At 46.6% G+C, this 127,331-nt stretch overlaps 2 protein-coding genes and 1 pseudogene across 2 annotated transcripts; 1 reads left to right on the plus strand and 2 right to left on the minus strand.

Moving 5' to 3' along the window:
* Positions 1 to 2,613: 2,613 nt before the first annotated feature.
* Positions 2,614 to 4,547, plus strand: LOC130886338 (stress-70 protein, mitochondrial-like; annotated as a pseudogene).
* Positions 4,548 to 43,678: 39,131 nt separating this feature from the next.
* Dcdc2c (doublecortin domain containing 2C) lies at positions 43,679 to 80,441 on the minus strand. The gene is made up of 10 exons (XM_057787671.1): positions 80,155 to 80,441; positions 74,506 to 74,557; positions 66,361 to 66,437; positions 58,920 to 59,048; positions 55,381 to 55,518; positions 53,543 to 53,585; positions 52,349 to 52,472; positions 50,752 to 50,861; positions 44,240 to 44,308; positions 43,679 to 43,741 (listed from the first exon to the last, which is right to left on the minus strand). Exons 1-10 carry the CDS (start codon positions 80,439 to 80,441, stop codon positions 43,679 to 43,681), a joined length of 1,092 nt encoding a protein of 363 aa, XP_057643654.1.
* Positions 80,442 to 81,739: 1,298 nt separating this feature from the next.
* On the minus strand, positions 81,740 to 109,252 carry Allc (allantoicase). The gene is made up of 11 exons (XM_057787821.1): positions 109,163 to 109,252; positions 104,757 to 104,807; positions 99,182 to 99,269; positions 97,435 to 97,560; positions 96,250 to 96,329; positions 95,237 to 95,369; positions 89,931 to 90,086; positions 89,531 to 89,604; positions 87,656 to 87,764; positions 84,510 to 84,634; positions 81,740 to 81,949 (listed from the first exon to the last, which is right to left on the minus strand). The coding sequence occupies exons 1-11, from the start codon at positions 109,250 to 109,252 to the stop codon at positions 81,740 to 81,742; spliced, it is 1,242 nt and encodes a 413-aa protein (XP_057643804.1).
* Positions 109,253 to 127,331: the final 18,079 nt, after the last annotated feature.

Genomic DNA, 127,331 nt, shown 5'->3' on the forward strand with positions numbered 1-127,331 from the left:
CAATCGAGTGTCATCTCCACGCCCACTCTCCTAGAAAGATATTTTAGGGGCTCAGGGACCCAGCATCTAAGTATTCAAAGGCATCCACACTTACACAGGTGTGGAGTTTCAGGGTCAGGGCAATTAAATTTCCACCGGGTTTGAGTTTCTGCGCAATCAGGAAAGCCAACGAAAGGTACCCATCAGTGAACTAAACAACGTTTCCTCTGCAGAACGCTGGGGTAAAACTGACAGGAACGCAGCTCATCGTGTTGAAGCAACTGAGAAAAACACATCGACGAGAAAGAAAACAACATCAAACATAGCTGGGACTTGGGGAAGAGATGCGGTTTATTTTCCTATCTCACCATATTGGATAGCAGAGGAGAATGATGTCATTATTTTATTATTTATAACTGCTGGGACTTAGCCATACGAGACTTGGCAGAGGTCTATGGATGGCGGGCCACTTGTTTTACGCTTTTATCATTAGACACTGCTGCAGCCAAGCACCAAAGCTATGGGAAGGCAGAGCCCAAGCTCACAGTGGCTTGAACACGAAAGACTTCCCACCAGACCTGACATCGCACGCCCGTGCACCAGAAGCGGTATAAACACCCACGTCAGTGTCAAAGATGGCAAGGGCACTGGAGGTCAGCTGATTCTAACCCTCATGTTCCAGGTGGCAAGAAGGTGGCTGAGACAGGGGCCATGAACCTCTGTCCCGGCTCCATCATCTCCTCAGTACCTGACTTCAGGGAAGTAAGCCAAATGCTTCAAATGGGTTTTCTTACTTGAAAACCTCTGTCCCCATCCTCACGCCACTCCTCACCATCACCAACAAAAACAGTGCCTGTGATGATTAATCTGGTTGTCAACCCGACTGAAGCTGGGACCAACTCATCTCCACGCAGATCTGTGGGGTGCATCTTGGAGAATTAACTGAGGGGAGAGACCCTCCATTAGCATAGGTGGCAGCTTCTGGCTGTAGCCTATCTATAAAGAGTTATGAAGGACAGAAATGTTTCTTTTGCCTACCAGCCTTTGCTCCCTGCTTGTGAGTGCATCTACTCTGTTGCTGCTGCTGCTGTCAATGCCTTCCATTCTGTTTGTTGTTTGTTTGTTTTTTGAGACATGGTTTCTCAGTAGCTATGGAGCCAGTCCTGAAACTCACTCTGTAGACCAGGCTGGCCTCAAACTGACAGAGATCTGCCTTCCTCTGCCTCCCGAGTGCTGGGATTAATGCCATCCTTTCTTTGCTAACATCAGAACCCTCCTGCCTCAGCCTTCCACCATGATCTGGACACCTATGGCTCTCTGGGATCCCTCCAAGCTTTCAACACCAAATTGGAACTGCTGAGACATCTAGCATGGACTGAGCAGCTCCTAGGGGCTCAGCCTCTCTAACAGATAACTATCATTGGGCTATCTAACACAAAGTGTGCACCCCAATCTAATCAATCCCCTTTGTAATATATATTTTTCACTAAGTAATGCTCCCCCTGGACAACCTTGACTAATACAGGGACCCTTCTGAGTGGTGCACAGTAAGGTAGAGACACTGTGTTGTGTGCTCTGCAAACCGTACAACCTCACAAAGGTGGACTCAGCCATTCAGTTCCACCTCACTGTCCATCCGACCTGGGCTGGGTGCCCAAACACAGCACAACTCAAGATCACAGAGGGCTGATCTAGCAGAGTGAGGACTGCTATACAAGCCACTAACCATGTGGCACCATAGTTTAGTGAGTTCTGCTATTGATGTAAAATACACACCAGATTTGAAAGCCTAGTACAGATTGAGGGGGGATTGTCTCTATTTTTATTCTGCATGCACAGCCAAATAATATTTTGGCCTGTGGCATTTAAGAAAATGTATCATTAAAACTAATTTACCTGTTTCATGCTGGTTTTGTCTTGTAGCGTGATTGTTGGATATTTGGATGCATCTGTCATCTGCAGTCTCTTCCCTTTTGGACACTGTGATTTGTTAGTGTCCCTCTTTATTAAAGGCTAAGTCACCGTCTTATGGTGCTATTGAGAAGTGGTGGGATCTGAAGGAGAGGTGACCTAATGGGAGAAAGTGAGGACACTGCAGTGTGCCCTCAAAGGGGGACTGTAACCCCAGCCCCTTCTCTACTCTCCTCTCTCCCATGCATTCATCCTGTGATGTACTATGATGCCACAGGATCAAACCACAGACTGGCTCCTCTGAGACTGTGAGCCAAAATAACCTCTCTCTGTCTCAGTGGATTAGCTCAGGCACCTTGTCACAGCAGCAGAAGGTGACTGGCACGCCACACCCCAACCCTCAGCTCTGCTCCATCTCCTTTCATAGTGTTACCCCTGGACAGCCGTGCAGGAAGAGTGCGTGACTGCCCACGGTCAAAGCTGCACCAGGTGCATTGTGGGTAGTGAGACCGCTCTGTTATATAAGACCTTTGGTGACTCTTAGGAAGGTGAGGGCAATGGGGAAAGAGAAGAGGGGGGAGGGAAATGGCATACATACTCCACTGTCAGTCTATCACAGAGCGTGAACTGCCTGAACCCTTCCTCCTTAAGAAGACCACAGTGGCAGCTCGGAACCTGTGGGGTGTTTGTTTTCTGCTCTCGTGTCCCCTCTGTGCAGCCGCCATGATAAGCGCCAGCAGAGCCGCAGCCGAATGTCTCGTGGGCACTGCAGCTTCCTGGAGTCTGATGGTCGCCCGTCATCAGATCAGTGACAAGCAAAGGTGCAGTTGTGGGTATTGATTTGAGTACAGCCAGTTCCTGTGTGGTGGTTATGGAGGGCAGACAAGCAAAGGTCCTGGAGACTGCTCAAAGTGCCAGAACTACGGCTTCTGCCTTTACCGAAGCTGGAGAAAAACTTGTTGGCATGCCAGCAAAGCAACAGGCTGTCATCAACCCAAACCACACCTTCTATGCTACCAAGCATCTGATTGGGCATTGCTATGATGACCCCGATGTACAGAAAGTCGCCAAAAATGTTCCTTTTAAAATTGTCGGTGCCTCTAATGGTGATGCCTGGGTTGAGGCTCATGGGAAACTCTTCTCCTAGTCAGATTGGAGCATTTGTGTTGATGAAGATGAGACTGCTGAAAAGTACTCAGGTCACACAGAAAAAAAAAATTCTGTGATCACAGTCCCTGCTCATTTCAGTGACTCACAGCAACAGGCCACTAAGCCAGATAGCTGGGCCAAGTGTACTTCGAGTGATTAGTGAACTTCCAGCTGCCACCCTGGTGCATGATCTGGACAAATCTGAAGAAAAAGTCACAGCTGTGCATGGTTTAGGTGGTGGAACCTTTGACATTTCTATCCTGGAAATTGTGGAAGGACTGTTCGAGGTGAACTCCACCAGTGGGGATGCTTCCTTAGGCGGTGACTAGGCTTTGTTACAGCACATTGTCAAAAGGGAGTTCAAGAGGGAGACGGATTGACTTCACCAAAGACAACCTGGCACTTCCAAGGGTTCGAGAAGCTGCTGAGAAGGCTAAGCGTGAACTCTCCTCGTCTGTGGAGACTGACATAAATTGCCACTTCTTACAAAGGATGCTTCTGGACCCAAGCATTTGAATAGGAAGCTAACCCGCACTCAGAAGGCATCAGTGCAGATCTAATCAAGAGAACTATTGCTTCATGTCAGAAAGCTACGCAAGATGCAGACGTCAGCAAGCACGACATAGGAGAAGGGATTCTGGTTGGGGGCATGATGAAGAAGCCCAAGGTTCAGCAGACTGTGCAAGATATTTTTGGCAGAGCCCCAAGTAGAGCTTTAAGTCCTGATGAGGCTGTAACCATCGAAGCTGCCATTCAGGGAGGTGTGCTGGCTGGTGATGTCACAGATGTATTGCTCCTGGATGTCACTCCCCTCTCTGTGGGTATTGAAACTCCGGGAGGTGTCTTTATGGAACTTATTAATAGGAATACCACTATTCCAACCAAAGAGAGACAGGTATTTTCTACCACTGCTGAGGGACAAACTCAAGTAGAGATTAAAGTGTGTCAGGGAAAGCGAGATATGCTGCAGACAACAAACTTCTAGGGCAGTTCACTTTGATTGGAATTCCCCAGCCCCTCATGGAGTCCCTCAGATTGAAGTTACATTTGACATTGATGCCAATGGTATTGTACACGTTTTTGCCAAAGATAAAGGAATGGGTCATGAACAACAGATTATGATCCAGTCTTCTGATGGATTAAGCAAAGATGACATAAAAATATGGTTAAAAATGCAGAGAAGTATGCTGAGCAAGACCAGAGAAAGAAAGAACGTCTGGAATCAGTTAATATGGTTGAAGGAATTATTCATGACACAGAAACCAAGATGTAAAAATTCAAGGACCAGTTACCTGCTGATGAGGAAAGAGATTTCCAACATGAGAGAACAGCTTGCTCGGAAGAACAGTGAAACGGGAGAAAACATTAGACAGGCAGCATCTTCACTTCAGCAGGCATCACTGAAACTCTTTGAAATGGCATATCAAAAGATGGCATCTGAATGGAAAGATTCTGGAAGTTCTGGTACTGGGGACCAGAGGGAAGATCAGAAGGAGGAGAAACAGTAGCAGTGGCAAGGCATTGAGAGAGGCCAGGACAATATGAAGCTCAGGAGTAAAGGGACGTCCTGAGCAGAAGAGGGTCAAACGTCAGCCTTTTCACTGCCTTAGCAGTAACCCACATAATTTCCTTAATAAATAAATGTAGTGATTACAAGCATGTTCCCCCCCCCCGCAAAAAAAAATGCCACAGTGAATGCAGACTGCTCACATTGGTTTATTTTGTCTTTCTCATGGAATAGTTCTGAACATCAGAATGGTGGGGAAGTGTGTGTGATGTGTGTGTGGTGTTTTCTGTCTATATGTACAGGTAATATGTGTGTATGTGTGGTGCTGTGTATGTGTGCAAATAGTATGTGTGTGTGTGTGGTATGTGTGTGTGGTGTTTTCTGTGTATGTATACAGGCAGTATGTGTGTGTGTGGTACTGTCTGTGTATGTGTAAATGGAGTATGTGTGTAGTGTATGTGCATGTAGCTTATATGGTGTGATAGGTATGCTGTGTATGTATTGTATGTGTGGTGTATGTGTGCTATGTGTGTGCGGTGTGTGTGTAGTGTAGATGTGTGTGTATGCTGTGGTGTATATGTGTGGTGTGTATGTGTATAGGGTGTGGTATGTGTGTGCTTGTATGTGATGTGTGGAATGTATGATGTGTGTGTATATGTATGTGTGTGTGGTGAGGTCTGTGTACGTATGCAGGTGGGGGTGTGTATGTTTGGTATTGTGGTATGTGTGTGTGGTGTGTGTGGTATGTGATCTGTGTGTGTGTGCTTAAGTGTATGTATGTGTGTTCTGTGTATGTATGATGTGTTTATGGTGTGTGTGTGTGTGTGTGATGTTTTAGAATATGAGCAACAACAACTAAAAGTCTCATGACTTACTGGATGGATACTGCTTTAGTTTTTGCTTACAGCCATATGCTACAGCATTCATGGAAATGTTGGTTGGTTGGTTGGTTGGTGGGTTGGTTTGCTGGTTGGTTGGTTGGTTTTTTTGAGACAGGGTTTTTATGATTTTTGTTGTCGGCGGGTCCCAAGCAGCTGGCAGCAGGGTGGGCTAATCCTGGCCACAGTGAGGTTCCCTGATAGGGAGAGCTGCGCAGACCCAGCCATGCAGCGAGCAGCTGGGCAGGCCACAGTGAGTCCCCCAAAAGACGCAGGTTCCCAGCAGCGAGCGGCTGGGCTGGCAAGAGGGTGGGAGACACATGGACAGATACATAATACAGAATAGAATTGTATATTTATTACTTAAAGGGGGAGAAGGAGAAGAGAAAAGAGAGAAAGGGGGGCAGTAAAGTAGGGAGAGGCAGAAGCAAAGCTGCTTCTCCAAAAGGAAAATGAAAAGGAGAGCGAGCTCAGGCCGGAAGCTGAAGATCAGCCTGCCTCAGCGGATGGGGGAGGGAGTGGGTGTGGCTTGTCTCTTAAAGAGACGAAAATCATAACAGGGTTTTTCTGTATAGTCCTGGCTGTCCTGGAACTTGCTCTGTAGAACACCTGGCCTGGAACTCAGAGATCTACCTGACTCTGCCTCCCTAGTGCTGGGATTAAAGGTGTGCGCCACTACCACCCGGCTACATCCATAAAAATCTTTAGTGACACAGGCTGGAGCAATTCAGCATCAGAGTTATCCATATTTTTATCAGACAGGGGCAGCCATAATTCCAAATTCCACCTAGGAACTCACTAGAAATTGTTCTACTAAGTAGATTTTCCTAATATTGCCGCCACCTCTCCAACATCATGTAAACAGTACTAAGGAGGAGAGGCATCAACCAAACCCTGGGATCAGGAGAGCTCCCCACAACTGTATGATATCCTATCCCGGCCAGCAGGACACGAACAGAGGTCCCTGATAAACCTGGAGAGGAGGAATGAAAGGGCAAGAGACAGGAGAAATGACAGCAAGACAGGCTTTCTGATCAAGCTGCCCATTTTACTATTCCTCATAGCAAACAGGTAGGGGGTAGGGGAGGGTGTCAGGAAAGTCCCATCTGCTGTAATTCAGATCTGAAAGGTCTCTGGTTTAGAGAAAGAGATATTAACTAACAAAGGAAATGCTAATTGCTTCTAAAGCCTAGAGCCTGCAGGTCTCACCAGGAGACAAGATACCAGGTTAATTTCCTAGGCCCAGAACATACCTTTCAGAGGTGATAAAAATGAATATTTTACTTAACTTGTGAACTTAAGATGGCATAAACAAAATACAGGTCTCAAAATACAGGTCTTTGCTTCCGGCACTATCCCGTCTTTCTTTCCTGCCTCAAACTGGCATAGAAATCTTGTCTACTTCCAACAAAGAAAATCACTTTTCAAGGAAAAAAATTTCAGATTCCATAAAAAATTAATTTAGAATATACAAGGGTGGCCTTTCAAAATGTCAGTTTCTTTAAAGATGTTGAATCTTGTCAGGCACGGCAGTAGGACTGTAAGTTCAAGAACAGCCTGAGGATCTTAGTGAGCCTCTACCTCAAACTTAAAAAGAAACCATGGCAATAGCTCAGTGGAGGAGCCCTTACCTAGGATTCACAGAGCACTAGGCATTTCTTAATCCTGCAAAACAAAAGAGCTCTTGCAACACATAATATCCAACCTGTTATTTTCAAAAGGCAATGTGAGTTCCAGAACAACATAGACAGCTGGCATTGGAGTTAAAATTTAAAAAAAAAAAAAATTAGTTCATATCAACTTCTAAAACTCTTTTGAACGCAAGTACAAATATCAGTTGAAAACTATTAAGCTTATTAACAATATGTTTAGTGATCTGAACAATAATTATAATGGGAGCCGGGCGGTGGTGGCGCACGCCCTTAATCCCAGCACTCGGGAGGCAGAGGCAGGTGGATCTCTGTGAGTTCGAGGCCAGCCTGGTCTACAAGAGCTAGTTTCAGGACAGGAACCAAAAAGCTACAGAGAAACCCTGTCTCGAAAATCAAAAAATAATAATAATAATAATAATAATTACAGTAGGAAATACATTCAAGTCTGGTGGTTGGCCGGTTAGCCAGTTGGGTGGCTTTAAGGTAAAGTCTCACTATTAAGTCCTAACTTGCTATGTAGACCAGGCTTATCTTAAACTCAGAAAAAATCAACTCTGCGTCCTGAGAGCTGGGATCACAATATGAGGCACCATACCCCGCACTACATTTAAATTCTTAACATAACCATGTTCAGTGTCTTAGAGATGAAGATATTTATATGTCTATTACGGAATTTTAACATTGTAGGTAGAGCACTTACTTCTTTGCAACCAAAATACAAAGATTTATAGCCTTCCAGCTTCTTCAAATGTGACTAGGATTCAAAGTAGAGATCAAAGCCATACATGCAAAACATTTAAAAGCCTTCTTAAAAACACTGAGACTAACTTAGAAGCATATATAATTGGCTATTAAAATCTCTGTTAAGCAAAATCATTAAATCTCTATTTTAAAAATAAGGACTCTAATAAACTCATAGAGGTATTATTTTGGCCTTTGTAGAAATAAGCAAATAAAAAATAAAAATTATTTCCATAATTAACCCTAGATTTTTCCCCTTCAATCTGACAATGGTTGAGTATAACCAGAGACTGTTCTTTCATTCCCAGCTTCCCAGACCCAAATAATCACACAGAAACTGAATTAACTACAACAGTGTTTGGCCAATGTCTCAGGCGTATTTTTAGCTAGCTTTTCTATCTTAAGTTAACCAATTTCTATTATTTTATATTTTACCATGAGGCTTTTGGTTTGTTAGCTCTTGCTTCTTGGACAGCTACATGGCATCTGCCTCCTTTGGCAGCTACATGGCATCTCCTAGATTCCACCTACTCTGTCTCTATATCTCTTCCAGCCTGGCTATATTCTGCCCTGCCATAGTCCAAAGCATTTTCTTTATTAACCAATGGTAATAAAGCATATTCGCAGCATACAGAGGGGAATCCCACATCAGTTGAGGTGGGGGAGAGTTTTGTTCTTTTAAATATTACCTAGAAAGAATAAAATCACCAAATAAGGGAAGCAGAGCCATCCAGCTGTGATTCAGCCACCTTAACTCCAGTTCTCTCAGGCTTCTGTTGCCGTCTGGATTCTGGTTAGAGAACAAGGCTGGGCCAAGGACATGCAGCTTCACCAGCAATGTCTGAGGATCAGACAGGAGTCCAATCTCTGCAGAAATCCACCCTGAGAATCTGAAAGTTGCTTTTGTGCATTGATCTGTTGCTCTGAAACTCTGAAACTCCTTCCTCGTCCCAGTCCCTTCTTCAGTCTCCTCCTCCTGCCTGACCTGATGAAAACTTGAAGAAAAGCAAAACATCCAACTCCATGACCCATGGGGGCTTCGCACAAGCCCTGTCCCCCACTCGGAATCCTCAGGCACAATGACAACTGTAAACTCTGTGGGGTCTTCAGTTTGCGCCCAACCAAAGCAAAGGGAAGGGAAAGGTTCTAGTCTATATGGTTGACTGACGTGATGGGAGGGGGCACTTACACCCAGTTGTTACCCTGATGTACTTTCTTCAGGTTTCCGATTCATGGTGGTCACCATCAAAGGCAACTAGAGAGGAGTCACTGACAGGAGTCTTCTGAAATGGAGCTAGCTCAACTCTTTACTGGAAACCGAACTGGTTAGCCAACACCAGGCAGCATAGGATAGAGGTGGTGTCTACTTAGTTACTAACATCCCCTTAAAGGTGTACCAGATGCTTCCTTGGAGCCCCACACCAGGAAACTGAACACAGTGTGGCAATAGTCTGCAGTGTAACTAACACCAATGAAGAACTAACTATTCTTAAGGAGGTTTTCAGGGTCAGCAGGATGGCTCCATGAGTCAACATCTTGCTGCTAAGACTGCTGCCCCGAGATCAACCTACCCCAAGATCCAGTAATACCACTATTGGGAATATACCCAAGAGATGCCCCATCAAATGACAAAAGTATCTGTTCAACTATGTTCATAGCAGCATTGTTTGTAATAGCCAGAACCTGGAGGCAACCTAGATGCCCTTCAATGGAGGAATGGATGAAGAAAGTGTGGAATATATACACATTAGAGTACTACTCAGCGGTAAAAAACAATGACTTCTCGAATTTTGCGTGCAAATGGATGGAAATAGAAAACACTATCCTGAGTGAGGTATCCCAGACCCAAAAAGAGGAACATGGGATGTACTCACTCATAATCGGTTTCTAGCCATAAATAAAGGACATTGAGCTTATAATTTGTGATCCTAGAGAAGCTAAATAAGAAAGTGAACTCAAAGAAAATCATATAGTCATCCGCCTGGAGAGGGGAAGTAGACAAGATTGCAGGGCAATAACTGGGAACTTGCGGGAGAGGTGGCATGGGGCAAAGGGGAAATGGGATGAGAAACTTGAGAAGGGGAGGATGGGAGGAGCTCGGGGGATTGGGATGGTTGGGATATAGGAAGGGAGGATACGGGAGCAGCGAAGTATATATCCTAACCAAGGGAGCCATCTTAGGGTTGGCAAGAAACTTGACTCTAGAGGGGTTCACAGGTGTCCAGGGAGATGTCCCCAGCTGGTACCTTGGGCAACTGAGGAGAGGGAACCTGAAATGACCCTATCCTATACTGATAAATATCTTACATATCACCTTAGAACCTTCATCTGGCGATGGATCGAGGTAGAGACAGAGACTCAATTTGGAGCAACGGTCTGAGCTCTTAAGGTCCAAATGAGGAGCAGAAGGAGGGAGAACATGAGCAAGGAAATCAGGACCACGAGGGATGCACCCACCCACTGTGACAGTGGAACTGATTTATTGTGAGCCCACCAAGGCCAGCTGGTCTGGGACTGAATAAGCATGGGTTGAAACTGGACTCTCTGAGCATGGCGGACAATGAAGGCAGATGAGAAGCCAAGGACAATGGCACTAGGTTTCGATCCTAATACATGAACTGGCTTTGTGGGAGCTTAGCCTGTTTAGACGCTCACCTTCCTGGACGTAGATAGAAGACCTTCGTCTTCCCGCAGTGCAGGGAATTTGGACTGCTCTCCAGTATCGAGAGGGAGGGGGAATGGTGTGGGGGGAGGAGAAGAGGAGTGGGGATAGGGGGAGGGGATTGAGGGGAGGGGGTAATATTTGGGAGGAGAGGAGGGAAATGGGAAACGGGGAGCAGGTGGAAATTTTAATTAAAAAAGAATAAAAAAAAAAAAAAAGACTGCTGCCCTGAGCACCATGCCAGGGGCCACACAGCGAAAGGGGGACACTGACCCTCAAGCTGTCCTCTCACCTGCACGTGCATGTAAGTGAGTGTAATTTTCTAAAGATCTCATCTAAAAGATGTGACAGTTCTATGTTTATATTACAGTTTAAAAAAAAACTCAGTTTACCAGAGGAGCCAAATGTAGTAACTGCCTTAGCATCTAGATAAAACAATCTGTTTTCTCTAGCAAACTAACAAAAAGGACAACCATCAGAGAGATATGATGGCAACAGCTCACATGCTTTGTGTCTTCCACGAGTCCAGAACTAAGGGCTTTCTGCTAAGTCTATTATCCCAACAATCTACAAGTTAAGTATATCATTAGCCCCCATTTTGGATGAAGTGAGGCGCAAGCTAATTCAAACATGTAATGAACACAGAAGCCAAAAAAGAATAGTCTTACTTGAGAGTCCATTCTTCTAACCAGCACATTCAACCAAATACTCCTAACACATATAAGACATATATGCATGTATAATGGTTTGTATTTGTATGTATAAATGCATGTGTAAGTACTTGAAGATGCTTTAGGTTCTTATAACTACTACAATTCAACCATCTACTACTTATATTTATAGGACATATATGATATGTAATGTATTTGTATGTATAAAGGCGTATGTATATTTGAAGATGCTTTAAGTAGGAAGAATAAACTCTGGATAGCTGTGTATTATGTGGTCTAGTCTCAAGCTGGTGAGATATACTTCTGAGATATACAGCGTGGGCTGATATTACTGGAAGGGAATGGTCTACTCCAGGCAGCTAGATACACTAAGTCTAGATAAGTGTCCCCTTCCACCCTTCTAATCAGAAAACAGAGAAAGGGATTCCAGATTAATTTATTCTTATTCATCTTTTAAACTTTAAGTCTGGCCTTCAAAATATGATGTTCGTAACTGTAATTCCCCACTGGCATACCCCAGCATAATATGAAAATAAACTGTTTAATTTTATTTTCATATCCCTGTGGTCCTGTCCAGTTTCTGTCTGTCGCTCTTCACGACGTGGCTGATATTTTGTTATCATGGTATTTGTCTCGTGTGATGTCCCAGAGTCATCTGTTTCTGAGATTGTTATCTCGAGGATGACTGTCAACAGGATTCCCATTGTTTGGGTTGACAATCTTGGAACTGTGGTCCCAAAGATGTCTATTTAGAAGATTCTCATTGGGCAGGTTGTTGGTCTAAAAGTTGTCCCAAAGGTGACTCTTTAGAAGACTCTTGTTGTTGAAGTTGTTGTTCTGGGGATGGTGGTCCCAAGGATGACTGTCCAGATACTTCTTCTTGTTCAACTTTTTGCTCTAGGGGTGATAGTCCCAAAGATGACTGTCCAGATACCTCTTGTTGTTCAACTTGTTGCTCTGGGGATGGTGGTCCCAAGGATGACTGTCCAGATACCTCTTGTTGTTCAAATTGTTGCTCTGGGGATGGTGGTCCCAAGGATGACTGTCCAGATACCTCTTGTTGTTCAAATTGTTGTTCTGAGGATGGTGGTCCCAAGGATGACTGTCCAGATACCTCTTGTTGTTCAAATTGTTGCTCTGAGGATGGTGGTCCCAAGGATGACTGTCCAGATACTTCTTGTCTTTCAAGTTTTTGTTCTGAGGATGGTGGTCCCAAGGATGACTGTCTAAATACTTCTTGTCTTTCAAGTTTTTGTTCTGAGGATGGTGGTCCCAAGGATGACTGTCTAGATATCTCTTGTTGTTCAAATTGTTGTTCTGGGGATAGAGGTCTCAAAAATAACTGTCTACATACCTCTTGTTGTTCAAGTTGCTGTTCTGGGGATGGTGGTCCCAAGGATGACTGTATAGAGGAATTTTGTTGCTCAGGTCTTTGGTTTTGTGCCAATGATGACTCTTCTTGTAATTCATGTCTCGTTGGTGGCTCTCTTTGAACTTCTGCTTCTACTTGGGTTTCTGGCAGTGTGGGTATGTATTTTTCTTCTAGAATGTCATGTTGTTCTTTTTCTTTTTTTCAGTAAACAAAATAAGACAAAATCACCAATAAACATAGTAGCCATTTGAACCAAGTGAAACAAATCACAGACAATTGTTCCTATAATAATGTCAAGGATTTAGTAATGACAGTGAAAATAATTTTCACACAGGGCATTAAACCTGCAATGTTCTTTTGATTGCATCAACATATTTGTTCTCGTGTAAAAACACAATTTCAAACAAGTATAGAAAGGAAAGAAGAGATGCCTGAAAAGAGGGAACAAAGGACATGTTACCAAATATTAACTACCCAGATATAATCTGATAATCATTGAAAACTAAACAGCTACGGAAAGACTTGCTTTTTCTATGTGTTACTGAGACAGGGAAGGCACTTTTATTAAATGAAAAGGAAAGAAATGAGAGCACAGGAGAATCTGGAGCCTGTGTTTGGCACAAACAAGACACCCTGTACAGCACAGAGAAGGAGCCTGTGCACACCAGCTCTTCCTGACAAACCACACGAGCCTGGGATAAGTCAACCACATTTCTACAGGAAAAAAGTACAGTGGAGCTGAGGAAATCAAGACCAAGATGAGTCTCATAGAATGTGGGGGTTGCTGGGTAGCCCAACTGACATGCATAAGATTCACCATGCTCACCTACCCACCTTCCCATCAACATCTAGGGTTCCCCCTCACCTTCAGAAGCAACTGACAAATCCCGGTCCAGAAACCTCAACTCTAGTTTCATCCTGCCCCCTCATTTCCATTATGCCAAGTTTGAACCACCTGGGCTATTTCCAGAAACCTGTTAGCTCCTGTGTGACTTCATTGCCTTGACCCAGCTATCTCCAGCTGACAGAATACAAGAGTTACACTCTAATACTCTGGTGCCTTCCTGTATTCCCTTTGCTCTTAAGTAACACAAAAGTTTGGTCAACTCTCTCCCTGGTTTAGCATTATCTATCAGACAAAAGACTTTATAGCAAATGAGGGCCTGGCAGGCATGATCAAGGGACCACCAGATCTGCATTCCCAGCCACCGACATCTTAATGGACCAGAGGAGTAGTTCCAACCAAAGGAATGCAAGCCACAACTCGTCCCTTCTGGATTGAGAGGGTTAGTACTTGATGCAACTTCCATCTGTCTCTCTTTGACATCATATTCAGAGGCCCGGGTGCTGGTGGATGACATCATAACACCAAGGGTACCTGGGTCATGTACCAGGGAAGGAGAGAAGCTTAGTAGAGCTGCCACCCACAGTGGGCTTTCTGTGGTCATTAAAGAAAGCTCTGTCGCCAGGTGGTGGTGACTCTGCATTCGGGAGGCAGAGACTGGTGGATCTCTGTGAGTTTGAGGCCAGCAGGGTCTACAAGAGCTAGTTCCAGGACAGGATCCAAAGCTACAGAGAAACCCTGTCTCAAAAAACAAGAAAGAAAGAAAGAAAGAAAGAAAGAAAGAAAGAAAGAAAGAAAGAAAGAAAGAAAGAAAGAAAGAAAGAAAGCAAGCTTTGGCATGTAGAGCCATTGGGAAGAGGGGTTGCTATTCCTTAGTGCAATGCAGCCTTCCTCCATCACTGGCACAAATGACCCAAGAGCCAAGCCCTGCTTTACCACCTTTATGTTCCTTTCCTTCCTCGACACCATCCTTTGACTCCATCCATCCCCGTGAGCCACACCTCTCAAAATCTGCTGTAGCTTTGCAATGAACCTTAATCCTCCGATCCCTCTGCCCACAGCCCCTTCTCCACAGCGTCTGCCTGGCAACTCCCGGCTGACTGCTCACAGTTCTCCTGGCTTGCGTCCTGGCAGCCTCCTTCCCAGGCCCTGGCCGTCCAGCATTCTGACTGTGCTCTCTTTCCAGGCATCCCCCCACCCAATTTCTCTACATTCCCACTTAGCACAGACAACCTTCTACACCTGAGTTCCACTCTGACACACATGAGCTTGCTCAGAAGCCTGGACTGTGTCGTGTTCACATGTGAGAGTCAACACACATTTCTGTCCACAATGGGCAACTTGTAATGAGCTTTGTGTTAAAGGGCAGCGATGGCATGGGAATCCTGCATTCAAAATAGCCTTAGACAAGGCCCACTTCCTTTTCTTCATCTCAGTTAATTCTCTCTTGGAAAACAGAGAGGAAAACACACGTCTACAGAAACTGTGGACACATGGTGACAAATGGCTGAAGCTTGCTGAGTAGAAAAATATCAATGCTTACATCACACAAGACCGATTATTATAAAAGCTTAACAGTGAAAATAAACAAATGCTTACATGATACAGTGTCCATGGTTATAGAAGCTTCAATAGTGAAAATACATACATATGTGCATACATAATACATACATTGTTATAAAAGCTTAAATAGTGAAAATAAGCCCATGAACCAGAAGTCTGGAAGAAAACAAAGACTCTCTCTCTCTCTCTCTCTCTCTCTCTCTCTCTCTCTCTCTCTCTTTTTTTTTTTAACAAAGACTGTCTTATGCCATCTAAGACTATCGGGCAGGTGGAAGTCAGACCTAGGGTAGAAGTTGTGCCTGGCCCCTGGCTCCTCACTGGCCCCTAGTGAATGCAGCTGGGACTCCACATAAACGTTGTGGCGGACCCCAGGCAGTGAGCAACTGAGGGAGGAGCTGTATCTGACTCATGCTTTTCCTTAAACACCCAACTGGCATATGGAAGAAACTCAGACCATCCGATAAATGAAAACATAGAGAAATAAATCATGACTGAATCAGAAGTCCCCACATCCCATTCACATAGACCCTTCCCAAAGACACAAGACATTAGAATGAGCAAAATCAAAACACAATGAAGACACTAAAATGCGTTTATATGGATAAATCAATTAATATAGCAAAATAAAGATGCAAAATACTAGCTTGGCATAATATCCATGCTATGTGAAGATATATTGAAGAGCACTTTCAAGGTCCTGGCACTCGCCTTGACTTTCCAACTCAACCATCGGTGAGCTGCTCCAGGCACTGCCTATGTGTTCTATGCCATTTCCTTTCATGACTCAGCCTGTAGTCTAAACAGCTTTTAACTGTGGCCAAGGCCATGATCTGCAGGGCACCAGGGGCACAAACTCACCTGAGGTTTCCCGCCTAGATCCTAAGTTCACCTCCACCCTTGGTAGATTTTTCTCTAGTACTTTCTTTAAAATATTGTCAGGGCAAATGCAGCAAAATTTCCAAATAAATGCACAAAGCATGCCAACCTAAACTGAACTGACTGGTAGGTGGCATTTGTCAAATGACCTAATGACCGCCACCCAGAGAACGGCTTGGCAAGCTGCATGCACAGCAAGGGGAGCCCAGTGCATCTGAAGATGGAAAAAAACCCTCCTGGTAGGAGGCAGTCATGAGGGAAACCCAGATATGGCAAGGTATAAAGTGACCTCTCTACAGTCATTCCCACTGGGGCGGACTCTCAGAAGGACCCAATATGGACTCCCAGAAGGTCCCCATATATTCTCCCACCCCGCACCTGTGTCGTGTGCAACAGCCGTGCAAACGATCGGTCACCTACAGTGCATTCTCTTACCAGGAGTCGGAACCACTTCTTTATTCTTGCGGAAGTTCTTGAGAAATGCTGAAATGAAAAAGAAGCAGAGAGGTTAGTGAGCCGAGTAGAGGATTCACTGCAAGCTTCGGTGGGACACTGTGGCTAAGAGCCCGAGGAATGCAGCCTTCTGGATAGCCTGGAAAGAATTTTAGGCCAATAAAAAAAAATGATCCTACTGAAAATACAACCATGCTTTTGTTATGTAGAAATGGATGATGATATTAATCACTCTTTGGGATTACAGGGCAATTGTTTAGACATTGATCTGCCCCATTGTGTTCTCAAAGAAATAAGCATATTTTGCTTGAGTTTGTTTGTCTTGCTCCTTCCTTCAGCTTCACAGTAGGCTCCCCAAATGGCTGGGGGTAGCAATTCCTGTGTTGTACTTTACACCACAGGTAGCAGATCCTCTCCAGCAGGACTCTGAGAACATGTGAAGCTGCTCTGGACATCCTGGATCACAGGTAACAATAAATGAATATTTGCTCTAAAATGAAGAATAGCAAAACAAGCTAAATACCAGACACCAGGTCTCCTCGGGAAACACACTCATGCACACGGGGATGACATAAATACAGAACGGCTTTTCTGCAGACCTGCCACAGGCAAGCATTCCAGCCAATGAGCCTGCTTTGAGTCTAAGTACATTGTGAAGTTTGCAAAAGACTCTGTCTCTGCTTATCAGCTGAAGACATTCGCTGTATTCAAGTGCCCCGTGTTTCAGCACTGCTAACGGAGACATTGTTGTTAATAAGCATTTCAGTTCTGTTGAATTCAGGGACAAGGGTCAGCAGAATTAGGCCAGTACTGTTCTAAGACCTGACATCCCAGCACCTGGGACGAAAAACAAAATGGGCCTGGGCAGTTTCGGAGTTTACTGCCACTGAAGGAAGGGATGCGAGAGGCCGTGAAGGGAAGGGCTGCCCAGATTGCACTGCCAAGAGCAGCTGCTGAGGCATCTGAAACTGAAGCAGAGAAGCAAATTCGGGAACCAGGAGTCTGAAGATGAGGCTGGTTTCCATTACAGCTGTGAGGTTTCAAAAGTCACCATGAATCACCTGACAGGGCATCCAGCACAACCTTCGTCCCCAGAGAAATTCGGCTGCTGCCTTCCTAGCCATAAGCCCCACTGGGGCTGAGGGGCAGCTCAGTCAGTAGAGCGCATGCTCACCATGCGCCAAGTACTGGGTTCCCTCCCCAGTTTCACACAAGCTTAGCGTGATAGAACATGCCTATAATCCCAGCACAGGAGAGATGGAGGCCAGATGATCAGAGTTCAAAGACACGTTGGGTCGCGTGACAAGTTTGAGGGCAGCCTGGGATACTGGAGAACTGGTTTTAAACGCAACAAACCTTGCCCTTGCCTGCATTTAGCTTTGCAGCTGCCAGAACACGGAACATGCTACAGCTAGTGACTTGTGTTAGCCTGTGATCTGTGGAAAGAAACCCACTCTTTGATTTAAGACGTGATTTGCATGTGGAAAGCTAGAAGCCCAAAGTTAGAGAGCACTTACTTTCTGACTGTCTGGGCTGTTAACTAGGTAACTGATGTTCTATGGCTAGAATGGCTCTTACATACTTCAGCAAAGGCATTTCCCAAGTCCTATAGGAACCACAGTTAAATCAAAAAATACTTTAGACTCAATAAATCTATTGTCAGTATCAAGAAAGTATTCCCAATCAGCGGTGACTCTGTGGCGACAAGTTTGCCTTGGGGCTCTCTGGCAAGCACCATACATTGTCTAGATACAAGATCCATTTTTTGAGGGTCATTTTACACCTCAATCCTGACGGTCACTATAGGAGGTCAGAGGTGACCTCAGACAGGAGTCCAGAACTTACAGAATTTTGAAGCACTTTGGATTTTGGAATTTGGGATAAGGGTAGTCAACCTGTGTTCAGAAACTATCAAGCTTAAAGAGAACGAGAAGCAGAGAAAGGCCTGGAAAACACAAACATGCCGACCTCTTAGCAAAGGCCTCTGGGCCTGCAGAGATGCTCTCTCAGAACAAGGTCCCTCCTGACTCTTGTGGAGCATTGTGCTCTGTTTCTTATTCTTCCTTTAAAGGGTTCCAGTTTTCTTTTTTCTCTCTTTTTGTTGTCGGCTACCTTAAGTCCTTTTGGCAATAGGATAACAGACTTTATAATTGAGAGAGAGAGATGCGGGCTCCGATTGTCCACTGGGAAATGTTCAGAGCAAACAAAGTCAGGGTTTGCATTTCTCAGGACAATGAATGCACCCAAACGATGCCACACGGAGTGGCCAGCCTCCACAGTCTTCCAACTGCACACGGAGAAGTACTTCCTCTGCCTTATGAGAGAAACTCATGGACCCATGGGAAGAAAACAGCTTTGGTTCTTGTGGCTTTGGGAAAGTCACCCACCTCTCTACACTGACGCTAACTCAATAAGTGCCAAGATGGCTGTCACCCTCAGAAAGTGATTATAACCCTGGACACAGTGCACCCCTCACCGTGCAGCCGGTCCCACCTCCTCCCAGCCCCTCCCTCACTGGGGGCCTGTTGCACATTTTACAGCCTTCCACTCTGCCCACATTATTTACCACTGTTAGTGTCTCCACCGCCCTTTATCTCCGCCAACTACTCCCTCAGTAATAGTCTCTCAACATGTAACCGAGTCTGGAACCTTATAGACTTAGCATTCATTTATCAACTTTATCAGGAAAAAAAAAAAAAAAAAAAAAAACAGGGAATTAAGAGGTATGTCAGCCTCAGTTTCCTGAACTTAGCACAAGAAGTCTGAGCAAATGATTTTCTGGCTGATCTCCACATTCTAGACACGGCGCCTGAGTAGCAGGCATCAGTGCTGGGCACAGTTAAAAGGGGGGAGGGTCTACAACAAACCCTCTGCGCACATTTTTTAAAGTGTCTGACTGCCACGGGGAAGCAGGCAGTCTAGAAAGGCTTCAGCCTCACAAGCACAAGTTTACAAGTTCAGATCCTCAGTGCCAACCTGGCAGCACCCATCCGTTAACCTTCACTGAGAGGTCAGAAACAGGAAGGTGCCTGGAATCGGTCAGGCTAAATCAATGAGCTCCAGACTCAGGGACAGACTCCATTGTAAAAACTAAAGGGGATATCTTACAAGACGACTTGACAGTTTTAAGGTGAACCTGAGTTCAATCCCCAGGACCTACTTGGTGGAAGAAAAGAACTGACCCTCACAAGCTGTCCTCTGAACTCCATACATATCCTGTGGCACATACACACTCTCACACATGATAAACATAAGTAAATAAGAAAATTATATGGAGAATGACTGGGAAGGGCATGACACTGGCCTGTGCTCTCCACACACGTGAGCACCAGTAAGGACACGGGCACACTCACAAGAACTCTGCTTAGTACACACAGGACTTGTTGAGCATGGTACTGAAAATCGTGGGACCTGAAAGCTTCCACACCCTAGTCCCAGAACCCATGGGTGTATTTGCTCATGTGGTAAAGGCACAATAGGGCTGCCTAGGGGATTGAGGCAGCGACAGACAGGAGATGCTCCCCAGGATATCCAGGTGGGCTCAGCACAACCACGAAGTCCCTGGAGTAGAAGGCAGCGGAAGAAAAGAATCAGAGATAATGTGAACACAAAGGAAGAAAGACAACCAGATTTGAAAAGGGAGGGAAAAAGTGGACACCCCCTGGGAGCTGGAAAAGTCATGAAAACAGATTTTCCCTGGAGCCCCAGGACAGGAACACGGGCTGTCCATGCCCATGAGACCATGTCAAATGTCTACCCCACACAATTACAAGAAGGTGATTAAGTTTGCTCTCACTTGTTACAAAAACCATATAAACTCATCAAACACTCCAGCCATCTTGGCTTCCCTCTGAGAAACTCTGCATAAGGAGGTGCACACCACTTACTGCGGGCGACTCTGGGAGAAAGGCCTGGACGCCTCCATGCTGATCTCTGCACACAGATGCAGAGTCACGGACACAGCAGCATGCAGATAATGCAGACGCCAAAGCTGCAGGCACAGCTGAGGACTGAGACTGGAAACCGGGGCATGAGAGAAATGTGAGCTGAATGGAACTAGAAGGTTTGAAATGTGAAGTTCAGAGCAGGGATCAGCCTCGCTGTGTGTGGCCTTGAGGGGCTTTAGTATGATGTTGTAAGAACCGCAGAGCGTGCAAAGCTCTCTGCCAGCACAGAGACTGTCTCAGGGACGGCCTAAGGAAGTACTTCCCATTAGGAGAGAAATATAAAGGAGTTGAAGAACCTGGCTCTGTGATCTTGATGTCCCTTCCTAACCTGAATGTCACTGGTCCGTCCTCCATTCAAGTGATAAAAACATGATGGAGTCTGCATTTGAAGTAAACGACAACTTAGTGTTTTCTAAGTGTTGTTTCTGTGAAACTGGCTGCTAGGAAACTCGAGCAAAGAACACGCGTGGGGGGATAAGAGTGCACTCTTGCACAATTCAGCACTGGCCGGAGTTTCAACTTCAGTGTTTGATTGGCACACAGGAACCATCGACCCTCCAAGAGGACCAGTCAAATGCAGTTGTACAGGGTCAGCTGAAGCTGAAAAGACTCTCAATTAATGCCACCCCAGTACAAAGGGGTCTCGCTAAAGCCAACAGATTCATGAGGTCCAAAAGGAGACAGAAAAGAGTGGAGAAGGACTCCCCGCCCTCACATCTACACATCTTTAGGGGGTGCCAGAGAGGTGGAGTGGCTTGGTTTTGGTACTTGGTGATGAAGGAGGGAGGCTGGTACCTAAAAGAACTGTCCACTGGGATTCCCACTGCACACAGCTTGTTTAAACTAGTCAGGAACATCTGGGGTCTGAGCGCTTAAACTAACTCTCCACTTTCCTCTTTCAATGCTCAAGCATTTTTTTAATTTAATTTTTTATGTGCATAGTTGCTTTACTTGCATGTCTATGTCTGTGTACCGTGTGTGCCTGGAGCCCACAAAGGCCAGAAGAGGGCATTGGACCCCCCGAGACGAGTACTATAGGTGGTTGTGAGCCACCACATGAATGTTGGGATTAGAACCCTGGTCCTCTGGAAGAACAGCCAGTGCTCTCAACCGCCTAAGCCATCTCTCCAGCCAGTTAAGTCATTAAATATTAACCTCCTCTTCCAGATTTTAGCATATTCAGTGACAGCCTACCTGGGTCCATTGGAGGGAAACTAGCTACAAACCAGAGGAAGTCTGTACTCCACTGTCCGTGACTACCAGAAAGGCAGTGAGGGGCCCCTCCATAAGCCCCAGCACACAGAGGAGATTGCCATATAAACCCCACCTGTGTTAGCCACACTGTGAAACAGTTTACAAAACACGCGCATATTGAAGATTACTCAGGGAGACGGGAACAGGGCCGCCTAAACATCAAATGCCCTACAGGAAATGAATTAGTCTGCTACCAAAGACAGAGCTGGGAGTCTCAGAAAAGAAAGCACCCCATGGGAGAGAAAATACCTACAAGGAAGGTAAATGAGAGGAACTCTTTTCTCTAAAGTCACTTGTCTCTTGTTCTTCCCATCGGCGGTCTCTAGACCCAAACTCAAACCTTCATGGGTTCAAAGTCAGCCCCACACCACAATCCAGAACACATCCTGAGTCCTTGGCCATGACTGGAGACCCCAGCATGGCTCCATGCGGCTCACCCTCTACGCAACAGCAATGCCAAGGCCAAGCAGAGAAGGCAGCTGGAGTTGCTGACCATGCCACCTGAGTTTCACAGATCCCTCTGGTTTCTGTGGCTCTGATAAAAGTAACCCACCTCAATGGGTCCCCCCAAATTCAAACTTACAGAACAACTTCTGCAAACACTAATATAACGCAACCAAAAATTATCCCCAGGGAGCTACAGAAAACCTAATACTACTCTGGATTAGACTTCCGGGACTTGAGATTGCCTCCTCCTTCTAGGGAAGGAAAAAAACTTGAAGAACTCGACACAAGAAACATCTAATTTCTTGACCTCATCTTACCGATGAAGACATGGGGCCCCTGCAACTGGCTTGTGTTGACACTGTCCCTCGACAGCAGGTCCAGGGCCACTATCAGGTCTTTGGGATGCAGGCTCAGGAATTGCTCTCCTTGGCACCATGATGCAGTCCTACGCATCGTTTTACAGCTAAGTAAGAGATCACAGAACATCACTGAAGGGATTTGTTTTAAAAAAAAATTATGGTAATTTTTATCATGAATCCCTCCACTAAACGTGCTCAGGTTTTATAGGGTCAAAATAAGACCAACTGGATACATTTCTGCCTACCAAACACCTGTGGAACTAAAGACGCCGTTTATACAAGCTGATGGACAGTTAGGCACATCAGCCAGGGACAAAGTCCCCAGACAATGGGACAAGTATCCATTTCTAGTGTCCTTGGCTACTGCAGAGTGTGTTCTCAGTGAAACCCCTTTAATGTGTTTAGCACCATTTCACTGAACCAATACGGCCTCATAAGCCAAGGTGGTGCTGGCACTGGGTAGTCTCACTAGCCTCGGTGGTACTGGTGCTGGATAACATCACTAGCCTAGGTGGTTCTGGTGCCAGCTGACCTAAAATACCTGGGTGGTACTTGCCTGGCAGCCTTCAAACCCAGGTGCTCTCGCAGGCAGCTTCTCTTCAGAAATGACCTCTCCCTGCAACTAAAATGCCAAGCCACGGGACCTCGGAGGAAGCTGGGATGTGGGTTTATTTTTACCCTCATCTGTAAACACCTGTTTGAAGTTCCTGAAAGCAGCAGTTTTGCCCTCTGGATCCATGATGGGAAAAAAAATGGCTCAGAGAGATTCTCTTGTGGTAAATCAGGGGCTGGGGGGCCTTGAAACCCAGCAATCCAACATTCCTCTTAGGGTCCCTCTGATGACACCTAAAAACATAGGGACAGAAAGTGAGCACCTGACTCGGAGAGGAGAGTGGACGTGGCTTTCCCCCAAGACAGAAAAAGAAACTGGAACGTCATTACCATTCGATTCATTTCACCTGGAACAAGCTGTCACTACAAGCCAAAGGAGTCTGTCCAAACAAACACCTCAGAGAAAAGACCACAAAGCCTGCTGAACTGGCAACGCCCTGCAGGGAGGCAAGCTGGGCATGACACATGCCCTACCCTGCTTCGCAAGGCCCCCATCTGTAACCAATGCTTGCAGTTCTTCTGAGGACAATCCCAACAAGTCATCAAAAAGCAAAGCTGATCTATGATTGTTTACAAATTCATTTATTAACCATGTCTTAGTTATCAGATTGACTCAATCACAGAAACCCAAAACAAGGTATCTAATGAAGCCCAGGGGGTGGAGATGTGGCCTGAAGAGGCTCTGCCTGGAGAGTCTAAATTTTCAGTGCAGAAAAGAACTAGACAGTGAGAAAATGTGCTTGTATCTACCCTGCAGAGGAGGGGGTCTGTCCAGCAAGCACCACACCCTGCAGTGTCTTGGTCCTAGACCCAAGCGCCCTTAGAAGAAATGCCAAGCCAACTGAAGGTCTCAAAGGGGAAACACATGGTCTATCCTTCTACTACCTCATTACCAAAATCAAACAGAAATAACCATAATAAATACAGCCAAAAATTATGCCCAGGGAGCTAAGGAAAACGTATTACTGCCTTGAATTAGACTTTGGTTCTTGAATCAGCCTCATTCTCCTGGAGAAAATGGAACTTGCAGATCTCACAAAATGAACGGTGTCATGGTACTTTGTAAACAAGTTAGAAAAGGAGACACACATCCTCCCCAGGACCACATCTAAGAGGATGGATGGACCACTAACGGCTGCAGCCTTCCTGAGGAAAGAGGCATTCTTTAGGTCAAGTGTTAAAGAGTTGATTCCCTACTCCCAAATAAATCTTACTTCTAGGCCACAATTTCTGGTGGCCTCGGTGTAGCTGATGAACTGCAGCAGACCTGTCTAAAGTGCCCGAATGAATAACCACTCTGTCGCTTGGAGACTGAAATTGAACTTCGGGGACATTTGTGGCACCCTCAGGCAGCTGGGCTCTTGCAAACAAGCATAAGAGCTCATAGCACCTGCCCAACAGCTGCTCTGGTGGGCAGTATGGAACTACCCACAAAAGCTTGTATTCAAAGAGGAAGTCCCGGGGGACACAAGTCCACCAGCGTGCCAGCACAGGAATGCCTTGACCATGGAATCCGTGAGAGAGAAAAAAATCTCTTCTCAGTAGAGTGAGAATAGTCTCAGCCAGGCTGCCACAAAGGCATCTCAGAATCTGCACCGATTTTCAAATTATTATAACCGATGATTTAATGCACTTTGCTAATTTAAGTCTCAATAAACGTATATAGGACATTATGGGTTGCTATGATAACTGGAAAAGGGTGGTACAGGTGTGGAAGGGAAGGCTATGGGAAGACTTTGCTCAAGCACCTTTATTTTTGATGCAGAGGCACCTGGAAGTGTTTCTTACCTGAAACTTGGATCATGGAAAAGAAAGAGAGAACAGGTCAGACTCAGTTGCAAACCCACAGGATGCCCCCGTCAAGGACTTACTCGAAGGGACAAGTGGGCTCATTTCTGGAGACCAAGAGATCGCACTTCTCTTCCAACTGGGTGCAAAGACCACCTTCATGTCTCAATATCTGGGGGGTCCACTTTGTGAACCTCTTTTCTTAAAAACAGAAAAAACGGTTCTCTGGTAATCTCATCTGCATTTGTCTCTGCCATTCCCAGGCAGAGTAGAAAGCCAAAGATGGCCGGGCGTTGGTGGCGCACGCCTTTAATCCCAGCACTCGGGAGGCAGAGGCAGGCGGATCTCTGTGAGTTCAGGCCAGCCTGGTCTACAAAGGGAGTTCCAGGACAGGCTCCAAAGCTACAGAGAAACCCTGTCTCGAAAAAACCAAAAAAAAAAAAAAAAAAGAAAGCCAAAGATGACTCGGGACCCACTGCAAATTCCATACACGACCAACAGAATGTCAACAATTATAATGAAATGTTAGCATTAAAAGCCAAAATAGGACACACGCCGTCAGCGCAATGCTCCAGGAAGCCTGTGTCCCCCACCCCACCCTGCCTCCCTCCGTTCCCTCCTCCCCACACACTTCACCTCTCCCCTCTCTCCTTTCCCCTCTCTCTCTCCTGGCCCAGATGCTGCCATGTTGCCTATTGTACCCCACAAGATGGAAGGGCTCCCACCTCCACAGGTGAGCTTGTTGCTGCTCCTTACCACCTCCTTCCTTCAAGGCTCCCCTCAGTGCTGGCGCCGTCTAACTCTGACCACACAGATGTTAAGGGACATCAAGCCACGCCATGCATCAGGCAGCAGCTGTCCACAAGCCTGTGAGTGCGGCTCACCCACACCTATGCTCCGCAGAACCTCCACCCCCCTCCCTCGGTGACAATCCTGTGTCTGCCCTCCATCCTCACACCGGCAGCCATCTACTAAATAAGTGGAGAGAGAGGGGGAGACAAACCAGGGGGATGGTGCCCCAGGGTGTCCAGTGGCCCTCGGCTAGGCAGTCTCACAGAGTGCTGTTGCCTCCTGGGAGGTTCATTGCTGTGCCCTGCATTTTTAAAAAGAGGGACTAGCAGGTGCTTGGTTTGGGGAAATTGCTTGCATTCAGAAAGCATATATTCTGTGGATAGAGAGCTTGGCCACCACATCCACACCGGACTGCTGAGATTCCTATTCCTACCCTCGGCAGGAATTTGGCATCTCAGCTGGTTCTGCGAGTGAGATCTACCTTCCAGTCCAGTGATGCAGGAAATGGCCTTGGGCTGGGTGTCTCATTCTCTGCCTCCGTTTCCTTGTCCACAAGCTATCGAAAGCCTCCAAAGGGTTCATACAGTCCCCCAAACATTGCCCCAAGCACAATACCATTTAATTCTGCCGTATGTGATTTTCCTACCCTTACTAGCTATGGGGGGGACACCAGGAAGTCAGATGGTGGACGCTTCTAGGAAACTGGCTTCCAACAATGCAAAGCCGCATGGTGATCCCAGCGCTTGGAAGTTGGAGGCAACAGGATTAGGATCTCAGGACCACGGTAAGTTATGTTAGACCCTATCTCAAAATGCCAACGAATAAACTACAATTGCAAAGAAACGTTAAGCAATGAAATTATGAAAAAATAGGAAAGAAATGTATAACTTAGTGATGCTATTGTGGTGGTTTTATGGTATAGAGGGGAAAGGAACATTATATCTTTTCCCTATGGTGTGCTCTCTGCATATTCTAAGCCATTCTTCAAGAGCCAAGCTTAGCCTGTTGCACACTGACTGATCGCTGTGGGCTCTTACACACGTTCTCGTGCAGCAGCTGAGTTTTCACATGGTGTACACACTTCTACATCTTCAGCACCTATGTCACATACCTTTTCTCTTTCTGTGGTGTCTTAAGGGAAACCTTTTCTTAAAAGACATTCGTGAATGGTCTCCCTGAAATAGAAACCAGTCATGTTAGCAACTAATACTTCTTCCTCCAATTATAAGCAAGAAGTCCACGGGACTGGATTATTCCGCTGTGGCAGAAACCTGAGCCATGGTCCACCAAGCATCAGTCCACAGAAGATATCCAAGATGATCTGCCAAAACCAGGCGTCAGCACTGAGAGGTCAGCACCTCTCCTAGCCAGGCAAAGTCATCATGAGTCTGCATGAACCTAGACATCAGACTGAGGTATAGAACTCATACCATCTATATGAGTTCTAGAGTCCTGAGTGTTGTTCTTCAAGGGAGACTTAGCCACCTTGATAGGGACAGCATGGAGGCACTCAGCCCATCAGTAGACCAAATTGGCCACTCCAAGCTTGCCACCGCCACTATATCCTCCAAACATCCTCTGTATCAAAGCTCACCCTGCTTCAACTCAGGAGCTACAAAATTCAGGAGTCCCTGCCTACTCTAAGCAGCCAGGAAAATTCACAAATTTTAATCTAAACACATCAGAGAGCTGCTATCACAAGTAAAGATGGATCCAGCCCTGAAGATACATGACTAGAGTCTAGTTTCCCAGAGACTGGCCCAAGAGGATGGCAAGAGCACCCAACGGGATCATCAGAGGCCTTCTGCCAGGAGTATCCATGAGCTACAAGCAAGTACGAGGTGAGTTCACAGAATCTGGGGAAGCAAGGAGAGAACACACCTTGAGCTGGGCAATCTCCCACATGACTTAGCCCAGGCTCTCCCCTACACGCCTCACTGGGTGCTTCCAGAGGATAGGAAAGGTGCTTTGATGATATAACTCACAAGAGAGGGGGGGCCCTGCTTCAGGAACCCTCTACCCTAAGGGTAGGACATCAATGCCTACCACCCTCGGGACACTAGTGAAGGTTCACTGTGGGGTAGAAAAGGAAGAACAAAGTCCTGTCTCCTCGTTGGGACAGGAGCAAGGAGCAGTTCTGTGCCCAGACCATGGCCTATCCCCCAACTACTAGGAAAAACAGGACAATTAAAAAATCCTACCTCTAGACTCAGGGACCAATCCACATGAAGCTGAAACACAAAAAAAAGAATCCATCACCTACCTACAACCAGCAAGCCACCAAACATCAGTGACAGCTAACAGGATTCTACAACGGGGCAGGGCCTATGCCAGAACACTAGAGCTGACAATGGGCTGGGACTACTGATAATATATCTCCCTGAAAACCAGGCATGCACTCAGCACAAGGTAATAGCTGAGTAACCATAGCAACAACAGCACTGAACTAACCTCCTGTCTGTGCCGATGCAAGGCCCTTCTGAGGGCGTAATGGAAGAGGAGGTGGCCATGTCCTATGGCAGAGGTACAGCCAGCCTCAGTCTGTACAGCCTGTGTATGTCAAATCGAGCCCTACATCTGCTTCTGCACATAATTATTTCTTAGGATACAAGCTCCCGCATTATCTGCATCGGTGTCTGCCACTCAATAGAGCTGAGGAACTGAGAGCCTCTGATGAGGGCCATAACATCCAAAATATTTATTTTTAGGCGTTTCACCACCCAAAAAAAAAAAAATGTTTGCCAAGATGTGTTTAAACATTCGAGTTTAAGATTTTAAGCAAAATTTTTTCAAACAGATGCAAAAGAAAGAAAACTACCCACTGAGAAGTCACAAAACTACCCATGGGACCAGAAACTGATGTGCCCTGCATCCTGAGACCATCCAAGAGAGGACTCTAGACAGCACTCATGGAGTATTAGCTACAGATGTGGGATCAAGCAGAAGGCAGCCTGGTTGCCTGCGTGTTCTACTGGAACACGCCACGCCATCTCTTCCCACTGCCTGTGGACCCTTGCCCCTAGCAGCAGAGATGAAGAGTTGAACAGAGACTGCACAGCACCCAGGATGACATATTTGCACTCCATCTCTTTAAGTAAAATTCCCCACACCCTGCTTTAACAGAAAAGTAAATACCATGTGTTAATGAATGGGAAATATCACCAAAGAGAACGAACTATTAAATATCAAATGGAAATGCTAGAGATCACCTGAATGGCGATGGATGATAGATAGGTTCCGTTATTAAGTAACGTCAATGAAAAGAACATGGTGGACGTGAGACACAAGTGATGGGACACAAGGCCCATGAGCATCAGGACAGATCAAACCATGGCTCCCCACAGGGCCCTCACTGATGTGCACTGGCAATTTTGGAATAAAACTATTATTTTCATTAAATATTGGCCTCCAGTCCATTCCTCTTAGTACTCTGTGTACCTAAATGAAAAACCCCATGCAAAGCGGTTCTGCTACGCATCCACCACAGTCAACCCAAGGAAAAGCATATAAGCTGACCACACAGTTCAATGGACAGTATACTAACAGAACGGAATGAATAGCAAGCTACGCGTACCCACGTGAGTTTTTGGCAGGCATTTTCTCCAACAAATTGAGGTTGTCCATGAAAACAGCTGACAGTGTTTGTGCCCATTAATAAAATTTGAGTGTTCAAAGCAGAAAAAAATTTTTAGAATATTCGTGTGTGTTTGACATCTCTCTCAAAGCTAAAAGTCTTTTCTCTGGTTATTGACAAAAATACTAACGTGTGTGCAGCTTTTCAATACCATGTAATTAATGTGTTATCGCCTGCGCAACTCACTGGACCAGTGTTTTCCAAATAACCAATGCACTGTGGTACAAAACCAAGCATGAGTAATAGTCCACTCAAACCATAACACTTAAGAATGGATTTTAATTATAGAAAAAAAACCTGATAGAACAAAAGTTCATGGATGTAGCTTCTGGTTCACACTGCAGCTAACCTTTAAAAAGCTACTGTGTGTCAAGCTTAGGCATGGCACCAAGAATGCCCACAAGCACCCAGAAGGCCATTTAAGCATTTCTCTTCCCAAGGACATGCCCGCACCAGGCTGGATACTCTTAGGCTATTGTAGTTGACTGATGCAGATGGACACAAGAAACTACTTCCTCCTTCCATGAACCAAAGAACACTTGCTAAAAATGGAAGATAACACCTGTGTTCTTACTGACTCTTCGTGGAAACAGAGCTGTTTTTCATTAAAACTCTATTACAGTAATTTTGGTAATTATTAATTTAAAATGAAGCAATAGATATATCTTATTAAAGCCCTCATGTCCTGGATTGTTTTGTATTGTGTGGTGTGGTATGTTTGTGTTGTGTTATTGTGTTGTTTTGTTTTTGGTTTTTTTGTTTTGTTTTGTTTTGTTTTTGCTGCTGAAGTCTAAGTCTCAAAGACCAGGCAAGTATTTTACTACTAAGTTACATAACCAGACAGTATTAAAATTTTTCTTTTAAGGTTTGGAGTCAAGTTATCTGGACCTATTTTTAGATCCCCCTCCTGAAAAACAAAACAAAAACCTTGACATTCATTGCCCATCTCCATGTTTGATGGAGCATCCTTGTGACTCTCAGGTAAAACCCATTTAGAATGGACAATCGGATCTCTGAGCTTTGACTCACCAAAGGCTGAGGATGCTATCACAGAACGTCTGATCCACAGCCATGACTTCCCCGCTTCACTGTGCCCTACCCACCTGACGTTCCCACCAATGTATTTGAAAATGCTTCATGAAGCTGTTACGACATCAGGGCATAGTGTTTGGGATAGCCTGAATCTGTGTCTCTGGGCCATAGACACTCATCTTTGGCTCCAGAATAAACTATATTTTATTTTTAAAAGTTAATTTAATTTCCTGATGTTCTCGCCTCAACCTTCTGAGTGGCTGAATTTCACTTTTAATTCCTGACATAGCAACTACTGATAGATACCACCCACAAAAGCTGCATTAATCCTCATCAGGGTTTATAAAGACAAAGAGACCTGACAGTCGTGTGTGAGGGACACTACTTCAAAGTGTTTATCACGGACACTGGGGCGACAACTCAGTAAATTGCTTGCCACATAAGGACCTGAGTTCCACCCCCACAACCACAGAAAAAGCAAAGCATGGTGCACGCTTGTAATCACAGTGCTGGGAAGGGATAGATTCCCAGGGCTCTACGGTGATCCAGTCTCAACTACCTGATGAATTCTCAGCCATTGAAGAGCACGAACTCAAAATCTCTTGCTCTTTCTCAAACCCCTCTCACACAGGCTGGCCGGCCTCCCTACAGCATGCCCTGACCTGTGGCATGACCTTTGAGTCTGAGAAGCTCAATGACAGGGAAATCAGGTGACCAAATCCATAGCTGACCACTTCTTACTGTGTCTGAAAGTGACACAGAGATCAGTGTGGTTCTCAACTTGTGGGCTGCAACCCCTTTGTGGTCTTGTATCAGACATCTTGCACATTGGATAGTGACATTATGATTCGTAAAAGTAGCAGAATTACAGTTATGAAGTAGCAACAAAATAATTTTATGGTTGGGTGTCACCACAACATGAGGAACTGTATTAAAGGGCCACAGAGTTAAGAAGGATGAGAACACTGCCATAGATGGATACTAAACCCATAACGTACACTAGATAGTTGCAGTTGTCTTAAGATACTTCAGTTGTACAAGAATTTTACTAATGGCACTGTTTAAATTAGCAAAGAGATATTTCCATGTGGATTCTAGCTCAAGAGTTTTCTTTTTTGTTTGTCTGGTTGTTTGGTTGTTTGGTTGTTTGGTTGGTTGGTTGGTTGGTTGGTTGGTTGGTTGGTTAATATAAGAGGAGGGGCTGGAGAGATGGCTCAGTGGTTAAGAGCATTGCCTGCTCTTCCAAAGGTCCTGAGTTCAATTCCCAGCAACCACATGGTGGCTCACAACCATCTGTAATGAGGTCTGGCCTTCAGGCATACACGCAGACAAAATATTGTATACATAATAAATAAATATTTTTAAAAAAAAACAAAAAAAAGAATATAAGAGGAAATTTATTAGATTGGTTTACATGAAAAAAGCTGGCTAGTCCTACCATGGCTATAGATCTGAGAGCTAAAGGAACCAGCAGTTGTTCAATCTAGGAAGCTGGATGTCTCCAAATAAGAAAGACCAATGGCATAGCCTCAGCTTATGAAGACCTGGGAGCCATGGTGAGTATTGAGCTACTACTCAAACTAGTGTTGAAACATCTGACACATCTGGAGTCTGAAGTCCAGAGGTGATGGAGGCGGCATTAAAAATCCACTTACCTGGTATGGGTTCAATTTAAATGGCTATATGAGAGTTTCCCCTTCTTTCTCTCTTTGTTCCCATTCTAGATCCCTCCCCCTTAGCTCCTAGCTATAAATACAGGGTTTCCTGTAGTCTATGCTGGCCTAATATGTAGCTAAGGATGAGCTTGATCTGACTCAGGGATTGCAGACCCCAGGCACACTAAGGCCCATCAGGTAGTAGCTTCCGTGCATGGAGTGGGCATCACACACATATACAGGAGTGACAGGCATGTTGAATCACTCAGGTTCCAAAGCTCATGGAAATAGGGGAATTGAGTAGCATTTTACCTGGCCCCAAATACACCTGCGGACTGGAGAAGTGCTGTGCCTGAAGTATTTACCAACCTATGGAATATACCATTGAGTAAAGCAAGATGCAAAATTATTTCTTATATTTTTCAGTTGTGAGCCTGGCCCTGAAGAGCTGAATCTCTCCAGCCTCAAAATTATTTCTCGATGTTTCAAAACTTGTTTTTGAAGACTCGATTTTCAACTTGTTCTGTCTTGAAGCAGACAGTATCTCCTCCACACTCTGTCAGTATCTCCTCCACACTCCCATGGGTTTCTTTCCTCAAACACCATGCAGACAGACTTGCAAATGAACAAACAGGACAAAAATGCCTGGTTGGGTGGACATGGCACAGAACCCCAGGCCAGCGGAGCAGTGAACTAAGGTAGAGTCACACATGCCTCCTGCTGTCTGTCTCTCATCTCTGCCTCCTCTTGGGGACCAGCGTCCTGCTTCAGGAAAGAAATGCCGAGTGGACGAAGAGGCTCCCACACAACCCGGTTTGTCAGTCAATGCACCCTTCACCTGCCAGCATCTCTTCTCACCCTTTCCTCTAAACTGCTTGTGGGGAAAGGTATTTTTCTTCAATACTGACTGTCAATGTAGGATAACTAAATAATAAATATTCCTAAAAGTAGCTCAAAGAGTAGCGTAGATGGCTGATCAAGACCACACATCAGCCCTTCCTCAAAGTGGATATGGGAAGTGTTAGCTTTTTATCCAGAAATCGTATTTGTGGTCACATCCAAGTCATACAAACCTAAAGCACAGCCCGTCTGTTGCCTTACGAAAACATCCTAAGTGGGCTGAGGATGTTCTTATCATTTAAACTGATTCATACATTTTTGTGAGCGAAAGCAAAGTCAAAACAAACTACTCACTCTTTGCTACTGCAGCTGCAATGGCTGTGCTCTAAGTGGCCACGTTTTAATGAGACCCTGTCACTCTGAGGTAGAAGAATGGTACAATGGCTACCTATCTAGATAGGAACAGAGTATGATGCCAGGGATGAATGGATGCAGAAGGGACCGTGTCTGTCTACCTGGCTCCCTGGGTCCCCAGCTCCCACTCTTGATACTCAAGCATCCCAAGCCAGTTATGAAATCTACAAAATGCTTCAACCTGCTCCCATTCTCTGGGAGGTACCAAGGCTACACTCTGAAAGTTTGCTCATCGTCTCTGTACCAACAGATGGCCTGAAGTAAATAAGAATTCTATTCCTCAACTTAAAATCAACTTGCTGTAACAGATAATTCTGGGGACGAGATAAATGCGAAAGCCATTGATGAGTAGGTGTACCCCTAGGCATTAGGCTCAGTCTTGTCTCCTTCCCTTTCCCAATGTCACAGTCAGAAAACACATGGGGAAGATATCTAAGGTCCAGAGAAAGCCAGGAGAAGTCTGCCCTAAAAGCATTGCCTCCACCAGCCCTCAGCCAAGAGGTAAAGGTTTGGAGAGGAAGAGGGCTCTTGGAATAGAGGAGGGCAAGCCCTTGGGCCAGGGCTGGGGATGGAACCACTGGTTCAACCATGAAATGCAAACATCTATAGGGGTAGAAGATGTACTAAGCACCCTCAGGCCTCAATGGTGCTGGAGGGGAATTTGGTTACACTGAGGACAGAAGACAGGATGAGAATTGAAGTCCTCTGCTGGAAACCAGGCCCAAAGCATAGGGGCTCACGGTGATGAGTGAAGTGGGAAAACTGGGACACAGTCCACGGCCTTCCACCTGCTACTTCTCTACACCCAGACCAGATTACCCTGCATCTCCTCGCGTGCCTCCCTCACTGTGACTCCTGGATTTCAGGGACATGAGACTGTTTCCATAGAGCTCACCACGGGACAAGACAGACTGTCCTAAGATGTCAACTCCTCCCTGGTTTTACGGCCAAGTATTATCCACGTCATCACCCGCGACTGAGCCGGAGGTAACCGTCCTCTTCAGGTGAAAGTGAGATCTTTTTTTTTTTAACTTACCCAAGTGGATCTCCCAAGTCCGGAGGAATCCACATTTCATTTCTCTAGAATCCTGCATTTCTCTGAAAGTCCCCTCACTTCATATTTAGTTCATCGTCCCACTTAGCACTGTTGACGGCTTGTGCTTAGCTCTCCAGACCCAGTATCCATCAACATTGACCCTGTCTCTTAGGGAAGCAATAAAACAGCTAGCGGTGGTTACAGAGTAGCATCAAGATAATGAAGAGGGAAACACAGAAAGGACCGTGGGTAGGTAATGAATTTTAAAAATCAATTAAAGAGTCAATTCCATGTTCATTTTATCACAAAAACCCCGAGTCAGAAACAATGCTGGATCCAAAAAGGACACTGGCCTTATCGGCATTGCTGGCGGTGTCAAATGAATGACAGGCCTCTGCTGACCACTAAGTGTACAAGAGTAGATCACTGTTAGGGATTTACTGCAGAAAGAAGACCAAGCAGGACCTGCAACAGCAGCTACAGGAGAAGGAGCCCCCCAGCAGGTGTCCTCAGCTCACCGTTCATTAAAGTACATTATATCGTTTAAGCATGATTCATGTTGCTGGTTATAAACCATGAATCCTGTGTCCAAGTCACCCACAGTATCAGACTGATGTATTTGTGTGTGTGTGTGTGTGTGTGTGTGTGTGTGTGTGTGTGTGTGTGTATGTGAGTGTGTGTGTATCTGGGTGTATGTGTATGTGAGTGTGTGTGTATGTGAGTATGTGTGTATGTGAGTGTATGTGTGTGTGTATGTGTGAGTGCATTGAGTGTTTATGTGAGTGTGAGTGTATGTGTATGTGAGTGTGTGTGAGTGTGTTATGTGAGTGTGTATGTGTGAAAGTGTGTGTGTATGTGTGAGAGTGTGTGTGTATGTGTGTGTGTGTACTCAGAGGTCCCTAAAGAGGTCAGAAGAGGGACTGGAGCTACAGGCTGTTATGACCGTGTGGCACAGATACTAGAACCTGAACTCAGGTCTTGGCAAGAGCAGCAAGCGCTCTTAACTGCTGAGCCGTCCCCTCCAGCCCTATTACCACAATTCCTATTTTTTCATTTACTTGCCATTATGGCAAAGATTTTGAGTCTAATTGTGGCTCTAAAGATTCTTAGGTTCTGACACTTTGAAACAGATGATCAGCTTTGAAAATCTAAAGCCCCCTCCGACTCTGAATGCTAAGCCCTAGATTCTCCAACTTCATTAATCAGGTTCTTATTCGTTTACATATTTGGCAAGGAATGAGAGAAACCTGAGGAAAAGGTTGCCCGGGCACAAAGGAGTGGCCTTGCTGGACAAGTGGGAGCGTTCAACAGAGCCACTGAAACTTAAACACAAGGCAGTGTGGCAATGGCAAGAGCCTGATCTCGCCAGCATCGCAATGGAGGGGATCAAGGTTGCGGATGTTGACACCACACATTTCCTCAGAGAGGAGATGCTTGAAACAAAGACACGGGATGGGGAGATACTTAAAAATTAGTCCAGAGAAGTAGAGTTAAGTCAAGTGACTGTGAAAACTGGCAATGTACAGCAAGACATTACTTCAAGGGAAATGGGAAACCAGACTCCTTCAAAAAAGTCAGGAAATCGGGATGAAAAAGAACAGGTGATGTTCAGTGAGGAATCGCACACGGCTGCACAGCAGAACCAGCTATCCCTCAGCTACACACTTACCCCACTGCCTGCCTGGCTCTGTTTCTCTGCTTCAACAGTCCAGCACTCATGGCGGAGTTTTCTTGGGCTGGAAGATCAGGTTATGAACTTGCCAGAACACACTAACCCCTAATAGAGAAGTCACAAGCCATGCTGGAGAGGATGCTCTCTTCAGATTCTGACAAGTAACCCTCCGCTCGGCACACCACTGCCAGACCAGACCCAAGAGAAGATTCTAGATTTACATCACATTCTAAACATTTCAATTTGGATACCAAGATTTCAAACACAAGTGGTGATGGCATGTACATGTTTTAAGTTCGAAAATATCCCAAGGGGCGTATTTGATAACAGGCATGTACCTACATGCTGCTTGGCGATTTTCCACACTTGTTTCTGGATATACCAGAAGACAGGTGCTTAAAGGAGATAAAACTGGTATTCTTCCAGAAAACTGAAAATGCCCTGAACATAAACCAGCTTCGGCATTAGTCCGAGCATGCATTTGAAGAGGCTTCGTGGTGTCATCAAGCTTATAAAATGTGCCTCTACAGGGAGTCAGTGAGGATCCTAATAAGCTCATGCTGGTGCTCTGTTTCAGCTGGCAGCTCTTGTTTTTCATCATAATTATTAGTAGTTGATCTTAAAGTCTCTTCAAAACATGCACAATTATCTTTCCACCGCCTCTGTTCTTTGCACCTGACATTGTCACTATGGCAACCACGGATGCTCAGATATCAGAGAGGATTCAGCTTTTATCATACGATAAAAGAAAAGTCTTTATGCCTAGGGTCATCCAGGGTTTGGTGGCATGTTCTAGAAAGTTCTGGGAGTAGAATGATCTAGTATTCAGATTCATGATTTACGGCTTGGTCATTTGTTTTCAACTCTGATTCCTTTTTTTGCTTTTTCGGTTTCTCTATTGAATTTAACTATAACTATTTTAAAAAGCCACACACAAAAAAAAATCAAACTGAGTACTTGTTCAATACAAAACCTGAACCTGCCTCCTTATAATCCTCACCCAGAATGTCAGAATGGGTGACGCCGTGGAACACTTGTAAGATCCCCTGGGAGGGATCTTCAAGCACGGTCCACTGTGAATCTGTCTCGACTGCTGTCTCTGAGATGGATAAACCCTCTCTAGCAAGATCAAACCATCTCAAATGAGTACAAACAAGTACATTCCAAAGTTTTTCAGGAGTGAGATCTAAAACACTGAAAGTGTTGTCAATGTTAGTTCACAGAAATAGGGAGCGAGGTCTTCTTTGCTTTGTTTCTCAATTTTTGGGTGGTTGGTCTTTTTATTTTTTTTTTCCTTTTGAGACAACAGCTTCACTATGCAGCCCATCCTGGCATGGAAGCAGAGATCTCGCTGCCTCAGCCTCCCAAATGCTAGGATTACAGGCAACTACCTCCAAGTCCAGCCCACATTTGCAAAACAGATTCTTGCAATCTTTTTTAAAACACCACATTTAAAAAGAAAGAGAAAGAAAGAAAGAAAGAAAGAAAGAAAGAAAGAAAGAAAGAAAGAAAAGAGAAGAGGGAGGGAGGGAGGGAATGGGAGAGAAGGGGAGGAAGGAGGGAGGGAGGGAGGGAGGGAAAATATAGAGATAATCCTGAAGCACATGCAAAAGTACAAACAGCTTCCAGGTGAAGGAAACCAGGCTATGGGCAGAGGAATTGGTCCTGGACACTTGACACCCCGCTTTCCTAGTCTGTTTTCCTCCTGATGGGGCTGTGGCAAACATCACTTACTCACGATTCACCGCATGTGGAAGTGTGGACTGGCTTCACCGTGTAGTACTTATTCCCCTTTTACAGACAGACAGAGAAACTAAAGCTTGAAAGGGCAGAACCACCACATCCGACGCTACTCTGACTCTGGAATCTTTTGGGGTGTTTGGTTGTTTTGTTTTGAGACAGTATCTCACTATGCCCTGAAACTCACTATGTAGACCAAACTATTCTTGAACTCAGGAGGCTCTACCTCCTGGGTACTGAATCTTTTCATTACACTGGCTTTTTTTTTCTTATTAAAAGAGCAAATAACACACATGCCAGACAAGTGATGAATTTCCCAAAGGCTAGCTTGACATTTAAACCAGATGTCATTTATGGTGATGGGGAGTCCCTGTGTACACAGCTGTCTTCCCAGCCCTGTTGGAAAGGTGGAGCACTGTTCCCCAGGCAGGGGTGACACATAACAGAGCTGATGCCCTGATTTTAACTTGGGAGTTAATGACCACCAGCCTGACTTAAAGCAGGGGTACACACACATTTGTTGTGCAGCTTAACAATGGTTTACAGGCCATAACGCAAGCGCCATCTTAAATACTGAGGACATACTTACAGGACCTTCAAGTCCATGTTTCACGGACCCTCAGGCCTGCAAACATGGAAAACGGTCATTAAAGTGCAAAGTGCACAGGGGAAATCACGCCGCAGTGACGCCTACGGAAGGGCAGGCGCGGCACACCCGTGATGCCTAGCATGACCGTCTGATGTTATAATCTACAGAGACTGCCGCTCACGGAGCCACCCAGTCCAGCACTCTGGAGACCCCTCTACACATTGGTTAAGACGATGAAAACATCGGTACTGAGAAGGTTTTGTGGATACTCTGGAGTTGGATTTTTTATGATGTTAAGCAATCAGACCTGAACAGAGGAGGAAGCAGAGCTTGGGGTTTTTAAGGTGTTCCCATAGCCACCACCCTGGTAAGCGTGGACTCCACTTACAGCTCTAGGCTGAGCCACATCTGACCCGTGATAGCTTGATTCCATAACTGACCTTCTCATCTCCATGCATGTCCCATGTTCTCTATGAAGCGATGAACAGCCCAAGTGAACCAAAGGGTAAGCAGAATAAATTATACATACTCGACCAGGAGTCATGATCAAGCCTCACTTAACAATCACGATAATACTTAACACGGAGCACTGCTGAGCTGAAGATGAGTGGGAACGCTGTGTGTCTGGGGGTCTCCGTGCACACCCAGGAAGGTGACACTCCCCTCAAGTGCACAGCTGCAGTGGTCACCGCATAGCACACCTGAATGTACCTCCCCAGGGAGGGCACAAAGGGAGGGGTCCCCGGAGGCTCTGTCTTCACGGCAGACAGCATCCGCCTGTCTGGGGCTGTTTCTTTACCTCTGACTTTGTTTTCTAACCCCAAGAACTGGGCCAGGATTTCTGACAGGTAAGGATCTTGCAGTCCTAAAAAGCACCTGATAGATTTGAGGGTCTGTGGAGCATTCTGTCTCCCGCATGGGGAACAGAGAACTACAGTGTGTTAATACAAACCTTTCTGTCGATATCTTCGTAAAGTCTTTCCACTTCCTTTTCCTAGTATTAAAATAAAAACAAGTAGTCAAGTATCTGCAAGAAACTAAATCCTTAATAAATAAATAAATCCTTAACCTCTCCTTGTCTCCTCTCACTTCCTCAGCTAGAATTCTTCCTCATCAAAAATACCAAAGATTTTCATGCAAAGTCCCAATCCCACTCCAGGCTGCTATCCCCTTGCCCTGTTCCTCCTGATCCCTCCTCCCTTTTTTTTTTATGTACAGTATGTTATATGTGTATTGGGTTTAAGTGTGAAATGTTTCCCCACAGACTTAGTCTCCAGTTGGTGGGGCTGTCTGGGGAAGCTCTGGAGTCTAAGAGCTTAGTCCTAGGACTGGCTCCCTTGGGGGCGGGCCTTGGAAGCTTACCCACTCCCCAGGTTCCCGCCTCCTCTGCTTCCCGATGCAGGCTGTGCCTTCCCTGCTGTGATAGGCTGAGAGCCTCTGAAACCCAGAGTCACCCAAGTCTTTCTCCCTTGGGTTGTCCTCCCAGGTGTGCTCACAGCCACACGAAGGTAACCACCTCCTATTCTGTTGCATTTTGGTTTGGTTTTGCTTAGTTAACCCGAGAGCGCCCACGTTTCTATAGGGTCCAGATCCACCTACAGTTTTCATGGTCATCTGGTCTTCCATCCGACGGCAGAATCACAAATTATCCAGCTCCCAAGGGTCTCTGTCATTTGTTACTAATTAATACTGGAGGGCAACCCCTAGCTATCATTTTGATGGCCAGGAAAGATGTGTGCAGACTTAATTCTAAATAAAAAGTAAAACTCCCCTTCTGAAAGGTTGCACTCAGGGGCTAGAGAGATGACTCAGGGATTACGAATTAATTCTTGCTGTTCTTAAAGAGGACCAGAATTTGGTTCCCAGCACCCATGTCAGAATGCTCACAACCTTCTGCAACTCCAGCTCCAGGGGATCTGATGCCCTTTTCGGACCTTCACGGGCACTACAGTCCTGTGCACAAACACTTACACAGATAAGCACATACACATAACATTAACCTTTTTAAATATAACCTTTAAAAGACTGTACCAATTTGCAAGCTACTCTAAGAAGTACTACAGCTCTTTTACATTTATATTTACATAAATATTGTCAGCTACTTGCAAGGATATTCTATAACAAATCATTAATCTAAGTATTAAGTATTGGACATCTTCAACTTGAGTTAAGGGGGAAATACTCAATTGGTTATTCACTCTTTCTTAATTAGGGCTGAAACGGGTGTATTAAAACCTGGAAATCCGTCTTCTCGGTATGTGTCCCACTTGTCTCTCTGCCTGTTTCTCACTGGTCTGTCACTGTGTTCATGACTTTAGGAGCTCTTGAAATTAAGGAAATTTAATTTGCATTACAAATATTTTCTTCCTTGCTTTAGTTAACTTTTGACTTCATTAATTTTCTTTTTCAAAGACAAAACGTCTGGTTTTTCATCTAGAAAAATACTATGTCTTTGGGGATAAGCACACAGAATTTAGAAACTAATGCCCAGTTCTATGTCTTTCCCACCTTCAACTGGCCCATGCTGCTGTCTGGCCACTCAAGGGTTTCCTAGTGTCTGCCAGTTCCCCATCAGATTCAAGATCCGCTACCTCTGTGTGCCTGGGAATGGGGAGAGAGCTAAAGACATGAATGAAGCCTCGGTAGGTCATCTATAGACTCTGGTCCAGGTACACAAATAACTCTAGTAAGGGCTGGAGTGGGGAGGCAGGAGAGGAATGGTGGCTAGAGAGCCAGGGAAGACATGCTGGGGACATAGAGAGCCAGGGAAGACATGCTGGGGACATAGAGAGCTGGCCTGAAGGCTGACTAGAGTTGGTGAGAAGTTAAGCCCATCTTCACAGTCTTATGTGATCTATGCATACACCATTCAGCCTGCCCTAAGTTCAGTAGCACTCACCCAGTTTAACTAAAGTCATGAATTTGCAACAGGTCAAAGGACAAAGAACACATTCCATTCCCCACAGCACAGAAGGGCTTTTCGCATGTGTTGCTGTTGGTAACATTCCACTCTGATGATAGAGACGGTACTGAGCATGAAAGCTGTCAGGGCAGCTCTGACTGCACACTTAGCCTATTCCAGGGTCCTGAGGATGAAGAACTCTCACACAGAAGCATGGCTCTAGGTTTCGTTTATTTTTATTTTACACATAGAATAACAAGATGAACATGCTTGTCCACAACTCCTGGGGTAGAGCCCTAAGGAGGATCTCAGCCTAACAAACACATCTGAAAAGCTCTTTCAGGCAGAGGCTGTGTCCAGGGCTCCAGTGCTGAGCCTCAGAACTGGAGGAGTCAGAGGAGAGAGAGCCTGCTTCCAGGGCGGACTGTGTGGTGGATAAAACTGTCTTAGGAATAGATTGTGTCTAACATCATGAATGTAAGCAATGCCACTGAATTCAACACTTGAAAACTATCAAAAGTTTATATATTTAACACCAAAAAAAAAAAAACAAATTCTACAATCAAATATCAGAAATATATTTTAAGATATTGTTCATACCACCAATATCTCTTGCAGCTTCACGAGGTAACTAACATTTTATTCTGGGATTGCATGTCTATTTAAATATGAATGACTTAGTCATAGATAACAGAGCAAATCCAAGGATGCTTTGTAACTGAATATGAGACAGTCTGGGACAATGACTCTGCAATGAACACTTGCAAGTAAAGATACATGGACAAGAAGGTTTACTGTGTGACTATGTCACACTGCAGCTTCTGGATGAGATTATTTTCCCTCTTTGCTGCAAGGGCAGAGGGCAAATACGCAGTGATGGGAAACGAATGATACGAGGTGTATGTTGTGAAACACAAAGATTAAATTAAAAGACTGTTTAAAAAGAAAAGCTAGTCTGGTGGACATATAAAGTGAAGAGACAATTTCAGCTGCTTAAGGGCATCACAGCCCATCTTAACAGTGGCCAGGCCAGCAACGACGCATCTAAGGAACTTAATGTAGCCAGTCTCAAAGGCCCTAAAAATAGATGTATCAACTAATGTACAAGTGAGTCATTGAAAGTGGACATGGAACACAGTGGCCTGCTGGCCAGGGAAGGCCAGCAGAGTGTGACTTCTCTCCCAGAATCATCACTGGCTGTTACAGTGCACACAGATGTTAGATCACTAAGAACCTTCCAACACATGGCTGGAGTTGGGGGTCAAATGCTTGCAGGTTTATGGTGTGTTTTATACCAATACGCAAAGAGAACAGAGGCAACCCTTGTGAAGGGCCTGCTGGGAAGCAAAGAGAGAGGGTGCAAACTTGGAAGAACAGGATGTCTTCAGACCTAGCACCAAGCAGTTGATGCTGCCCTGCCTCTGAGGAACAGACAGTGAAACCTGACAGCAGATATCTATTCTGAGAAGAGAAACCGAAGCCGCTTCAGCTCACTGCCGGGAATAAATACTCGGACTTTAGTGTGAATCTAGGTAGAAATCCTGAGTCCCATCCGTTTATTACAGACCGTGAAACTTTGAAATGTTGACAAGTTGTATTTTCCATCAATTTTTCCCTTTTTCTCATCATAGATGCCTTAAGGAGTCAATGTGACTTAAGGAGTCATGTTCCCTCCTGCCACGCACTGCCCACATCACCATCCAAGTGCTTAGTAACAGAAGGAATGGCTGCTCTCTGCCACCTCCCATCCCAAAGCTTAAATCTTGGCCAAGCTCTCTAAAGATGAGTGCTTAGATCTGCAGATAATCCAACAATATTGTTCACCTTCAAGGGGATGTTTTGAATCATTCTTTAAAATTAAGTCTGCCATAGGCTAGTACCAGGTTACCGATACATGAGACCCCTCCTAGGGGCTTGTGCAGATTTCCACAGGGAGTCAGCACAACAGGGCAAACTTGGTGTCAAGAACCTGTGCAGAGAGCTTTCAAAATGTGTGTGCAGCCCTGCCTTGAGCCCAACAGCACCATCTCCTGTCTCCTTGCGATCCCTGTGGGAACACGCTGGGCTTTCACCCTTACCCTTTGATTCTCTGGGGCATCATCCTTCATCCTCATCCTCATCCTCACCCTTCATTATTGGTCCCATTCCCAGAACAGCCTTACTCTGTAACACCTGGGAAATTAAAGTTAAGCTTTGCTCTTTGTTTGAAAGGATCCCCATTCTTCTGAACACACACAGTAACCACGTCTCGCTAAAAGCCATCCCCAAACCCAAGCCTTCATGGTTGTAGACAGAGGAAGGATGAACTCCGCGAAGGTGCCATTCTCTCTGACTTTGAGATTCCCAAGCTTCTCTGGCATGTTTATAAAACCTAACAAATGTCCTGTGGACCCTTCGCCTTCCTTCAAAGGCTACTTGTCAAGCTGAGTGGAGAGCCAGGGAGCATAGGGCACCTTCAGCACCCACTCATTGTCCCTGACTGTCCCCGTGTTTGTTTGCAGTCGTGGAGGGTACTATGTCCGAACAGCCTGACTGGGACAAGATCTCACTCTCCCCTCAGGCTGACCAAGTGTCTGAAACCAACTACTTTGAAAAACAGAGACAAAATAATATTAAAAACAAAACAAAACCATCCATTTCTTAGTGACATGATCATATATGGAAAGTATATTTCGCTTTCCCAGTGTACACATCTTAAGTAGACCAGTCACGCCCTGGACTCAAGAGAGCCTGGAACACACTGCCTCCCCAGATGACGTTTCCAAAAAATCTGGACAGGGAAAAAAAAAAAAAAAAAAAAAAAAAAAAAAAAAAAAAAAAAAACAAGCAGAAAGCTACAGCCCTGTATGCTGCACAGACCTGAGTTGCCATCGGCAGGCAGCTACACAAAGCCTGACCTCCCAGCCAGGGGCTACAGACACAGCACCCATTGGTGGGTACAGGATGGCTGCCTCATTACAGGGCGCTACCCACACAGAAGCGGCTGTATGTCACCACCCTGACCTGTCTGTACACTAAAACCTGCCGGAGGGAAGCTTATGCAACCGCCTGTGAAGTACAGTGAAGAACAATTAAGATAGGTACGCGGGTGACTACAATTACCCACGTGACTTCCCAAAATACACTGCGCTTCCATGCTGAAACGCATCTGTGATCTGGGACCAGCCTATGGTCCCGGATCCCTTACCATCAACCCTGAGTTCTGCCCTGTCTATCACAGAAGGTGGCTTGGAACTCTACCATCATAAGGAAAACAAAATCCACTCACCACACCACTTTCCAGGTCAGGGCTGTTGCCGCCTAGCTCATCAATTTCCTTAACAATTTCGGCTGGTACCTGGGGAGAAAATGCATTGTTAAGTTGAGTCATAGCCAGAGCCAAACTCCTCTGAAAAAGCAGAGAGCACACGAACCAGTATGCAATTCTAGATCAGTTCTACAGACACAACTGGAAGGGGAGAGATGACTTTTTCCTAACACATAACTGTTTGCTACATTTTTTTACCTTTAGTTCCATCAAGAAAAGGGGGAAATCTTTAGAAAGAATCTCTATATATTCTTTTCATGTAAAGAAAAATGCTAGGAGCAGGGCATGGTGGTATAATTCCAGAACTTAAGAGGTCAAGGCAGGAAAATCATGAGGTTGAGGATAGCCTGGGCTACAGAAAAAGTTAAGGCTAGCCTAGCAAGTCCCAGTCTCAAAATTAAATGAACAAAGGTCCAGGGAGACAGCTCAGTGACTAAAAGCACTTGCCGCTTAAGTCGGGAGACCTGAGTTTAGATGTCCATAAACCACACGAAACCTGGACACCCATGTGCATATCTGTAATCCAACTACTCCTACTGTGAGATGGGAAAGAGGCAGGAGACTCCCCCACAAGTTCCTGAGTCAACCGGCCTGGGGCCCAGAAGAAATACTTCACAAATGACGTGAACGATGACAATACTGAGGATATCCGCTGACCACTGCGTTCATGATTGTGTCCAGTACACACCCTCCCATATGAACACAAATACATCAATAAATCTTATAATTATTCACTTAAAATGCCATGGCCATGTCAGGTACCACTGGTTAGCAAACAGTAGTTCCTTCATAACTGTTGGCGGACACATGGGGACCCCAGTCAAAGGGCTGTTCTCTGCTCCGTAGGCACCCCCTGCAGCTGGCTGTCCTCAGCACCTCAGAACAGAGTACTCTCACTCAGCTTTCTTGTCCTTCCCAGGTCTCAGGGCCTGCTGTGTCAGAGAGAGGCAGTGACCCAACTAAACCAGTGTCCCAAACCTGCTCCCCACTCAGGGAGAGTTGAGTGGGTACTGTCACCAGGCCACTTGCATTTTAATGCTGCATCTGCTGAGACAAGCTAACAGGGCTGCAGTAAGCTACACGTGTGACGACACATCCTCAGAGGCTAGCCAGAACCCTGCTCATTCTAGTATCACACAAGACACCCACTGGGGGAAGGTCCCCTCTACTGTCCTGATCCCAAAGGAGAGACGGCAACGTGGAGGCTGAGTCAAAGCCACCACCATGGGCAGGGGAAAGTAGGGTGCACAGCACACATGAGCTAAAATGGTAACGAACTAGGAATAGGTAAAGATGTACTCTTAGCAAAGAGTACTGGGAACCCAGCAGCTGCAGCCAGCTGACCCGGACCATGCTAGAGCGGAGCTGTGTGGCCATATAGACATGTAGGTTTGTGTCCAATGTCTCAATCTCATTAGGGTGGTGTGGGTGTTACATTCCTACAATCTCATAGAAAAGTAATCTTAATCCTATATTTAAGGACTGCTCAAACTACATTTAAAAAAAAAAAAACATTTCAGAGGGTAGCTGATGTGACAACCACCACCATCCAATAAACAAAGAGAAAACACCTGCCACTTTGCATCACACTCTGTCAGTGATGCCAGAGATCTTGAGAGCAAACAGACACATCCTCAAGAAGCTGGAGTCATTTGGAGATGATGAACACTCATTAAACTGTCAGCGCTTGAATACAGAGCTACAGCTGTGACAAAGACACACAGGACAGAGGGGGACAAACCGTGCTTAGCATAGAGGGGAAGCCAGTGCAAGATTGCCTGCCTCCAGTGATATTTAACTTAACATGAAAAGGATGGAGGATACTTATAAGCAAAAAGGGAACCCGAAGTGCATGTCAGTAGCCAGGACAGCACTGCAAACTTTCTACAGGTGAAGCACAGGGCTCTCAGACAGCACTCCCAGAGCAGAGAGTGGGACGCGTGCAAAGACCTGGCCATGAGATGTCGCCATATGAAGTGGTGATCTGGCGAGACAGTGATTGACTCTGGGCACATACAGCGGGAAACAATGGTACAATCTGGATACAGAACAGTTGGAAGGTTAGTCTTGGGAACACCCCTTAACTCTGGATGGGTCAGAGCATCACACACAACCTGAGACAGGCAGGGGTCAATGTCTGAGGACATGGGGCATGGGAATAGAAATTCCAGTTGTGTTCTCACCCTCAGGATGGCTGATGGCAGACACAAGGCCAGCAATAATCTGCGAGAGGACTGCAGGGCTCCAAAGATGTGCGATTCAGACTTTTCCTAACATGTAGGGGACAATGTAGATACCAAATGAGAAAAGGAGCCTCAGCCCGGACCCTTCACTGAACCCTAGAAAGAAGTGACCATAGAGGAAGGAAAATCAAGCACCGGTTCAGCTGGTTCGGCAAGATGCTTGCTGGAAAAAGAAAATATTCTGAGGGAAACGAGTAGCTGGAGGTTCCAGATGGAAGTGAAGGCCAGTGTGGAGAGCTGCTAAGCAGACCGAGTGTGGATGTGAGTTCACGTGTAGCAACCAGAAGCAGAAGCCAGATGAAGTGACGGGGAAAAGAACAAAGGTAAGAGAAGTCACTCCCTGGAAAAGCCAGCTGTGCACCTGCAGTGAGGCCAAAGTAGGGTCCTTGTGTGGTAATATCTTGTTTGTGCTTTAACAAGTAAAATTTGCCTGAAGATCAGAGTATGGAGCTAAGCCACTAGTTAGCCATAGAGACTAGGCAGTGGTGGCACACACCTTTAATCCCAGCACTCGGGAGGCAGAGGCAGACAGATCTCTGTGAGTTCAAGGCCACCCTGGGCTACACAAAATTGATCTAGTCTAAAAGAGAAACAGAACTGGATGATGATAGGTCACACCTTTAATTTCAGTATTTTGGAGTTGCACACCTTTAATCCCAGCACTAGGAAGGTAGAGAAAGGAAGGGATATGGCTGGGCAGAGAGAACTATATGGCAGATGGAAACAGGATACACCATTCAGTCTGAGGATTTGTGGAGACAGGATCTTGCCCCCTCCACTCTGAGGACTGTAGAGAAACAAGAACTCTAGTGGCTGGCTGCTCTGCTCCTCTGATCTCTCAGCTTTCACTTCTAATATCTGACTTCAGGTTTTTATTAAGATCAATGAGAATTCCCAGTACAACCATGCTCATCTACAACTTGGACACTTCAGAGAGGTGGATCTCAAGGGTAGGGGAAGTTGAATATGGGAGTGGGGGATACAGCACCTTATTAATCTAAAGCATCAGGTTCCTGCAAGGCTCTTAGCAGTCAGGACCCGTTTAAAGCCTGGGGAAGAAGCCACAGGAGGACAGACATCCTCCCTGCCGTGTAAAAGCGAACATGAGCACAGATAAACACTAATGAGCTAACGTGGCAGCCGCCTACCTCAGAGCCATTTTTCAACCTTGTTCTTTGTTTACAAACTAAACTGCAATTGTTTTTAAGTGTCCATCATAATTCTCAAGGGATCCAGAAGTGAACCACAACTATCAGAGCTTAGGTGACTCTGCCTGGCTTTGAGAGGGACTAGAAGAGAAGCCCAAGGAAGGTCTTCTAAGGGTTCCTCAGAAAACGTTTCACTACTGAGATGAGACAGACTCTGTTCTCCTCAACAGCATTCTTCCCTCTGTACACCCCACACAACTGAAGCTACCTACGGAACCAGCGAGCCTGAGACCAGAGACAGTGTGCTGAGGAGACCACCCACAGAACCAGCGAGCCTGAGTCCAGAGACAGTGTGCTGGGGAAAGCAGGAGGAATGATGAGGGAAGAGAAATATTCACCACACCCAATGAGCCGAATGTGCTGCTTCTAGAACCTTCCATCTGACCCAGGTCTCTGCAGGCATGATGGATACTCTACACTTTGATCTGCTCATTAAAGTAAATACTTGCAGGGGCTTTCTTACCTTCCTCTGAGCTGCTCTACACACCTAGAAACCCCAAAGCCCTAAATCTCCATTACATGTCCTTTAATTAGGCAATCCTCAGGGAACATGAACCTGCACTCTCCTTCTCTTCATGAAACCCATCAGTCTTCCTTAGTGACTTTCCTGACTGTCTGAGGAGCAGGGGGATTGATAAGCCCAGGAGGGGTAGTCAGGATGTATTGTGTTGGCGTCTAAGCAAAGACTGGCCTTTTGCTGTGGCTCTTTAAACTGCAGTGACATCTGCACTCATCCCCCTCCACACCTCCTTGGTAGACAGCCACCCTCATAATAGTTCTGGGAGGTGGTAAGGAACCTGGCTCAAGCTGCTGTGGTGTTAGAGTGGTTACACTGTCTCCCTCTTACCCTTACTTTCCACCACGTGATGACAAAGTAGGAAGTCTCTCCCTAATTTGTCTCAATGCTGAACTTCTCAACCTCCAGAAACAGCTAGAACACCTCAGCTCATTACAAATGATTTAGACCCAGGTGCACATATCAAGGTACCAGGTTCAGTCCTTGACATTTTCCATCAGTTCACCCTTCCCAGGCCTCACCAGAGGACTTCCTCATCTAGGAATTACACAAATTCCTATCTTTTAAAATATAACTTACTATGCACAGATTGAATTCAAGACCATTTCTCCAAAGAAGGAGTCAAAGGTTCCTGTCCTAGGCTAACCAGAGCCTGCAACTGTAGGAACATAGTTACATAGACAAATATAATTGTATCCATGGGATGATGTCATTACTCATCACTTGACATCTGTGCTGAATAGTTTTATGTCATCGTGACACAAGAGTCATCTGAAAGAAGGGAACCTCAATTGAGAAAACACATCCATAAGATCCAGCTGTAGTCCATTTTCTTAATTAGCATTGATAAAAGAGGGCCCAGCTCATGGTGGGTGGGGCCATCCCAGGGCTTGTGGTCCTGGGTCCTATAGGAGAGGCAGGCTGAGCAAGCCATGAGGAGCAAGCCAGTAAGCAGCGCCTCTCCATGGCCTCTGCATCAGCTCCTGCTTCCAGGTTCTACCCTGTTTGGGTCCCTTGTGCAGGAGAATTTTCTGTATTCTGTCAATCATGTTTTAAATAAATGCTGATTGGCCAGGCAGGAAGTATAGGCGGGAAAACCAAACAGGAAGTCGAAATGATGCAAGGAGAACAGGAGAATTCTGGGAAGGAGGAAGTTGATTCCTCCCACTCCTGCCTAGACCACCGAAGCAGCAGGATGTGATCTGCCCCACTGAAAAAAGGTACTGAGCCACATGGCTAACATAGATCAGAAAAATGGGTTAGTCAAGATGTGAGAGTTAGCCAGTGAGAGGCTAGAGCTAATGGGCCAATCAGCTTTATAACTTATAGAGATCCATGTGTGATTTTCTTTGGGACTTGCTGGCTATGGGGAACGGGGCAAGACAGGAAACCCCAACAAACAGGACCCTCCATGTTACAGGTCCCTGTCCTGACTTCCTTCAGTGATGGGATAAAATGCAGAAATATAAGTCAAATAAATTCTCTCCTCTACAGCTTGGTTTTGGGTATGGTGTTTCATCAAAGCAACCCTAAGATAACATCTTTACAATGGTGGCTAAATACAATGGCCAAAGCACTCATCTTCTGACTGCAGATAATATGTGATGGGCACCTCATGGTCCATCATTATGCATCCCAGCAAAGATGGTTTAATTAAGTCGTTCCTGTTGCCTACTTACTCACAGCTGTGAGAGAAGTAACTAGTACAGAAAATTAGCACCAAAGAGTCAGGCCGTTGCTGTGGCAAACCTTACCGTGTGGTTCATAGGCCACTGATTTGTGGGGGAAATGAGGAGGATCTGAAGCTACAGACTAGAGCATCCCTAGAACATTGTAAGAAAGGCTTCATGGGACATTCTGAAAAGAGTTTGAAAAACCAGAGTATCAGGAGTGTTGTAGGAGCCCACTTGTTTATTCCCAGCTACCCAGACTCAAAATAACCAAACAGAAACTGTATTAATTAAATCACTGCTTGGCCTATTAGCTCTAGCTTCTTATTGGCTAGCTCTTACATCTTAATTTAACCCATGTCTATTAATCACTCATTCAAGGTTAGATGACAGGTTTGACCCAACTACTAACAGGATGTTTTGACCTAGGGTGTGGTTACTTGATACTTTGGATATTGAGAAGGTAATTACTTTGTTCTTTGTATCTTGGTAAAGAAGCCTCTTGCCTTTCCCCTCATCTTTGGAATGGGCTATATAAAGCCTATGAGAAGTAAACATGGAGCAAATCTCATGATTTACTAGATGCCCTCATGACTTTATCAATCATCTCTTATCTATCTCTTTCTTAATCCTCACACTTCCCTCCAAGCACAGACGAATGAACTGGGCAGGACCCAGCTGATGATATTGCCCCGGTGAACAATACGACTGCAATTAGCTAACAGAACCTTCTAGAGGCCAGGGAGAACTTGGGGGTGAGGATGCTGAAGATGGGGATAGGAGAAGAAGGAGTGGACACAGCTGAGTCAAGACCGTCCCAGCCCTTGTGACCCACCTGGTCAACCGGCACTTCCACCTTCACCTCTGGATCCTCCCTGACTTCCAGTGCTTCTAGTGCTTCCTGGGCCTCCTTATCCAGAGTCTGGGCTTTATACACATCACCCTCTAAGGGAAAATAACAGACAATCTTTGCAAACCAGCAGAAAAAAATCATCCCCAGTTGACATTTTCTGAAACAAATCAAAATTTCAATTCAGCAGCTCCTGAGCTTCCTATACCATCAGACAGAAAGAAGCCCAGACAGGGCCCCTGCATTATCTCCATGCCCATCTCTCCCCTCTCCCTCTTTCTCTCTCTCTCTCTCTCTCTCTCTCTCTCTCTCTCTCTCTCTCTCTCTCTCTCCTCTGTCTCTCTTTCCTCTCTCCCTTTCCCCTCTCTCCCTTCTCTTCCTCTTTCTCCATCTCTCTTCTCTCCTTCTCTCACCGTCCCCACTGTCTCTCCCTTTTTCTTCATCTGTCTTCTTTTGTTCTTGCTTCTAGAGAGGCCTCAGCTCAGGGGGCCCCAATTTTCGCAGTAGTTTCTATCTCCATAAAAGTCCTGGCCCCTTGAAAATTTGAGCAATTTCTACATCCAGAGGTTTCCCAAACTATCCAGATTCTGCAAAGCAGCAGAGCAGTGTGGGAGGGACTTCTCCCACCTGCTTCCTGTCTGTAGGACAGTGTGGGCGGGACTTCTCCTTCCTGCTTCCTGTCTGTAGGACAGTGTGGGCGGGACTTCTCCCACCTGCTTCCTGTCTGCACCATAACTAGACACTGCACCAAGTCCTTCCCCGGGTTTGTCAGACCAAAAAGCGAGACATGCCTCAGGAAGAGCATCATTAGACATAAACACCCGAGAGCGCCTGGCAGAGAGGACAGCACAGCAGTAAGAACGAGAGTAGCTTGACGAGAGCCATTTTAATTGTTTCATTTTACAGTCAGGTCTGAATCTCTGCTAAGGGTATACAGGAACAAGCTGGATGGCTGCTATGTTCGCGGTTCCCTTCTAAAGTCAGGCTCGAATGATATTTGTTCTTACAGCAGGAATATCTGTAGTCCTCATATGCATGCGAACACGGAATTTACTTTAGATATGACGTGTTTAAGAGCTCCCCCTGCCCTCAGCTTTGAAATGTCACTGCTCTTGTTGCAGCCTGCTCCTGCCCCACAGCTGAACACACGTTTCGGAATAAGCTTTGTCTGAGACACACACCATACATACACTTTATTACACATACGCCTTGCAAGCCGTACATATCCACACTACACATATACCACACACCTCCTACATATGCACACCATATACACACATACACCACACATATTAAACATATATACACTATACATATACCACACATGCTATACATATATATGTGCCACATATCACATATGTATACATATTATACATATACCACACATCCCATACATCTATACACACACATACACCATACATCAAACATATGTAAACTATACACGCATACACCACACACACCATACACACACAATGTACACAAAGACACTACGCACACTACATACTACATATGCACACATACAGAGAGAGAGAGAGAGAGAGAGCACTTTTCACAGCCTGTAGGAGAGGAACTGCCCCGTTACCTGCACCGATTTGAACTAAGGGTCCCGGGGCTGTCTTCTTTTTCTCTTTGGCATAATAAACAGAATCCTGGCTTTTAGGTAGTATGCTGTCGGTTTTGAGAGGTTCTTTGCCTTTGGGCTCCACCTAATATGCAGATTAAGAACAAAAGATGTCAGGACTAGACTCCACCTTGAGTCCTCGGTCCTTGGGATGGACAAGGGCAGGAAACCCAGGAACCCAAGAAGCCTCCAGGAGTCTCACCACTCCCCTTCTGAAGGAGGTAAAGGGGCTATTCTGCACTTCCTTCCCCAATCCACTGCTGGGGAAGTCATTTGGCTTTCCAGCCTAGGGTGGAATTGGGTGTTATGGCACAAAGGGACTCCTCATCTTTTGGGACAAACTTTGAAGCCTACCAAAAGCTGCTGCTCAGAAGCACAAAAATCTCAAAAATTCAACCATGCCACAGATAAGTAAAGGGAATGGTATTTAATTTTTACAATCTTTATACTATCTGTAGACAATGGCAAAATGGTCCTCATAAAAGTTAAGGTTTTTAATGTCCTGCAATCCAATCATTAGCTATCTTCATGCTGCAAATAATATTTTTTTCTTTTTATGCATCTTAGTTCAAGTATTTGGAGTCAAATTCAGCCGAATGCATAAACATTTGTTTCAGACAAGGGACTGGATAAAATGTTCCTGCTGGTTTTAAAGAGTATTGCATAAGCCAGAGTTGTATTGTAAGTACAGAAAGTGAGGCCTCAGCAGAACTGGTGTCAGGAGCAACATTCCAGCACACTGTAGTGTGCCTGTTCAACACTGACAGTATATGAGCCCAAAGCTCTATACTGTGCTTGTGAAAGGCTCACTGAATTCCCAAGAACCTCTGATTTGTACTAGAAATACGTTTTAAAAGACAAATTTTAAACTTAAAAGATGATCCATATTCAGTCCCGCAGAGAGCTGATCTGAGCACATGCGGTCCGGATGTAGAGACCATCCACGAACCATGGATGCCATACCACGAACATCTCTGCATGCCTCCTTGTCCTAGGCTCTGAGTACCACAGAAAGCTCTGTCCTCCTCCTCCTCCCTCTCTCATGGGTTGCTCTGGCTCCTCTCAGTGACCTGAAAGCTATTTGCTGTCCAGGGCCCTCAAAGACCAGGAAACACCAGAACCAATAACAGCGGTCACTCGTCTTTCAAAACTTACTTTCTTCTTTGTTTGTGTGTATTTATCATTGCCCCCAAACCTCCTGAAAGACAAAGACAGGCAGTTAGTACATTCAAGCTCTCTATAAACTATAGGAGCATCCTTGACCTAAAAAAAAGGTCCTACTCGCTACACAAGATCTAGCCAATGACCACAGCCATCTCCTAGGTGGTCATTTCAAAGGCCAGAAGGTCTTTGAAAGTCAGAGATTTATTATGGAGATGCCTGTCCCAGGGTAGAAAGGAAACAGGGTTTAGGATGCTAGAGGGAGCCAGACATTTTTTTCTTATTTTATTTTTTAAAAAACTATCTTTTTTCATTTTACATATCAATCTCAATTCCCAGTCCCTCCCCTCCTCTTGGTTCCCTCCACCTTTCCCCTATACCCCCCATCCACTCCTAGGGTAAAGCACATTGCTCTGAGGAAGGACCAAGGCTCTCCATATTTATCTAAGCTGAGCAAGATATCCCTCCAAAGAGAATGGGTACCAAAAATCCAGTATAAGCAGTAAGGATAAATCCTGATCCCACTGCCATTGACCCTGAAATCTGCTCCAGCCATACAGCTGTCATCCACATTCAGAAGGTCCAGTTTGGTCCTATGCTGTTTCCTTCCCTGTCCTGCCAGAGTTGTGAGCTCCCATTAGCTCAGGTAAGCTGTTTCCGTGGGTGTCCCCATCATGGTCTTGACCTCTTTGCTCTTATTCTTGCTTGTCCCACTCTTTGACTGGACTTTGGGAGATCAGCCCAGTGGGGAGCCAGTCATTTTAACAGTTTTGATGCTTTCCAAGGCATGGATTATTCACATAGCTCTCACCTGTTCATGCAGCTCTCACCATTACCCAGTGAAGCAAGATCCTGCTGGCTTCTCTGCAAGGAACCAAGACACCCCACCCCTCAGAGCTGATCAGTGGCAGAACTGAGATTCAAACCTGCCTGTCCCCACCCACCACATGTGCCTGGTCTGATTGGTCATTTTGCATGCTTCCATACCCCTTCCTAACTCATGGGCACTGGGCCTTCACCAGCAGCTGCTTATACACTTGGACATGCCTCTCTAACACCATTCTCAAACAGGCACTTCCCTGGGCTGTCTGTATCCCCTGTGTAGACTCTGGGCTCTCAATGATTGTGTATGATTCCATGCCTGATTTTAGAAATGCCAGGTTCAAATTATATATGTGTGTGTTCACATATGTAAGCATATTCATATAAGCACATATTTATATATATAGGGAGAATATGTAAGTATAGATAGGTAGGCAGATGATAGATACAGATAAATAGATGGATAGATAGATTGACTGATTGATATTGGTGATAGATAGTATAGATAGATGATAGATTATAAAGATATGTAGGTAGATTATATATAGAAGATAGATAGATAGATAGATAGATAGATAGATAGATAGATAGATAGATAGATAGATAACAAGTTTTACTACTAAAAACAATCAGTATCTGAACTCAACATGTTTTGGAAAGGACTTAGGAAAGAGACAAATGTCAGCAACACTCAAAAAAAAAGGTACAGAGTTAAAGGAGATGGCTCAGTGGGTAAAGCACTTAACACTGAGTCTGACAACCTAAGTTAGATCCTTACAATGTGAAAGGAAAGAACTGACTCCCACAGTTATCCTCTGATCTCCCCATGAATGATATGGCATGTACCCCTAGATAAATATGTAAATGGCTAGGTAGGTAAATTATTAATAGAGACAGACAGACAGACAGACAGACAGACAGACAGATAGATAGATATGATGCATGTTGGGTGGATGGATAGACAGACAGATAATTTTTTAATTTAAAGGACAGGTAAAAATTATACTTACTGCTGAACCTCACTGGGGACTCGTGGGGACTTCCAGTAAGGAATGGCTTTGAAAGTCTCCAGTCCTGCAGCAACATAAAAAGAATTGTCTTGCAAATCCTTTGAGTTGTCCAAAAGATGCCCGTCCATTGTATACAACCTGTGAACACAGGAAAGAAGATGGGATAGGATTTGGCAAATGGCAGCACAGGACAGGGAGTACTTTGTCACCTGTGGTAATGACCAGCATGTCAAATATCTGAGAAGCTGCGCTCCCCAGTGAGCATGCAAAGTAGAGAAGCTATACTCCCCAGCGAGCATGCAAAGCGAGGCAGGAAGCCCGTGGAAGCCACTTTTCCTGAACTGCACACTTTCCACTTAGAGCTTTTTAATTAAAGTGTATTTTTCATTATGCACAAGTCCTCAGAGGATCTTGAGAACATGATCAGCTCTTGGTTGGTATTCAATTAATTTTAACTAGTAGCAGATAAAATTAATACAAATTGGCTTACATTGTTGTAACAATACTTTGGAAAGAAATCAGCATTTGTTAGCAAATAATGGGCCTTTTTATAATGACCCAATGACTTCATTCAGTACTCTTTGGCAAGTACTCACTGCCTGGTTAATTTAGGAACAGAGTCTGTTCCTCCACTGTCGCCCTGCTACATACAGAAACAATGACAAATGGAAATGACAGCTCCTCAGAGTCAAGGGTCCTAGCAGCCTACGAAGGTAAATACAAGGTGCTCAGTCTGCTGCCTCCCAAAAATCCACGTGTAGACGGCATGGTTCCCAGTCCACAGCACTACTGGGAGGTGATGGGACCTTTAGGAGGTAGAGCAGGTATGAAGAAGCTGGACTAATAGAGTCAGGCCCTTGGAGGTGTATTAGAACCGCACTCCCTTCTCTACTGTCCCACAAGGTTAATAGCATCTTCAGCCATGTACTTCCACCATTATGTGGTGCCTTGTCACAGACCCAAAAGCAATAGGCCAAAAACTGTAGAATGAAACCAAGGAGGCTGTGAGCAGAGGCAAACCCAGTGAGACTGTGAGCAGAGGCAAACCCAGTGAGATTGTGAGCAGAGGAAAAGCCAATGAGACCGTGAACAGAGGCAAACCCAGTGAGACTGTGAGCAGAGGCAAACCCAGTGAGGCCGTGAGCAGAGGCAAACCCAATGAGGCCGTGAGCAGAGGCAAACCCAGTGAGACCGTGAGCAGAGGCAAACCCAGTGAGCTCATGAGCAGAGGAAAAGCCAATGAGACCATGAGCAGAGGCAAACCCGATGAGACCATGAGCAGAGGCAAACCCAATAAGATTGTGAGCAGAGGCAAACCCAATAAGACCATGAGCAGAGACAAATCCTTTCCCATACCAAGATGATTGCCTCGGGTATTTTGTTATAGAATAGAGAGCTGACTAACATGGGTTTCAAGAGGAAGAAGATATAATTCAACCATGGGCTTCCCAAAAACAAAAGAAACTTTGTCTTGCAGAATGGAGGTAGGCTACCCATCTTGTAAGAAGAGGTGAAGCATCCTGGAGTGGCCAGAGGGACCTATATAGAAACCCAAAACCCAGGGGTCTGCCTGTCCCTGAGGGCAAAATGCCTACAGGACGCATAAACACATAGCTGAAGGAAAATTAACAAAGAGCTTGCATTCAGGGAGGGGCGTTCATCATTAGACAAAGGAAGAAGAAAATTTCCGTGGAGTGGAGAATAGGCTGGCCACTGTGGGTAAGATGTGACAGGTGGCCCTCTGTGTCATCTGCTGCAGCCATGTAGGACAAGTCCAGAAGAAGGAAAGGAAAGTGGACACAGGACACCAAGAGCATATGGAACCCCCACACACACACAAAACTACCCTTCCCTCCAGGGCCCCTCTGATCCCTGGGAGGCCATTGAAGCATAGACTGACCCGTGAGCCCAGGTCAAGGTCGAGCATTTCATTTCTAGTGAGTGTCAGATTTTGTTGGTGCTGTTCCTGGGGTCCCTCTTGAGAACCTCTGCCTTGGCTCAATTCTGGAAGAAACACAGGAGAGCATGGTGGACAGGAGACCCAGGAGAGCCACAGGCAGAGCAGGTGCTAGGATACAGCAGAGGCTTCTGCAGGAAACTCAAGCCTAGGAGTCTGCTCTCCTCCTGCTGTGGTCTTGGGACAACTGAAGTACAATGAGGAACAAGACAAGGAAGCGAGAGGTCTCTGCAGGTGGTGACCGAGGGAACACTGCTGTGGGTGTTTAGGTGAGAGGACAGTGAAATGTCCTGGGCCTAACAAGACCCCAGAAGAGGCACCACAGCCTAATAGTCCCAGTGAGGAAGAGGTTTGAGTAAGGACTGGCAAGCCCAGAACAAGCCCAGGAAGGAGGCTATGAGCCACTGGCACAAGAAGTATTCGAAAGGCTAAGGTCAGAGAAACACAGCTGTACGATAGTGATGCTGAGACCTGAGGGCTCACTCAAAGCCATTATCAGTCTTATGGGGCAGATAACAGCATGCCAAATGGATGTCACGCTGGGACCAGAAGTATTAGAGTGGTCAGACAGAATTCTCACCGCTATGATTGGGAAAGATTGCCAACAGGAAATAAATGGGGTAGGGGGAAGACGAAACAGAAGAAATGCAGATTTGAAGCTAGAGTAGTGAACAAAGAATTATGAGGTGGTTGATGGGGTGGACAGAGACACCCAGGCAACAACAACAACCAAAGAATGGAACACCCACCCAACAAAGATGAGACCAGAGATCTACACCAATAAAACCTTAAACATCCTACCACCAGATGTCTAGATCCCAGTCCAAGAACACAAACATGGACAACCATGACAAGATGCCTCCTACAGCGACACATGACTTCACCTTCCATCACAACGGCTCCTTTGTGATCATATACAACATGCTACATACCGGATGAAGTGCTGAGCATGCATGATGACTTTTAGAAACCACTAATATCACTTTCCAGGTGAAGAAAAAGGTATCAAAGAAGTAGGTATTCTTATGGTCACAAAAGTACAGGTGGCAGAAGACAGACTTGACCCTAAAGCCCTGCCTAGAGGCTGTGATTCTGGACTGATTCTGAACCCTTTTGCCCTGTAAAAGCAAAACTCCCTGACTCATCTTCTGAGTTTTGCCTTAAAGTCTGATTCCCCATGTGGTCCCCCACCTTCTATGGGCCACCTCCTCCAGCTGCTGCCCAAGTCGGGGGTCTGGGAAGCAAGGTTCATTGTTGTTCTTCTGTGATGGTGGTTGTTGTTGTGTGCACAATGAGCGGTGGATAAGGGAAATCAGAGGACAGCTTTACAGAGTCAGGTTCCCCGCTTCCACCCTCACAGGGGTTCCAGGGATCAAACTCCGATCACTAAACATACATAGCAAGCCCCTTAACCATCGAGCCATCTCACCTGAGGCCCCTCCTTATAACACTGTGCCCTCCGCACAGAGCTCATGGACAGTCCTCGGTGTTTGGTGAACAGATTAATGAAATGAGTTTCAAATAAAGGTGGGACACCCAGCTCTTACCCTCCAACCCCTGATTTCCCATGAGGGTGCCTTACTTCCGAACGCCTCCCAGAGGGAAGACTTTCTCTCCAATCATGGCCAGCACACTGCTCCAATCTGACAGGCTGAATTTAGGTATAATAATTTTTATAGGTGGGATAAACAATTTTCCGTTTGTGAAAACACTGTAGGGATAGAAGAAAAAAAGCGCCATTATTACCTTAAAAGTGAAGGGGGAAACACTGGCAACCCAAAGAATAAAAAACAGAGGTGTATTTACAGAAATGCGAAAATATTCTGATGCACTGATCAGCCCTTAACAAGACACCAAGTCCTACAGAACAGTCTTCAAGTCTGCTGTCATAACAATGGTGTTAGGAATATACTGTTTTGATTATTATAGTGTGTTGTATTCTATTCTATTCTATTCTATTCTCAAGCTCACTCTGCAGCTGAGGATGACCCTGTGCTTCTGATGCTCCTGCCTCCACCTCCCAAGTGCTGAGATTATAGGCATACACTTCTGGTTTATACTGCTGGGGACGGAGCTCAGGGCTTCAGGCAGATGAGACCACATGTAACAACTGAGATCTGCCCACTGCTCAGACAATACCTTTACATATAGGTAAAGGTACCCAAATGAATGGGACAAAATTCTACTTCTTAAAAATAATATGTTTCAGCTGGGTGGTGGTGGCGCATACCTTTAAGCCCAGCACTTGGGAGGCAGAGGCAGGTGGATCTCCGTGAGTTTGAAGCCAGCCCTGTCTACAAGAGCTAGTTCTAAGACAGCTAGGACTGTTACACAGAGAAACCCTGTCTCGAAAATACAAACAACAAATAAAACACACACACATACAACCAAAAAAAATCTACGTTTCCTATGGTGATTAAATAAAGAGAAAATAGTAACCTATTAGAAAATTAAAGGAGAATTACATATGAAAAATATAGTCATATCCCTTGTCACAGAGCCTAGAGAGACACCCAGAGTTGCATGGTCTCTGACAGTTGACATACACCAGGCCTCACCCCCAGTCTTCAGGCAGCCATGTGACTTCAGTAGGCTTAGCTCATTATTGCCATATGGGGAAAGTGTACTGAGAAGTTTCTTCCAAACTCAAAGATTCTATTTCGTTTGCTATGCCCCAGGAATTACCACCCCTTGAAGATAGTTTCAAAGGCTCATTGTTTTCATTAAATTAAGGTAAAGTCAACCGTGTGTGGTGGCACACACTTATCATCCCATCACATGGGAAGCTGAGATCAGAATATAATATGTTCTAGGCCAACCTGAACCAACAGAAAGAACCTATCCCCCCCCCCAAAAAAAGTGTAATGTACAAGGCTTATTTCTTTTAGCCCATGCTTTCATTAGCAGTGTTGTGAGCTCAACTGTAGAACTCTGATTTGCAAGTTTGTTTGTAATCTCTTGGATTTTTTTTCCTTAAATGTGAATGACTTAGACTGTAGTAAATATATTTTCTTCTCAGAGAGACTATAAACACTGGCTGAATGTGTTGTCCCAATGGACAGAATCTACTTCCTCCACTAAATCTCTGGGGCAAGAGAGACTTGCAGCCAGCCAGCAGCAGCCTTTAGCTTCTTCAGTATTCAAAACATTGCCTTAAAAAAAAAAGAAATGGGAGGAGATGATGCAGAGTTGGCACAGCGTTTCCAACAGCTGCAAATGATTGGTGTCTAAAGTCTTTCTATACAACGGAACCCATAGGGACAACTAACCTGGGCTCATAGGCGCTCACGGAGTCTGAACCGACAGCTGAGGAGCCTGCATGGGACTGACCTACGCCCTCTACATACGGGTGACAGTTGTACAGCTCGGTCTACTTGTGGAACTCCTAGGAATGGGAGAAGGTCTGTCTCTGACGCTTTGGCAGGCTTTTGAAAACCTATTTCTCATAGTGGATGGCCTTGCCCAGACGTCATACAAGGGGAGGAGCTTAGTCTTACTGCAACTTGATATGCCATGCTTTGTTGATACCCATGGGAGGCCTGTCCCTTTCTGAGCAGAAACAGGGGAGGGGGGAGGGGGTTAGAGGAGAGGTGAGGGAGGGAAGGAAAGAGGGGAAACTTCATTGGGGATGTAAAATAAGCAACAAATTTAATTTTTTAAAAAAATCTTTCTAAATACAGATTAACAAAAATAAAGTGCTTTAACACAAGTGTGTTATATTTTGCCTGTAGGTTGTATGTGTGTGTGCAAGTGCACACACAAGCGGAGGATAAAGGGCAACCTCGGCTAAACATTGTCCAGCCTTTTTTTTTTTTTTTTTTTTTTTTTTTTTTTTGAGACAGGGCCTGGAACTCTCCAAGAAGACATAATTCTGAAGGCAGTGAGAAAAGGAATACACTGCTTAATCAGCACACTATCTACTGTGTGCATTTATACTTTCAGCAATAGAGGAAAGGAAACATTTTAAATCTTGGAGGATGGGAAATAGCATATGGATCTAGATGGATTTTAGCCAGCAAGAAACGGTAGTAGCTGTCCATTGACTACATACTTCCTGCCTGTGTTATCAAATTTTCCGATTACTCAGTTAAGCAAACATTACAACTCTGGGACCCAGCTGAAGAAAGACAGTGGCTTCCCCAGTCACAGAGGCTCAGTGGAAAGTCAAGTCCTTCCGACGCCAAATCCCAGGTGAGGTCTTCCAACTAAGCATCCTTCCCCCAATGGATCTCCCTTCTCAGAAATAGGTTAACACTCACCACTGCAAGAAACCCAGGGCCATTTTTGTTCCTGTTCTGCCACTATGGTAAGGTAGCCACATTCTGCTGTGCTGGGGAGAGCCATGAGTATCACCTCACACGTTGGGCTGGCTCCCTCTTAACTTCCTCATCCACTGGGAAAGCAAACACTTTTACCCAAGAACCAATTCAAGTTGTAAACTGAGTTGAATAGGAAAATCCTTCAATACCAAAGTCAAAGCCATGGTCTCTGGAGTTGACTCTAGAACTGCACGCCCATTTCTCTCACCACTCCACCCCTTGTGGACAGTGAGGTCATGAGTAGAGATGCCCATCTGTCTCTCGGTCTTCCCTGACCTGACACACTCAGAAAACATATGGGCAGCATGAGACAGTTGTAGCACAGGCAGACAGCTGAAATTTCTGTTCTCTGTGGGTTTCAACTTCCTCACTTCCAAAACTGAAAAATGTAGTATATTTTGAAGAATTCACAACAGCAGCTGAATCACCAGCTACAAACAGACTCCAGTAGGAGACCTTCTAGAAGTTCCGCTATTATCTCAGGAAACTGGTACAATTAAAGGGAGAGAAGGGTCTAAGCAGTTATCTCGGCAAATAGAACACTGGTCGAGTATGTATGGTCCCTAATGCCTTTCTAAAAGTTGGAAAGACATACCAGCTCTCAAACCTCCAATGCTTGGGAAGTAGGGGCAGGGATAAAAATCAGCATGTTTGAAGTTCAGTGAGTGAGCCTGCCTCCATAGATAAAACAGCTTGTGACTGAAGAAGATACTCAACACCAGTCTCTGGCTTCAGCATACACATGTACACATGTGCATCTACACATATGTGAATATGCATACATGCACAAATACCAAGCATACGAAATAAAGTGGGAAAGGCTGGGAAGATGGTTCAATCAGCAAGTGCTTGTCTTGCAAGCATGAGAATCTCAGTTTGATCACCAGAATCCACATATTTAAGAGAGGGAGGGAGGGAGGGAGGGAGGGAGGGAGGGAGGGAGGGAGAGAGAGAGAGAGAGAGAGAGAGAGAGAGAGAGAGAGAGAGAGAGAGAGAGAGAGAGAGAGGTGTGATGGATTACAATTGTAACCCCGGCCCTGGGGAATCAAAGAGAGTCAGATTCCTGGGGTTTACTGGCCAAGTTCCCTGAGAACGAGTTTACTGGGCAAGGTTCATGCCAGTGAGAGACTATCTCAAAAACAATGGAATGGGGGCTGGAGAGATGGCTCAGAGGTTAAGAGCACTGACTGCTCTTCCAGAGGTCCTGAGTTCAATTCCCAGCAACCACATGATGGCTCACAACCATCCGTAATGAGATCTGGCGCCCTCTTCTGGTGTGTAGGAAGCAGAATATTGTACACATAATAAATACATAAATTTAAAAAAAAAAAACAATGGAATACAGCAACAGAATTTGTCCTTTGGCCCTCCACATATTGGTACATACATGTATGTATGTACCTACACACATGAGAACACACACTACACATACACACAGTAGAGCACACAGTACAGAGAACTCAAGACATGTTCATGAACTGACAGGTATTTTCAAAGCCTCTTCCCCAATTCATAAGGACTCCAAATGGCTTCCAAGCATGAAACTAAACCCTGGGTCCCACTACAACTCCCAGGCATTGATGCGACTCCCCTTCTCCCTTGGGAGAGACGCCATCACTATAATGCTTCCCGAGGAGACACAAAGGGGTTCAATGACCTAGATAACAACCTTGCACTTGGCAGGAATTGGACAGGGAAAGGCCAGTTGTCTAGTCTGCTCAGATGACCCCTGGGTGGCCTCCAAGCCTATCACAAGAGTCTCTGCTCTCCTTTACACAGCATGAGTCCTCACGGTGGAAGGGAGAAAAAGATGGTTTGGGACTCGTCAACTTTTACCTTGACTAGCACCTGTTCTCAGTTCTACCACAAACACAGCCTTGGCAAAAGCTTTGATGTAATGAAGACCTAGGGAAGCTGCTCCCTGGCCTCCTCCTTCTCCTCCTCCTCCTACTCCTCCTCCTCCTCCACAGAAACAGATAGCTCTCTCCTAAGACCAACAGCAAAGACCATCTTCCTCACTCTGACACCTGTATCTTCCAAGTGTCTCCTAAACACTTGTTCTGCCAAAATACCTCCAAGCCTAAGGTCGCCATAGCTACTTATTTGTGTATACCACCACCATTTCCAGTGGAGAGGACCGCATTGGTCAAGGAACTCAGGTGGGATTCTGTGTGTTTCTTCTCATTGCATACACTGATGTTAAACTTCAGGTCCAGGTCTCACATCCAAAAAATGAAGGACTGCTGAGACCGGAAGAGCCTCTGAATGAAGTTTTCAACCTGAGGCTCCACCAAGAGCCGTGGCAGCAAGCCATGGCCCAAGGCAAACAGCTGCCCTGAGAGTTATGCAGCAGACATGATGTTGTGGCCACAGTCAGCTTCTAGCCAAGCTCTGGGGCATGGTCTTAATTGTCATCTTTTGTCCCCTGATTTTTCTTGCTTGCCAACAGACAAAACATGTGCCTGCTACCCCCCAGTTCCAATGACCTCATCTCTTTGGCCAAAATACTCTCCCATGAGGACTACGAGTCTCTGGGAAACCATTCCCAGGATTTATAAACTTTTCACCAGTTCACTTCTAAGAAACAAAGGAAGTAAAATTCTCTGAACCCCACCCCCCACACGTCATATTCTTTACTTCTCCACGTGAAGCTAAACAGAGAGTGGGGACCCCACTACAGAGAAGCATAGGTGAAGGATGTCCCTGCAGAGTGAGAACCTCAGGCTTCACAGTTAAGACCAGAACCAGGTCTCACCTCTGAGCCCCAGTCTCCAACTGAGTGACTTCACACTTCCATGGCCACAACCATCTACATGGTGACCCTTTGACCCACCAAGGAGCTCCAGGCTTTGCCTGCACAGAACAGAAGCCACACTCCACAGTAGTGCCAGCCTTGCCATGCCACTGCAGGAGAAGGTCAGAGTCCTTCCTACTCTGAATCCCTGACACAGAGCACCAGATGCAGAGAACTGCTCCCTGACTTCCTCTGGCTTCCACAGTCGCAAGCTCTCCCGGCTAAAGTGATGGGCTTTTTTCCTGGTGGAAGGATGCTGCATTTAGATGGCTATTTGGGTCCATCTAGTGGAACTTCTCAGCACTCCTATCAGGAGGTGAAACACATCTTCTGTGAGATTCACTGGTATAAGGGGCCATGGCCCCAAGCTGTAGCTACAGAGATGTGTCTTCATTAACCAGGACTCACAAGTCAGTTATATTCCCTAAGAATGTGCCATGCTCTCCACAAAAGATGGTGTCAGAAAAACTTAAAAACACTGGAAGGTCTATTATTTTAGAGACGCCCTGGTACATTTCAAACATTTTTAAATTTCATCCAGTGTATGTGTACGCATGTGTGTGTGTGTGTACACGTGTGTGTGTGGTGAGCTTGTACATGTCACAGAACTTGTATGAAAGTTAGAGAGCAACTTGCAGAAGTCTCAATTCTCTCCTTCCACCATGTAAGTCCAGAGGATGGAACTGAGGTCATCAGGTTCAGTAACAAATACACAGGCAATGTGGGATTCTGCTCTGTATGCTGGGATACTATTGGTTGGTAAAGAAGCTGCTTTGGGCCCATTGTAATGCAGAATAGGGCAAGGTGGGAATTCCAAGCAGTTAGAGGAGGAGAGAGTAGGCAGAGTCAAGGAGAAGCAATGTAGCCACCAGAGGAGACAGATGCCCACCCCAGAACCTTGCCAGTAAACCGCGAACCTCACAGTAAAATACAAAATAATAAAAATGGGTTAATTTAAGATGTAAGAGCTAGCTAGAAATACACTTCAGTTATTGGTCAAACAGTATTGCAAATAATATAGAATAATATAGTTTCTGTGTGGTTATTTCAGGTCTGGGCAGCTGGGAACAAATGAACAGCCTCCACCAACACGTATGAATGTGTGAGTATAAACCAATGCGGAGAACAAGGGACGACTGGCACCTTATAGTATCCAGAGGTTGAACTCAAGTTGTCAGGCCTGTGGGCAAGTGTCTCTGCCCACTGAGCCATCTCGCCAAGCTCCTGGTGTTTTTCATTGCACTTACCCTTTCTCAGCATGTTACAGGTCCCAGAAAGGCGCCCACTGTTAAGAGCCTGGCTCTTCTGAGGCCTGGCATTTTCAAGAAGCAGTATGGGAACCCCTGACTTGTGTTTCTAAATAAGTCCCTTCTAGAAGCTGAAGGAAGGCAAGGGACATCCAAGACACAGTCCTTGAGACTTTGAAAATGGTGGGAGAAGCAATGCTTGCCTAACTAAACCATTCCCTTCTCTCGTTTTTTAAAGATTTATTTATTATGTATACAGTGTTCTGCCTGCATGCATGCCTGTACACCAGAAGAGGGCGCCAGATCTCATTACAGATGGTCGTGAGCCACCATGTGTTTGCTGGGAATTGAACTCAGGACCTCTGGAAGGGCAACCAGTGCTCTTAACCTTTAAGTCATCTCTCAACCTCCTTTCTAACTGCTTTTTTTTAACCTCGGGGAAACTGTTGCAAATCAGGGCACCCCAACTAGACGGCATCCTCAGAGAAGGACACTTGAAGGCCAACCACAGAGAGGTGGTCTGTGGTCGGAGAGACAGAGGAGAGGGAGAGGACATAGAAGAGGAAGTGAGGAACAGGCTGAGAGCAGGAGGCCCAGCTGGAGAGCACTGCCTATGAGGAGCTGGGACACACTCAGGTTTGACATTCATGATACTGAACTCACTTTATATGTCGGGTTGTCCTGCTTTGTGTTTGCCACCTGGAAGGCACGTTGATGTCACAATGTACCACCGGCTTGATCTGCAAAACAAACCACGGCTCAGAGTTCACTTCAGGTGAGCAAATACTAGTCAGTACCAATAGCAAGGACAGCGGAATCCCAAAACCACCAAGGGTGTAGGCCACTAAGGACAGGTCCCCAGGGACTCAGAGTGGTGGGTATGCACCAGGAGTCCAACCTCTCCAGTGGGTGACAGGTGGGGTGATGTAGGCTGAAGGCAATATACTCCAAGTAGTGGGGAATGGGAAGGGGACACACAGAGTGTCGGGAAAAGAGTGACAGAAGAGGAGGACATGGCTCATAATGGGGATACACCCAGTAAACGCACTCTGGTGGCCAAGGTATCTTCTCCATGCTCTGATGGACAAATTACAGGGTAAGAGGAGCGGACAAGTAGCTTCCATTTTCAGACCAGAGTGAAGTACAGTAGCCCAGTGGGACACTTCCCTACATTCCCCAGGCCTGCTGGGCTCTTTCCTGAGAATGAAAATGCAGAGGCAAATACAAGGCCTTCTCAGGACATCACCTCAGGCTATTCAAATAACAGGAAATTTTGGGGATCCTGGCATAAGAGAATAACAGCTCTTTTCCTCCAGCCTGCTGGCCAGGAGTGCACAGAGAAGCAAGAGAAAAAGTCTGGGGAGTCAAGGCTGCCCCTGAGCTGGTCAGCAGACTGGCCCCGCACCCTAGACCAGAGCCCCTCTGGGTCACTCCAGTGTGTCACGGGCTCCACTAAAAGGCTGCCCTGACCACTGGACTCTGTCCCTCAACTCACCAGGTGACCAGCATAGGTCCCCACCTCTTGCCTTGCCCTTATCCCCACGCACACAGGTCACACCTTCTGTCTCTGTTTAGATCCCACAGCTGTTGTGTGCCTGGTTCAAGTCTTCCATACCCTTAACTCAACCCTACTGAGTCCCACTTCCCTGTCACCCCCATCACTGACTGTCACCCAGCATGTGAGGTCCCACCTGGGGACTCAGGCCACTAGCACTGTGTCTCCCTGCCATGCCTATGAGCCACTCCATACTGTCCGTCAGTCAGTAACCCTAACCTGTCTCATGGACACATAGGTCACAGGCTCAGCAGCCTCTAAGGACCTGTGGCTTAGCATAATCCAGGTTTTCTTCTTCCCTATACCCACCACCCACCCAAGTTCAAAGTTATCTCTAGAATGGTACAAGAGGAGCCTCCCCCATGGACACTGAGAACCTGGTGGTCCTCCTACCTCACGTTGTACACTGCATGGGGCACCCTCTCCACGAGGTTGTCCTGTGTACCTCCCCACACACACAGCAGTATCAGGTAGGGTCTTTCCACTCCTCACTCGGCTAAATCCCCCAGTTCCCAGGCTATGAGCCCCACCTCCCAATCCGCATCCACCTAGAAGCACAGAAGATCTCTGGTCTAGCAAACACCTCCCTCCCACGCTTTCTATAAGACTCTTAGAACCAGGCTGGGGGTCTCGCCTCTACTGAAGCCTTTGTTCTGCCAGTTTCCAGGCCTGCCTTGCTCTGCCTTGAGTAAGGGGACTCAGGAGCCTGCCCCACCCTCATGCCTCTCCCTCCCAAGCCTTCCCCAGCTCAGCACTAGATGGCACATAGCCTGCTAATTTAGGGAGCTTGTCTGAACCTCTCAAGATGAATGAAAAAGTCACAGTCAGATTGTCTTCAAAAAGAGTGACAGACAGAGACACGGAAAAGTAAGGGCCAGGCCATTACACACACACACAAACACACACACACACACACACACACACACACACACACTACAGAGGCAAGAATGTACTGACCCTGAACCCTAGAAACTCTATTTAGAAGAAAGGAGTGTGGCATGCTGGGCCTGGAGGAGATGCAAAGCCTGTGGACTTTGGCATCTGCTGTATCCGTTGGTTATCAGTGGCCAGAACAGAGGCATTACCAGGAGGCAGAAAATGGTACAAATGGCACAGACTCACAGGAGGAAATCACAGGCTGAAAGCCAGGTGATGCAGGTCAGAGCCCAGCTCTCCTGGGCAGGGATGTGTGACCACCGCTCTCAGCAGCAGTTTGCTAATTCTTTTTTTTTTCCAAGAGAGGGTTTCTCTGTAGCTTTGGAGCCTGTCCTGTTCCAAGGCTGGCCTTGAACTCACAGAGATCCACCTGCCTCTGCCTCCCAAGTGCTGGGATTAAAGGCGTGCACCACCACCGCCCAACTAGTTTGCTAATTCTTTACAGTGGAGATGACCTATCTTACAAAATTCCTTTTTTTTTTTAAGATTTATTCATTAATTATATATACAGCATCTGCCTGCATGTATCCCTGCAGGCCAGAAGAGGGCACCCAGATCTCATCATAGATGGTTGTGAGCCATCATGTGGTTGCTGGGAATTGAACTCAGGACCTCTGGAAAAACAGTCAGTGCTCTTAACCTCTGAGCCATCTCTCAGCCCCTCTTACAGAATTCTTATGACCATGAAATGGCAGAATGTTTTATTTAAAAAAAACAATGCAATGTGATATCTATCATATTGTCATAAGTACTTAAAATTAAGTTAACTTGAGGAACTTGAGAGTCCCCTAACATACCCAAGGAAGGAGAGGCAAGTCTACTTAGGCATCTTGGTCTTGTTTTGAGCCTATCAGATTTGCTGACCACCCACACACGTCCACTCCAGACCTCACCATCGTAGACGACAACAATGCCGAGATCCATCTGTGCAGCTTTGAAACTGGGGAGATATTCAGTCTCCTCTCACATCTGGCTCCTCTCAACTGAACTGTCAGCATCCCTGTGGCCAGCTCTCGGAGTCTTATGTGGAACCCCAGTTTCTTATCCCCCAACTGTTCTTAGTCACTCTGTCTACCCCTAGCTCTTACCTAAACTTTTGCTGCCCCAACCTCGTGTGTGTGTGTGTGTTGCCTGCTCAAGTATACAGGTGCCTATGTGCATGCATGTGGAAACCAGAGTCAACCTCAGGTGCCATGCCCCAGGACCACCCACCCATCCCTTGGTTTTTAAAATAGGGTCTCTTGCTGGGACCTGGAGATCATCAACCAGCTGGACTGACTAGCCAGCAAGCCCCAGGGATCACCCTGTCTCTGGAAGTGGGAAAGGTAGAAAGAGTATAAAAGCCAAAGGTAAATTAATATTGCTGCAAGATACTATCTTCCTGACAAAGACATTGCATTCGTGACCTCGTGGTAGCTGTGGTTGCCGGCCCATGACCTACACAAGATAAAGCATTCAGCACTCCAGCACAGAGAAGGGGTGGGAGGGGACTCCTAGCTGAGGAGCTAGTGGCTGTTTCTGGCAGCTGAGAGAGGGTCAGTGTAGTCCATGGTATATTGCCCATGCCCTAGGGGATGGTGCTTTATACCCACGCCCACATGGACAGATGCACACATCCAGGCCCAGTTTTTGGTTTCTTCAGACAGGATCTCACTCTGCAGTCCTGGCTGACTTACAACTCACTGATACCCCCCTGCCTCTGCCTCCAAAGGGCTGGGATTAGGGATGTGCCACCATGCCTAGCCAGCCCAATTTTTCCCATGGGTGCTGGGACTTAGATTACTGACAGACCTAACTCCCCAGACCCAACCCTTCCCTCACAGCAATCAGAGACAGGGTACCCTGTCATTGCCCTCCTCACGCTCTGTGCTCCAGCTGGCCTTCAGGGGTTCTTCCCTGTGTCTCCCCACCCTTGTTTGTTTGGGGGTTTTAAGAATTGTTTGATCACCATCGGTTATTACCATTGAATTATTTCACACGTGAATACAATGTATTGAAGTCCTAGCTACCTCCTATTCAGCCCTTCCAGCTCCTCCCAGCCACCCCCAATACCCCAGTTCTAACTTCATGTCTTATTTTTAATAATCCACCGAGCCTAACTAGTGCTGCCCAGCAATTGCCAATATCTCCTTAGCTTAGATGAGGGCCTCTTACATCCCTTCCTTCTGTAGGCTCAACTGCTGCCTGGTGCAAGTCATGTGCTAACAACCACAGTGGCTGAGAACTCATGAGTGCAGTGTTGTTATTAGGTCCAGAAGACATTATTTTGCAGCAATAGTCTCTGATCTCGAGCTCTTATGATTTTTCCATCCCCTCTTGGGAGTTGAGGGTGTGATATGATCCCCCCTTAGGACTTTGAGCACATCACAATCACTTCTCTGCACTCTGACCCAGTTGTAAATCTCTGCATTGACAGCTGTTGACTGTATACAGAAGTTTTGGGGATGAGAAATGACAGTTGGACTGACCTGTGCGTACAAAGCTAAGTGTTTAGAAAGAAGCTTGCAATGCCCCTGTCCTCATATCGCTTATGGTTTTCCTGTTTTGTGACTTAACCATCCTTTTGAGTGTGAGCTTCCTTGGGGTAGGAAGTCCCACAACAGAATGGCCCTACTGCTGACTAGGGAGCAGCCCCGGGGAGACAGTGGTGACTACCCACGAAGCTGAAAGGTAAGTGGACGAAGGAAAGGCACCAGGACAAATGCACAACGCTGCTAGTAGCAGAAACTCCAGTAAGGGAAGAGATCCAGGTAAGGGAGACCAGGGGGCCTGCAGAAAGGGCATGCATGCCTCCATTATTGTTCTGATGTGTGTTGCATATCAAATGATGCAGACCCGCACGCTGCAGTGGTAAACGAATGGCTGTGAATATCAGCAACAGGCAAGCATTGACAGACCTGGTCTGAAAACAAAACAGCAGCAATTGCGCTCTGAGAAATTCTACTTGGTACAGACACCCTAAGAAGGGCTTTCTGCTTGATTGCCTACACTATGAAACAATGGGCTAATTGCTCTTCTGATGTGCTAATGACTCATTAACCCTGATAGCACCTGCCTAATTAAATAACAGCAGCTATTAAGTACACACTCAGGATTCCGGTTCCCTGTCCTCCATGTAATCAGGTCCTAAGAGGAGTCTAACAAATGTGGCTGTTGCTGTCAGATGGGAAAGACAGTCTCACTCAGACTTAGCTCTGATGAGTCACACATCACTGTCTGCCAGAGCCTGAAGTACCCAACAGGCTATAAACAAACCTACTGCCCAAGGCGGTAAAACTAAACTAGAACCGAGCCCTGAGGGTAACCACGGAGTATTTCTCTCGCTGCAGCTACAGGACAGCTGCCAACTGGCTCTGAGCCCTGGGGTAAGTTCTATAAAAGAGCATAACTCATTTCCCAAACAACCTCGAGAATACCCATGTGACAAGGAACCAGATTGTACAACCTTCCCAGGAATGCATGGCACCAAGGGCTCTTTTTCATGAAAAAACATCCAAAGACATGCTCTCACAGGGCATAGCCATGGCACCATGCTGCCAGGGTGCTCGGTGACACTTGGGATGGCACTGACTCTTGCCCTCGTAATATGGGGTTCAGCTTCTAAGCGTTCCTCGGCCTGCTCTTGGGGTGTATGATACAATCCCAGAAACAAATCCCTTCCCAAGAGGGAAAGGTCCAGGTGGAAGACATGCCTTGGCAAATGCCTGGAATAGGTTAAGGGTCAGCCCGCCTGACAACTGCTCCTTGTCATTGTCCCCCTAAGTCTCTGCTCTTTCACCTGCTCTCACACTATCTGTCCGCCCTCAGGACGCATCCAAACATCTCTTGCCGTGCAAAGCCTGAGCCAAAAAGACGCTAGCACCAAGGAGAGCTGTCCTCACAGAAACACACCCAGAAAGAAAACAGATAATGAGCAATAAACTCCACTCCAGGGTTAAGTGTGGAAGGCGGGCGGAGGTGTCCACGAAGAAAGCTGTGCCATTGAACACTGGGTGCCTAAGCTACTGTCTGAGCCAATTAATATCAGAAACGCATGGGTGCCAGGGACCGTGAGAACCTCAAGGAGCATGCCATGGTCTACACAGTTCTTGTTCTTATTTGTAAACATGTTAAACATTTTTACTGACCCGAAATGCACTATATAGCTGGGGATGGCTTTGGCTCCAGATTCTCCTGCCTCTACCTTCAGAGTTTGGCACTATGAAGGTGCCAAAACACGTGATTATCCTGTTCTTTTATTTATTTATTTATTTATTTATTTAGGTTTTAAATTCATTTTACATATCAACCACAGTTCTCCCTCCTTCCCCTCCTCCTGCTCCCCCTACCTAGTCCCCACATTTCCCCAGGCCCCCACTCCCCGCATCAACACCTCAGAGAGGTTAATGCTTCCCATTGGGGAGTCAACAAAGTCTGGCATGTCAAGTTGAGGCAGGACCAAGCTCCTCCCCTCTGCATCATAGGGAATGGGCCAGTTCATGCACCCGGGATAAATCCTGGTCTCACCTGCCAGGGGCACCCTGTTTCTCTTTATCTGTGTTTTGCCTCTAGGCTTTTTACCCCTCTTTATTTTATATGTCTTTCCTTTTTACTCTGTGACTGGCTCAATGGTTTGCCCCTGGCATCTCCCTCTCTCTCTGCTTCTTTCATTTTTCCTTCCTTTTCGAGCCTAGATTTCTCCTCCTATTTATTCTCTCTGCCCTGTCAGCTCTGCCTATCCTTCCTCTGCCTAGCTATTGGCTGTTCAGCTCTTTATTAGACCAATCAGGTGCCTGAGGCAGGCAAGGTGAAACAACTGCAGCACATCTTTACATAGTTAAACAAACATCTATCCATCATAAATAAATGCAGCATACACAAAAGGAACACATCTTTACACAGTTAAAGCAATATCCTGCAGCATAAAAAAATATAACACATCTTTGCCTAGTTAATATTCCACAATAGTACATCTTTGGGGAAATGTTTTGATTCTTATTCATTAAAAATGACAAGCCATGGGACAAGCTCAGAGGGTGAAGCACTTACAAGTTTGAACCCCCAGACTCCCAGGACCCACAGAAAGGCAGGTAACATACACATCTGTAATCCCAGCACTCCTACAGGAATACGGGAAGCAGAGATGAGAAAATGCCCCCAGAAGCCCTAAAGCCAGCCAGCCTGGCTTACACAAGGGTTCAGAAACCTTTCCTCAAACAAGGGGGGAAGGTGAGGACACTAAAAGTGGTCACCTGACCTCTGCACCATGTTGTCACATGTGCTGTGGCATGCACATGCCCATGCTAGTGCATACAAACATGCTCACACAGAGACAATCTTTTAATGATGAGCTGTACGACTGAGCCAACTTAGTGTGCTTTGTAACGTCCCCTCTGGGAGGCTAGGAAGTAATCAGGAGTACACTGCTCAGTCCAGCTGTGCCCCCATCGCCCTCATCACCATCAACTAGCTGAAGCTGCTCTTTTCCCAACGGGAGGAACATGTGTGCTAAGGGACACGTGTGTGTCGCACGCATGCACGCACACACACACACACACACACACAACCAAAATGTTCTTGGAGGGAGTTAATCCTCCAAATTCTCATCCATTATGCCCTTTTTTAAAAAGGTAGCAAATAAGACCCAGGCACTCCCAGGTTGGTAATAATCACCTCCTGCCAGACTCTGATGATGGCCATTGTGAAAAGAGTAAGCGGGTGGGAAGAAAGTGATGAACTAGAGAAAAGCAAGACTAGAGGGATTCTAGTTTAATCCGAGGCGTGTTTGTCACAGTTACCCAGCCCTTTCCCTCCACGGGCCAATCACACATTTGATTAGTGATCACAGCCGCTTCTATGCCAGCCTGAGAGAAGGGAGCCAGGGTCTTCAAATAGAGCTAGAGAGAGGGCAAGAAGAGGGCAAGCAAGCGGGCACACGGGAGGGAGTGATGATGGTCCAGCTGCCATCTAAAGCTCCTTCCCCATCTCCCACACCAATCCTGGAAACCCCTAATGGTCCCTTAAACCCAAGACAATCTCTGAAATGCTTCTAACAAAAACTCAGAAGTCATTAACCCTCACCAAGCCAGCACAGAGATCCCTGGGGAAGGAATAGTAGACCCTGCAAAGAGAAGGGATGTCAAAGGAGGTCCCCCCAAAGAGATGCCTTCTTACACAACAGGAGGGAAGACAAATTAGAACAGACATAACGAAATGGGAATTGGGAAATTGGAAAACCAGTAAAGCCAGATAATGGATCCCGAAAAGCTTAATAATGATAATAAACCTGCAGCCAAAGTGGACTAATTCAGCTCATCTTATTAGTCTCAAACACTTACCTCCTTCAACTTTCTCATCTTTGGAGGTTTTCTGGGAACTATATGAATATAGCTGCAAAAAGAGAGAGAGAGGAGAAATCATAGTTAGAAAGACAGTACTCGCTCTGAGTCATGGAACCTCTGCCAAGAGGAGCCAATGTCAGCAAGGAAGCAGGCAACCCCACAGGGCAGGAATGAATCCACATCAGAACGTGACAGCAACGTGTCATGGGACACACACATATGTGTGTGTGTATGTGTATACATATGTATGTATGTATCACTAGAGTGACCTTAGAAATAATGGTCTAAGGCTGGAGAGGTGGCTTGGTGGCTAAGAGCACTGACTGCTCTTCCAGAGGACCCAGATTCAGATCCCACTACCCAAATGGTGACTCACAACCATCTGTTATCTGAGCATTATGAGATCTAAGAGTCCTCTTCTGTCCTTTGCAGCCTCCAGGCATGCACATGGTGTACAGACAAAATGCAGGCAAAATACTCATACATACTTTTTAAGTAAATAAATCTTTTAAAATATATTTTAAATATTTGTATTTAAGCTATTTAAATAAATCATTTAAGTAACAGTAAATAATTATCTAATTCACTGACCTTCTGACTTTTTGGTGATGGTGGTAATGTTTAGTTGGTTAGTTGGTGGACTGGCTGGTTGATTGGTTGGGATTTGGGTTGTTTATTTTTGTTTTGTGTTTTCTGTGAGATGGCCTGACTCTGTAGTCCAGGCTGTCCTAGAACTTGTCACTTTCCTGCCACTGTCTCTGGGATTGCCAGCACACAAGCTCCATGGCTGTCTCCACTTATAAAGGAGCGAACTCAGAGCAGGGTGACAAGACTGTGAGGCAAAGGGGACATCTCCATCCATCACCCTCCCTTGAGGGCAGCCCTGGAGCTAGAAACCTGCCTCCAGCCCTATGAAGTAACTGTTTAAGGTGACCATTTCAAGCAGGTCTGTGGGATTTCCCTCTGTATGCTGTGATTACCAATTAATGAATAAAGAAACTGCTTTGGACCTATAGCAGGGCAAAACTGAACTAAGCAGGGGGAGGGAGGAACCTAAGCTGAATGCAGGGAGGAAGAAGGGCGGAGTCAGAGAGACGCCATGGAGCCCCTCCATGAGACAGATGCCGGTTGGAATCTTGCTGGTAAGCCACAGACACGTGGCAATACACAAATTAATAGAAATGGGTTAAACTAAGCTGTAAGAGTTAGCCAATAAGAAGTTTGAGCTAATGGGACAAGCAGTGTTTTAAATAATACAGTTTCTGTGTGGTTATTATTTTGGTTCTGGGCAGCCAGGACAAACAAGTGGCCCCCTCCTTGCTACACAGGTCATTAATGGAGCAAGATCCTAAGCTCCTCAATGACTCCCCTGTCCTATTTAGGTGACTATGGCTGTGATGACACACCATGACCAAAGCAGCTTGGAGAGGAAGGGGTTTATTTCCCTCACAGTTCATATAACAGTTTATCATCAGAAGCAGTGAAGGCAGGAACTCAAGCAGGGCAGGAGCTGATGCAGAGGCCATGGAGGGTGCTGCTTACTGGCTTACTCCTCCTGGCTTGCTCAGCCTGTGTTCTCAGAACCCAGGACCACCAGCCTAGGGATAGCCCCACCCACAATGGGCTGAGACCCCCCCCCCATCAATCACTAAGTAAGAAAATGCCCTACAGGTTTGCCTGCAGCCTGATTTTTACAGAGACATTTTCTCAGTTGAGGATGCCTCTTCTCAGATGGCTCTAGTTTGTGTCAACACAAAACTACCCAGCACCGTCGGCCCCTTGTCAACCTGACAGACAAGCACTTCACTTTCCAGTTAGAACCTTTCCTTCCTAATTTATCCCCAAGATGGCATGTTAATATTAATATCACAATAGAAAACATAAATAATTTTGAAAATTCCACAGTCTTTACAAGTTCAATCACATTAAAATTTCATCTCAAGGTTGAAGAGATGACTCAGCAGTTAAGAGCACAAGCTGCTCTTTCATAGGACCTGAGTTCATTTCCCAGCACCCACATGGTGGCTCACAACCATTTGAACGGAGACCTAGCGCCCTCTTCTGGCTGCAGGCATATAGGCAGACAGAACACTGTATACATAATAAATAGTGTCCCAAAAGTTCCATCTCAGCCAAGTGGTGGGGGCTCATGCCTTTAATCCCAGCATTCAGGAGGCAGAGGCAGGTGGATCTCTGTGAGTTTAAAGTCAGCCTGGTCTACACAGCAAGTTCTAGGACAGTCAGAGCTATACAGAGAAACTCTGTCTTAAGAAACAAAACAAACAAAATAGTTCAGGTTTTTTTTTTAAATACCCAATTCAAAATCTCTTTTAAAAACTCAAAGTTTCTCAACTGTGGGCTCCTGTAAAAATCAAAATTAAGTTAAATACTTTCTTACTTAGAGAAGGAAGAGCCAGGGCACAGTCACTATCAGATCAGAGCAAAACCAAACTCCAACATTTTAAATCACTCAGGGTCCAATATTGGAATTCATTCATGATCTTCTGGACTCCTCCAAAGGGCTTGGATGACTTCTCCAGCTCTGTCCTCAATAACACACACGACCTGTCTTCTAGGTTCAGACAGGCTCCACTCCACCACAGCGCCTGCTACTCTTGGCAGTCATCCGACACTGGCATCTCCAAGATGCTGGGGTCTCTGCTGCAACTGGGCTGCACTTTCACCAACAGCGCCAAGTCTCAGCTGCTCTCCATAACCCCTTCATGCCTTCTGAACCAGTACCACTGCGGTGACTCCCACACATGACCCTGTTCAGCTGTCCATGCAAGAGCCAACCTTGACCGCCTCTGGAACACAGTTGCTGTATTCTGATCTGAGGAAATACTTCCCAAGAGATTTCACCTCAATGACACTGGTCTTTTCTAAATCGCCACTAATTTCTTAGCTCTGGCTGATCAGCATCAGTTGTCTCAGTAAAGCAAAGATTTTACTTCAAGGGTTCTAGTCCCTTGTTACTCGCAGCTGATTCTTCAGCCCCAACTGACCAAAACCACAGATTCTCAATTCAAAATAGTAAGCAGCCCTGATAGGGTCTTTGAACGACTCTCAGACTTCCCTCTGAGACTTCACAAGCCAGGCCTCCATCATCTCTATTGCTCTCTACATGTTCCTCCAAGCTCCCATAAAACAGCTCACCAAGCTTTGAACACTCGATGGCTTTTCTTACCCAAAGTTCCAAAATCCTCCCACAGTCCTCCCAAAAACACACGGCCAGGTCTGTCACAGCAACACCTCACGGTCCTATTACCAAGTCATCTCAGGTAGGACTACTATTGCTGTGGTGGAATACCACTGCAAGCCAGCGTCCAAGCAGAATCCTGGCTCTGAAAATGAGACCACCTACGCTTGTCCGTGGGGCTTCATAGATGTCCTTGTCTTACCAGAACTTTTGACCATTAGGACTTTCAAAGAGTTTTCTATGTTCCCACAGAATAAAACATGCAGAGTAGCTGAAAATTCTTACCTTAAGGCTCCTTCTTTATTTAAAAAAAAAAAAAAGTATGCTTTGTTTGTTTTCAAGACAGGGTTTCTCTGTGTATCTCTGGCTGTCCTGGAACTCACTCTGTAGACCAGGCTGGCCTCGGAGTCACAGAGACCCACCTGCCTCTGCCTCCCTGAGTAGTGCTGGATTAAAGGCGTGCGCCACCACCACCCCCACCCAGCTAAAAGTATACATTTTCTATTGTTGCCCATCTAGACAATTTTAACCATATGCAGGGAAGAATTACTTTAGGATTGGTAGATGGAGGGAAAAGAAATAAGTATTCAGCACAGAGTCAAGTCACAAAGCCTGACCCTCACAGAGAGGGTAGACAAAAGATGGCTCCCCACAAGTGGGCAATTGGGGAATCATGGGTACAGTCACCAGCCGGATGGCATGTCCTTGTCTAGGGTGGACAGGACCTCAGTCCTGTGGTGGTTGTTTTATATTTATGTTATGTATAGGCAGGAGTGCCTGTGTGCGTGTATGTATATGTACCATATGCATGCCCCGTGGCCTCAGAAGCCGGAATTGGAGCTGAAAGGAGTTGTGAGCCACCGTGTAAGTTCTAAGAAACCAGAATCTTATGCAAGGAGGAGGCACATGCCTTTAGTTCCAACACTCAGGAGGCAGAGGTAAGTGGATCCCTGTGAGTTGGAAGCAAGCCTGATCTACAGAGCAAGTTCCAGGACAGACTGGGCTACACAGAGAAATTCTATCTCAAAAAACAAAAACAAGCTATATATATTATAGAGAGAGAAAGAAAAAATTACGTATGTGTATTGTATATATATTGTATATATATACATATATATGTATATATATATATATATATAAAGAATAGTTCACTCTCTGATCTTTGAAACGTGTGCAGACCCAGCAAAGCTCAGTCTGTGGATATTCAACCTCAGACTCTGCCCCTCACAGCCTCTGCCCACAGGCCTGTCCTTCAACCTTCCTAATCATCTCAAACTTTTCATTTCTCCAAGTTCGTGTTGCTAGTCAACTCTAAGAATCTGGTTTTCAAATTTTCTTGTAAACTGACTTCCATTATATTTTACAAAAATGCAGAAATAATCCAGAAAATGAAGGCACAAAAACCACAAAATGCTCTCCCGATAGCGTAGCAACAGATCCCGGAGCAGAGTGGTTAAAGGCGGTACATGAAACCAGCCGCAGGCTTTCTTCTGGGTCTGGTGGTCACTGAGCAATTTCCTTGGTTTTTCCAGAGGTGGAGGAAGATGTCAAGTGGCCCAGGGTTCAGACACTTTGAAGAAGGGCATGTACTTAGCTCGTGGGGTGCTGTGGCATGGGCACTCACCTCCTGATTCACTGAGAGTGGAGCTCATTTACCCCAAGTTGCAGTTCAGTGCCACTCAGAAGGGGACCTTGTCCCCTCCACCCAACCTTGACTGCCTCTTTCCCACCGCCTGTCATGGCCTGTCACTCCTCTCTGTCCCCCACCCCACCCCCCGCCTTGATATATGTATGGCAAGACAGACCCAGGAAGGCTTGAACTTAAACAGCACATTTACAACTGTATCCCAGCAAGCTGCTCTGTGCAAACCTTTCAAGCCACAGGCCCCTGGTCATCACTGGGGGACACTCAGGACGGCTAGCTTCCCTTACAACTGTTTGTTAGTGCCACTATTAGAATCGGATTCTCGGGTGGATATTAACTGCTCAGCAGCTCAGCAGTTACACACTCTAGGGCCCGTGCACCCGTCTGATGTCAGGGCAGAAGGGTTTCATAATTGTATTCAGCAGACGGGAGTCCGATTTCACATGCCATTAACCTAAAAGATGAAAAAAAATAAATAAAGCCTAAATGCTTCTCTGTGTTGAGCTCACCCTCAAATGCCATGCATCTGTTTCATGGCCATAAAAGCGCCTGGATAATACAAACTAATCTGCACCCCTTGCCGCCCCCTGGGATTCTCTGAACCCCGTGTTATGTGTGTAGCCTATTGCTCTCAAGGACAGTGACTCCTACTGCCAGACGCCCTGGATGAGGCCCTAGCTGGGGTGCACTGCTCCTGAGAGCTGGGCAAGGCCCTGGGTGAGGTGTACGGTGTACAGAGGTCTGGGTGGGGTGTGCTGCTGTAGACGCCTGAGTGGGAAGAGAGCTCCAGGGCTGCACTTACTCCAGTTTCTTGAAGCGCTCACGGCCCGCGGCCACGTACTTGCCACCGGCCTGCAAGGTATCCAGCCCGAGCACCTGGTGACCACGCGTGGGCGTGTAGAGCCTCCGCACTCCGAAGGGCACATCCACCTGCTCGGTCAGCTGCTCCAGCAGGGCCTCGAAGTTGGCTACGCGTCGCCGCGAGAACACAAACTTTCGGCCCACATAGAATTGGTCCCCGTTGCGGTACACCAAGATGGTTTTGGCCGGCGTGGTGTCCACCAGGGCATAGGGCCCGCGCGTGCCCATGACCACTGCTTGCTCACGTCGGGACACGCAGAACCATGCACGGGGACACCCAGCACACCCGCCGAGAACCCACGGGCTCTCTCGGGCTGCGGGCCACAGGCGGGACTGGGCTGCCAGGACGGTGGGCCGTGAACCTGAAGCACACGCTGACGTCCTGGGGCGATTGTGACTGGGCCGGCAGGAGAAGGGCGACAGGGAGCCAGGCAAGACAGGAGGGGACTGGTCAGATGGACATAAAAGATGCAGACAGGGTTCAGAACGCAGACAGGTGAGGACAGGGAAATAGATCGGGAGCAGCAGGAAGCTCGGAGAGGTAATTGGCATGAAACAGAGACGGCGCACACACAGAGATGAGGACACAGATCTGACACACAGAACCAGGGCCAGGAAGATGCAAGAAGAGCTCAGATGGGTAGGTGGTGGCTACAGAGGAAAAAGGGAGAATCTGGTGAGGTCGAGTTTGCCTCTACTTCCAGTACTTGGGAGATAGGAAGATCTCTGTAAGTTAGAGGCCAGCCTGGTCTATATAGAGTTCCAGGCTAGCCAAGACTACATAGTAAAACACGAGGGAGCTCTACAGGCATCAGACAGGAGACATGATAGGGCTCAGGGAAGAGGAGAAAGAGAAAAGGTGGCCGTGCTGGTTCAGGAGCGCCCATCCTAACTTTCCAGCCTGTTACTGTCCCATATTCCGCTAATACTCGGGGTGGTCGGAAGTATGTCACCTTCTGAGCCTCCTTTCTTGCTTTCATCCCACGTTTGTGTAAGACTCCAGGCTCAGCACCACATGATGTCAGGGACTGGCTGCCGTAGCCTCTAGTGTCCAGTGCTCCAAATGCGTGTCATTTCAGGATACACGGCAGATGGACCGGGAGAGGGGGAGAGGGGCTTTTGGTAAAGTCCTGGATGACTTTATCTCTTTTTTAAGAGATAACCCTTTATCAGGGATGACTTTATCAAGAGATGTCCTTTATCTCTTGAATAAATGATTCTAGAAATGCTTTCCTAAAGGCTTTAATGGCCTAAACCAGCTCTCAAAGCCCTAAGGTATGTATTACCTATTGAATCTACACATAACTGGTGCAGAAAATTGGTACTATCACCATTTTGTAGTGTTTTTCCAGAAAGTGCTTCTTCAGGAGGCTAGCCACCATTCCTAGCCATGGCCAACTTTTAAGCTACCAAATGGGTGTCAACAGGAGACAAAGGCCAGTTTGTGGGGTGACCACTTTATTGAACCATCAAGTGTTCAGAACACTGAAGACAGCGGGTGGGGACCACTACCATGGATGTGCTGTCTAAAGATTTGCCCGGAAGCTTGGCTTCAGAGAGAACTTCAGTGTGGGCTTCTCCCGGAGGGGTCGCAGCAAACAGATGGAACTGGGGTAGCCCCTGAGCCGAAGGCGGCTTACACCCCCATCGGGGGTGATGGTGAGCCTGGCATGGGTGATGACATCCTGGAGCTCCAGGGTCAGGCTGTCTAGCACGTGGTTTTGGTCGGGAGAGAGCTGGAAAAGAAGGCAGATGCAGGTCCTTGGAGGAGAATGGTGTGTAACTCCCCCAGTGCAGTCAGCCCACCATGGCCTTAGGGGCTTTAAGAAAAAGTTTTCAGCAATAATTTGGTCTAACATAAATCTGCTGGTGGGGAAAGCACACCCATGTGACAATGGCATGCATGTGCAAGTGCCATGGTATTTTTTAGTAAGGAAATAATCAAATGAAGAGGAGATAAAACCTCTTGTCTTATAAGAGCAACAATGAATAAATAAGACCTCCTGAAACTGAGAAGCTTCTGTAAAGCAAAGGACACTGTGACTAAGACAAAAAGGCAACCTACTGAATGGGAAATCTTCACCAACCCTACATCAGACAAAGGCCTGATCTCCAAAATATATAAAGAACTCAAGAATCTAAACATTAAAATTCTGAATAACCCGATTAAAAATGTAGTACTGAACTGAACAGAGAATTCTCAACAGAAGAAGTTCAAATGGCCAAAAGATACTTAAGATCATGTTCAACTTCCTTAGCAATCAGGGAAATGCAAATCAAAACAACTTTGAGAGACCATCTTACACCTGTCAGAATGGCTAAAATCAAAAACACCAACGATAACCTATGCTGGAGAGGATGTGGAGGAAGGGGAACACTCATCCATTGCTGGTGGGAATGCAAACTTGTGCAACCACTTTGGAAATCAGTGTGGCAGTTTCTCAGGAAACTGGGAGTCAACCTACCTCAGGATCCAACAATTCCACTCTTGGGAATATACCCAAACGATGCCCAATCATACTACAAAAGCATTTGTTCAACTATGTTCGTAGCAGCACTATTTGTAATAGCCAGAACCTGGAAACAACCTAGGTGCCCCTCAATGGATAAAGAAAGTGTGGCACATATACACATTAGAGTTCTACTCAGTGGTAAAAACAATAACATCTTGAATTTTGCATGCAAATGGATGGAAATAGAAAACACTTTACTGAGTGAGATAACCCAGACCCAAAAAGATATGGTATGTACACACTCATTAGTGGATTCTAGCCAAAAACAAAGGACATTGAGCCTATAGTTTGTGATCCTAGAGAAGCTAAATAATAAGGTGAGCCCAAAGAAAAAACATATAGTTATCCTCCTGGAAACTGGAAATAGACAAGACCGCCAGGCAAAAGTTGGGAGCACGGGGGTGGAACTGGGGTTGGGGGAAGGGGAGATGGAGAGAGAGAAGGGAGAAGGGGAGGATTGGGGAGAGTTTAGGGGAGTGGGATGGTTGAAATGGAGAAAGGCTGGTTATGGGAGCAGGGAAGTATATATCTTAATTAAGGAAGACATTTCAGGGTTGGCAAGAGACTTGGCTCTAGAAGGGTTCCCAGGTGTCCAAAGGGATGTCCCCAGCTAGGTCCTTTGGGCAACAGAAGAGAGGGTGCCTGAACTGTCCTTCTCCCATAGCCACGCTGATAAATATCTTGCATATCACCATAGAACCTTGATCTGGCAATGGATGGCGATAGAGACAGAGACCCACATTGGAGCAGCACTGGACTGAGCTCCCAAGGTCCAGATTAAGAGCACAAGGAGGGAGAACATGAGCAAGGAAGTCAGGACCACAAGAGGTGCATCCACCCACTGAGAGGGTGTGACTGATCTAATGGGAGCTCACCAAGGCAAGCTGGACCGGGACTGAACGAGCATGTGATCAAACCGGACTCTCTGAATGTGGCTGACAATGGGGGCTGACTGAGAAGCCAATGATAATGGCACTGGGTTTTGATTCTACTGCATGTACTGGCTTTTTGGGAGCCTAGTCTATTTGGATTCACACCTTCCTAGAGCTAGATGGAGGGGGGAAGGACCTTGAACTTCCCACAGGGCAGAGCACCCTGACTTCTCTTAGGACTGGAGAGGGAGGGAAAGGGTGGGGGGAGTGGGAGGGAAATGGGAGGAGGGGAGGAGGTGGAAATTTTTAATAAATAAAAAACCCTGGTGTCTTCAGGGTTACATGAACCCTCACTACACCCTTGGTGACCACTCCCCTTGTCCAAGACACTCTAGCGCGTATCAAGACACTCTAGTTCCTACAGATGGGCACAGCATGGCAGCTTTAAGTGTACTGGGCGCCCTTCAGATAAGTTAATGTACTGTAGGAACACTTGCCTGTGTGTGCATGCTTAGCACATGATGGATTTTTGTTTTAGCAAAATTTTGATTGTTAGGCTTGTGAAAGTCAGAGTCCACCCTCCCCTGTGAAAACACGGTCCATTCATTTACAGTTAAACTGAGCAAAGACTTCCAGGAAAGTTCGTTTGAAGAGCTAAAATCCTAGCTGCTCAGGAGGCAGAGGCAGGAGGATTACAAGTTCAGGGCTGGCCTGAAAAAAAAAAAAGAGACTATGGGTTGAGTTCAGTGGTAGGGAGATGTGTAGGGGTGGAGCTTAGTGGTAGGGAGATGCATAGGGGTGGAGCTCAGTGGTAGGGAAATGTGTAGGGGTGGAGCTCAGTGGTAGGGAGATTCAAGATCCCAGATTGCTCCAGAGACTGAGAGTCAGTCCTCAAATTGTACCCCACAAACCTTGGTGACAGGAAGCAGTGGCTTCCACTTATGGGCAGGAAGGATCCATTGGTTCCTGACCATGTCTTCCTCTTCCTGCGTGGTCAGGACGCACCCATCCACTTGGCAGCTGTCAGGAGAATTGCCTGTTGGAGCAAACAGAGACATGGGAACTCTTTCCTTCGGCATAGCTCAGCTTCTAGGATACAGATAAATTAATCAGATCCAAATCCGGAAACGGGCTGGGAAGGCAGTTCTGCGGTAGAACACTTGCCTACATGGATGAGGCCCCAAGTTCAATTCCCAGCCCCACAACGCAACAAAAATCAAGAACAAGCCAGAGTTTTCTCTAAGCAAGAAGTATAGTGTAGGAGAAAGGAAAGAACAGAGTTGACTGCTTTGTGGAATGCAGAAGTTAGTTGTGCAGTTCCTAGGAATGAGAAACAGCCAGCCATGTCTTAGTTGGATGTATCCATACCTTGAACACTGGATAGACTTGATAAGCATCACAGGCTGCAAACTAAATTGCTTGCTTACTGCTACATAGCACCTCTAAAATCATGATGGACCTGGGAAGTACTTCCCTTACAATGTCACTTTGTAATGTTCTGGGGGACAATGGTCTGTACCCTGTCACTTGTATTTTAAATAAATGTTGATTGGCCAGCAGCCAGGCAGGAAGTAGAGGTGGGGCAATGAGAATTCTGGGAAGAGGGAAGTTTCAGTCTGCAGTTGTGACCCAGGTGCAGAGGATGCAAGATGTGACTGCCTCGCTGAAAAAGGTACCAAGCCACGTGGCTAAGACAGACAAGAATTATGGACTAATTTAAGTCATAAGAGTTAATAAGAAGCCTGAGATACTGGGCTGATCAGTTTATAATTAATGTAAACCTCTGTGTGATTTCTTTGGGACTTAACAACTGCAGGGACTGGGCGGAACAGAAACCTCAGCCAACAGTAAAGCGACAATACAAAGAAATCCTGGGGCTGGAGAGGTGGCTCAGGAGTTAGGAGAGCTTTGTTACTGCCTTTATTTCCAGCTCCAGGGGATCTGACCCCCATCTAAGCTTTGTGGTTACCTACACAGTCACAGCTACACATACAAATAAGAATCAATAAATCTTCCAAGTGAAGAAAAAGACAAAGAGGAGGAGGGGAAGTTATAATCACAAGCTACACTAGTGGGTGCTGAGCCCTGCCCAACATTCTGTGCCCCCAGGATTGCTAAGGGGTCTCCGGGTGAAAGAATACAGCCTTGGGACTCTCTTCTCTTTGGAACTGCACAGAATACAGGCAAGGGTCAGAGGCCCTAGGGGAAGGGTCACATGATCTTGTGAGGCATATTCCAAGACAGAGATTCCAAACCCTAGCAGAAGCCCCTCATTGCCTGCGTACCCCATTAATGTTCATCTCCTGGGATAAACGTGTGTCTTGCATGTGAGTCATGGGTGAATGCAGAGAGAACACAAGGAGACTATCAGAGCTGTGGAGCCTATCCCTGACATGTCCATACATGTGTGTTTACTAACCTGTGCATCCTTGATCCAACTGAACGTAACTTATTATATTATTGCTATCAGAGATACTGTCATGCTCCCTCCCTCCTGAGTCTCACCACAGTGTCCCCGAGAGATGCCAAGGGTTCAGAAGCTTATTTTTATGACCTTTTTGGAGCACTGGTTAACAGGACTTATTGTTTGTTGCCTTTGACCAAACTCCTTCATGAAAACAGGTTATCCCAAGCCAGTCATAAAGAGAACTGAAACTAAAGATGCCATTAAACTTCAAGCATATGCAAAAGAGCTGGCATGTCAGCTGCCCTCAAGATAAGCTTGTCATGCTCAAGGATCGGTGAGACCAACAGTGCAATCTCCAATGAGGTCTTTCCATGTATCACCAACCTCTGGCCCCCATACAACTACACACACACACACACACACCACAGGCTAAATAAATAAACTACAGTCAGTCAAAAGGGAATTAAAAATATCAAAGTTTTTGAAAACACTTCATACCCACTAAGGAACCTGACCTTATTCTATTATTGAACCTTCATGTAATCAATATTAAAAGTCATGACTTGAAAGTCATTCAAAAAACTAACCATTCAGCCGGGCGATGGTGGCGCACGCCTTTAATCCCAGCACTTGGGAGGCAGAGGCAGGCGGATCTCTGTGAGTTCGAGACCAGCCTGGTCTACAGAGCTAGTTCCAGGACAGGCTCCAAAGCCACAGAGAAACCCTGTCTCGAAAAACAAAAAAAAAAAACAAAAACAAAACAAAAAAAAAAAAAAACTAACCATTCAAAATATGAATATAAACTGCCACCATCTGTTACAAAGACAGCTAAACAATCATGAGATGCCCAATCCAATCCTTTGATCACCTAACAGACACTTCTGTAACATCTTCCATTTTCTTAATATAGTGGCAACATAAATATTTCATAAGAAACCAAGTACAGACTAACCCGGCTGCTGTCTAGATTCTTTTTACTACTGGATCCCCTGTCTGTTTTTCTCACAAGCTCTTTGTACCTTCCAAGGGCAGCCTGCCTCACAGTACCTGGAATCTCGTGTGGACCAGTAACAAAAAGTGGAGACAAGCTCTGTCCTAGAGCTGCCCAGCCAACTAGGGCTTCTCAAGAGACACTGGCTGACAGAATTAGAATGATCCTCCCAAAGCTGCATGGCTGAATTGTAGAAATGGAGCGGCGGGCCGCGTCCCGACACCTAGCTCCCGGCCAACGGCTAGCTTTACCCAAAATAATTACACGGAAACTGTATTCTTTTAAACACTGCCTGGCCCATTATCTCTATCCTCTTACTGGCTAACTCTCACATCTTGATTAACCCATTTCTAATAATCTGTGTAGCACCACAAGGTGGTAGCTTACCAGGAAGATCTTAACCTGTTTCCATCTTGGAAAAGAGAGCTATAGCATCCGCCTCACTGCCTTCTTCCTCCCAGAATTCTGTTCTGTCTTCCCCGCCTACCTATGTTCTGACCTATCAGGCCAAGTAGTTTTCTTTATTAATTAACCAATGAAAGCAACAGATAGATAGAAGTCCCACCTATATCACTGAATGGAAAGACCAGCAGCTCAGTGGATTCCCACAGGCCCTGTAGAGCAGACACACCAGCCTTAAGGGTCTGCCTGAGGCTTACCTATATAGTATCTGGTATCAATTTCAATTTGAGTGATGACTCCAGGATGTGCCAGTCGGAACACTGCCCACTCACTACCGGGGATCTGGAGAAGGCCATTCTCATCACTCTGGAATTCAAAACAAACAAATCATAAGTCAACTTGGATTCAAGACAGCCAACTTAAACACTGGCAGGAGGAGCTGACATCTCATAGCAAGCAAAGTGTGGTGCCATGGTACACATCAGTAATCTCACCACTTGGGAGAGAGAAACTGGAAGGTCAGGAGTTCAAGGTCAGCCTGGCTACCTGAGACCCAATCAACACATACACACATATACACGAACATACACATACACACGATACAATTTCTATGTTAGTAATAAGTTCATGAAGAGGGCTCCAGACACAAAGATGCTGATCTACTTAGCCCGTGGCTCCTCTAAACTGTCTGACCTTCCAAAGCAAGTGCTTTTCTAGTTATCATCTATTCTGAAGATGATTATCCTCCAAGCCTTGTTTCTCCAGAAGAAAGGGTCTGTTTATAGCAGGAAGGACTGGTGGCAGGAAATCAGACCCGAGAGACAGGAGCAGTTGTGAGTTTTCAATATGGGGTTTGGTTTGGTTGGATAGAGATTTGATTGAACTGTTGAATTGACTCTAACATCCTCTACAGGTCACGGGCTCACTTAGCCCATCTCACCCTAGGGAACATGGACCTTGTTTCCTCCAGGTTTTCTAACAAATTCACCCATCTCTTCTATCTTTAATCTGTAGATTCTCGGGGTCCAGCAAGATGACGTGGGAGATGAAGACGCTACCAGGCCTGAGTTCAATTGCCCCAGAATTACATGTGGAGGGAGGAAGCCTATGTTAACAATTAATGCTTAATTAGTAATTAATTAATTATTAATTAAAAAGAGAAAATGAACTTTAGATTCTTTTCTTTCTTTAGTAAATAAATGGAACATTAAAAAATAATTGACTAGAATAGCCAACAAGGCATGTTTAGTCTTCTGGTAAAATTCAGTGTAATACCACACCAGGTAGAATAGTGGAAATACAGTAGGAAATTTGAAAAAAAAAAATATGTAGAAAATAGTAATAAAAACTTAGACCATGGATTATAGTGGTTTGCTGGTTTTGCTTTGTTTTGTTTTGGGGTGTTCTGTCTGCTTTTGTAGCCCAGGATAGCCTAGAACTCTATATGGCTTCCCTGGTTCTGTTTCTGTTGCTATAACATTCTGAGCAATACAAAGGAAGAGGACAGGGTATAGTGGGCTGACAATCCCAAGTCACCATCCGTCACCTCGGGAAGCCAAGGGAAGGGGACAGGGTATAGTAGGGACACGGTATAGGGGTCTGTCAACCCCAAGTCACCATCCATTATCTGGGGAAGTCAAGGCAGAAGCTCCACCAGGTAGCCACATCACATCCATCCACAGTCAACAGCAGAGAGAAACAAAAGCGGCCATGCTGTCTACTTGTTCAGAGTTCTAGCCTTCTCTACTCTTATAGGACCCATGGACCCAAACCAGGGAATGGAGCAACCCACACCATCTGGGTCCTCCTCCATCAATTAACAATCAAGACAGGCCCCCCAAAGACATGACCACTGGCCAATCTGGTCTGGATAATCTCTAAGCTTCTCTTCCCAACTGATTCTAGGTTGTATCAAGTTGACAGTTAAAACCAATACCAAAAGTAACCAAGGCTAGCTTTGAACTCCTGATCCTCCTGCCTCTACTTTCCCAGTGCTGGGATTACAGACAAGCATATTATACTCAGCTCAAGAGAATCTATAAAGAAGTGCATTTTTACTTGATGTAAATTGAAAGAAGTATTTTTAAACATTTTCTAGAAAAACTCAGAACTACCATTGTTGCCAGTCTTACTTCTAACACGGGGGGTCTGTCCAGCCTCCTAGCGGTTTCCCAGCCATCTGCCATGGACTTGGGCTGGCCGACACCTACAAGAAACAGCTGGGGTTACTGGAACAATCATTGATTTAATTTGAATGTGGGAATGGATTTGCTGTCATTAAATTTCACATCCCATAATCCTAAGTATCACTACATAAATTAATTTCAATAGAGTTGATATTTCAGTGAATTCACAGCTGTGGGATTGACTGATTTTTTTTTCTTTATAGCAACTCCTTAGGCAAAGACTAAGAAGGATCATGACTCTTGCTGACCCATCCCATATGAAGAAGACATCTAGTTACACCCATTCTCTGCGAGAGTCCCCACTCCCACCCTGGGCATCGTTCTGGCTCCTGGGTCGCCCTCTCACCTATCATATTATTTGGATGTCCAAAGTGTGCATTACTAAAGCCTACACAGACTCCCCCAAAAGCAATGGCCACCAGGTCTACAGGTTCCTTGGAGTCCGATGAAGTCCAGTCCCTCTGTCCAGTACCGTATACTCGGAGGCGTGCGATGCCACCATCTGAGGAGGAGAGGTGCATGGGTTAGATGGGAGAAGCTGGGATGTCGTGTCCCCTGGGGCTTGCTAGCCTTTGCCCACTTCTTTTCCTACTAGCTTTACAATCCAGTAAGCCCACTTCCCAGGTCCCTGCAGCAGACACTGCCCTGCACCTAAGCAGCCTTCCCAGGTCTACTTGTCATTCTTGGCCCTCAGGCACCACCATTCCAAAAATGCCTTCACTCGCCTTCTGCACACTTTTCCTGCCCACCAGGTAAATGTTATCATGTCTCCCTTTTCCTTCACTCCACTGCTCCAGTCTTAGCCTTTGTTTTGTGTTCATGGTTTGAGCCAATGCTAACATTGATGCCACAGACACAGAGACTGAAATCCCTGGAGGGCACATGAGATACAGAATATGTCACATCCATGTAGTTCCCAGCATGTGGCAGAGTGCCAGCTTCCTTAAGAAACTGGTCCAGTAAAATCAAAGTCAACTGGAAATTTGCCATCACGGGCTTGGGGGAAGAAGTGCGGGTGGCTCAGCAGTTAAGAGCACTCACTGTTCTAGCAAACAACAGGAGCTCAGTTCCAAGGATTTTCACTGAGTGGCTCACACCCACCTACCTGTAGCTCCAGCTCCAGAGGACGCAATGCCCTCTTCTGGCCTCCATGGGCACTTGCACACATGTATGCAAACACACACACAAAGAAAATTCTTTTTTTTTTTTAATGTTTGGTGTCAGAAGCAAGCACCGCAGACTCCAGCACTGACTCGTACCACATTGCCCTGCTGTGCAACTGGGACATGATGCGATGATCCTCTGAAAACCCACTAGCTGCTGAGAAGCACAGTCTGACACAGGCAAGCATGGGAGCGAATGGCTACTCAGACCCATTAGGTCCCTGATCATCACAAGTGGGCCTTCTCCTTTGCCTGGATGTGCTTTTCTGGGTAGCAGAAGTCAAACAGCCTTTGCAAAGAAACTCATATCATTTGACTACACACTGAATCTGAACCCCACGTATTTTGACATTGGAAAAGAATTGGTGCCCAACTTAGAGCCATGTGCCTTTAATTCCAGCTCTCAGGAGAAAGAGGCAAGTGGATCTCTGAGTTTGAGGCCTTCCTGGTCTCAGAATGGGTTCCAGGATAGCCAGGGCAACACAGAGAACCCCTGTCTCACTGACCCCCTACCTGGTTTCATAATGCCTGCTATTAGCAAGCTGGTACAAAAACACACCTCCAGGTCTTTCCTGTGAGGGTGTCTTCCTCCACACCACAACCACCAGAAATATGTGGCACCTACAGAAAGGACCAAGAGATCCACAGCCAGCATGTGTGTGAGGGACTCTACTGCCCTGCTCCTCAGAGAAGCCCTTGTCAATGGTGCAGGTGGGACATGGCAAATCCCTGGTCCTCGGGGCATGCTGAAAATATGGCTACAGGTAAAAATGGCCACTACAACTTAGTAACAAAACAGCAATAGTATAGAAGCCATAACCCACACGATCTTTGCCATAGATAAAGGAAAAATATTTGACAAAAATCTGATACTATTTCACGATGATGACACTCAGCAACACAGGGATCTTGGGAACTTTTGTGGCCTGGTGGAGGAGACACATGAAGACCCACAGGGCATCGCAGAGATCAGACATGGGTGTTGACTTTTGGCACTGTCATTCAGTGCTACCCTAGGAGCCTAGCCATGGCAACGATGATAGAAGTTGAAAGGGGTGAAACCCAACTGGAAAGGAAGAAGTAAAACTGTATAGTCACAGATGACATAATCTTTTTTTTTTTTTTTTTTTTTTTTGGTTTTTCGAGACAGGGTTTCTCTGTGACTTTGGAGCCTGTCCTGGAACTCCCTTTGTAGACCAGGCTGGTCTCGAACTCACAGAGATCCGCCTGCCTCTGCCTCCCGAGGGGCATTAAAGGCGTGCGCCACCATCGCCCAGCCAGATGACATATCTTGTGCATAGAAGTGTTTTGGTTTTTGGCGTTGTTGTTGTTGTTGCTTCTCAAGACATGGTTTTTCTGTATAACCACTCTGACTGTCCTAGAACTCACTCTCTAGGCCAGACTGCGCTTGAACTCACAAAGGTCTGGCTGCCTCTGCCTCCCCAGGACTGGGATTAAAGCTATGAGCTACACAGAAGATTTTAATTGCTCTAGTTAACATTAACATACCATTTCCTTAGGAAACACAATGAACACCTTATACTCTAAAATTATGAACCATTGTCAGCAGAAATTAAAAAAGATTTGAAGTAGCGGGCGAGGCTACTACCTTCTTGGGTTGAGAGCTCAATGATAAAATGGTAATAGTACTAGATTGATGGATCCACAGGCCCCGCGTCATCTCACTCAGAACCTACATGTCCTTATGGAAGTTTCTAAGATAAATCTAGAGGATAGCATGCAAAAAAGATCAATGCTGAGCTAGCAAGATAGCTCAGCACATAAGGGAGCTTTCTGCAGAAGCACAGTGACCCAAGTTGAGTCCAGAACCCATGTAAAGTGGGAGAGGATAAGAAATGCCACAAAAGTCATCCTCTGACTGTTGTGGGAGCTGCGGGCTGCGTTCCTGCCACCCAGCTCCCAGCCGCCTGGCTAGCTTACGCTCCAAAATGACGACACACAATCTATATTCATATAAACACTGCTTGGCCCATTAGCTCTAGCCCTTACTGGCTAATCCTCATATCCCGATCAACCCATCTCTAATAGTCTGTGTAGCACCAGTCTTACCAGGAAAGATTCAGCATGTCTGACCTGGCGGCTTGCTTCATCGAGTCTCTAACCTCACTTCCCTTCTTCCCAGCATTCTATTCTGTCTACTCCACCCACCTAAGGGCTAGCCTATCAAATGGGCCAAGGCAGTTTCTTTATTAATTAACCAATGACCTTCCTCCATCATCTGACCTCCACGTAAGAGTGGTAGTGCGCGTACCCTCCCACAAACACCAGGCCCATGCATGTACACAGTGAGAGTTTAATTGATTATTTTCTAAGACTCATTTTGTAGGCATCACAATACCTGACCTGAAATTATGCTACAGAACCATAGTAACAAAAACTGTGGTGTTGACACAAAAGCAGGTGTGCAGGCCACCAGAAGAGAGACCTGGAGGTAAATTCAGTTACAACCACTTGATTTTGACAAAAAATTTCAAAAACTAAAAATTATTTTAAAAGCATACATCCTTAGTAAATGGAACAGGAAACTCTAGCTATCCACATGTCTCTCAACCTAAACAAAAATCAATTCTAAATAGACCAAAGACACACCAAAAACCTAAAACTATTAGGGGAGAGTATTTCACAGTACGGCCATGGTGATAAATTTCTTAAATGAGCTCCATTGGCACAAGAAATAACCCCTAGAACTGACAAACGGAATCCACATGCAATTGAAAGCCTTCTCATAACCAAGGAAACAATCACCAGAATGAAGACAGTCTACAGATGAGAGGGAAAGATCAACCATACATCAGACGGGAGATCAACATCTAGAATATACAAAGGAAAAAAATGAATGAATAAAACCAAACCATCTAGTCAATAAATGGGCTGAACTGAAGAGACAACTCTTAATATCTGGAGTGTTTGTCATCCTCAACTATCAGAGGAATGCAAATTAAGATTGTTTTGAGATCCCATCTTACCCCCAGTCAGATTGTCTATCATCAAGAAAATAAATGATAGACAGAGGCAGTTTTCTAAAGAAAATATACCAACGGGCCAACAAACATGAAGAACGTTACCATCATTGGTCACCAAGGAAATGCAAATCAAAAAAGGAAGACTGCACTTCACACAAAAGGAAGACTGCACTTCACACCCTCTGGGTGACTTCGACAAATAAGATGCCCAGCACTGGGGTGAGGGGGAGGGGAACTGAAGGAGTCAAATGCCTCCTCATGCATGGCTGCCATTTGAGAAATATCTAGAATCTCTCAAACCCACAAACACAGAGTCACCAAATCACTCAGATATGTCAATCTTAAGTATATAATAAAGGCAGATGGAAATATACACATACAAAAAATATGCTATAAATTTGGGTTGGTTAGAGAGATGACTGACTCAGTGGCAAATAGTCTGGCTGCTCTTCCAGAGAACATGGGTTTAATTCCCAGCACCCACACAGTGCCTCACAACCATCTATAACTCTAGTTCCAGAGGATCTGATGGCTTTGTCTGGCTTCCATAGGCACACAAGACATACAAGTAGGCAAAACGCTCACATACATAAAATAAAATATTTTAAAATTCTGTAAGTGAACATTAACAGCATTGTTCATTACACCCAGCAGGAAGAAACAAATCTGTACCAACTAATAAACAGATATATAAATGTGCTCTAACCATAAACTAGAATGTCATTTGGCAAAAGAGGAATGAAGCACCCATGCCTGGCACAACCAAAATGAGTCTTGAAAGAATCATGCTAAGTAAGAGAAGCTAGAGAAAAAATGACCAGTAATGATGTGGGATTCCCCTCTGAATGCCGTGAACATGTTTTACTACCATTGGTTAATAAAGAAACTGCTTTGGCCTATGGTAGGGCAGAATATAACCAGGCTGAAAGAGATATAGAGACAGAATAGGTGGAGTCGAGGAGACGCTATGTAGCTGCCAAAGGAGGCAGACACCACATAGCTGCCTAAGAAGCAAGAGGTAACAAGCTATGAACCTTGTGGTAAAATACAAAATAATGGATATAAGATATAAGCGCTATATAGAAATATGCCTGAGTTGTTGGCCAAACAGTGTTGTAATTAATATAGTCTCTGTGTGATTATTCAGGTCTGGGCAGCTGGGAAATGAATGAGCCATCTCCTTTTACACAGTAAAACATGATTCTGGGGGCTGGAGAGATTGCTCCGTGGTTAAGAGCACTGACTATTCTTCCAGAGGACCTAGATTCAAATCCCAATACCCACATGGCAGCTCACAACTGTCTAAATCCAGTTCCAGGAAATCCCTCATTGCCTCTAAGCATCACCGCTGTGAGCATCAATTTCCTGATGCACAAGATAAATCATAACCCTAGAATATACCAAGCTCAAATTACCAGGAAAAGATGGCTTATTTTGTGTTTCATAAGCATGACAAGGTAAGATGAAAATTCCACACATCTGTCGAAGGTCCCTGCCATACATACCTGGGAAGATGTTGAGTCTTATGTGAGTCCATCTCTGCTGGGAATTGACAAAAAAATAGTTGTGGCTGGAGTCAGGGTCCCCTGGCTTAAGCTCCGACATGGGAACCAGGTAATCCCAGGAGTCCGAATTTAGCTATTAATAAATACAGAAACATCAGCAATGGCTCTTGAGAACAATACACTCTCATCCTAGGCAACAATTAGGGGAGGAGATTATAACAGTTGCTGAATGGCATATGCTTTCATGATAAACATCATAAACTCCAGTTAGGGGTTTTTCCCCATACCAATTACAACTAGGTGATGGGATCTTATAAACGGCCAAGCTTTCAAGCTTTCAAACACCTTTTTTTTTTTTTTTTAATTTTTGAGACTGGGTTTCTCTGTAGTTTTTGTTGCCTGTCCTGGAGCTAGCTCTTGTAGACCAAGCTGGCCTCGAACTCACAGAGCTCTGCCTGCCTCTGCCTCCCGAGTGCTGTGATTAAAGGCATGTGCCACCACCACCCAGCAAACATCTTTTTCTTGATTTTTAAAAGAAAGCAGAGTGGTGATGCGGACACTCAGCTAAAACTGAGGGTGGAGGAGATGGTGCTCTGAGCCTTTCTCGGAAAGCTGGCTCGTCCACAGTTCCCCATCCACCACAGATCAACACATCTGTTGACAGCACGAATTAATTACTAAACACACTTAGCACAATGAGACGGTGCCAAGCCCAAGCCCCATTTGCCTATCTCACTAAGTTCATCAAAAGTTACTTCGTCAAAACAAGTCACAACGGGAGGTGATGTTAAGGGTTTCCTAGGAGGGCCAGCAGCAGTGTGCAGGCGCAGGCAGGGCCCGTTGACCCATCAAGGCTGTGGACAGCCCAGCCATTCTCCCACACAGAGGGAACCTCTGTCCTGCCACAGACAAGGGGCCCAGGATGCCTGGTGGCACATCCCAGGCAATGCCCTCACCCAGTCAGGCCTGCAACGGTCTCTTTGCAGTCCTGGCACACAGAACCAGAGTCTTACCTCACTAATGGCTTCAAACTCCTCAGGCGTCGCTGCAGCTCCTGTCTTTGCTTCTCTTGGTGGGATGGCTGGCACATTTTCTGAATTCGAAACAAACACACAGGAGCAGGGTTGAGAAACAAAGGGAAAGCACTGTCTCAGGAGGTCTGTGGCAATTTCCATCTTCCCAACAGCCCTAAGGATGTCTTTGCTTTTGTGGCAGAACCGCGGATTAGAGTCTAGCATGCCAACAGGAGCTCCTCACTGTGTCTTTGCCAGCTTATTTCAGAGGAGAGTAGAATACATTGGTCCCGCATCTGCTCATCATTTCAAGTTAGGCCAAACTCCATAGATGGATCACTCTTTTTGAGTTCAGAGTATGGCAAGGTTAGTTCCAGAAGCTCTGCCGTTCCCCACATCTGCCTCAGACTCAGAATTGGCCAGCTCAGAAACAGCAGCGTCCACAGAGAGTTAAAGCAGTTCTCATGAGTCCCACCTCTCAGACCGTCATTAACTTCCCAGGAGGCTCGTCCCCTAAGGGCAGACAGTAAGGCCTGCTGGCCTGTGCAGAGTCTGGTGTGGCACTGTGCACACTGCACTGTTTTAGCATAGGTGTATCCAGTGACCACTCAGTTTATCCTCCCTAAAAATGTGTGTGCACTCACGTGACTGTGTGTTAACTAATTCAGTTGTCCATGACAGATTATGGAAATGAACTACAAAACCTGTACAAGCTACAGTACCCGGTGTTCCCAGAGGTAGAAAGGGTCCCCTACCTAAGAACCCAGAGCTGCCCTACCATGGAGACTTTTATGCAGCTGGAAGCAGGCTGGAGCTCACAGTCTGCAGTTATCTCTGTCTCAGCTGACCCATCTGATCCCACAGCCCACTGCTCCCACCTTCCCCGGAAACCAGTTCGGCAAATGCTCCCACCCACCAGGAGAACACAAGGATCACAAGGGTACGCCTCTCACACCCGAGTGCTGTGTAGGTGACGGTCACCATATTGGGCCAACAAACACAGTTAAGCCGCACATCAAAATCCCCGAGGCAGCCCATCCTACCTCTCGTTCTTGGGCTCCGTGGCAGCCCAGCAACCTCAGAGCTCTGACATATTTGCTTCTTACAGCAAGATTAGCATCATCAAACTGAGTCAGAGGAGCCCCCATCTCAGGCTCCTCTCTGGAGACAGTGACTCCTACATACCTTCATTCAAGTTTGCCGCTTGAATCGACATACGAGGAGCATAGCTCCCAGAGAAGTAAGAAATGTCCACGTCGACACCACGGATAATGCCCTGTATCCCCAGCTGGATGACACACCAGTCATGACCTGCACAACAGGACCACAAGGATAGTCTGTGATGTTCCATGGAGGAGTATAAGAGTACCAGGAGGTACTGTGGGGTGAGAGGCGGTAAAGAGAGCACCTGTGAAGTCCCATGGGGGATGACGTCCCACGAGGGATGAAGATAGCACTCTTGAGGTCCCATAGGGAATGAGAACATCCATGAGTTCCCATAGGGGATGAAGAGAGCACCCATGACATCTCATGGGGGATGAGGAAAGCACCCTTGAGGTCCCACGGGGGAATGACAGCAGCTCTGAGGCCCCATCTTCCATCATAGAAGCACACGTTCAGGATGATTCTCATACGGCCACCAAAGACCAGCATGACCCTCAGGATCCTCAGTTCTAACCAACAGATGTACTGGCCTTTGATTCAGAGACACCAACTCAGTTTCCAAGGCCATCCTTTCCTGTTACTGTGCTGGGAAAATCACAGGCTCTCTCTCAGGCTCCTTTCTTTAAGTCAAGGAAGACACTGATTACTGACCACTTCCATACGTTTATTGTAGCATAGAACCCACCAGCCTGGATCTTCTACAAGCTCACTCTCTACTATTTCAGAGTTCCCTGCAGCCTCCATTCCACCCATGGCCCAGTTCGCTTACATGTGCCTACCAAGTCTGACAGTCCTCCAGAGTTTCAGGATTAAGCTAGCTAGACATCTAAAAATTAATTACCTTGAGCTCCTGATCGTCTTCCCTCCACCTCCAGAGCTAGGATTATAGACATGCCCCAACACACCTGGTTTAAGTGATGCTAAGGATCAAGTCCAGAGCTTCCTGAATGCCAGGCATGATGGTTTGAACAGGTAGTAGTATCTCCTATAGGCTCAGGCATTAGAATGTTTGGATCACAATTGACAGTGATATTTGGAAAGGCTTAGGAGGTGGGACCTTGCTAGAGGAATGTCACTGGAGGGGGCTTTGAGGGTTTGAAACTATTTCCATTTTGATGTGGGAGAGTCTTCTGTTTTGTGTTGATTTCATTGGTTAATAAATAAACTGCCTTGGCCCTTTGATAGGACAGAAAATTAGGTAGGCATAGTAGACAGAACAGAATTCTGGGAGAAAGAAGCCGAGTCGGGCAGTCGCCATGATTCTCCCACCCGACACAGATGCAGGTTAAGATCTTTCCTGGTAAGCCACACCTCGTGGTGCTACACAGATTATTAAATATGGGTTAAAGCAAGATGTGAGAATTAGCCAATAAGAGGCTGGAACTAATGGGCCAGGCAATCTTTAAAAAATACAATTTGTGTGTTGTTATTTCGGGTAAAGCTAGCTGTGCGGGAGCTGGGTGGCGGGAAGTGGCCCACAGCTCATTCTACACCATTTCACTCTGCTGTGGGCATGCTGTTCAAGACGTGATCTCTCAGCTTCCTGCTTCTGTCAGTGGGTGCCTCTGCTGTCATGCCTCCCCCGCCACCATGGACTCTAGCTTTCTGAAATTGTAAGCCCAAATAAACTCTTTTGTCTATAAGCTGCCTTGGTTATATATCACTTTATAAGTAGCCAAGCCCTTTACCAGCTGAGCCTCATCCCGAGCCGCAAACAGCCACCATCTGTAACCTTCACAGGGTGGATGAACAGTCACGCCCTCCTCACCTGGAATCCGTTTCCTCCTGGTCTCCCATCCATCCATCCATTTCCCAAACTCCGTGTATTCGTGTTCCTTAAAGCTCGGACTGTCACTCTAAGGAGATGCACGGGAGATCATTAGGGTCCATGAAGAACTGGGGCTGTCTGCCTGTCGGGCTATGCCACACAGAGACCAGGACGCACCAGGAGTGTCTGCCCCACCTGCATGCCCATCTCTACCACCCAGACCAAAAAGTGCCTCCATGTTTTGTAGCATCTGAGACTCGAGTCCTTCTAGTCTGTGAGCTTCAGCCCACAGAATGAACCCCTCTCAGCAACAGAGGAGACCACATACGAGCCCCATGGATGCTGCCTCTCTCTCTCCTCTCTCCTCTCTCCTCTCTCCTCTCTCCTCTCTCCTCTCTCCTCTCTCCTCTCTCCTCTCTCCTCTCTCCTCCTCTCTCCCCTCTCCCCTCTCCCCTCTCCCCTCTCCCCTCTCCCCTCTCCCCTCTCCCCTCTCCCCTCTCCCCTCTCCCCTCTCCCCTCTCCCCTCTCCCCTCTCCCCTCTCCCCTCTCCTCCTCTCCTCCTCTCTCCTCCTCTCTCCTCCTCTCTCCTCCTCTCTCCTCCTCTCTCCTCTCTCCTCTCTCCTCTCTCCTCTCTCCTCTCTCCCCTCTCCCCTCTCCCCTCTCCCCTCTCCCCTCTCCCCTCTCCCCTCTCCCCTCTCCCCTCTCCCCGTCTCCCCTCTCCCCTCTCCCCTCTCCCCTCTCCCCTCTCCCCTCTCCCCTCTCCCCTCTCCCCTCCTCTCTCCCCTCTCCCCTCTCCCCTCTCCCCTCTCCCCTCTCCCCTCTCCTCCCCTCTCCCCTCTCCCCTCTCCCCTCTCCTCCCCTCTCCCCTCTCCCCTCTCCCCTCTCCCCTCTCCCCTCTCCTCTCTCTCTCTCTCTCTCTCTCTCTCTCTCTCTCTCTCTCTCTCTCCTGTGTTTAGGTGGGCACTGAGCAAATAGGAGGCCAGTCACACTCTCAAAGCACCATGGCATGGGTCACCAGACCAGGTCACAGGAGAGCCCACTGGAAGTCTGGGGTCAGGAGAGACATTTGTGCTCTAGGTACTGTGCCACTGCCTGTGGGAAAGAAAGAACTCCTGGTGGCAACAATACTAGCTCAGGTTCTTAAAATGAACCGTTGAGAAATCTACTTCATCCTTGAGAGCAGGGATGACTGCAGAGCCTAAGTGAGGTATGAGGACGTTGAGATGGTTCATGACCAACTCTAGGACAGCATCTCTGTCTACTAGTCCCAGCCCAGAGCTCGGAGATCAGGCTCACCCCCATACCTCAGTTTCTCTCATCTGTCATAGGCAGGTGATATTCGTGCTTTTTCCCAACACAGACCATCATGGACGCTGAGACACGTCAAACTACATCAGAAGTGCTCGTGTTTGCTTAGAGATGTATAAACGCAGGCAATGCTTTTACTTTATTACAGACTGAGCATCCTTAAACTAATCATCTAGATCACTCCAAAGTCCTCACACTCCAGGATGACAGGAGGAAAAGGTACTATGTGGAAAGAGTGGCAATTGCATATTTAAAGAAAAGACCCTAGGTTGGTCCTGGGGCACTCTCACAGCCCAGTGCCGCCTCTACAATGAAGGACGCATAGTTAAATGAGATCAGCCCAAATGTGCACGGACAGGGAAAAGGGAGAAAAGGGACAGTGACAGCCACTCAGCAGTGAAGAGGAGGGCCTGGGTCTGCGAGGGACATGGGGGAAGAGTCTAGTTCCAGAACATCAGGTAGTTAAGACATTGAAAAATACAAAACATGTCATAAACTTACAGATGCAGAAGCTTTAAAGTATAAGATATTCCAGACTTTCCTGCTGTGGGCTGAATGTTCATGTCCCCAGATTCCTGTTGCAATCCCCGTCCATGAGACGGTGTGACCATGTGGGGACTTAGGAGTGATTTGGTCACCAGGGCAGAACATGTTATAGTTTTGATGTTAAATACTCCTAAAGGTCCAAGTAGTAAACAAAAAATTAACCCTCTGCTATGCACATTGTGAGGCGGTGGAACTCAGAGGTGGTGTCTCAAGGGTCTTCTGAAGGTATTGGTGGAGTGTGTTCAAAAGGTCCAGGCCCTTTCTCCTTTGTCCCTTGGTTGCCATCAGGTGAGCAGGCCTACACTGCTCACTCCCACCAGGGTGTCCTATGCCACAAGCCCAAAGCAACAGGTCAGGTCAATGAGCCATGGGTGAGACCTTTGAAGTCACAAGGCAAAAATAACCTTCCTTCTTCAAAAGCTCATTCCTCTCTGGTTCTTGTTAAAGAATGAGAAGTTGACTAGCGGAATCCCTCATGATGGGACTGGACCCTGTAAGAAGAACTGAGTGTTCTCTCTCTGCCTTGCCCCTGTAAGGACACAAGGAGGAAGAGCCAAGTGCAGTGATTCTGCCGGCCTTGATGCTGGGTATCCAGCCTCCACGCTGTGGGAACACGTGTCTGCTGCGTAAGTCTCTTGTGAGTGGTGCGCTCACATCCAACTCTGACAAAAAACACTGCTCGGTAGGGTCCATTCCCCCAAGGGAGCTTGAGAAGTGGGCTGCAACTGATGAGCAAATGGAGCCTCAGCTGTATTTCCAGCCTCTCTCTCCCTACCTCAAAAAGAAGAAAAAAACTTCACCAAGCATGATGGTGCACATGTATAATCCCGGCACTAAGGAGACTGAGGCAGGAGGACTGCCACAAACTTGAAGCCAACCTGGGCCATATAAAATCAATTCCAGGCCTGGGATACAACAGAGATTTTCTAATTTTAAAAAAATTAAATGTACCCAGCAATACCACTCTTGGGAGTATACCCAAGAGATGCCTTATCATACAACAAAAGTATATGCTCAACTATGTTCATAGCAGCATTGTTTGTAATAGCCAGGACCTGGAAACAACCTAGATGCCCTTCAATGGAAGAATGGATGAAGAAAGTATGGAATATATACATATTAGAGTACTACTCAGCAGTAAAAAACAATGACTTCTTGAATTTTGCATGCAAATGGACGGAAATAGAAAACACTATCCTGAGTGAGGTAAGCCAGACCCAAAAAGAGGAACATGGGATGTACTCACTCATATTTGGTTTCTAGCCATAAATAAAGGACATTGAGCCTAGAATTCGTGATCCTAGAGAAGCTAAATAAGAAGGTGAACCCAAAGAAAAACATATAGGCATCCTCCTGAACAGTAACCTTCATCAGGCGATGAAAGGAGACAGATACAAAGACCCACATTGGAGCACCGGACTGAAATCTCAAGGTCCAAATCAGGAGCAGAAGGAGAGAGAGAACGAGCAAGGAACTCAGGACTGCGAGGGGTGCACCCACACACTGAGACAATGGGGATGTTCTATCGGGAACTCACCAAGGCCAGCTGGCCTGGGTCAGAAAAAGCATGGGATAAAACCAGACTCGCTGAACATAGCAGACAATGAGGACTACTGAGAACTCAAGAACAATGGCAATGGGTTTTTGGTCCTACTGCACGTACTGGCTTTGTGGGAGCCTAGGCAGTTTGGATACTCCTCTTAAGAGACCGGGATGGAGGTGGATGGTCTTTGGACTTCCCACAGGGCAGAGAACCCTGATTGCTCTTAGGGCAGACGAGGGAGGGGGGCTTGATTGGGGGAGGGGGAGGGAAATGGGAGGTGGTGGTGGGGAGGAGGCAGAAATCTTTAATAAATAAATAAATAAATAGAAAGGAAAAAAATTAAAAAAAGAAAGCTCTGGGTTTCCAGTTAGAGGGTGGGGTGGGGGGAGAAAAAAGAAATATATAAACAGAGAATAAAATACTTTTCAATAAAAAAAATAAAAAATAAAAAAATTAAATGTAAAATACATACCTCGTGCTTTTAAATGTGACTAGATTTGCATATGCGTGTTGAGGGCATTATTTGCATGTACGTGGATACACTATAATGTAAAATCAAAGAAATAAGGCCCCATTCTCTCACCCTCCCACTTAAATCCACCTCCGGGACTTAGTACGGAACGTGGCCTTCAGGCTCTGTGCAGTCCTACCACACAACGTGGCCTCTGCATGGAACCACACTCATGGAACTCTTGTGGAGTATGTCTGGAAGAACCACACTCCTGATCTAACTCCCTGGCGGTTTCCGTTTAGGCTGATGTTCTCCCATTCCCAATACCAGAGTGAATATTTTCTGTGTCAGTTTGCCCGGTGTGCAGACAGCACACATCTAAGTGAGTTAGGTCAGGACGTGCACCCTTAGCTCTCTCGGAGAGGCACGCGCATCCTGAGATACCGGAACTCTGGCATTTGCTCATCTGTGATATGGAACTTCCAGCCCTCGCTTTATTTTCATTTTCTCCTGAGGAGAAAATAAGTTGCTACACAGACAGAGCCTTCAGGGAGAAGTTAGTCAGCTCCTGCTGAGCACGGCCAGGTCCTGCCCTGACGGAGCAGCCATCTCTGGGAACCTCTGACCAAGGCTGAAGGGGCAATGCAGTGGCCCCAACTGACCGTGTACCCTGGGTTTCCCTTTCCACACCTGAGAGCCCTCAGGCCTGCACGGGAGATGGACAGCAAGGCTCTCAGCACTGTCTGTTCTCTGTGTTTATCTGCTTGGGGGGTGCCTTTGTGTGTAAGAGTGCATTCATGTGTGTAAGACAGACAGACAGAAAGACAGAGGAATCTATGCATGTGTGGTTATCCGTGTGAAGACTACAGACATCTGTGTCTTCTTTTTAACCCCATTTATATTTTGAAACAGGGTCTGTCAATGAACCAAGAGGTCATCAGTTAATGAGACCGTCTGGCCAACAAGGCCCAAGGACCCTCCAGTCTCCAACATGGCCCAAGGACTTCCCCAGAGCTGGGATTATAGGTGCATGCACCTCTGTACCTGGTTTCTTTGTGCGTTCTGGGGATCCACTCGGGGTCCCTGACCCTTATACTGCAAGAACCTTATCCGCTGAGCCATATCCCAAGCCCTGTCTGTCCACAGTTTAGTTTTTACTTTTACTATTAATGAAGTGTGTGTGTCTGTGTGCATGTGTGTGTGTGTGTGTGTGAATGCAGTAGAGGCATGACATGTCATGTGTGTGCAGTCAGCAAATAGCTTTCAAGAGTTGGTTCTCTGCTTCTACTGTGGGTTACGGAGATTGAACTCAGGTCTTCAAGCCTGCAAAGCAAGCACTTTATATGCTTGAGTCATCTACCCAGCCCCACTGGCCCCCTTTTTAACCAAGAATGCCCTACCTATTGTAACTAGGCAGATGATCCTCAAAATTCAAGATAGGTCCATTTTCTTCCAAGTCCGGGATATGGGATCCATGTTAGTCACGGGGCATACTCAGTGATCTCGATTCCCCCCCCCCCCCGGACAACCTGGCTTTCATGCCCTCTCCTGGCTTTGCCTGGTTCTGCGTGTTCCCTGGGAGCTGGCACTGAACTGGGTACCTTTCCCGTGATCCTCCCTGCCCAGTACACAACATATGGCTCTGTCCCAGACATAGGTTTCAGCGTACACAGCTGCGGAGCTCAGCTAAGCCAGTCATTCACCGTGCAGGATACCTGTAGCCTTACCTTTATGAGATTTTCTGCAGGAGCGAAAAAGTCATCTGTTGCAAATAAAACCTGGACAAAGAGAAAAAAGGAATCAACCTACCACAATATTCAGCTATATCGCTCTTAGGCGTATCCCCAAAGTATACTCAATAATACCACAAGGACACTTGCTCATCTGTGTTCAGCCAGAACTTGGAAACAACCTGGATGCTCCTCAACTGAAGAATGGACTTTTAAAAAAATGTGTTACATTTACAAAACGGAGTATTACTCAGCTGTTAAAAACAAGGACACCAGGAAATTTGAAGGCAAATGGATGGAACTAGAAAAAGTCATCCTTAGTGAGGTAACCCAGATGGAGAAAGACAAACTTGATATGTACTGATTCATAAGTGGATATTGGCTATAAAATAAAGGATAACTATGCTACAATCAACAGGCCCAGAGAGACTAGGAAACAAGGAGAGTTCTTGAGGCAACACCCAGATCTCCCTGGAAAGAGTAAATAAAGGAGATTTTAAGAGTAGATTGAGGGTGGGTGAGGACAGGAACCATGAGTCGTCAGGTTGACAGGGTGGACGGGGGGGGGGAGCACTGAGGGGGACTTTTGGGGGGAAGGCATTTCAGGTTGGGCTGATGCCTGGCTCAGGGAAATCTCCCAGAAGTCTATGGGGAGGACCCCAGCTTAGGCTCCTAGCTAAATAGCCTGAACTAGCCATTTCCTGGTACCAGATTGTCAACAGAGAGCCACCATCCAGCAACTGATGGAGGCAGATGCAGAGACCCACAGCCAAACATTAGGCGAGTTCGAGAATCCTATAGAGGAGGAGAAAAAGGAGTGTAGGACCCAGAGGGGTCCAGGACATCACAGGAAGGCTCACAGAATCAACTAACTTGAGCTCATAAGGACTCACAGAGACTGAACCGACCACCAGGAAGCCTGCATGGGACTGACCTATGCACTCTGCACATATGTGACAGCTGTGTAGCTTGGTCCTCTTGTGGGACTCCTAACAGTGGAAGCAGGGCCTGTCTCTGACTCTTTCATTGGCTTTTGGGACCCTACTCTTCATACTGGGTCACCTTCCCCAACCTTATATATAGGGGTACTTAGTCTAACTGCAACTTGATATGCTATGTGTTATTGATTCTCGTGGGAGATCTGCCCTTTCCTGGATGGAGACGGAGGAGGAAGGGAAGGGATTGGAGGGTGGGAGTGGGGGAGAATGGGAGATGGACTGGGAGGAGAGGATGGCAGAGCTGCAGTGGGATCTAAAATAAATAGATGAATAAAAATTAAAATAAAATAGAAAAGAAATCTAAATGAAATTACCATAAATTTTTAAAAAAAAACACTTTACTCCATCCTCTAGTGAGCATTAGGAGATGCATTAAAAAGAATACGTGAAATGTAAAATTGCCTTAGGGAGGAGACAGTGAGGTTCCCCTGTGATACTTTCTAAGCATTGGGTCTCAAGTCTGCCTCTTCCTAAACCATTTCTTCTACCCTTTCTTTTATTCTGAGTCTCTTTTACAGTCTGGATGGGAAGGGTAATGTCTCACACTTGGAATGCAAATAGACCAGTTTCCTTCTCTCAGGCTTATGACTCCTAGAGATACAGATATGTGCAATAAGCGTGTTTTAGATGCATGCAATAAGTGTGTTTTAGATGTGTGCAATAAGCATGTTTTAGATGTGTGCAATAAGACTGTTTTAGATGCATGCAATAAGCGTGTTTTAGATGTACGCAATAAGCGTGTTTTAGATGTGTGCAATAAGCAAGTTTTAGATGTGTGCAATAAGCGTGTTTTGATCATATTCATCCTCCCTCCCCCAACTCTTCCCCATCCGCCCCCTCCCTTCCCCACCCACCAAACCTGTGTGTCCCTTTTTAGCCTTGCGGTTCTTTCATAAAAAGATCAATGGGGGAAAATGGGTCTGGGGAGATGGGTTGGTAGTTAAGAGCACTTGCTGTGTAAGAATGAGAACCTGCATTTAGATTCCCAGCACATAAAAGAGCCAGGCCTGGACACACACATACATCTGTCATCCCAGCATGGGAAGCAGGTAGAGACAGGAGGATCACTGAAGACCCTGGCCATTAGCCTAGCAAAAGAAAAAACAGCAAGTTCCAGCTTCAGTACCTATCTTAACGGAAAGGAAGAGGTAGAAGAATAGAGAAAGGGATCCTGTGTCCTCCTCTAGCCTCTGCATACATACACACGGGCACACACTTCTGCACCAGACGCATGTATACACACACACATGTGCACACACACATATATGCACACGTACACACATGCACACATACAACATGTGTGAAAGGAAGAAGAAAAAAGAGAGAGGGAAGAAGAGAGAGGGGAAGGGAGGGAGAGAAGAAGGGAGGGAGGAAGGAAGGAGGAAAGAAAGAAGAAAGGGGAAGGAAAAGGAAGGGAGGAAACAATGATCACTGGATCACACTAAAGTTTTGGAAGCCACCATTCTCCCTCTGGGAAGATGGCCCTGCAACCAAGCTGTCCTGGAAATGTACCCATGTAAGCAGCCCACTTCTGAGTGTACTGCTAAATTGCACACCAGTGAAAAAAGTGTGAATTACTTTCTCCCTGAGTATAGCTCACTGTCGGTCACTGGGGGAAAGTGGAACTGTGAGCTGAACACCTACATTCCTCTCTCTCTGCTCCCTGACTGCAGGCTCCCATCCCACTGCCCTCGATAGCCTCCTGTGATGGACAGTATTCCCTGAAGCCCTCCTTGCTGTCATGGACCACAGACACTGTCTCACTTTTATTGTTTCTTTCCAGATATTTGGTCACAGCAAATGGAGAAGTAATGAGCCTGGTGGTGGTGGTGCACACCTTTAATCCCAGCACTCTGGAGGCACAGGCAGACGGATCTCTGTGAGTTTGAGGCCAGCCTGGTCCACAGAGCAAATTTCAGGACAGCCAAGGCTTGAAATTTTCAAGCCCTGTCTTGAAAAATCAAAGAAGGAAGGAAGGAAGGAAGGAGGGAGGGAGGGAGGGAGGGAGGGAGGGAGGGAGGGAGGGAGGGAGGGAGGGAGGGAGGGAGGGAGGGAGGGGGAATATTGGCAGAGGTGGCTCATTCATTCCCAGCTGCTCAGACCCAAAATAATCACATAGAAACTATATTATTTGCAATACTGTTTGGCAGTAGCTTAGGTGTATTTATAGCCAACTCATATTTTAAATTAACCCATTTTTATTCATCTGTGTATTGCCACGTGGCTGTGGCTTACCATCTGTCTCTGGTGGCAAGCTACATGGCTTCTCCTGACCCCACCTTCTTTCTCCAAGCATTCAGTTTAGTTTCCCCACCTAGATCTACTCTGCCCTATCATAGGCCAAAGTAGTGTCTTTATTCATCAACCAATAAAAGCAACACATATACAAGAGAGACTTCCTATATCAGAGGGAGGGAGGGAGGGAGGGAGGGAGGGAGGGTAAAAAAGGGAGGAAGGAAGGAAGGAAAAGTAACAAGTCCAAATATCAGTACCTATGACAGCCATGGGTATGTGGTTCTTAGGCCTTTGGAACTTGTTTGTAGGAGGAATGTGGAGAGTTTGGAAGCTGTTCCAAAAATAAAAGCACCACAGAGGAATAGTCACCCTTGCACAAGTGCAAAGCAAATACATTTTTTAAAAAAGAACAAAGGAAGGAAGGAAGGAAGGAAGGAAGGAAGGAAGGAAGGAAGGAAGGAAGGAAGAAGAAAAGAATAAAAATTAGATGGGGAAATGACTCGTGGTTAAGAGCTTCCACTACACAAGCATAAGTATGAAGTTCAAATCCTCAGCAACATAAAAAGCCATGTGCAGCCCATGTGGGCCTACAACCCAGAGACTGGTGTGCAGAGACAGGAGGATCTTTGTGGCTTGAGGCCTGCCAGAATATCTGGGAAATGGCAAACTCTAGGCTCAGTGAGAGAGAATGTATTACAGGACTAAGGTGGAGAGTGATGGAACACCTGGCATCATCCTCTGGTCTCCACATAGGTACACTAACATACATGCATTATGTACACACACATGCATTATGTATACACACATGCATTATGTACACACACATGTGTTACATACACACACTAACACACATGCATTATGTACACACACATGCATTATGTATACACACATGCATTATGTGCACACACATGTGTTACACATACACATGTGTTATGTGCACACACATGCATTTTGTACACATACATGCATTATATACACACACACATATACACACATACTCTTGCCCTATCTCAAACTTGCCTGGGATTCAGTTCATTTCTTCAGAATCCTGCCCATGCTGGGTCTCCTCAGCAGCCCATTGCTTCAGCCTCACTCTAATTTACTTCAGGTCAACATAACCTCAGTGTTCATGCCTAGTGTCAACTTCCTGCCCTTGGGAACCCTGCTTACCTTTCCTCCCACGCACTCAGAGGCCATGTCAATGAGCTGGGTGAAGTCCAGAAATCTGGTCAGTTTTCCCTCCTTCGGAATATCAGTCATGCTTCCTAGAAATGAGAAAGGCAGGCCCCAGTCAGAAAGGAGTTGTATGGGTAAGAAGAGCTCTGAAACCATGCCTGGAGGCCCTCAGAGGTGAGGGAGTGAAGGATGGGACTACTTGTCACCTTGGAGACACCTCAGCAACCCAAACAGACCGGAAATGAGAGACAAGAATAAGCCACCACTTAACACACAGATCCCAGTAACAACCACACAAGGCCAGGTTGTGTCTTAATTACTGTCGTCATCACCGTTCCATTGCTGTGAAGAGACACCATGGCCAATGTAACTCTGGTAAAAGAAAATACTTAATTGGGGCTGGCTTACAGTTTCAGAGGTTTAGTCCGTTATCATCATGATGGAGAACATGGTAGCATGCAGGCGGACTGGAGAAGTAGCTGAGAGTTCTACATCTGGATCCACAGGAAGCAGGAAGAGAAAGACACTGGGCCTGGCTGGGGCTTTTGAAACCTCAAAGCCCACCACCAGTGACACACTTCCTTCAACAAGGCCACACCTCCTAATCCTTCCCAAGTAGTGCCACTCCTTGGTGACAAAGCATTCAAATCTATGAGCCTATTGGGGGCATTCTCATCCACAACAATTACTTGGAAACATTAGTTTTAAAAAGAACAACTTGCAGGGCTGGGGAGACAGCTCAGAGGTTAAGAGCACTGGCTGCTCTTTCAGAGGACCCAGGTTTGATTTCCGGTACCCACATGGCAGCTCACAATTGTCTGTGACTCCAAGATCTGAAACCCTCATACAGACATACATGCAGACAGGACACCGATGCATATAAAATAAAAACAACTAAATTATTTACAAATAGAAATGTTAGCTGGGTGGGGTGGCACATGCCTTTAATCCCAGCAGCATTTGGGAGGCAGAGGCAGGCCTGGTCTACAGTGCCAGTTCCAGGACAGGCTCCAAGGCAACACAGAGAAACCCTGTCTCAAAATAAAAAAAAAAAAAAAAAAAGCTTTTGTTTTTTTAAAAAGAACTTGATTTTTATTGTCTTTGTCTTTGGGTGCATTCTAATAATACCCCTAAAGCAACCAGGCAGCAGGCACAAGCCCTCCACAGTCAGGCAGAAGCTGGCATAGTGAGACGCCAGGCCACAAACATGATGTCACCAGGCAAACAAGCGCCCTAACTCACCTCTTATTTTGAGGTTGAGGAAGCAGAGAGATGGAGAAATGCAGAGAAAATCCAGAGCGGCCCAGGGCCTCCCTAGCTCTAAACTAAGTGGAAGTCTTCATACTTCCGCTTCTTTACTCCTCACAAGAACAGATAAACCCATTCAAAACTGACATATTAGCAGGTTTGTACCACACTGGCCACAGTAGAACACCTGACAGAAACGCTATAAGATCAGGTTTGACTCAAGGGTTCCTGCAGGCTAAGGCGCAGAAGCGTGTGACAGAGGGTTATGTCACGATGGCTCAAGATGCACAAAACTGTGAAGGAAGTGGGGAGACAGACTCCCCAAGGACCCCTCCTCCAGTGTCCTACTTCCTCCACACCCCAAAGTCTCCAATACCCCACAAGGTGACACTACAGCTGGGGACCGAGCGATCAAAGCACGAGGCTTCAGGGACATTTCACGTCCAAACTGCGTGTGAGAGTTTGTCTTGCGTCAGTCACAGAAGGGAAACCAGCAGGTGAGAGGTCGACTCTCCCTTAAGGTTACAAAAGCGGGCTTAGTATGAAGCAGCCTTTCCCAGTGGCACACACACATTTAAGACACAGGCACTCCTAACACTGCAAGAGGCTACAGGACTCTGGGAGCAAGAGACTTGCCGTGCAAGCCTGAGGACCTCGGTTCAATCCCTGGAACCCAAATTTAAGACAAATTAATAAATAAAAGTTGGGCATGGTGGCCCAAATGTATCTCAGCACTGGAAAAACAGGGAGAGATGGGTCCCTGGGGCCCATCAGACAGACAGCTCAGTGGAATCTGTGAGCTCCAGACCCATGAGAGGAACTGTCTCAAAATAAATAATAGTAATGTGGGTGGCGCATGAAGATTGACATCCATGGTTGACATGCACCCAGCAGTCAAGAGACCAAGGCAGAAAGATGACTGTAAGCTCAAACCTAGCTTGGGCTGCATCATTAGTTCAAAGCAACTGAGGCGAAAACATGAGACCCTAAGGACAAACTGCCACCACCAAAACTATTGAGAAGCCACTCAGAAATATTAGGGAGCACTGTGCAGCTCTGTAGCTAGTGCCCTCAGCAGACATACCCTTTGCCACCCTGGTCCCCAGGGCACAGGCAACACACAGGGTCAACGCACAGCCCAGTTCAACACACCTTGTTATGCTGGATGAGACATGAGATGTTTGTACTTGTGCATATGCACATGTGTGCATGTGTCTACATGGATGTGCATGCATGCATATTTGTGTGTATACATGGGCATGTGTGCATAAGTGTACGTGCTTGTGCATAAACACAGAGAGAAACACCTCCCAAGCTGCCACAGAGATTCTCAGGGCAATTATGAAAAGATGTTTTATTTTTTAAAAAAATATTTATTTCTTTGTTATGTATACAATATTCTGTCTGTGTGGATGTCTGCAGGCCAGAAGGGAGCACCAGACCTCATTACAGATGGTTGTGAGCTACCATGTGGTTGCCGGGAATTGAACTCAGGACCTTTGGAAGAGCAGGCAATGCTCTTAACCACTGAGCCATCTCTCCAGCCCCGAAAAAATGTTCTAAAAAGGCAGAAATAAATTAAGCTGGGGAAGAAATTTCCTCTCTCCTTAGCCTCTCCACGATTCATCATCTGCTCACCTACACCAGCCTATGAGTTTTGCTAGAGATTGGAAGCTATAAAGAGACCTTTACAGTCACTTCTGGGAAATAGTCAACTCTCCATCACTCTCATGGCATAGCTCCATTTGCGGTGGAAATCCTGTTTCTCATGCATGTTTAAAACGAGTCACATGGAGAGAAAGCAAAGCATAAAGAGGACCACGGATGGTGCTGTTAGGAAACGCTTGCCTGGTGCACACAAAGCCCCGGGTTCAACCCCCAGCACCACGTAAATCAAGCTTATAAGCCTGTTATCCAAGCAGAAACAGGAGGATCAGGAGCTCTCCTCTACTCCGTAGTACTTTTAAGGCCAGCCTGGGCTACATAGGCTCTTATGCCAAAAAAGTAAAAGAGGAAAAACAAACAGGTCCTTGTAAAATTTGCCAGTGCTTCCCCTGTGGAGGGAAGTTTCAAAAGAATATTCAACTTTGCCAGGTGGTAGTGGCACAGGCCTTTAATCCCAGCACTCAGGAGGCAGAGACAGGCAGATCTCTGTGAGTTTGAGCCCAGCCTGGCCTACAGAGTGAGTTTCAGGACAGGCTCCAAAGCTACACAGAGAAACCCTACCTCAGGTGAAAAAAAGGAGGAGGAAGAGGAGGAGGAGGAGGAGGAGGAGAAAGAGGATGAGGAGGAGAAAGAGGATGAGGAGGAGGAGAAGAAAGAGGATGAGGAGGAAGAGGAGGAGAAAGAGGAGGAGGAGGAAAGAAAAAAAACTCTCCAATACAGGACACCTTTGACCATGCCAAACCTGTGGGAAGGAACATTCCAGGCACAGATCGAAGGTGAACTTGAGTCTTAAGTCGGAGAGGTGCACACTGAAGACCTGTGCATCTTCTCACAGCCAAGACTGTTGCCTGAAATGGAACACTTTTTAGCTGGGAAAGAACTGTCAGCTGTGCACTGTATTTTATAATTTTTTTTAAATGCTGCAAGATCCCCGGCAGCAGTAGGCAGCAGAAATGCTGTAGGTCCCTAATGGTGGTAGCGGGCCATGTGGCGGCAGACAGCGGGCCCTGGCAAGCAGCCAGTCCCAGGCAGAGACAGCTGCTGGTCCCAGAGCGGTGGCCTGAGCGGTGGTGGCAGGCCATGTGGCAGCAGGCAGTGGGCTCTGGGAGCAGCCAGTCCCAGGCAGAGATGGCTGCCAGTCCCAGAGCAGTGGCTGGTCCCAGGCAGGGAGACACATGGCAGGCAGGCAGGAGACAGAGACATGGATAGACACGACTTGCAGAGTGAGGTTGGATATTTATTCAGGGGGTTATGAAGGGGGAAGGGAGAAAGGGGGACAGAGAGAGGGGGAGTTGTGGAGGGGAAAGGGTAAAGGGGGGAGAGAGAGAGAGGAGAAAGAGACAAAGAAGGGGGGAAGCGGAGAAGTGGGGAGAGAGGCAGAAGCGAAGCCTTGAGGCTTAGGGAACTTCATGGGAGAAGAGGAAAGAAGAAAAGAACAAGAGAAAGGAGTGATATGGCACTCCCTCTGGGTCTGTCTCTAACCCTTGTACAGGACTGGGTGCATCAGCATTCTACCATGAAATGGAGATGGCTTGTGAGGTCCCATCCTTCTCTGGGGTTCTATTAGGCGGTTAGCTAATCATTTCTGGAGCAGTGAGACACATTTTCTTCAGTGGTGTAATTCACTGGTATGTGGCCATCCTCCTGTAAATAACCTCCTACAAAGTTCACTGGGACACACCGACACACACACACACACAAAGAATACACAGAGCAAAGCTGGTGGGCATTGGGATTGGCAGACTGAGAAGCAATACCCCCTCCCCAGCTCTGTCATTATACAGGTGGGGAAATGGAAGCCCAAAACAGTGAGATGCCCACTGCACACTTTCTCAGGTGACAGAGTCAGGTGTCTTGCCACGAGAGAACAAGGAGGGCTGCTGAGGTTCCAGGAATGTTCCCGGCCGGAAGAACCGAAGGCGTGGTCTGAAAAGCATCTCACAGGAGTCCTCTCCCGGCTAGGACACCAGGTGGCGCTGGTCACCGCAATATTTCTGGATCCTCCAGGGACCCTGAGCTCAAGGTGAATCCAGTCACGAGGGCGTCAGGGATCCACAGAACTCTGTGAGAGTGAAGAACGCTGTCTCCTTTGAATCCTGCACTCATGCACTCCTTTGCTTTCCTTTCAAATGGCAACATTTCACACAAAACTAAAGAAAAAAATGCACCACACAGTCGCCAGCCCCCCTACATCCTAAGCCACAGTCACAGATTGCATGTTATTGTCACCAAAAAGATCTTCCTCTCTACTGTCCTCTAGCCACACACAGGCCTTGCTGCAGAGACCACCATGTTTCCAGTGGCTAATCTGTTAATAATCTATTGTGTGTCTACTGTCTACTGTAGGCCTACAATACACAGGCATCTGCACAGAGCAATGAGGAGGGTGTTTGAATAAATTAAACCATCTTACCTTCCAAGTTCACGCAGGGAGCAGAGAGCCTCTCAAGCTCATTGGGGGCTGTAATGTGGGCAGTGAGGAAGGTGTGGAAGTGAATTGTCCTGGCACCCAGCAAAAGCCTAATGCATCACTTCTAAGAGTGGCGGGAGACAGGGAAGACAGGTGGGGGACAGGACTGACCTTCAGTCTGCACCTTTGTGTCTGTTCATGCTGGTCTGTATTCTCCTTGTTAAACGGATGAGCTGGTAACTGAGTAAGACTTGCGTTTATACCTCCCACCTTCACAGAGGGAAGGGAGGGAAGCCAGGAGCATCGCGAGGACTTGGTAATAAGAGGCATATCACAGAGCTTGGAGTTTGCACTAAGTCTCCATCATAGCGATCAATGGGACATCCACAGTGTCCACTCCCTGATCCCACTGCCTTCACGGTGCCACCTGACAGGGCAGAGGGGAATCACACGTGTGATTAAGGACACCAGTTCTAAGAACCAAAGCTCTGAGTCACACCTAAGAAGAAAGAAAGACCCTATTGTCCTGGTTGGCTCAGAGAAACAAGGTCCATGTGCAAGAGCCCTAGGGAGGTCTGTGAAGACCAGAAAGCTCCTGATGATGGCCAGCTGAAAGCCAGGACTTCAGTTCCTCCTCCCAAATCCTTCTAGCGAAAGCACAGCTAACCCAGCCTTGTGGTAAGCAGAGCAGCGCAATGACTGAACCCGCCTGGACTTGCTTATGTTCAGACATGAATTATGGGGGGGGGGGTCCTGGCCTGCCTGGATGGCTACATAAATATAACACAGAAACAGATGGGAGAGTGTGTGAACGGCAGCTGAAGGGTAAGAACGGGGATGTGTTTATTCTTGGAAGCATGTTATACCTAAGGGGACGGAAGAAAGAAGTGTGAAGACAGCAAGGAGGCAGTTACTTTCAAAGATGCATATATTTTTTATGAAATATTTATCTTTTTATTGTTCTCTTATGATACTGGACTGAGCTCATAGTGGTTGGTTCATTTTTCAATTGACGTTCTAATACAACATAGGCAAAGGCAAAGGTAGTTGCAGGGGGACGGAATCTAACCCCGAGCACATCAAATAAAAAATAATAAAAGTCGGATGTGATGGCTCATGCCTTTAGTCCCAGCACTCAGGGGCCAGAGGCAGATAGATCTCTAAGTTAGAGGCTAGCCTGGTCTACAACGCTAGTGATAGGATAGCCAGGGCTACACAGAGGAAACCTTGTCTTGGAGGGGAAAAAAAGACTTAAAGACTTTTCACATTTATGTTTCCTTTTCTTTTACCTCTGTCTGTATGGAACACTAAACGAAAAAAAAAATGTTAGGGACTTGTGACAAGCATCCTAAAAGCTAAAACTCACTCAAATCCCCCAACCAAAAAGAGCTGTCACTGGGGCCTGGAGAGATGGCTCAGCGGTTAAGAGCATTGCCTGCTCTTCCAAAGGTCCTGAGTTCAATTCCCGGCAACCACATGGTGGCTCACAACCATCTGGATTGAGGTCTGGTGCCCTCTTCTGGCCTGCAGACATACACACAGACAGAATATTGTATACATAATAAATAAATAAATATTAAAAAAAAAAAAAAGAGCTGTCACCAAAGAAAAGACCTGCAGATATGCGGAGCTCCAGGTGTCTGGGAAAGATACCAAACTTTGTCAGCTCCCTCAGCCAAAAAGTCCTATCTTCACGTTGTCTTAGGAGCACTGGAGCCCCTGTGCCTGGACCCCAGGGAAAGAGCCTTATCTTCCCTTTCAGGGTACTACAGTCCCTCTGGTTGAGGGTTGGGCTGATCCAAGGCTTTCCCTGAGGCCCTGATGAGTAGAGAAGGAGCACAGCCAGTCGTAGCCTGAGGACAGGGCGTTGGGGGAGCTGCTGCTTTAGACCCTAAAGACCCAGCTCTTCCCACTGTGCGGGGGGCTGTGGTGTCAGCCCCAGGCTGCTGTGTGCTCTGTCTGTGATGCTCCAGAGACAACTTGTATTTCCCTTGTGTGACGTCATTTGATTATTATCCTGTTGAGTTGGTCCCACCGAGTGACAGTTTCTACCGTCTCTGTCCCATTTCTCCTCTGAAAGTAGCATGAAAGATGCTGCACATCTTAAGATCATTCGGCACTGTGAGACATAGCTTATCCAAGCCTCCCAATCCCATGCTCATCTGTCGCCTTCCTTCTGACCTGGTCTCCTCTCTTGCCACTGAAGATCTGCTGGCCCAGGTCACGCACCGTTCCCCAAGAAGCTGGTTATAAGTTATAAGAGGAGTTGTATTCCTCAGAGTAGCTACTGATATTTTGCCCTTGTTCAAGTAAATAATACACACACTCATACACAAACATTCACACATACACACTCACGAACTCATACACATACACACACACCTACATACACACACACATGGACCTACACATAAACTTTGGGATGAACTGAAGAAGCACATTGTTCATTTGAGGCAGAGCTCAGGAAGCCATGGCTGACAGAGGAGACCTCTAGCCATGGACCAGCAGGGCCATGTAGGTGTAGTAGTGTACAGTTGTGACCCCAACATTCGGCAGGCTGCAACAAGAGGCGCATGAGTTCAAGACCAGCCTGCACTACATGGTGAGTGCTTGTCTCTGCTCTGAGGTCAGAGGCGTGTTAGTAAGCGTTCCTGTTCCACAGAAGCACCTTCAAGGAGGAAGGGTTTGTTTCATGATTTTGGGAGATTTTAGGCGTTTGTGAGGGAGAGAGGATGTTTGGCGATGGCCCCTGTCTTCGAGGGCTTGTGGAAGCTCTCAGCAGCAAACAGGAGCACCAGGTTACAACCCTCAAATCTTTTAACTACAGTCCTGCATCTGCCACCTAAGCCCACATCCCAAGGTTACACAACCTCTTAAAACAGTATGGCAAGCTGGGACAAGTGAAGGACCCTGGGGTGGGGGCAGTCTGTTCAAACCATAGCAATAGGCCAGCTTCACTATGAGACCAGCAGTGAGGTGGTGGTGGTGGTGGTGGTGGTGGTGGTGGTGGTGGTGGTGGTGGTGGTGGTGGTGGTGGTGGTTTTGAAACAGAGTCCTAATGTGTACCCTCAGCTGGTCTGGAACTCACTTTGCAGACTAGCTGGCTATAAACTCACAGAGATTCACCTGCCTCTGCCTCCTGGGGGCTGTAATTAAAGGTGTGTACCACTAGGGCTGGCCCATGTTTAGATGTGTTAAGTCACATGACTCAAATTCCAGTAGAACAAAGACCAAAGCCAGAATATGAAGTCTCCCTCAGCACCTCTCAGCTGCACCCTGGGACTGTGTGCTGATAATAGCACCGAGGGCCACCTCCTTATTTGGCCCTCCTCAAGGGTCTCATGTTCTTGGAGACCAAACTTCATGCCTTCTCCCATTTCATTCCCTTGGCAGTGCCAATGTTAGACAGACATAACAAATTATTCAACATGATAAACAGCTCTTTAGGCTCACCCAAGAGTCCAGATTCCAGTGTTCAGGATTGGGTTTCATGCTCCCCACAATCCAGTGCCTTGAACTGTTAACACCAGCAACAGAAGAATTTAGAGAGACCAAAGAGAACCTTCCAGATGGCAAGCCTGGTGATGTCACAAGGGCTATGGGAAACAGAGCTGAGAAAGCAGCCTATCCCTGGTAAGACCAAGGGATGATAGCTGGAGGCCTGTTCCCTCTGCACGTATAACCCTACTGACCTCAGGGCCTTCAGCCAGTCCTACCCCTCCCTCCCTGACCGCCCAAATCCTCACCTTCCCACCCAGCTATAGCCTTGAATTTACATCATAGCTCTTCAAGGCATCCGTTTGTTTCTTCAACAAATACAGGGATACCCTGCAATGATGCTTGACATGCTAGAAAAGACAGGGGCAGTTGAGGGGATTTGTTATTAATCAAGGACCCATTGCCCAAGAAAAGGGACATGTCCGTGTAATTTTACTGTCTTGTGAAGAGCTGCGTGGGCCTTTGAGGGGAATATCCATCCACATGGCGTTCTGCGTTGCCTTGTGTAGCCCTGCTCAGTGCATCCCTGCAAAGCCCACTATCCAGAGAGGAGTCATTGAGGGAGGAGGGTACCTGGATGGCTGCTCAGTCTCCCCGCAACCCCATGCAGACTAGAAACTGAGATGCAGAGAAACAAGAACCTGTGAAGATTCAGGAGCCAACTATATCCCAGAATACTCCAGCCCATAAGCCCTCCTTCCCTCCCTTGACTTCCTTTTCGGGCGCCCGCCTGCCCTTCCCCACACCTGCAGCCAATTTGAATTGTCAGGGTTCTCTAAGGAACAGAACCAGTGGAATGAATATATAATACATTAAGAGGGGATTTATTAGATTGGCTCACACGATACGGTCTGGGTAGTTTAATAATGGCTGTCTCACACCAGAGAGGCTGAGAACCTAGCGGTTGCTCAGTTCATGAGGCTGGGTGACTCAGCAGTCCCTCTCTGGTGCCCAAGGCCTGGAGGATTCCTGGAGAATTAACCTGAAGAAGCTAGTTCAGCTACCAGTGACAGCAGCAGCCTCAGCAAAAGCAGCTGAGTTTACCAACAGGAATGAAAGCAGAGCCAGCCAGAGCTCAGCAAGGGCTGCCCACGCTTAGGGTAGGCTTTCCCACAACAATTAAGGCACTCAAGACAATCACCCTAGGGATGCGACCAGGGAGCACCCTGTTGTAAACATTCCTTCAGTGAAACCAGCCCCCGGGGTAATTGTAGACTGTGTTAAGAAGTTGACACAGACAGCAAACCATCACAATGACTTTGAAGAAAGTTGAGGCCAGTTCAGGAAACTGCCCATGCTCAACACATGTGTTTCTCTGCACTCAGCTCCTCCTATGGCCTTCAGGTTCCACACGCCGCTGGCTCCCTTTGCAGGTGAAATTCACGGGAGCTCCAGAGTTTATGCTACAGGCTGGTACTTTTAATAAACTCTCGTGTAACTTGATTCTCCAGGTACCTGTGGTCTAGCGCCCTCTTTCCCGCTATAGTAAGTCAGCTTCCAACCACTGTGACCAAATACTGGAAGTGACAACTGGAAGGAAAAGATTTGCATTGAGTCGGAGCTCCAGAAGTGTTCATGCTTCATGGGGGAAGGCATGACGCAGCAGGACAGAGGGAGTGTGCCTGTACTCAAAGGCCTTTGCCTTTTCCCCTTTCATTCCATTGAGGCCTTCATCTTATTGGACGGTGTCCCCCACATTAAGAGTGGGTCTTCCCCTTAGTCAGCCCTCCCCGGAAATGCTTTCACAGACATATTCGTGATGAACTTTTCTCTGTCAATATGGACCAGCACATCTCGCTGGCAGCCAAAGTGTCTTTCACTCAAAGCCTCAAATGCATCACCAAGCTTCAAGATACACAGAACAGCAGGGCCCATTTTTATCCTTTGGTTTCACCAAGCCTGAGTCCCAGTGTGCAGAAATCCATAGAAGAATGGTCAGAGCCAGAGAAGGCCACGGGGCTCTATAGTGCATACCAGAGCCGAATCCTATAGTCAAATATGCATTCATAGGATGGAAGTAAGCTATACAGTAAGATCCAAGGTGCTATAGCTGCTTGACTGGAGACCACACTTTAGAATAGAGGCAAATTTGGAATGGGATCTAGAGCCACTCAGTGGGGTAGTCACCGGGCAATTAAAATTGAATAGCTATCCAAAATTAAACATAGTTCAGTTAAAGTTAAAGGGAATTAATCCAAGTCCTGTCTCCTGAGCTGAACTTCATGGTAGGAGTCACATGTAGCCAATGGTCATGTGCTTAACCAAAGAGAGTCACCATCCTCCTCCATCTGCAGGGTGTAAAGACGAGAAAAAGCAGGTTGATACAAGGATTTCTGGAACTAGACTAGAGCAGTCATAGGACAGTCACAGTGTCCCCTCTGTGGTCTCTCACTTTCCGGGAGACAAAGGTTCAACTGCCCGTATGGAGAAGCAAGAGTCCTCAGGCAGGCTCCTCCCAATAACCACACAGCACTGCTGGAGGGGTCAAGCCTCTCACCTGGCAGACAGAATGCTGGCAAAGGTCTCCTCTTCAAATTAACAGCCTGTCACCTGCCCCACTAAGGAGGCACCAGCTAACAGTTCCCTTCTAAAGACTTCAGACTTAGAGAGAGCCTGGAGTCAGTGCTCAGGCGATATCCACCGCCATCCTTCCGGGGCCAGCTCTGAGAGGCTTGTGATTTCCCAGATCCTGTTCCTGTGGCTAAGTAGTTCTGGGAGCCTCCCCTTCCTCTGACAGTCTTATAAGCCTTCTATGCTGCATGTTTGACCCACCCTCTTCCAGCATGACTAGGATGCAAAGCCAAAGTGAGCAGGCAGACTCTTCCTAATGCCAGACCAAACAAGCAGCTCCACCCTAGTCTAGTTTAGTAATCCAGGGAGTTCACTGTGAGTCCTTTACAGAGTATAGGTGAAGGGTTTCTCACAGGAAAATGAGTGAATCCAAGGCCGCTCCATCCAGTGATGCGGAAACTTACCTCAGCCAAAAGACAACCCATGAAGTTGCTTTCCTGGGGTTCTCAGCAAGACTTGCAGCAGCTCCAGTCAGCTGGAGAGTCTCCACTCCCCAACAGTCAGTACTGCTCAGGAAACTTGGAAAGAGGGCTGTGAATCCTGTAAACTTCAGGAGATTCCTCAGAATTGTGAGTGGATTTTTTTGTATTGTTTTGCTTTTCAGTTTGTGTGTATGAGTGTTTTGCTTGGGTGTATGTTAAGTACACCATGCTTGTGCCTGGTGCCTGCGGACACCACAAGCGGATATCAGAGCCACTGAAATTAGAGTCACAGGCATTTGTGAGCCACCATGTGTGTGTGCTAGGAACTGAACCTAGGTAGTGGGCACTCTACAAGAGCAAGAGGTGTTCTTAATGACTGAGCCCTCTCCCATCCCAACTCGTGAGTTTTACTCAAGTGTTGAGCCCTGTGAGCTTCGTTCATTTCCCTGAGGAGCCTCCCTCTAGGTAGGAATGTTTCAATATACAGAAAATAGCTACACAATACCCAGTGGACCCCCAAACCCTGCATAGCTCCACTGCCTAAATTCTTGTGCCATCCTAAGCATGGCCTGAATCTACAAAGAAGAGACTTCTAGATAAGAGGATACATGACAACAGTGTCACGCCCAGACCAGGCTATGAAAATCTAGGACTTCCGGGACAGAGATTCGTCCCCAGCCCCCAGCCCCTCTCCTGATGATCACCTGAAGGTGATCCAGGAAATGAGCTTTGACCTACACAAATCCCAGCGCCCCCCGCCCCCAAAATGGGCCGGGCTGCCTGGATTCCAACCTCCACAGTGAGCAATGTCCCTCTGCATGGACAGCCAGAGTGGCCCCTACAGGACATCACAAAGGCGACAGTGGGCAGTGTCTGGAGCTGGCGATAAAGTCATTGCTTCTGCCCCCTTCCCGTGTGTGGCAGGTTGCAATGATGGCCGTACAGCTCTACCATCACTGCATCCAGGTGATTCTTTTGCATAGAATATTGCTCGATAGCCCTATGCAGAGATCCACATGACAAGGCTCAGAGGCTGCAGAGATTCACATGACAAGGCTCAGAGGCGGTTTCCTCACAACGGCAGCATCTGCCTGCAAGCAAGTTGACACGGAGGCTGACTGGCCCTGCCCAAGGCTTCAGATCAGAATGCAGCCCTAGCCGAGCTCATGACTAATCTCAGGTGTGTCCCTGAACCAGAATCACCCAGCTTGGCTGCTCCGAATTCTCAAGTCATAGGAACTATCCGTGATAATAGATATTGATCGTGTGGTCTTGTGGCACACCTGGGCAGAGCTATTGCACACAGAGAAGCCTGGTGGGGCATGAGGGTGGAACGTGTGAGGATTGCAAGGACAGCTGCAGTCAGAGGTGTGAAGAAGGGACAGTAAGCAAGATAGGTTGAGACCAGCTCACCATCGCCACTGCTGATGGGACAAAGGAAATAGAGATGTCCCAGGGTGCCCAAGCAGAAGGCAGCGTCTCCAGTGTGGCTGGCACTACAATACCTGTAGTTGGTTTGTTTTTAATCTTTGGCTTTTTGCTCTTTGAGGGGCTGCCACCAAGCTCCCCTCCAAAAAAATCACACAGAGGTTATTCTTACTTACGAATGCCCAGCCTTAGCTTGGTTTATTTCTAGCCAGCTTTTCTTAAATTATCCCACCTACCTTTTGCCTCTAGGCTTTTTACCTTTCTCTATTTCTGTATACCTTTCTTTACTTCTTACTCTGTGGCCTGCTGTGTAGCTGGCTGCCTGGTCCCTGATGTCCTCCTCTCCTCCTTTTCTCACTTCGTGATAGCCTCTTTCTCTCCTTCCATTTATTCTCTCTTCCTCCAGCTCCACCTATCCCTTCTCCTCCCTTGTTATTGGTTGTTGAGCTCTTTATTAGACCAATCGGGTGTTTTAGACAGGCAAGTAACACAGCCTCACAGAGTTAAACAAACATAACATAAAAAGAATGCAGCACACCTTTGCACCATTAAACAAACATTCCACAGCATAAACAAATGCAACACACCTTTAACTAATATTCTACAATATGTCCCAAATGCTTGAGTACAAACAAGGGTATATGAGAAACAATGGCCCCTGGTGTGTCCTTCGTGCCTCGATCTCCCATCATCCCCCAATGTGAGTGCATTACCATGCTAGACACACTCAGAGACTAGGCAGGAAGCCACCACAGCCCCTGGGTTGCTGGACCACTGTACTCTCTTCCTTCAGTTTTGTACACATCCAATCCCTCCCCAAGTACCAGCATTGCCTTCCTCCCTCCTCCCCAGAGTCGGCCATGGTGGACATTTATCTTCATCTTGGCCACATCTGTCTTCCTTCACATGCAAGTCACAGTGTAAACATAGCAGCCACCCTTTCCATCCTCAGCAATGGGATCCAAGTCCTCCAACACAGAGCCTATTTCCCAAACCCTCTACTCGGGTTTCACCAATGCTGTCACAGAATGTAAGGGAGCAGGGCTGTTTCCGTCTGAATTCAGGTATTAGGGACCATGTGTGTACTGACTCTCAATGTCAAGACCTTCCTGTGGCCCTGCACACATGCTCGGGCAAGGTTCTAAAGGAGGAGAAAGGCGCCAAGCAAGCTTTTCTTAAGCCTTCCTAAGCCAGACCAACCTTTCCAGCAGCTGATGGACACATGCACATGCGCGCGCGCGCACACACACACACACACATATGAGCGGAGAAGGCAGGACCACTAACTGACCTCCATCCCAACCTCCGGTCCACAGAACCACAGTAGATCACCTGCTGACCTCCATCTCAATCCCTGGCTCACAAAATCTCAATTTAGGGCTAAAGTAAATGGTTCTTGTTCAAAATCACAATGGGGACTCAAGTAATGACACCATCAGTAAAGTCCTTGCTTTGGTTCAAGCCCCAGAACTTTTCTGCTTTTTCATCTAAGACCTAGAAAGATGTCTCATTGGCTAAGAGCTCTTGCTACTCTTGTAGAGGACCCAGGTTTGGCTCCCAGCACCCACATCAAACAGCTTGAAGCCACCTATAATTTCAACTCCAGAGGATCTGGCACTCTCTTCTGGTTTCCATACACATCTGCACACATGTGAGGCATATACTTAGGCACACACTTATATATATACAATATAAAATCTTTTTTTCAAAGCCAAGTGGGATGGTACATGTAATTAGCTTAAACTACTCCAGGAAAATAGGAGACCATGCAAAAAAAAAAGTGAACAGCACCTAAAGAATGGCACCCAAGGTATTTCTGACAGAGAGAAAGAAGAAGAAAAAGAAGAAGAAGAAGAAGAAGAAGAAGAAGAAGAAGAAGAAGAAGAAGAAGAAGAGAGAGAGACAGAAAGAAAGAAAGAAAGAAAGAAAGAAAGAAAGAAAGAAAGAAAGAAAGAAAGAAAGAGGCTTTGGAAGTAATATTACACAGTAAAACCTCATATATATATATAGTTATGGGATGTATAGATATCACCATCCGCTAGACACTCTCCTTCCAAAGCAGAAACTGGATAAAGCTTGCCTCCCAGGACCCCTTGTCTCCAGAGCACAGATGCATGCAGGCTGTCTTTTTTTGGATTTGTGCAGTGCATAACCCGTGTAGACATCAAACCTGGCCCTGACCCCAAGCACCCAGACAGACAGATTTGCCTGCAGGCTCTGTGTGGGAAGGAAGTGATGTACAGGCACATCAGTCAGCCAGCTTCCATGGCAACAGCCTCAGCAGCCTGACAATAGCATCCACAGCCACAGTAGCAGAGGGATCCGTACAAACCATCTGCAATGTGATTCATGGGCTTTGCTCCCTCCACAACTGGTCCCCTGGCCCCGAGTTGTCCCTGTGACTTCCCAACAACAAATTCCTTTCTGTGACAGTTTACCAACGTGCTCTTTCTACTTATAGTTTAAGAAGCTCCAGCTTTTAATTAGGTCTGTCGAAGTGAGTTGGGTTGAGTCTGATGACCTGTTCAGTGATTAGTTGTTTTGTTTGTTTGATTGTGTTTTCAGCTTGAGCCAGGCTAGAATTATCTGAGATCTCAGTTGAGAGATTGCCTCCATCAGACTGGCCTGTAGGCAGGTCTGTGGGGGCATTTTCTTGGTTCCTGATGCGGTGTGGAAGGGGCCAGCACACTGTGAACAGCGCCACCACTGGGCAGGTGGTCTTGGGTTGTGTAAGAAAGCAGGCTGAGTGAGCTACAGGAAGCAAGTCAAAAAGCAGCCCCCCTCCGCGGCCTCTACTTCCTGTTCCTGGTTGAACCCTGGCTTCCCTTCGTGATGGGCTGAGACGAGAGTTGTTTTGGGTCGTGGTGCTATCGCATTGACAGAGAGGCCAGCGAGGACAGTGCACAGCTCAGCTTCCTGTGAGGACACAATGAAGGGAGCTATTGGCAGGCTTCTCAGCCAACAGCCATCAGTCGCTGTGTGACATGTAGGCAGAGGGGAGAGTGATGGTCCTAGCCTGGAGAGGCTGGAACAGCGAGGTGAATAGCTACCCATGATCATGACTGATGGAGCTGAGCCTAACAGAGCAGAAAAACCCTGCATCCACCGCTCCCCTGGGTGGAAGTTTCCCCTGGTGCTTCAAGGTGCTGGCCACCTACAGCTAGGCAGCCATAACCAGAGCTTTCCTCTCCACCGTGTGCTTGCCCTGCCTAAATAGACACTAGGTGTGTGCAAACACACTGGGATGGTCCCTTGAGGGTGGGGAACCACCGGGGGTATAGCTCGAGCTACTTTCCGTAGAAGGGCACCCTTGGCCTCCCCTCCTGAGCTAGAGTTCTCCTCCCCCACCGCCCTGCCACTCTTTGTTCTGCCTCTCTCTCCCTCTGTCTCTTACTAATTCTTCCTCTTCCTCCCCCTCTCCCTGTCATTCTCCCTCTCTCTTCCACACGCGCACACACACACATGCAGAGAGAGAAAGAGAGAGAGAGAGAGAGAGAGAGAGAGAGAGAGAGAGAGAGAGAGAGAGAGAGAGACTGAGATCAGAGAATCCTTCCTTGCTGGCGCCAGAACACTCCCCACGCCCATCCCCCAGCAAACCTCACTTTGGCTGCCTCGATCTTTCCCACTGGGTGGCAGTGTGGCATCATGGATTGACACCCCTGACCCACGGCCCCAGGTTGTCACTCCGCTCATCCATCTCAGCCTGTGTTCCACAGAGGGCTCTAAAGAGGACACCCACGCCAGCTTTTCGGTCACGCCTCACTGCGGCACCTAATGAATCTCAGCTCTCGCCTGAGCCGCCGCCGCAGCCCTGCTGCGCAGCCAGCCCCGCCCCCACCCCCCCACCCCCCCACCCCCCACCCCCGGATCTCAGGAAGGGAATTCAGGACAGAGGTCTGGGAAATTCAGGACAGAGGTCTGGCAGGGTGCCCAAAGGTTTGCACCCGATCTGATTTGCTTCAAAACAGTCTTCGTAACGGGAATGTCCGTAACCAGGTACAAATAATGGCTAGAATTCCGTCGCCGTGTTTTATATTAACACAAATTTGCCTGAATGGAGCCTAACGGAGGAAACTACAAGGCGCCTGGCGCTTCTAACCTCCCATGAGGTGGGAGGCAGTGTGCAGAGCTCTGGTCCACCCTCCCTTCCAATAAGGTAAAGTTGGGACTTCAGGGCTGGGAATGGAACACATCCTACCTAGATCCGTGGTCTCAACCTTCCTAACGCTCCAACCCTTTAATACAGCCCCTTGTGTTGTGGTGTCCCCCAGGTGTAAAATTATTCCGTTACTACTTCATAACTGTTAAAACCATCGTGTAAATATCGGATGTGCAGGATGTCGAGAAGCTCTCTCCTAGAAGATGCTGAGTACCTATGACTGGGATAAGGTACTAGGTTATCGTCACCACTGCCTTTCAGTGGGTGTTCCACGTGTCTTTGGTGTTAAGTACTCAGTACCCAGTCGTGCTGGGTACTCCACCCGCACTGTCCCGTGGTGTCCTCATAATACCTTTGAATGAAGGAATCCTCACGAGGTTAGAGGACTCAAGTTCCCACCATGTGTAAAAGGCTCATCCCAGCTTGGGGTGTGTCTGGGCCAGTTGCTGTGTGCATACAACTGCTTCTACAAGTTCATTTCTGGAGGACAGAGCGCCCCTGTTGGAGAGGGGACCCCTTGGAGGAAAGGGAAGGCAGCATAGATTCCATGGCCTAGGATGAGAAAGACTCTCCAGGCAGCCCACAGGGCATGGAGAGCTAGGCTAGCAGACTTCCCTGCTGACTTTCTGCCCGCTTCTGTGGCAACAGTTGTTCTCTCTGAAGGACCCCCAGGTTCACCTAGCCTCCAGGATGGGTGGGCAAGGGAGACATTTCATGGGCAGCAGGCACTACTGAAGAGCAGGGAGATGCCAGCATGGCTCA

Source organism: Chionomys nivalis, chromosome 1, assembly GCF_950005125.1.
Source record: "Chionomys nivalis chromosome 1, mChiNiv1.1, whole genome shotgun sequence".
Lineage (NCBI taxonomy): Eukaryota > Metazoa > Chordata > Mammalia > Rodentia > Cricetidae > Chionomys > Chionomys nivalis.

What these genes read in the sequence shown, in the direction of transcription:
- Dcdc2c (XM_057787671.1), bottom strand. Translation starts at nt 80,441, where the DNA reads ATGGGCACGCGCGGGCCCTATGCCCTGGTGGACACCACGCCGGCCAAA. An exon ending in AGGACAACCCGACATATAAA is followed by an intron (nt 59,049 to 66,360) that starts GTGAGTTCAGTA and finishes CTATCCCTACAG; the next exon opens with TGTTTTCACAAACGGAAAAT. An exon ending in ACACACAAACAAAGAAGAAA is followed by an intron (nt 52,473 to 53,542) that starts GTAAGTTTTGAA and finishes TCTGCATATTAG; the next exon opens with GTGGAGCCCAAAGGCAAAGA.
- Allc (XM_057787821.1), bottom strand. Translation starts at nt 109,252, where the DNA reads ATGACTGATATTCCGAAGGAGGGAAAACTGACCAGATTTCTGGACTTC. An exon ending in AGCGGCAAACTTGAATGAAG is followed by an intron (nt 96,330 to 97,434) that starts GTATGTAGGAGT and finishes TTTCGAATTCAG; the next exon opens with AAAATGTGCCAGCCATCCCA. An exon ending in CACTGCTTCCTGTCACCAAG is followed by an intron (nt 81,950 to 84,509) that starts GTTTGTGGGGTA and finishes CTTCTTTTCCAG; the next exon opens with CTCTCTCCCGACCAAAACCA.